General features: G+C 38.1%; 1 protein-coding gene and 1 long non-coding RNA gene across 2 annotated transcripts; both read left to right on the forward strand.

The window, feature by feature from the left end:
* The first annotated feature begins 25363 nt into the window (after positions 1–25363).
* On the forward strand, positions 25364–87490 carry zgc:113337 (uncharacterized protein LOC503741 homolog). Its single transcript, XM_039743660.1, is given in 8 exon segments — positions 25364–25605; positions 38888–38966; positions 42741–43064; positions 45549–45878; positions 52228–52421; positions 52423–52510; positions 54982–55081; positions 85982–87490. Coding segments are annotated over 7 exon segments (1125 nt in total). The 5' UTR covers positions 25364–25593; the 3' UTR covers positions 55080–55081; positions 85982–87490.
* Positions 87491–98995: 11505 nt separating this feature from the next.
* Positions 98996–129393, forward strand: LOC120522897. Its single transcript, XR_005632530.1, has 3 exons — positions 98996–99067; positions 123800–123896; positions 124856–129393. It is a non-coding gene; the product is annotated as an uncharacterized LOC120522897 (long non-coding RNA).
* Positions 129394–144179: the final 14786 nt, after the last annotated feature.

Genomic DNA, 144179 nt, shown 5'->3' on the forward strand with positions numbered 1-144179 from the left:
CGCCCCAAAAAAACTTTCTCTTTATGCTGATGAAGTTCTTGTGATGTTTGGTAATGCATCTGATTTTGTTACTTTAGTTAAAAATGAAGTTGCTCAAGTTGGTGTCACTAATTGCTTTTTACAAAGACTTGTACTAGCAACAAAGACTCCTCCAACAACCCTGAAAGAAGCTTTGTCAATAGCCATAAAAGTTATCACATTTATTAAAAGAAGTTCTCTGAATCCTCATATTTTTAAAATGTTTTGTCAAGAAATGGGAGTAGAATATGAAGTGCTTCTCTACTACACAGAAGTGCACTGTTTTTTTTTTTTATTTTGGAAGAAAGAGAAAACCCATTCTTGGAACATTTTGAAAAAAAAGGATTTTATCCATGGGTTGACTTACCTGCCAGATATTTTTTACCATTTGACATAAATCTTTCCATTCAAAGCCGTGAAGTCACCATTATGGATGTTACTGAAATATTACAAGCTTTCTTGATTAAGTTTGAAAAGAGAAATTTGCAAACACTTGGAAACATTACAGAATTCTTTTAAAAGTTATAGCTTTATCTTGATTGCATGAAAATGGAACCATGCATCCGAAATCCTTTTAATTCTGATATAAACTGTATCAAAGTTGTTGACTTAACCAAAGATAAAGTCATTGATCTTAGGACAAAAAACTTACTACAATTGGAGATTAACTTGAAAATTCTTGAAGAATTCTGGTGTTCCCTGAGAGAAGCCTATCCTTGTCTTGTATAGCAAGCTATAGAAGCTTTGATTCCATTTGTAACAATAGATCTTTGCAAAACAGGATTTTCTACACTTGTAACAATGAAAACACAAAAATCAAAATAGCGTTGCCTTGTCAAATACCACATCACAGTTTAATGTCCTTATTCAAGATAAACAACAGTCTTCACACTGACATGTCTTTAAAAAAAAAAAATTAACTTTAAATAATAATACAATACATTTAAAACATAGGAAAGTTAATCTGTAAAGAAAGTACTGACTGGCAGAGGGGTCCATGGAATAAAAAGGGTTAAAAGCCACTGCTTTCAATGAAGAAACCAAAAAATGCCTTCAAGGTTTTTGAAATTGATGAGCCAAACCTAGATTTGCATCACTGACAAAGTTACACTACAGTATATGAATGTATATACATGATTGATTACTTTATTTGTATTTTTGCTGCTTAACTTGATAATCATGATTGCTGCTGCCCTTCGTGTGTAAAACGTTTGTTAGTGTGTCATCTTCAGGTTCTGATACTTGCATGTAAAATCTCATTGATTAATAATGAACTTGTAAATCAGATATGGATGGAATGTGCCAGGATTATTAACATTATGGTATGGAATGGAATAACTTTGTTTGTCAAGTATATTTACAAACAACAAGAATTTGACATCTTTGTTTACACTAACATAATAAGTTCATACACGTAATCCAGCCATTGTAAAAAAATATAAAAAGAGCTGAAGTAAAACGTAATTTTTTTTTCCAAGTATTAAATGCAAGCAAATCTTAATACATGATCCAGTAACTATTGCAACAATTGCAGTTGTTAGTAATAGATGTAATGTTAATGAGATTAACTTCTTGGAAGAAAAAATAGTTTTTAGAATGTTATGTTATTTTAACCTTCAGTGCCTTGTAACATCTCCCAAAAGGGAGAACTTGAAAAAGTTGATGTCCTGGATAAGGGAGCTTAGAGGTCCTGGAGTTTATAAATCACGGAGTTTGGGCAAATCATCTCTTCTGACTAAAGTATATGTTGAAGTTTATCCTTTGTCCTCAAACGTGGTTTCTCTACGAATGTGTACTTTTCAGTGAGTTCAGATTCAGAGTGCTGTAACTTCTTGAATTGTGCAAATACCTACTTTGTAATTTATTAATTACATAATATATATGTGTAAAGATTAAGATTAGTTTAAAAGTAAAAGAAAGAAGTTCCAAACTGTTTAACTTAAATGGAACATGACAATCAGTCCATTGAAGTTACCCTTGAATTAAAACAGTAGCCCTCCAAAAAATATACATCAAGGGGTCCAAGTTCAGTTATAACGGACAAAATCCAACTGGCCACACACCACTTCCTGGGCATTCAACATTAAAGTCTGTGTCGGGCCATCTAATCAGTAAGGCAGATAGGTCATTAGTAGAGAAGTGCTTTTTTATTTTATCAAAGTATTTTGTTTTGTGATCCAAATTTCTTTGTTTTATTTATATTTGGCTCATGTGAAGTGGTTTTTATCTTCACTCTTGTGAGCTTCCCCTTTTCCCCAGTGGAGTTGCTGAAGTTCATTGGTAAACCGTCGTCTATCACACCTTTCTAGAAATACATCTGTCTTCACAGAAACTGATATATTAAGTCACATGGTCTGTGTATTCATTCTGTATTTTCTCTAAAAGTATTTTTTTTCCATTGTTGTGGTAACAGGTTTTGCAGAACTGAGTCACTGTATGTGAGTAAAAATAATTAGGACAAAGTTATGGTTGAAGTATCCTAGAACACAATACAGGCATTGTGCAAGAAACAGTATAACAATGGTGTAGCATCTGCCATTCTCCATTGTCACACATACTATATTGACTATGTTTGGGGAGCTCTTGTTTCAGACTAGCTCAGTTAAAATTCCCCAAAGTAATAGTTTGAGAGTTAAGGAATTTTTCCCCATTCCTATTATCTGTTGAGCCAGCATCTCCTGCATGTTAAATACCAACATGAATAAAAGGTAAAAATTCATGTGGATAATAAAAGGGTCTTCAATTAATAAAGGAAGAGTCCAGATCTGGAGAGCAAGTTTTTAGTAGCACAGTGGCATCAGTATACCAGCCTTCATTTATATAAAAACAAATTACACTTTCTTTCGACTTTATTGTTGTATGAAAATGTGCTATATAAATACATGTTGATTGATTGATTGATTGTTATGTTCAAAATACAATACATATGACATTGACAGTCGTAGTGCCGCATCAAGTACTCGGCCATGTCTCCGTAAAACATCAATTAGACAAGCAGTGGGAGCCGCTGTGTATCCTAATTGTAACTAAAAGAATGGCGCTTTTTTGGGATTTGGTTATATGAAATGCATTCTTGTAAATCCATAAATATGTAACTGTTTTATTTACCAGATAATTTTTGTATTTTTTTTTAATTAAATAAATACATTTCTTTATGTGCTGATCTTTTAAGAACTCTCATAGTTTGCTAAAAGCATATTTCAATAAATAAACACATGGAAAAGCAGTCCTATTGTCAAAATTTGTGTTATCTTTGAACAAGTGTTGCCTTAATGTCGTGGTCTACAGTCAGGGGTGACTAACTTCAGCCTTGGAGTAGCAAACATTTTTATGATCTTCATTCCAGAAGAACTTTAAATTAGAATTTTGTTCTTCATTAAGCTTGCTGGTTTCACAGCCTGTTACAGAAATGTATAGCATCTACCTAAGGTGTGTTTGACATTTTTACATGACAGTTGTGGCTGGGTGCAGTAATGACAGCTTAGGACTGCAACAAAAAATTTTGGGGTGCCAACCGAGTCAACTCTTATTTGTCTGAAGACACAAAGTAAAGTGAAAAAAAGTTTTGAAAGTCATTGGCACACCTCATTCTTGCGGCAATTCAGAAAGACGATTACAGGAAGGTTCTGTTTAATTTCAGTGAAGCTCGGGCCAAAATTAACGCCTCTTTCTGGGATGCCTGGGACTTTGTGGCAGCAAGACCAGAAGAGGCAGGGCTATATGCCTTCACCGGGCATCTTCTGGCCACTGTGGGAAAAGGAGAGGACAGTGTTAGTGGCAGCACCCCCTCCCGTCTTGGAGGGTTATTACATACCTCAAACGAGCCTGTGAGGAGGTCCTCCAACGCACATGCATGACACAGTGTATCATGTTTTGAAACAGCTAGTAAGGTTTAATACTTCTATTGTATATCTGGTACTATGTCATGTATATCATTCAATATTAATCTAAATAAAGGAAACGATTTGTAATAAATCAGGAACTGAATGAATGTGTTTTATATGAGCATTTGTTAAAGCAAGACCCACATAGAACTAAAATAAATGAAAAAAATAGCAGCTTATTACATGTTGAGAGCAGGAATACAAACCTGCTAACATTGTGACCCAAATGCATCCAAACTAGTTTTCCTTAATCTGTCTCTTAAGACCCTTTTATAGTGTCTTTTAAGGTGAAGGATATTACAAACACAAGCTCAATTAAATACCAGTCCATATACATAGAATAAATCTGTAGTTAATAATGTATAGACATCTTAGAATAAACAGTGAAAAGTTGTAATGTGGATCTTCAGGCTGAATCTGAATATTGATTAGAAACAAATCAAGAAGGTGAATTCAATAAAGCAAGTCAAAGCAGTTTGCCTATCAGACAGATGTAGGTGAGGACTATGCTCTGATCTACATGCTCCACAAAGTTGGTACCACAGACAGGATAATGTTCTTTGATTTCTCCAGTGCTTTAACATCATTCTGCCTCGCTGACTGGAGAAAAAGCTCAAGGCTATGCATCTTGATGCTCCGACAATCTCATGGATCATGGACTGCCTAACCAACAGACAGCAGTTTGTGAGGCTGAGGAACTGTGTGTCAGAAACGATGATGATCAGTGCTGGAGCACCTCAGGGAACTGTCCTGTCTCCTTTACTGTTTACTCTCTACAGTAGACTTTTATACAATACCAGCGCTTGCCATCTATAGAAATTTTCAGAAGAGTCCTCCATCATAGGCTGCAAGTCCAAGAACAGGAAGGTTTTGGAGACTTTGTCTTGTGGTGCGGGGACAACAACCTGGAACTCAACATCAAGACGACAAGAAAGCTGGTGGTGGACTTCAGGTGTGCCAAGGAGTTTCTGAGGTCAGTCACCATTCAGGTGGAGGATGTAGAAGTTGTTCAGAGCTACAAGTACCAGGGGGTTCACATAAACAACAAACTGGACTGGTCTGAGAACGCTGTGGTGCTGTAAAAGAAAGGCCAGAGCAGACTGGAGTTGCTAATTCAGGTCTTTCAATGTATGCAGCAAACTGCTGGAAATGTTCTGCTTGGCCATAGTAGCCAGTGTGGTGTTCTATGTTGCAGTCACCTGGAGAAGCAACATGAGCTCAGTGGAAGCACAATGCCTGAACAAATGTATAGGGAAAAGCCTGCTGCATCAGAGGGTGAACCCTGGACACACTGGACGCTGTTTTGGAACAGAGGGTGGTGGTAAATTTGGATGCCATCATGAAAAATTCACTCCAGGAGGTGTTCCGTTGGAGAGCTACAGCCTCATCCCACTACAGTGTGCTAAGAAGACCTCCGGGGTCTTTTTGCCCATTGCTATCAGGCAATGTATTGTTTAAGTTTACTTTAAAAATTCTGTGCAACATACATTTATTTATTCATTCATTGAAGTACTAGGGTGTTGTACCAAGTTAGCCATTATGGATGTAGTGAAAAGTCAAGCAAAATGACACCTTTTATTCGCTAACTAAAAAGATTACAATATGCAAGCTTTTGAGGCAACTCAGGCCCCTTCTTCAGGCAAGATGTAATACGGAAACTGGAGTTCCCTGTGTTTATATACACACTAGGACAATAAACAACATTGGTAAATCTTTAAGTGAGAAATCTTCAATGTAAAAAATTAATGGACTCCTTCAGGCTAGGGTTCATTTAACAAGAGAGAAGAACAATGTATGGTCAAGATCTTTGGATAACATAATTGTCCAACAAAGTCTTTTGAAGTTTCTAATGAGTTTTTCAATACAATGTAGGATCTGTTGTCAGGTTGTATGTGTCAGTCAGTCACTGGCCATAAAACTCTTCTCTTTACTCAAACCATGTTGCAATGTGTTAAATTGTAGCACTTATTAAGCCCACTGCACCCTTCAAGGGATCAAACCTCGAACGTCAGCGGCGAAGCCTCTTTACACTGCGCCACGGCGTGTGGTTCGTTTTTATTTGATACCCTGGAGATCGGAGTAATTGCATTCATAGCAAGCCCAAATAAGGGTAAAAAAGTGTCATGTACTCTTTGCATTATTTGACAGTAAACTATGTAACATTCTATGGTCTGCTTCTCAACCACATGCGTTATCTGGTAGGTAACAACCCATATAATCAGATCGGGACAGACTACGAATGCTATGAATGTAATTACTCCGATCTCCAGGCTGTCAAATAAAGACGAACCACACGCCGTGGCGCAGTATAAAGAGGCTTCGAGGGGTGCAGTGGAGTGTGTACACCTGATGAGCCCAAATAAGAGTGAAACACGTGTCGCGTACTCTTTGGATTATTTGACAGTAAACTATGTAATATATATCTAATATACAAAGCAGAGTCGATGTGTGTGTGTGTATATGTTTGTTTGTTTGTCCACCATGTAAATCTGCACCGGACGTCAATTGGCACCAAACTGGGCATGGGGCTCCTTTGTGACCAGGAGGAGGTCATGGGGTATGTTTGGTTTGGAAAAATGTTCGTGGTGAACCGCAGGGGACCTTTTCACAGACACAACCTTCGGAACACGTCCTTGTACTTATCATCGACAAGATGGCCACACGTTCCAACAGACGTTCAAAGCGGCGCCATCTAGCGGCAGCTTTGGTCTCTGTGAGTTGCTGTTTACCCATGTTTCTTTAAATTGCCAACAGATGGCAGAAGTGTCCAAGTATGAGAAGGCTGACTGCTTTGACCGGGTGAAAAGCAACTGCCGTATGAATGAAAAACATGAATGACCCAGTGCGCGTGACCGGCTGACACACCCGCGTTTCTGCACATCACAATCTGACACGCACTGATAGTGCTGTACTGTATTTCATTTGCCAACGTTCGTTATATGCAATCACGTTTGAACAGAGACTCGCCTTAAAAAGACACCATCCTTCCCCAAACGCAGCACCAGTTGTATGTCACTTCTCTCTCTAGTTATCATCACCAATGTCCATTAGATAGCATCACGGTTCAACACAGACACTCCTTACAAACAGAGCACCCTCCCGCCATTTTTCCCAATGCGGTTTCAGTGCTACTCTTTCTCACTGGCTTTCCGTATTTGTGGTGCTATTTGCTCGCTTTCCCACTCACAGTACGATTTCAGTGTTGCTCTTTTTTTTTTTTTTTTTTTTTTATTTTATTAATTTTATTACAATCAATACATAGCAATCACATTTTTACAAAAAAAAAAAGAATTATGCTAAGAACAGATCGATCCCCACCCTTGAGAGAGAGAGCAAGCCAAACGTGTAAAATTTAAGGCTTTTAAAAATACCTAAATCAACAAATTCTCTGTGCTTTATAAACATTTCAAAATATTACTGATTAGATCCTGCCATGTTTTGAAAAAGTCTGCACAGATCCTCTAACTGAGTATTTGATTTTTTCCAATTTTAAATAATATAACACATCAGTTTCCCACTGACTTAAAAGAGGAGAGTTTGGGTTCTTCCAGTTTATCAGAATAAGTCTGCGTGCCAACAGTGTAGTGAATGCAATCACAATTTGTTTGTCTTTCTCCACTTTAAGACCCTCTGGAAGAACCCCAAACACAGCTGTTAATGGGTTAGGAGGGATTGTGAGTCCAAGACTGTCTGAGAGGTAATTAAAAATTTTTGTCCAGAATAATGTTAATTTGGTGCAGGCCCAGAACATGTGACCTAGTGAGGCTGGGGCTTTTGCAGCGTTCACAGGTTGGATCATGCCCTGGAAACATTTTGAGAGTTTTAGTCGAGACAGATGTGCTCGATATATAATTTTGAGTTGTATAATTGTATGCTTTGCATATGGAGCTTGAGTGAATTCTCTGCATTGCTACTTTCCACTCCTTTTCTGATATATTAATTGAGAGGTCATTTTCCCAGTGTCCTCTTGGATCTTTGAAAGGAAGGGATTGTAAAAGGATTTTATATATTGTAGAGATGGAGTCTAACTCCTTGAAATTGAGCAATAAATTTTCCAGCGTGGATGAGGGTGCAAGATGAGGAAAATCTGGAAGGTTCTGTTTAACAAAGTTCCTGATTTGAAGATAGTGAAAGAAATTTGTAGCTGGAATGTTAAATTTGGAATGTAATTGTTCATAGGATGCAAAGGCGTTGTCTATATAAAGATCTCTAAGCAAGTTAATTCCAAATTTTTCCAGATATTAAAACTGCATATGTTTGTGAGGGTTGAAAGAGGTGGTTCTTTTGCAGGGGTGCCACAGAAAGAAGCTTCTCCGTCTTAAAATGCTTTCTACATTGGTTCCAGATTCTAAGTGAGTGGAGCACAATTGGGTTATTAGTGTATTGCCGATAGCGTGTGTTTATTGGAGCACAAAGCAAGGAATACAAAGAAGTACTGCAGGATTTTACTTCTATTGCGGTCCATGCCTGTGTATGTTCTTCTATTTGTGTCCAGGTTCTTATCGACTGTATATTTGCGCCCAGTAATAAAACTGGAAGTTAGGTAGAGCCATGCCGCCTTCTGCCTTTTGTCTTTGTAGGTCGCTCTTTTGATGCGTGGATGTTTAGAATTCCAAATAAATGAGGTTATTGTTGAATCTAATTGCTTAAAAAACGATTTATTAATGTATATTGGTATGTTTTGAAATAAAAAAAGGAGCTTAGGAAGAATATTCATCTTAACAGTGTTAATTCTTCCAGCTAGTGTGAGATGAAGGGTTGACCATCTATGCAAGTCTTGTTTAATTTTTTCCATGCAGGCACGAAATTTTGTTGATAAAGAGCTTTATGTTTACTTGTGATGTTTACCCCGAGGTATTTAAACTGTTCTGCAATGATAAAAGGAAGGGTGTCTAATCTAATATTATATGCTTGCGAATTCACGGAAAGAGTACACTTTTATTCAGATTAATTCTGAGACCAGAGAGCTTTTGAAATTCTGTGAGTGCTGCTAAGACTGCAGGCACAGAATTTTCTGGGTCCGATATATACAGTACCATGTCATCTGCATATAATGAGATTTTCTGTTCCAGTCCTTCTCTGCTAATCCCCTTTATCTGATCGGTATTTCGACAATGTATTGCCAGTGGTTCAATGGCAATTGCAAACAGCAGTGGTGACAAAGGGCATCCTTGTCTTGTGCCACGTTCTAGTTTAAAGTAGTCTGAGCAAATGTTATTGATGCAAACTGAAGCTTCTGGGTTAGTATACAGTAATTTAATCCATGCACAAATGTTGGGCCAAACCCAAACTTCTCCAAAATAGTAAAAAGGTATTTCCATTCAATCATGTCGAATGCTTTTTCTGCATCCAATGATAATAATATTTCTGGGGTGTTTGATTTAGTTGGTGAGTATATTACATTAAACAGGCGTCGAAGATTTGAAGATAAGTGTCGGCCCCTAATAAATCCAGTTTGGTCTTGTGATATTACTGAGGGAGCACTTTCTCCATCCTTCTAGCTATGATTTTAGAGAGTATTTTAACGTCGTTATTCAGAAGTGAAATTGGTCTGTATGATGCACATTGTAATAAGTCCTTATTTTGTTTTGGAAGACAGTGATTAGTGCTTGGCGAAAGGTTTGTGGAAGAGATTGGTTATCTCTGGCTTCTGTAAATGTTGCTAATAGGAGGGAGCTAGCTGAGCGGAGAATTTCTTGTAAAACTCTGCAGGGTAGCCATCAGGGCCTGCTGCTTTTCCACCTTGGAGTGACTTTATAGCATCCAGTAATTCTGATAATGACAGAGGTTTATCGAGCTCCTCCACACTAATAGCGTCAATTTGTGGTATCTGTAATTTATCCAGAAATGCATTAGATTGTATATTGTCTTCTTTAAACTCAGTAGTATATAGGGATTTATAGTAGTCTCTAAAAGTGTACATTATATTTTTGTGTTCGATGATTTTATCTCCATTCGTGTTAGTAATTACGAGATTGCGTTGCACATCTTGCTTGTGAATTTGTTGCGCTAAAAGCTTATTAGCTTTCTCTCCATGTTCATAATAATGATGTCTGGATTTGTAAATTAGTTGTTCGGTTTCTTTAGTTGTCAAGAGGTTTAATTCTGAATGTAGAGCCTGCCTCCTCTTATGTAGAGTCTCGCTTGGTAGTCTGGCATGTTCTTCATCTATTTTAGTAATTTCGCTTTTATCTCTGCTACTTTCTTCGCGGATTTATTTCTGTGGGAAAGATATGAGATAATCTGTCCTCTTAAGAAGGCCTTAAGAGTTTCCCAGAGTATTCCTGCAGAGATCTCAGGGGATGTATTTGTCTCTAGAAAGAATTCAATTTGTTTGGATATAAATTCAGTACAATTCTCGTCAGCTAATAGAAGCGGATTGAGACGCCATCTCTGGGGTGAGTGTATGGGGCTTAGTAATTTCAGCTCCAAGATCATCGGAGCATGGTCTGAAATAACAATAGCATCGTATTTACAAGATTTAATCTTAGGCAAGAAGTTATTATCTATAAAGAAGTAATCAATCCTTGAGTAGCAATGATGTACTGGTGAGTAGAAAGAATATGTTCTTGAATTTGGGTTTAAAAACCTCCAGGGATCTGATAAGTTGTGATCAGTTATAAACTTTGTAATTATCTTTGCGGTGTTAGTTGCCGTTCCCCCTGTGGAGGAAGTCTTATCTAAAAGTGGATTTAGAACACAATTAAAGTCCCCAGCCATTATAAGTTTATGAGTGTTCAGATTGGGAATGGATGCAAATAAATTTTGTATAAATTCCTTATCATCAACATTAGGTGCATAAACATTTATCAAAATCATTTTACAGTTAGATAAGTCTCCCATGACCATCACATATCTCCCTTCAGGATCCAATACTACATCTGATGCTACAAATGGTACTGTTCTATGTATGAGAATTCCCACCCCTCTAGTTTTCTTTATAAAACTAGAATGGAACATTTGGCCAGTCCAGTCTTTTGCAGCCGGAACTGATCCTTACTTAGTAAGTGGGTTTCCTGTAAAAATACTATTTTAGCATTTAGACCTGTTAGGTGAGAAAGTACTTTCTTTCTCTTTAATTCGTGATTCAGGCCTTTAACATTCCAGCTTACGAAGTTAACTGTCCCATCATGGAGACACTGATTCTGAGTTTTTGGTGTCATATTATAGTCTTAACTGGAAGTGAAATAGTTTAGGTCTTAATTTCCTATTCCCCCAAGAGTTGTTGCCATGCAGCTTATTATTACGTTGATAGTTATAATTATAAAGATTGAGATGATAGATTAGATATAGATCAAGCCTGCTCTCTTTCTCTTCCCCTTAACCCCCACCCTCCCTTTTTGCCTCCCCAGGTGAGGCTAAAACCCACTTCATGCAGTCCCAGTCCTCTGACATACCCAGAGACAGAGCACGTCCAAAGCACATCAAGCCCCCATGCAGTGGCTTTAAGGTTAAAAGATAGAGATATCTGTTACCAATATAGTCTTTAAAAGAGGAAAAAAAAAAAAAAAAAAAAAGAATTTTGCACTTAATATATATACATATATATATATACACATATATACATACATATATACATATATATATATACATACACATACACATATACATATAATCTTCATCAATTTTAGTGCATTAAGATGATATCCCCAGATAATAAACCCAGGTGATGGTGTTAAAGATGTGTCCAAAACAAGCATAACAAGTCTTAATGCAGTAATAGCAATAACAGCAAACCAAGGGTATGATATTGAACAGTCTCATTTAGGGTACACATGAAATAATTAGAAAAGAAAAAAGAGGAGGAAAACGTAATTAAGCACAATAAAACATAAACATTTAGCCCTAGTAATACTAAGTAATGATAAGTAATAAGTAAGTAATAATAATATAAGAATATGAGAATATATGCTGATAAAAACCCGTATTTTAAAAACAAATAGATCAGACAGTAGATTATTAATCCTAGCGTTATCATTTACCGCCATGACTCACAATTATGTATCAGAATAGTCCCGGATCAGCTTTCTTAACTCATTTTCTGCCTCCTCCTTGCTAGCGAAAACATAGAAATGACCCTGCCATTCCACTTTCAGTTTTGCGGATACAGGAGGCCGTATTTGACATTGGCTTGCGTAGCAGCTGTTTAATATTATAGAAGGCGGCGCGCTTAATAGCTGTTGCTGGAGAGAAGTCAGGGAAGACGCGAATGTGGCAATCTTCATATATAATATCTTCCCCTTTTTTTTTCCTGAGGAGTTCCATCACCTCTAACTTAAATGATAATCGTTCAAAACGAACTATAAAAGATCTTGGTCGGGTCTGACGGTGTTTGATCAGCGACGCTGTAAGCCGCTGCTATCTCAGATTCTGCTTTAAAGTCGCCCCGATTATTTTAGAAAAAGTTCAGTTGCGAATTTCACCGGGTTTAAACTTTCTCGATTCTCCGGCAGGACTTCAATTCTGACATTATACCTTCTATTCCCATCTTCTAAAGAAGCCAGTCTGTCTCCAAGTTTTTCTCCGAGTTTTTACATTCAACTGACATTTACTGCTCTTTCCTCGGCACTGGCAGCTAGATGTTCGGCTATTTCGATCCGATTCGTGAATGTCTCACTAAGATGCTCCAATCGATCAGCAAGCGTGCTCAGTTTAGTGAGTTTTTCTCAATGCGCTCTTCAATTTTACCCAGCACCTGTCGAAGTTCAAGTTGTACCTCTTGGCGCAGCCTTTCATTTGCCTGTTGGATTTCCTGTTTTAATTCCTGTTTCAGTCTCTCATGTGCCTTTGCCGTTGCTTTCTCATTAGCCTTCTCGCTTTTCTTTATATCTTGCCTGAGCTCAGCGAGCAACACTTTCAGTTCAGATAGCTGAAATGTGCCTTCTTGTACCGTAGATGAAGCAGCAGACTCTGCTGAAGCCGGTGTCCCGCTGCTCCAGTCCCGCGTATTGCGTAACTGAAGCCGCGGACCTCCCGGCCTTTTCCAGTTTCAGGTAATCCTCTCCAATCGGCGAGCTATCCACATCTGCACTCACGATCGCACCTTCGCTCCCCTTTTCGCTCTCAGCCGGCGACGATGTAGCGGACCGTGGTCCTGAGGAGTCTGTACTTTCGCCCATCTGATCCAGGTCTGTCTCTGAGAGGCCGTATCTCGAACTAGGGCTTGCTGATCGCAGCTTGGATGTAGCTTTAGTCTTCGATTCTTTCGGACCCCCCTTCTTGTTGGCCATGTTTATATGTGTTTACATATACTGTAGCGGTCCCTCTCGGGTTGAATAAATACAGGATATCTCAGAATAATAAGCAAATAATATGAAAAATAGCACCACTGCTAGCGGAGCTCCACTTCAGACGTCCATCTCTCGCATCGGACGAGACCAACTCCCCCAGTGTTGCTCTTTCTGACTGAATGCTGCTATTTGTTCGCTTTCCGACGTATTGTAAATAACATAAATTCATCTCACTGTGGTGCTTATTCCGTACGTAATACCATGTAACACATTATAATTGTCCTGCTTTTGCCACCGAAAAAAAGATGTAGAATTAGAAGGTCTACTTCAGATGCCACAACAAAGTCTATTTCAAGCCTGTCTCAAACACCACACCACACAGAATCCAGAGTTGAGGAACTTACAATAAAATGCCAATCAGAAAAATGTTTGTTCTATTTCTATGTGCTGCTTCTTTCATTTGTGAAATTCATTAGTCTTCACGCCAAGTACTCCTGCTAGTGTGTGTATATATCTATACTAATAAAAGGCAAAGCCCTCACTCACTCACTCACTCACTCACTCACTCACTCATCACTAATTCTCCAACTTCCCGTGTTGGTGGAAGGCTGAAATTTGGCAGGTTCATTCCTTACAGCTTCCTTACAAAAGTTGGGCAGGTTTTATATCGAAATTCTACGCGTAATGGTCATAACTGGAAGCAGTTTTTCTCCATTTACTGTAATGGAGATGAGCTTGAACGCCGTGGGGCGGAGTTTCGTGTGACATCATCACGCCTCCCACGTAATCACGCAGTACATAGAAAACCAGGAAGACCTCAAAAAAGCGCTGAAGAAAACATGCATTATATAATTGAGAAGGCAGCGAAACAATAAGAAGCGAGCCAGTAACATATACAACCATATTCATGAGTTCTGCTACTTCGGAAACAAAGCACGATGTTAACCTACACTTTAAATTAAGTTCATAGACAGGCTGCCGCTGGCGTTTGTAATTTAGTGCCTGCCCATATAAGGCCATCCGTCAGTGGCAATCCAATAGCAAACTCCCGCTAAATATTCACGGGTGAAGGACTGTGTTTATGGAGAGGAAGATGAGATGGTCAGGGTGGTGTTTGACACAAACTCAGCGAAACTGCGAGAGAAAGTTTTAAGTGCCAGGACTAAGGTAACATTAAATACAGCCATGGACATAGCACGAGATGGCACCAGCACAGCTGCAAACCTTCGATGCATGTACACCGAGTGGCTCACGTGAACTGACGCAGTGCACAGATAAAAAGCAACAGTTCCATAGAGCGCTGAACAAAAGCATAATTACACAATTGAAAAGGCAGCAAAAAATATGAAGCGTCTTATACATACAAGCATATTCATAAATCCAGCTACTGCGGAAACAAAGCACACGGTGGAAAAAGTCAATGTCCCACTAAAGGAAGACAGTGTAAAAAACCCGTGCATGCAGTGTGTCAGGTCTCAGATAAAGAAGAAGACGAGCTGTTTATTGATGCAGTAAGAAACGAATCGATGAATGAAACCTGTCATCTTTACAACGATTGACAAACACGGAATGTAACTTGAACACAACACATCCTACAAATACGAACCTGATTGAAAGAAATAATGATAATCAAATCCTTGATGACAGCAACACTCAGTAAAACTCACAAAACAATTACTGTATATTGACAGTCATGTTACGTTATTTTTAAAATGTTCCCTTTTCTTTTCTAGCTTTTTTAACACACTACTTCTCATGCGATACGCTGGTATATATATATGTATATATATATATCCCGATCTACATACTCGAATAATGGATACTTTATTCGCCATCAATGATTGTTTTGGTAAAGCCATACTCAGTGTATTCATTAGATGAACAGTAAAAAAGTAAGAGCGAGGGGAGGATGACTTATTGAGGCATGCAGGCTGTAGTGCGCGTCAACTCTATCTGAATTGCGCGATCACATTTGGAAAAATATATCTTTTCAAGTTCTATTTAGTCCATATGTGTCAAACTCAAGGGCCGGGCCACATCCGCCCGGCGTAATTATATCCGCCCGAGATCATTTTATATTAAACTGTATTATTGTTATTAATGGCCCGGGTATATGAAACGCTGGTAACACAGTAAACTACAGATCCCATAATTCAGCGCTTCAGCTGCCTTGCCAACACTTACGCGTTAATCAAGTCTAGCTTATGATGCTGCAAGTTATTGCGAAGCTAGCTCACACGATGCTGAAGAGAAAAGTTGATTCTGAAAATAGAGCCTTTAAAAACCGATGGGAGGCTGAGTATATGTTTACTGAACCCGTGTGTCTCATTTGTGGAGCTAATGTGGCTGTAATTACAGAATTTAATCTAAGACGGCACTATGAGATAAAACATCAGGGTAACCTGAATGCAATGTAGAAGATACAGAAAGCAGAAGAATTAAATAAGAATCTGACACTTCAGCGGACGTTTTTACCCGTGCACAATCACAAAGTGATTTCAATTGAGGCTGCTTTTATGGGAGACACAAATGCACTAGTGCAACTTGCCCCACTTTCCCTGTTGCCAAGTAATGTTAAACCAAGTCGTCACTACGGTGTTCCCAAATACGCACTTTGCTGATAAACTGAGCGCACTGAGTTTGCACGGCGCTTTGGTGACGTTGAAGAACAAAAAAAGTCCGTCTACATGCAGCTCGAACCTTGTGCATCTTTGGTAGCACATATCTGTGTGAGAAGCTCTTCTCAGTGATAAAGACTAACAAAATAGCACACAGGAGTCGCCTCACTGATGAGCACCTGCAATCCATCCTGAGAATCTCCACAACACAGAACCTCACAGCAAACAGAAACGAACCTGTGGCCAAAAAAAGATGCCAGGCGTCCAGCTCTAAAATGAAATATGAGCAAAGACAACTGAATGATTTGATTTGTTATTGCTTAAAGGAACACATTTTATTTATATTTCCAGGTTTTGTTATGCAGCATGTTCATATTTGAATTTGTATAATTTTGACAGGATATATTTTTATGGAGAGCAAAATCTTTTGGGATATTTAAAATCTAAGTTTATTTTTTATAAAATATAAAATTACATAAGAGTAAAGAAATTTTAATGTTTGTTCTTTCAATGTTTACTTTATTTCTAACTTGTATAATTTAGACAGGATATATTTTTATGGAGAGCAAAATATTATAAGTTGTTTAAGGTTTGAGTTGATTTATTCAGGAATAATATTCCTGTCTGTTTTTACCATTCCTACCAAAGATATTTCTGTCGACTAAATAAAAATTCCTTCTATTTAAAATTTAAATAGAACTTGAACAAATACGATAGTTCATAATATCCACACAGACTTGCACGTAAGAGCGGGAGTTATCCGTTTTAACAAACAGCATATTGCACTGATACTGAAATAGCTGTGTGTGTATATATGTAGATATGTATGTATATGTATATATATGTTTATATATGTGTGTGTGTATGTATATATATATATGTATTTGTGTGTATATATGTGTGTGTATGTATGTAAATATATATATATATATTTATATTTATATATATATATATATATATGACAGCAACACTCATCACTCACAACAGTGACAAAACAATTACATTGACAATCATGTTACGTTATTTTCAAAATGTTTCCTTTTCTTTTCATTGCTTCTTTAACACACTACTTCTCCGCTGCGAAGTGCGGATATTTTGCTAGTATACTAATAAAAGGCAAAGCCCTCACTCTCTCACTCACTCACTCACTCACTCACTCACTCACTCACTCACTCACTCACTGACTCATCACTAATTCTCCAACTTCTCGTGTAGGTAGAAGGCTGAAATTTGGCAGGCTCATTCCTTACAGCTTACTTACAAAAGTTGGGCAGGTTTCATTTCGAAATTCTACGCCTAATGGTCATAACTGGAAGGTATTTTTCTCCATTAACTGTAATAGAGGTGAGCTGGAAAGACGTGGGGGGCGGAGTTTCGTGTGACATCATCACGCCTCCACGTAATCACGTGAACTGACTGTCAACGCAGTGCGTAGAAAACCAGGAAGACCTCCAAAAAGCGCTTAAGAAAACATGCATTATATAATTGAGAAGGCAGCGAAAAACAATAAGAAGCGGCGAAAGTGACATATACTACCATATTCATGAGTGCTGCTACCTCGAATGAAAGCACGGTGTAAACCTAAACTTTAAATTAAGTTCATAGACAGGCTACCACTGGCGTTTCACATGCCCACAGGTAATGCGGGATACAAGTTTAATGAGAGGACGCAGGATATAAAAGAGTTTTGATCACTTTGTAACTAAGTTAAAATTGTAGGTGAAGGGGTGTGCTTATGCAAATTCCGAGAGACTGTGTTTGTGGGAGATTGACAGTTAATGCGGGTGGGGGAGTCACGACATCATCTCCCCTCCCATTCATCTCATTTCGCTCTGAGCTGAGCTCATGTTAACGCCGTCTTCCAAAGCAACTTCGTCAGACTGCCACCAAATACTCACAGAAAAATCCACAAGTTAATACACACGCTCTCTCTAGAGTTTCTCCACACTGAATCCTCCAGGCACTACTTACAAAAGGTTACATTGACAATCGTGTTACGTTATTTTTAAAATCTTTCCTTTTCTTAGCACAAGCACAGCTGAGAAGCTTCGATGCATGTGCTCCATAACGCGTTAAAAAATAATGCATTTAATCACACTTTGCATTACAAGCAAAGGGAGCTTTGTCAATGCATGATTTCCTGGTACACCGATTACATTGATCAGCGCATCCCGATTCATTTTACCCTCACACCACCTTAGTTTGAGAAGAAGTATGAAAAAATATGAGGTTAACACTGAAAAACAGATCACCAATTAAAGCTTTATGAATAATCGATTCGACATCAATAATTGTTTTGGTAAAGCCATCCTCCTTCCATTTTATAATTTTTCCGCCACTAGCCATTATTAAATGAACGGTAAAAAGTAAGAGCAAAGCGAGGGTGACTTATTTAGGCAGGCATATATATGACAGCAACACTCATGACAATGTCAATCATGTTACGTTATTATTAAAATGTTTCCTTTTCTTTTTCATTACTTCTTTAACACACTACTTCTCCGCTGAGGTGCGGTATTTTGCTATATATATATGAATGACCTCCAAAGAGCGCTGAGACTTTTGATATCATGAACGTGTCTGCAAAACCTGGGGTCTCCTGCCCAGCAAAAGTCGAGCAGCCAGCGCGCGTGCATAGCTGTGCCGGCCTTTGAGACGCTGACTGCGCTTCTGCCTTAAGTCAAAGTGAGCACTTTTAATTTTTTTCATCCTCCCCCTGCGCTATAGCCCAGACAAGTGCAAACATGGGACCCCTTTTCTACACCACGGAAAAATAATATTAAGGCGATTCACACTTTCTTTTGCACGTATACGATTATGAAGTCATCACCTCGGATTATGAAGACACGCACACGAGTGGAGGACTGACAGTGCCATCACAGCCGATTAATGGCGGGGACGTCTCACCAGTCTACACAAGACCCACCGCGACTGTCCCCAAAAGGCGATCATAACGTCAGCGAACACATCTCTCTATACTATATAAAAGAAAAGGCAACTTTCCTTTCTTTACACCTTTTTCCTTTTATCCCAAACCAAAGCCTTTCTCTCTTAACACTGCAGAGGACACAAAACTAATTTTCTTTAAATGCCGGTAAGGCACATTACCAGAGGCACAAATTTGAACGTTCACATAGAAAATGTAATTTCAATGTACCTGTACTTCTTAAAACGTTAATGTTTTACTGTTTAATAACTTATAGACTATAATTTATTATTTTTCCCTTGCACTCAGTGACCAAACCTATACACACACATATAGACACATACAAACATACACACAAGTATATGTATGTGTATATATATACACACACATACATACATACACACATATATATAATTTGTGTGTGTGTATGTATGTATGTTTGTGTATATATGATGTAGATAGGTATGTATGTGTATATATATATATATATATATGTATATGTAGATATGTATATAGATATGAAGATATGTATGTATGTTATGTATGTATGTATGTATGTATGTATGTGTGTGTGTGTGTGCGTGTGTATATATATGACAGCAGCAATCCAAGCTGTGAGAAAACAGTAAAAAGGAGGCGTGTCAGATGTTGTGGTACATTTTCTGATGCAGCTAGACGGAAACAACTTCGTGACGCTGCCGCCAAATACACAAAACAATTACTTTGACAATCATGTTACATTATTTTTAAAATGTTTCCTTTTCTTTTTCATAACTTCTTTAACACATGACATTGCTGCGAAGCGTGGGTATTTTGCTATATATATATATCACAGCGACAATCATAACAGTGACAAAACAATTACATTGACAATCATGTTACGTTATTTTCAAAATGTTTCCTTTTCTTTCTCTTTCCTTCTTTAACACACTACTTCTCCGCTGCCAAGCGGGTATATATTATATATATATATAGATAGATAGATAGTTATATATATATATAGATAGATATGAGAACAACACTCATATCAATGACAAAACAATTACATCAACAACCATGTTACGTTATTTTTTAAATTTTTCCTTTTCTTTTTCGTACCTTCTTTAACACACTACTTCTCCACTGCGAAACACGGGTATTCTTATTCTGCTAGTATATATATATATAGAGGGGACTGGGCAGTCTAATGGTCTGGAATCCCTACAGATTTTATTTTTTTCTCCAGCTGTCTGGAGTTTTTTTTCTGTTTTTTCTGTCCACCCTGGCCATTGGACCTCACTCTTATTCTATGTTAATTAATGTTGACTTATTTTATTTTCTTACTGTGTCTTTTATTTTTCTATTCTTCATAATGTAAAGCACTTTGAGCTACTTCTTGTATGAAAATGTGGTATATAAATAAATGTTGTTGTTGTGTATATATATATATATACAGTAATCCCTCCTCGATCGCGGGGGTTGCGTTCCAGAACCCCTGCGATAGATGAAAATCCACGAAGTAGAAACCATATATTTGTATAGTTATTTTTATATATTTTAAGCCCTTATAAACTCTCCCACACTGTTAACGTTATTAGAGCCCTCTAGACATGAAATAACACCCTTTAGTCAAAAGTTTAAACTGTGCTCCATGACAAGACAGAGATGACAGTTCTTTCTCACAATTAAAAGAATACAAATAGATCATCTTCTCTTCAAAGGAGTGTCTGCCTCAGGAGCAGAGAATTTCAGAGAGAGAGAGCGAGCTCTCGCAAAGAAAAGCAAATAATCAAAAAATCAATACGTGTGCTTTTAAGTTTGCCGAAGCTCCGCAATAAAGCTGCATTTTTTAGAGGAGCGTCAGTATCTTCTAAGCAAACCACCCCTCTGCTTACATCTCCTCCGTCAGGCGCAGAGAACGTCAGAGATAGCGAGGTTAAAGCAAACAATCAAAAAATTAATACGTGTGCTTTTGTGCTTTTAAGTATGCCGAAGCACCGCAATAAAGCGGCATTTTTTAGAGGAGCGTCAGTATCTTTTAAGCAAACAGCCTCTGTGCAAACAGCACCTCTGCTCTCACTCTCTCCGTCAGGCGCAGAGAATGTCAGAGAGGGTGAGAGAGAGGCAGAGACAAGCAAACAATCAAGCAGTCAAAAGAATAATCAAGCATATCTTATAGCATTGAGGAGTTTTAGTTAATATGTAATACATGCTCTGATTGGGTAGCTTCTAAGCCATCCGCCAATAGCGTCCCTTGTATGAAATCAACTGGGCAAATAAACTGAGGAAGCATGTGCCATAAATTAAAAGACCTATTGTCCGCAGAAATCCGCGAACCAGCGACAAATCCGTGAAATATATTTAGATATGCTTACATTTAAAATCCACGATAGAGTGAAGCCACGAAAGTCAAAGCGCGATATAGCGAGGGATTACTGTATATATATATATATACTGTATATATACTGTACTAGCCGTGTTTCGTGGCTCCGCCCGTGTAGAAGTGTAACAGGACAGCCAGGAGAAGGAGTGCCCTTCCCGTCACACTTCCCCCTCCCCTCGGCCTGCAGCCTCTGTCTCAGATTAGCACAAACATATTGCTCCTGCAAGCGAACTATGATTTTTAGCGAGATGACAAAATCAACCAGAATGTTTATGCAAATTGTAGAAAAAGCCCAATTTAAATCCGTTAAGTAGTTCTCTCATTCGCTAGCTAGGCAGATGTAAGATACACCCCGAGGCTGCCACATGAGTGAGGAGGGCCCGCAGCGTCGCTCTCAGAGAGGGTGAAACAATTTGTGGAGCAATGTCATATGCCGTGAGTCATTACTTGTTAGCTCCTTAATGACTCGGAAAAAATCTGTCATCTCTCATTCGATTGTACCTGCATGAATTTAACACTGTAAGAATTTGTGCAGCAATCCCTTTCTTCCTACAGTGAAACTACTAAAATAAAATGAAGTCCATAAGAGGGAAAAATAAACACTGCAAAACACAGAAGCTCATCTGTGCTTTTTTTAAAAAAACAACCAATTGGTGAGTATCAACTTTAGAATTTCACCTCCAAAACTTCTTTCACGGAGTTATCTTTATAGGTGGTTGATGAATCTGAATTAAAAATAATAATAAAAGCAATACAGTTCAAGTGGGAACTTGCATGTTTATGTATGGAACTCTAAGATGGAAAACAATTTAACTGAAATTTTTATAATGCAATGCAATGATTTCTTTCAGATAATCCCATAAAAACGGTATACACCGCTATCTACCATAGGGGAGACTGGGGACGGTTGCAACACTTTTTGCATTCCTCTCATTTATTCAGAAACTGTTTGGACTACACCAGCCAAATTTGTATACTATAAACTTACATCTGTCTGCTAATTACCCATAGTACTTGTAGTTAATTATATTTTACATATCCTGCACAATATTGATTTGAACTGAAGAAGTCAGATGTGTGGGCGCACGGTGGCGCAGTGGTAGCGCTGCTGCCTCGCAGTTAGGAGACCCGGGTTCGCTTCCCGGGTCCTCCCTGCGTAGAGTTTGCATGTTCTCCCGTGTCTGCGTGGGTTTCCTCCGGGCACTCCGGTTTCCTCCCACAATCCAAAGACATGCAGGTTAGGTGGATTGGCGATTCTACATTGGCCCTAGTGTGTGCTTGGTGTGTGGGTGTGTTTGTGTGTGTCCTGCGGTGGGTTGGCACCCTGCCCAGGATTGGTTCCTGCCTTGTGCCCTGTGTTGGCTGGGATTGGCTCCAGCAGACCCCCGTGACCCTGTATTCGGATTCAGCGGGTTAGAAAATGGATGGATGGATGGAAGTCAGATGTTGGGGACGGTTGCAACACATATAAGGGACGGTTGCAACATGTTAAACATATATTAAATTTCAATAATTAACCTTTGCTTTTTCTCTGAACTTGCATAGTACTGTGTAAATCTACAATTATACAATAATATTAAAGTAGATTAAATGCCTGGGATATCATAAATTGTCATTGTCATCCCTGGGTGGGTCTTCATCCAAGAATCACAGGCTGAGTTGACAACCCTTTTTGATGGCCTACTGTATATACACTCCTGTCAAGTGGCTGTAATTTGTGAGAGCAGTGTGGGCGGAAGGATAGCAAAACAATTCCATGGCTGCGGCAGAATTTGATGCCTTCTATTGACAGGTGGGATGGGTGATTGTCAAGAATTAATAGAACTCGGGGAGTCTGAGGAACTCTTTGTGTGTAGCTGAAAGTGTTTCAAGTAAACAAGAAAGTCAGCCTCTTGCATCCACCCTGATGCGTTGGCTGTCCCAGTACAGCCAGGTGGGCCATCCTGAACAAAATTAGATTTGTAATGCACACGTGGGAAAATGAACATTGGGGGTATGGAGTTACCAAGTGCATTGATTGTACAAGCTAGTGTGACAAGTGTGCCTCTTTCTGCTGAGGTAGCTGCACCAACTTGCCTGTCACCACGTCTTGCCACAACCCTGTCGGGAGTTTGAACAGTTGTTATCCCAGTTTCATCCATGTTCCATATGTTTTGTGACTGAAACTTGTGTTTGTCCAAAACCTGGCTTAAATTGTTAAAAAAAATTGTTAACATTTGTTTCATTTAAACTGGTTGCCCTCGAAAGGCTTGTGGCTTGAGGACGTATTATTGAGAGAGCTGGGTGCCGTTTTAAAAAACCATTAAACCAGTAAACACCAGCCATACAGGCCTCATTCCACTGTGAGGGAAAGTTGCACTTATAGTGAGAGGCGAGTTGAAATGCAAGCCTACGAACCTGAAATAAAATGTTATAAAATGTAAATAGTTTTTATTATCTTTCACTTTTTACCGATATTACCCTAACCCTCTCACCCTCTTACTCTCTTTATACATTTCTGTTAATTTCTCTTCCCTCTTTAGGACTTAACCCATAATATAAGTCTGCTGCCCTTTGTAAATACTGTTTTAGACGCCTCTCTTGGTCTTCTGAGAACACTCTTCTGATGGTCCAGTACCCTGCACGTGGTAACTTATCTGATCCCTCACTTGCAAGCTTCTCTCTTTTCTTATGGAATCGAAATAAGGTGGTATGACAGATGGAAAAGTCCTTGGTGACTGCCCTGACTGTCCTGCCCTCATTCCTAATTACGTTTGAAGCTTGTTCCAAAATTTCTGTTTGTTAGTAACTCTCTTCCTCACTCTTGGCATACTGGAAAAAACAGAGTATTATTTCTATTTTTAGATCCATAAACTACAGTTAAGCTGTATAGCAGTATACTTCGGACTTAAACTGAAAAAAATGTCCAGATTCTGAACTAAAAATGTTAACAAATAATGATATGTAGTCTATTTCAATATGGCTGGTTGGCTTGGGGACGGTTGCACCAAGTTGTTGCAACTGTCCCTGACCTGCCAGCCATGACAGAACACCATGTGCTAGCTATTCAAATAGTCAGGGAAACATGCTAACAATACTTTTTAAAAGTCAGCACCACAATGATTTGAACTAGGTATGTTTTGATTAATTAAAATAAAAGCTATGGACAGCAAGTCAAAAAAACAACTTGCAAAAAAAATTACTTTCATACCTTCAAAACGGTTATTTTTCAATAAATGCAGCAGCAGATGATGAAAGTGTATAGTTTCTCTCTGGTGGAGATAGGGCCTAACTGAGCATGTGCAGTATGAGTATCATCACTAGTCTAGCGTGTTTCTAATTGGAGAAATAAGACTTGTTGCAACCGTCCCTTGTTGCAACCGTCTCCAGTCTCCCCTACATGCTCTTTATGTCTTCCGCATGAATAAAACTGTCATCGCTTTGTTTTTTGTTGTTTTATAGTGCCCTGCGAGGAAAGAAAACACGCCAGACAACGGTATCTTAATGCAGGCAAAAACTACTGGAAGTTTATTGAACTTGCTTTAACTCTATACAGCTGTTGCCTATTCCCTCATCACCCCGCCTCCTCCCACAATGCAGTGCGTGTGAATTGTGTTTTTACCGACACAGCGCTTCCAGCTGCTACATGTATATACATTTTTAAAGCTGTTTAGCTTCTTTTGTCCATGAGGTGTCAGCAAAGGACAACAGAACGATGTCACTTCAGGGCATGCAGTAGTTCGGTGTTGTACGCAGCAAATCATCGGATTATTATTCAGATAATCACATTAACGTACGTCATTTTTAATAAAAGTGCACAAAAAAATCCGATTTATATTTCAACATGTTCGCTGAATTATAATGTCTTATAATTTGAAATATGTAAACAACTCTTTTGAATCCAGATGAAACACCACATCTAAAATTATTTTTATTTGACGCTCGCTCTGTAAGGTTGTAACAAAAATAGCGGATTTAAAATATGGGTTGATTGACAAATAAACAATTGTTCTACTGATTTTAACATTGCATAATAAGATCAAAATGCCTTGGTGTTCATAGGGAATCTGACAAAAGCTCGGAGCGCTATAACAGGTTCACTGATAAAACACAGTTATCACTTTACTAATGACACAATGGATATATAGTACGTCATGATAAGGTTTGTTTAAATACACTGTAAAACAAAGCAGTGCTAAGGTGATTAACACAAATGGAATATAACAATATCAATTCGTCCATTAGCATTATCGTTGAACTTGTTCCAGTGTCAATTCAGTTTAATGTATTTTAGCCTGGTGGGCTTTCTGCGGGTTCGTTCTCTCAGTAAATGCATGGATATCATAGTGACAGTCCCCACCATCGCTTGTGTCTCACTGTGGGAGTGGCAGTCTGGCACAGTGGCTCTGCAAGTGGATGATATTGGATTCCTGCGTGTCTTGGTACGGAAAGGGGCGGAGCTCCAACAACCTCTCAAGTACTCCGCAAGCATGGAGCGCGCTTACGAGTGACATTCGTTTACAGTCTTTGAATTCTGCGCATTTTCACTGAGCGAAAGAGGAACAGACAGGAGATCATGTGTACAAAGGTATGAAGCGTTGACAGTTGCTATCATAATTTGCTCAAGTCCGTTATAAGCAGACAGAAATGTTGCTGAACTTGGTCTACTTCGTTCATTCCAGTGAGCATCTCTGGACTACAACATAATAGCGATCTATCTGAATTGATCTAAAGAAGGAAAATAAAGTAATGTAATGCATTATTAACAAACCTAGATAAAATGGGACAGGGAAAATTGATGTACAATTGATTATGATGTGTGCTGTTTACAAATGACGAGATTTACTCGATCGTTACGCAAATACGTAATATCTGAAGTATGAAAACCACACAGTATATATATATATATATATATATATATATATATATATATATATATATATATATATATATATAATAGTTAATTCAGTTCCAGAATCTTTACCAAACGCTTCCTTGTGTTAGCATTCCTCGATGTAAAACTATAGTCGCTAGGCTATATTTGTGTTAGATCGTTGTATGAAATTATTTTGTCTCTCTCTGTGTATTTGGAATAGTTGTAATATTTATTGCTGAAATTCGCTTTTTAATGCCATCATCAGAACCATCTACTGTATTTCCATGCAATCTACGTCTGTACTGTATTGGGAATGCAGAAATGCTTCCAAACCTCAGACGCATTATGAATAAAGCCAGAAACGTGAAGAAATTTCATGCTTACCTCTCAAGATTTGTGTCTAGACACTTTAATTGAAGGGATTGAACTTGCACTGGCACGAAAACCGTCTACATCAGTTCTGAACACAGACGTCGGTCCACATTATAGGTGATACGCTGACAGTTCACACTGCGCCGACACCCCGTAACTTACCGCTGTCTTTGTTGTTGTGAAGCAGGAAGCTTCGGAAAAGGATTTAATCATATCCGTCAATGCGAAATGAGAACATTTAAAGTTACACGGGGAAGTCTATCTTGCTGAGGGGTTTATTTTTGGAAAACGGATATTTAAAAACTGCATGAATAATCAATAAATCATAGCATCACATTATAGGAATATTTATTATCCAGTGTGTCCATGCACAGTGAGCCACAATTTATTTGTCACAGAGAAAATCCAGTCATATTCATTTTCTACACATGATCAAAGATTGGATGTTATCTTAAAAATTATTTAATTCTTTAAAAAATATTTTTCAAAGTGATTGTATTGATTGATTATTGCAAATAATAGAATTTGGTACATGTTTCACATAGACAGCTGCATAAAGATAGAGGTAATGCTTTGAAATTAAGTGACCTGAACAATAGCAAATTACAGCAATAATAATAATAATAATAATAATAATATAATTAATACATTGTTTTCCTCGCTTATCCACTTACGTTTAATTCAATTCAGTTCATTTTTAACGATAAACAGTTGTTATTCTAAATACAAGGCAAGAGTAAAATCTGCTTATTCACATCAGTAATAGAAAATAAATATAAGAATAAGAAAACACACTTTAGAATTAAATTATATATTTTCAGTAGGTAGTGACTATGCGCAGTGGTGGCGCCACACCAGGTCCAGCAAAGTCCCAGGACCCGGTAAAATTCTAGGGACCTGTTAAAGGGCCTGGTAAAAAATTTGGTGACTAAGTGAAAAGTTTGATAAGACTTCTTCTTAGTGTTCTTTTACTGTCATAGTATCACTTTTGTATATTTGTTAAAATATTAAAAAAAAAAACGGTTAACAATATACCGCATATACGTATTTACTACGAGCTGCAGCTCCTTGCTCGATCACTGAGTAGCCCAGCAATAGCCAAGAGGCTGGCATGAAGTCATCGAGTGCTACTATCAGTTTATCACAGACGTGATAGAATACACACTGGTAGCCCGACAGAACCAGCCGTGCGCCTGCGTCATTCCAGCATTGGCCTCGTGCATCGTGCTACCTGCACACAACACGTGCTGCTGGAATTTTACACGCGCTCAACTGCTAGTATATTTCTAAATTGCAATTTGTAGCGTTTTTGCGTGTGCTGAAATGTCGCACTGTCAGAAACCGTTAAGTCCGTGGTTGACAATGGGAAAACGCGATTGGTAAACGCAAGAACAGCGAGAAAGCGGCAATGCCGGAGAAGTTGGTAATGCCACAAGTAGGCCTACGTTAGCAGCTGAAATGTTTCCGTGATATCGTTCAGCAAACTTACGTTGATCAAAACACATCTGCGATCAACAGTGACAGACGTGCGCTTCTCGGATATTGCAGTAATTTCCATGCACGCTGAGACGACCAAGAAATTAGATTTAGATTAGACAAATTGATTCAAATATTTCCTGATTGTCAGATTATGCTAAAATGAACATACACTTGCGGACTACTAGACTAGAATGAAAAGTAAAGAATGTTTTGATATTGTTAACTTGCCGTACTGTTCTGCTGAAACAGCAAACTATACATACTGTTTCAGTTTTTGCATTTATTACTTTGTTCAATGTTTGCTTCATTGCTTGGGACCTGCAGAGGACCTGTTGGTTTGAAGTGACTGGCACCACCACTGATTATGCCGTCCTTTAGTTGGTCTGTACCTTGCAGATCCCCTTTAATAAAAGGATGCGTCTGTCAGTGCGTCTGTCCGGTTGCTGTGTCTCTGTAATTTCAAAACATGGCACATCACAAACATTTTTAGTAATTAAATGCATTGCATCTATCATTCCAATAGATGGTACTTCTTTTACAAATCCCATACCGATTGGCACATAACAGAGACATAAGCATTGTATGGTGCACTGCAAACATCAACACTGAGGTTTAAGCTGATTACTTAAATTTCCACCTATGAGGGATAAAGTCTCATTAGCCAAGTAATCATCCATCCTTTCTTATTATGAACCCACCTCTTCAAGTCAAAGTCTAGGGAAAAATGTTAATTTTTTTATTGCTTCATCTAGAAGGTTCCATCAGTAGGCAATTTAATGGGCAAATAAGACCACAGTACAACGGCAAATGTACAAAATGATAAAGCAATTCTAAAAAAAATGGCAGTACTGGCAGATACCAGCAGGAGCTTAGAATTATCATCAAATTTTAAAAGAAGTAATATAAAAATCAAAGTACAATTAATATGCTTAATAGTAATAAGCCAAGTAACACACAGTATAAATTATATGTACATGTTTTAAACCTGTTTTCAATTATTTCAGTAGTACTGTATGTCAAGGCGATGCCATGTCAGTTAACAGACTATTTAAATTCTAAAACAAAAGGAAGAACATTTTTACTATTTAAAAATATTTACATAGTGTATTTTAACTATTTAAAAATGGGAGATGCAAAAGTGAAGCAGAGTTGTGAGGAACCCCATTGAACAGTGGTGGACTATCTGGTATTATTAACTGGCACCCTTAGGACTAATGAGACAAATAACCAAATGAGTCAAAGAGAAATGTTCTTGCAAGCAAATGTCGCCCATTAACTATTTAAAGTTGCCAAAAGACATGTTTATAGATTATTTCCAACAGGAGAACGCCCAGGCTCCTGTTTGTGGCCAAGCGGTGGAAGAGAGGTAGAAAAAGGTTTTAGAGGGCCTCCGCCCTTCTTCTTGTCCGTGCTTGCTTTGCCTTCACCAGCGAGGTTACCCACAGCAGAACATGCAGAAGGTACGGTACGTCTGACAGTCTGAAGTCATATTTTAGCTTGAGAGTCTAAACTGGGGGTGTACTGCATTAAAGCCCACCAAACCAGTTTCCTATCAAAGATAATATTCATTCTGTTTATTAGCACACGCATAACATCCCCTTAGGCACTAGATGATTCAGTCAAATGATTAACTGTCATTATGCAATGGAAAAAAGAATACAGGGCCTAAGATACAGTAAGTTTCTCTATCAGTGTGTCATTTCCAGCGTTTTCCCTATCAGTGTGTCATTTCCAGTGTAGTTTGATTTATGAAACCTTCCCTAAGCCAAGCGTTTTTTTTTTTCCATAAAATCCATCATTATGTCAGAATGTCTGATATCTTATATAAACTAAATCATAATGTTAAAAATAGTTCAAGCTGCTGGACCTTTGAGTACCAGAACAATCCTCTTATGTGTGTCAGTGATAAATGGATAGAGACAAAAAGATCACTAACGTTTAGTCTCTATTTATCTTAATTATTTTTTAACAATTTTTTAGTGCCTAGTCTCACCACATTTCATAAAAGGAATTGCCCTGTAGAATTCAATGGTCTTCAATGAAATCGACACAGTGACAGTTACAATTTTTAATTTCAAAATGATTAATATTACTAGTCATTATTTGTAAATAATATAATTTTGACATTGCGTGAAATGCCATTCCTTTAAAGTTATCCCCATTTCTGTTTGTTTGATGCTGCTTTGATTTAAACAACCACAACTTTATCATATTTTACTTAATAAGCACATTCTTCTTATTAGTATAAGACACAAATTTTTAATTATTTTGGGATATACTTGTGAATATTTTTCTTTATGTGAATAAATAAGAACACAGTCTTTATTAAAAACCAGTAATGGCGCACTGCCACGCAGTGAATACACTTGACGTGAGCATTCCTAGTTTTCATACTCGTTTTCTCTGTACGTTTATCATTCTTTTGCTCAGAGGTTGATGCGCTTGCTGGTTCCTGAGCAGCTCTTCTTTTTTCCACCCTAGCGTCCCGCTTCTTCTCTTCTTTCGTCAGCATCTTTTCGCGTTAAAAATGATTAAGTCAGCGTTTGTGTTGCAATTACTTAGTACGTTTTCTTTAATTTTTGACTTAAGCTGGCACTTAAGTCTTCAATCTGCCTCAAGAATGATTTAAGATATGAAGAGGGAGGGGAAGTGACGGCAAACGTGGTAGGGATGAGAGGAACAGCCATACATATGCCTGCCCGCCTGGCTGGCTGCTGACGAGAGTTGATTCTACAATAAAATAAAATAAAAATAAAAAGAGGAATAACCTTGGAGGTCAATCATCACCTCGAAAGTGGACAGTAGAGATCACGTAGTATATGTGTACCAAATTTCACATCAATAGTTCAAACACTTTGCAAGCTACAGGTGATTTAAAATCCTGGACAGACAAACAAACAGCCACAATAGCGTATTATATATAAAGATGAAGTATGATCACAATAGCAACATGGTTTATAGTTTCTTTTGTCATTGCTTAACTTCAGGAAAGTGCAAATGAAAAAAACAGTTTCTCAGGAATAGGAACATTGCAAAATAAACATTTTTATACATGTCTGAACATACTTCACTGTCCAGTTCCAAAATCAGTTCTGAACAATACAACTACAGAGATTTCTAAATACAACTATAAAGTGAGCTCTCTACAAAGCAGATTCTGTCATTTTAAATAAATAATGACATGTGCAGCTCTGAGCTCTGTTGTTTATGTTTGCTGTGCTAACAATCAGTTGTAAAAATCATCTGACAGGAAGCCCAGGGACATCTTATGTTGAGTAGTGCCTTGGAATGCAATCTTGAAAAATGTATTTTCCTCTAGAAATCTGAATTATTAACACCATCAGTTTAAAATCTTTCACCGACTCTACATTATTTCCCAGTAGTGGTTTGTTATGGACCTTTATCCGGATTCTTTTTGTGAGTTTTGCCCCCTAACCCCCCGGTATGTTTCTGCGCATGATCTGGAGATGTCCTTCTATCTCATGTTGGCCTCCTGTCTCCTTGTCTTTTCTTTCTTTCCTCATTTCTGGTGATGAAAAATCTTTTCTTCTCCTATTTATTTTCTACTAGACCTTTCATTGTTCTTACTTCTCTCCAGCTGAAAACATATTCTTCTGGCAAATTTTGGCTTTTCGGCACAAATCTTTCTTTTGGTAGATTCTTTATCCCTGAACCTTTGAAGATCCTCCTTTTACAAACTATTGCTACTTGAATTATCTACTACTAGCTGTTCCCCGTAGCTCTGCCTGTGTAGTAGAGAAATAGGACAAACGTTAAAAATCAATAAACAAAGAAGTATCGCTAGCTAAGCGGAGGTAAGGTATGCTCCAACACATCATGAGAGGTAGACCGACTCGAATGGAGGCTAACACATGAATGAGGATGGCCCCACCCGGCTCCCCACTATGATACTTAGTGCGATGAGAGAAGTCACAAAATCAACCGGAATGTTCAAGCAAATTATAGAAAAAAAAACGATCTAAATCCATTAAGTAGTTCTCTCGTGAAAAGTGGACAGACGTTGGATTTTATATATAGAGAGATAAGAGTCAATGGAACTTCAGAAACAAATACTGAGAACTGGTGCAACTCCATTCAGGAATTGGGTGACCTTTAGAGTCAACTGGATTACAACTTTGTAGCACTCACAGGGTTTGGGATATCGAGGTGCGCAATGATGTGTGTGCGTTTTTTGAGCTATCTTGATTTTGTTTATTTCCTGTTCATTTCTTCTTTTTTTCAGCATATTACATCTAGAGTATTACTTTTTTTAAATATAATTAAGCAAAAATTTGTTTATGTAGAATTGTTTGCTGGCAATTTTCTATTTGTCAGCCTCTCTAATAAAAGTCTAATCATAGAAGAAGATAACAATATATATGCATTTGAATGTAATCATTCTGTGCATCTTATATCTTATGTTTTGTAATAAAGTATAATATGTAAGTATTTTTTTGGTACTGTGAGTGCTGTGTAGCGTGGAGGCAGATCCTCTGTGTTTATTCTGGGGTTCGTCAGGGGTCTGTTCTGCTCCTACTCTGTTCAGTGCTTGCACGGACTGGGTGTTAGGCAGAGTCATGGGGTCCAGTGGCTGTGGGGGGTCTGTTGGTGAAGAGAGATTCACTGATCTTGACTTTGCTGATGATGTTGTGATGTTCACAGAGTCAATGGAGGCTCTGATCTGGACTCTCAAAAGACTGAGGGAGGAGTCTGAATGTCTGGGCTCATGAGTGTCCTGGATAAAAACCAAGATCCAGGCCTTTAATGACCTCTTGGCCATAGCCATCAGCAGTGGGTCTGTCTGCAGAGAGAGTGTTCAATCAATCAATCAACATTTATTTATATAGCACATTTTCATACAAAAAAATGTAGCTCAAAGTGCTTTACAAAATGAATAGAAAAATAGAAGACACAATAAAAAATAAACATAAGTCAACATTAATTAACATAGAATAAGAGTAAGGTCCGATGGCCAGGGTGGACAGAAAAAACAAAAAAAAACTCCAAAGGCTGGAGAAAAAAAAAAATCTGTGGGGGTTCCAGACCACGAGACCACCCAGTCCCCTCTGGGCAATCTACCTAACATAAGTCAAACAGTCCTCTTTGTATTTAGGGTTTTCATGGAAGGACCTGATGATGATGGTCACGTAGACTTCTGGCTTTCAGTCCATCAATGTTGGAGCATCATGATGCTTTGAGTAGGTGGTGGTGGTGCAGGCCCGCCACAAAGAAACCGGAAAAAGAAACAGAAGAGAGAGTAGGGGTCAGTATGGATTTTAGAGCCACCATGAATAGTTATTATGATGAATTGAACATACAGAGTATCAGGATTAAGTTAAAGTGAAGTTATAAAAAGGCCATGTTAAAGTAGTGTGTTTTCAGCAGTGTTTTAAAGTGCTCTACTGTATTTGCCTGGCGAATTCCTATTGGCAGGCTATTCCAGATTTTAGGTGCATAACAGCAGAAGGCCGCCTCACCACTTGTTTTAAGTTTAGCTTTTGGAATTATAAGGAGACACTCATTTGAAGATCTAAGGTTACGATTTGGAATATAACGTGTCAGGCGTTCCGATATATAAGATGGAGCGAGATTATTTAAGGCTTTATAAACCATAAGCAGTATTTTAAAGTCAATCCTGAATGACACAGGCAACCAGTGTAGTGACATCAAAACTGGAGAAATGTGTTCGGATTTTCTTTTCCTAGTTAGGATTCTAGCAGCTGCATTCTGCACTCGTTGCAAGTCCTCGTCCAGAGGTTTCGAGAGGTTTACTTGCCTCGGCAGTGACATTCATGTCTCTGGTGACACTTCTTATGAAGACAGTAGACAAATTTGGAGAGTATGGGGTGGGGGGACATGAGATCACTAGAAAGGGGTGTGTGGCACTCCCAATATCTATGTTAAAGGACAAAGGTCCAAGTCTTTAGAGTCCTGGTGTTTCCTGTTTTGCTATATGGTTGTGAGACCTGGATGCTATCCAGTGACCTGAGATGAAGGACTCCTTCAGTACTGGGTCTCTTCAGAGAATCCTTGGGTACTGCTGGTTTGACTTTGTGTCGAATGAGTGGTTGCTCATAATGAGGCAAATTACCTGAGGTAACATCAGTTACAGTACTATGGCCATGTGACGTGATTCCACGAGGGTGATCCAGCACACAGGATCCTCATTGCTCCATGGCTGGACCTGGCCAAGGGGAAACCAACATAACACCTGGCTGCGGCAGATAGATGGTCATTTCCAGGGGATGGGACTGGACTACATGTCTGCCTTGGGGGGTTTCCTGGGTTCGTGAGCTCTTTTGTCGTTGTGGGCGTGCAGCAATGCGCTGCACCAGTGCATGCTTCCCAACCTAACCTGACCTTTTGACCATCGCAAGAATACACACGTCTTTATAATATTATATGATTAAAAAAAATGCATCCAAAGGAGCATGAGAACTTCATACAAAAGTCACTGCATCCAAGCATCAGTCCTGGATCCAGGTAGCAACATTTTAACTATTATAACTAATATGAGAGATTATAAAGATCTTGAATTCGGGGCATGGTGTTTATTTAAATACTCAGCTTGTTATGTGGAGCTCTTGTGTACCTACCTGAAGAAATTTAGCAATTACCTCTCTGGTTTCATCAGACTGTGGTCTACAAAAAATATGCGTGGTTTCAATTTAGGAATGAGATCTGACAGCCTCCCATCAGCCTTTCCTAATCAGAGTAACACCCAAAGATCAAAGCCCTTCCGCATCAGAGACGTATTTGTATTTGAAGTACATTTTGTTGTACAGTTTTACTGCCCTCTTTGTTGTTCAGCCTTGCTGCTTGGGTGGCACAGGTATCTGGAAACCTTCTCTGTGTAATTAATAACATGAGGACTCAGGACAGGCTGTTTGAAACACACTTGTAAGGCACAGATTGATGCCAGGCGTGTTCCAAGCTTCTTTTTTTGTATAATTTGTGTTTTATGCAGCAGGCTAATTGAACTTTTGAAGCTATGCACCAGTAAAACACAAACTTATGCTCACCAGCTCAGATTGAAGAGACTTGTGTATATTATAATTATACCTTAACACTGATTTTGTTTGGAGTTTATTAACTTGCACATCACTGTAGCAAGAAGTAAAAACACACATTAAAATGATGATGACCCTCCATACTGCCTGTCCATGCCATTGTTTGATTTCTTCAACTAAGTAATCTGAATTATGTCGTAACATTCTTTGTGATTCATTCCATAAAATATAACTATTTTAAAAATCAAGATTGCTGATTCAGTTCTAATGATACTCTGTACACCAAAGGTTCTCAAACCTGGCTGCTGGTTATTGTTGCAAGCAACGTTTGGTTTTTTGAACTCCTAGCCTAATTATTCTAAGTTTCTTTGTATTTGGGGTCAATGTAAAAATTGCAGACCTAAATTTGGCTGTTTTTTATTAGAATGTATCAAATGTATGGTTAATGGGCATAATGTAGTATTTCTTTTTTTAATTCGGATTCTCCGATTTCCATCATCGTCATGGTTTTCATTCGACTTTTCCAGGTGTATTTCCTATTTGCTCCATCATTTACTAATGAGTACTGCAATGGCTCTGACCCCGAAGTTTCATTTCAGCACTCAGTAGCATCTGCCTGGGTGTCCCACTTTGCTCATTGTTGTCATTATTAGGATACAATTAAGGGAGCAAACTACCCAGAAAAAAGCAAATTACAGGAAAATAACTATAACAAAAATAGACTTATTCGCAAATATTTGAATAATGCACAAATCTCACTTTTGTGGTTTTCTCAATGAAGAGAGGAGAGAGAAAAAGAGCCCAGCTAATTAAATGAGATCAGTTAGAGGTAAAACGATTCACTGATTGTGAAACTGGTCTGAACAAAAACCTGCAGCCACATGGGGTCCCTAGGACTGAGTTGGAGAACCACTAGTATATACCAAATAGTATGTTCGTATCATTTGGAAGTCATTTTGGAAAATGTATTCAACTAAATAAGTATTAGTAAAATAGTTTAAAAAATGGTGATCTTGTTTATGCTAAAGTTCATTTTTAAGGCGTACCTCCTTTAAAAAGGTTAAGTGAAAATACAGTAGATGTGACCGACAGTGTGTTAAGCCCGTCTGCTATGAGTTCTGAAGTGTCCAGAAGTTGACAATAATAAGGTCACCATCAACATAGCTAAGTGCTGATGACTGTGTGGCATTAAACCTCCACCAAAGCAGGGCAAAGAGAAGCCCTTTTAGGTTAGAGTGGCATGACAAGTGCCATTCGGGGCAAGAGACCCTGTCATGTATCATATCTTGGAAGGCAAATGCCCATTGCGTGAACCTGCCGCGTTACTCTTTAGGAAGCTAATATACACATACCGTGGGCTGGAAATACAATACGTCTGAACAACGTTTATGCAGCAGCTGCTACAGAGTTTATTTTGTCATTTCTTCCGTTAGTTGTTTGTATTTTCCCTTTCTTTATACCAGTGGTTCTCAACCTGTGGGGCAGGCCCCCCTAGGTGGGGTGAGAAGATGTGAAAAAAACAAAACAAGAATCAAAAATATGAAAAAAACATCTGTTGAAACCAAAACAAATTAACCTAAACTACATTCTGATACTAGAACAATAAATATAGAGTTAGATAAATGTCAATAAAAGTTAAGTAGGTATAATAAAATATGCATCTACATTTCAAAAAAATGCTGGGGGGCGCGCGATTAAAACTGTTATGAAAACTCAGGTCGTAAATACTTAAAGGTTGAGAAACGCTGCTTTATACCATTATTGCATATATTAAACAGAGAATTGTTGATATCTTTGGATTCCTTTGTATTTAAATGATACTATATATAAGGACTAATTTATTACTAATTATATATCTATTTTATGTAAATGCATGTTAATTTATTTTTATATGCTATTTATTCACATTTAATACCAAATTTGAATTCATTTTTCTTTTCTTGTGAATGTGCTGTATAAATAAAAATGTTGTTTGAGTGTGGAGTGACAGCACAAATGCTCCCTGTCCACTTAATAGTTGTCTTCTTGCTGACTCGGTAGTTACAATATTGTAAGTGTTGAGATAAACGATTCTACGTCTTATTTTTATATCCTGCTCTGACAATCTAAAGTGCAAAATAAGATAAATTCCTAATATGAAGCAATCTCTGCGAGACACTGATTTATCCAAATGAGTAGCAACAGTAAAGGATGTTCAATTAATTGAAAACAACATTAAAAATGCCTCATAGATTAAGAAATGAGTTGTTCTTCATAGTGAATTTAATGTTTATAATTTTAAGTAAAACTGGATAATCTTTATGCGGTGGACTGGCACCCAGCCCGGGGTTTGTTTCCTGCCTTACGCCCTGTGTTGGCTGGGATTGGCTCCAGGAGACCCCTGTGACCCTATAGTTAGGATATAGTGGGTTGGATAATGGATGGATGGATGGATGGATAATCTTTAATATTGCTTTATTGTTTTTAGTGTATTAGCTGGTTAGGAGGACCAGGTTAGGAGTACCGTAGTGTGAGATCCTTGATTGTAAATTAAGCATTACACTGCACTGAATGTTTCCTCAAATTAGAGTTATTAGAAGATCATGGATTATCTGAAAGCCAATTCCTATCTTGTGAAATAAGCAAAGATTATTTTCTGATCACGTCTAAGCAAGAGTCATCTCAAAACCGATGGAAGCAGATGCTTAACAGCTTCACCCACAAGTAAGGTCGTGACATGGATACGCTTTGGTTAATCTGAGTTAAGATAAATGTGTCCAATCTAACAGTTTGAGTTGAGTTTTGAGATTGTGTTTTCTACAGACTGAAGAAGAGTGTATTGTATCGAAAGACGACTCCATTCAATACCTAAATATCTAATTTATAGGTTGCGTTCCCAAAGCTGTCTATAATTATTCATTTTTTCGTTCTGCATTTTGGAAGATAATTCATTTTAATAATGTTAATTTTCCTGAGTAACGTGCTGTAGAACAGTTTGATGAAGTGTTATTTAACGCAGTCTGTCATGTTATTAATTTTTAACACATCATTAAATCATTGTGTAATAATTATGAAAACTGTAAACATAAGTTACATCGGTGGAGTGGTGGCTCTGAGGCTAGGGATCTGCACTGGCATTCAGAAGGTTGCCAGTTTGAATCCTGTAAATGCCAACAAAAAGAAACTCTGCTCTGTTGGGCCTCTTAAGCAAGGCCCTTAACCTGCAATTGCTGAGCGCTTTGAGTAGTGAGAAAAGCGCTGTATAAATGCTAAGAATTATTATAACTTAAAATATTTAAACTTACTGCAATCAATATGCTGTCATTCAAGAAAACCTGGAACCATGAAATTTTATAGATCTTCTTCATTACTTTTATTATAAATAGTAGCTACTGTAGAAGTGTTGAGTATGGGTTAATAATATAAAACTGCATAAAAATATATAGACAGTTTGTTCAGGTCCTCTAGTCACACTCCCTCAAATGCCTGTTATATAGTAATTAATTTATACCTTTTAAATGAAAAGAAGCTTCTAGGCCGGAACATACTTGTATAATCTATGCTGGTATATTGAGTCCAAATTCAAATATATGGAATATAGTAAATAACAGCTCTGTGAAAGAAGACATTTTCTGGCATCCAAAGGCAGTATATATTATAAACCATCAGATTTTTAGATAATTTAGGCAGTGCAGTGGTTATCGCTATGTGGGTTTTCCTCTTGGTACTCCAGTTTTTTATCATGTCCCTGTGACGTTGTGTTATTCAGTTGGTCTTTTAATTGGCCAGTATGAGTATTAATGGTTGTGTGCCCTGTGATGGACATTCCCATTTGGTTCTTTCCATGTGCTCAGTGCTGTCCAAAGGGTTCTAATGTTTGAATGGATAATTAGTCTTACATGAAAATAACTGGAAATGGGAGTTTGTTTTCTCTTCTGCTTTGTTCTATCAACATTTGAAACACATTTCTCATAATATTTCCCATTAAATATACATAACACCTAATAATACACACATAACTCTGTCTTTTCAGTTTACTAATGTTGACAATAAATCAAGAGTATGGGCGTTAAAAGATATGTATAAAAAAGAGTAAAGTCTCTATGATATACAAACTTCACATGTAACCTTTTATATGAAATTTTACTTAACAGCTCAGAAGATATCCTGATATTTCTGTTTATCACTGTATGCAGTTTTGTGTGTCTTTGATGCTGACATCAGTTTCACAAGGTAAGAGATGATACTTTAAATATTTGTAAGACATTTTTAAGACTATGTAAAATGGTTCACTTCTTTATTAAGCTTTCTGCTCTTATCTGTAAAATGTAGTCGTGTAGTTGCTTTTACTGCAGTAACGGGCTTGGATCGGGCTTGTGCTTCTCCATTCAGATCTCCACGTAGGCCGGTGGGCAGTCTGCCAGTCTGACAAGTGAGCAGATCCTTGTTCCAGCTATAATAGTACTCTTTGCCCCCACAACCCCACCTTAAGGTTATTTACCCCCAGTAATATTAGAGAAGCTCAGGCTACATTTCTGATTTTATGCTTTGCTAATGTAAACAGGTACAGTAGTCTTGCAGGGCCAGACACAAGCGTCTGGCGCAGTGAGGCTGTAGGTACAGTGGGCCTAATACCGTGGGGTTTCTGCTGTTTCTAGATCAACATCAAAGTTGTCATTCCAGGGCAGTCCTTTATGTTCTGCGAGTTAGCTATAAAGACAGCTTGTGATATAATAAAGCATGAACAGCACAAAAAGATATGCAAAACTACCTGTTTGAAGAAAAAATAAAAAAGCTTTCTTTGCCATGCATAATCAGCCAAGCTTAGAAGAAGAAAATGATTATCATTTTAAATCCATAGGTAGACAGCTTTTAAACCTTTATTAGATAATGCAAACTCATATGCTCTCCTGCATACAGTCCTTGCTTTATGATGGTAGAGGCTAACTTTAAACCTAATAACAATAATAAAAATTCTTTACGTCTATATTGCACTCTATATATTAATACTCAAGGTGTTTTACATAGGGTGTGGGAAGCCTGATCAAATAAAAAAGAATGAGTGTCCTGCAATGACAACGCTGATGTCAGGATTCATTCAGGAACTAATAATTCAATTTTACAGTTTTTGTTATGTTATTATTTGTATTTTTTTTATATTTTATAGCTTTATTGCTACTTTAATAATGTCACATTGGTGCTATTATGTGCAGAGCTTTAATCACAGGTGTTGCTACTTTCTGTAATATTTTCATGGTGATAGCCATACTGTATTTGGTAATGGTGGTTATAAGTGACATGATCATTAATGCTGCCAATGTCATTTTATCATGTTCTTGCTAAAATGTGGCAAAACTATATAGTTTGAATTATACATATAGTTTTGTCTGTTTGTGGGTTTTGACAAATGTGGAATTTATTTCTGAAGTCATTTTTATGATTCATTTTGAATGTAAAAATTGTATTTTTGTTATTGTCTTGATTTATTTATGTATTAGTCTATTTATTTATTTTATCATTGTGCAAAGAAAGACTTCATTAATCATGTGACTGGAATGTGACGTTACAGGAAGTAACAATATAAATAGGGTGCTGATTTCATACTGACTTGTACTTTGATTGATTCATGGTATAAGGTATATATCTTTTTAAGGTATATATCAAGGTATATATCTTTTTAAGGTATATATCAAGGTATATATCTTTGTCATTCTTAAATATACAGTAACTAACTTTCAAATAAGTAGGCCCTAACAGTAATTTGTTACATTTGACTTTTCTTTTCATCTTGCCTCTTCAATTACTGTTTTTTTTTTCAGTTTTGTTTGGCTTCCATGGTATTTTGAACTTTGCTTTTCCTGACCTCATCATTTGCTACGTTAGTCATCTCCATTTTTTATTTTGACTGCTCTCTTATCCTGATCCCAGAAAGGCTCCATTCATCTCCTGATCAGATTTATCTCTTCTTTCCCTCAAGACTGACCATATTTTGTCATTCTGTTTATAAAAGATTTAAAAATGTTAGAAACTAAACCATATCAGGTTGACCTTTTAGATGCAGTACATACAAGCACAAAATCTTTATTTATTTAAGAACAAAGAGATTCATAAAAACAGGTCATCAATTCCATTTCACTTAATGCATTCCAAAAGATCTCCAAAATGTTACTTTCAACCACACTGCTTGGTAACTTCTCTGTGTGAAGAAACACTTTTCAACATTTTTGTCAAACCAACTTTTCAACAGTTTTCATCTTTCATCCTATTTTCTTGTTGAGGAGTACATGTTGACAAATGGCATCCACCCTACTGACTCCCTTATTAGCTTTAACCATGATAGTCACATCGCCTCCTAATCTTTATTTCCTTGACATGCAAACGTTTTAAGGAAGAAGAAACCATGGATTATTCTTATCCCTGTGAAATGTTTGGAGGAAAGAAAACTAATGTCAAATTTTGACATTTCAAAGAACCAGTTCTTTAAATTACACATCTGTGTGTTCGTAGCCATGCTTGATTCGATGAGTACTTATTGTTGGATGTTATATCTTTGGGAAGCGTAATGCTTAGATTGCTCTCAAAGTGTGGACAGGGTCAGAGTTAGCTAGGGTAGGAGCTGTAATAGTATCAGAATGGTTAGATCTAAGATATTGTTGTGACTTTCTTTGCTCTCAGGCATGTCAGCTGTATTATTGCATGCTACCAAGGTCCAAGAAATGGTGTGTTAAATACTATTCTTTGAATATTCCAGCATGACATGTCACTCCTTTGCAATGAGCTTGCAGAGGAAAGTCAAGAAGTGTGTATAACAAAATAGTCCCTCACTCTGACTCTGCAGCTTTTGTGTTACTGAAAAAGAGGAATGTGAAGCTCCCATAGATGACCTGCTCTAGAATTGCTGCTAATATTCAAAACACTAATTTAACATACATAAAAAGATATGCATTCAAATAAAGCACAAAGTGGGGGCACCTAAGCTATGGACAGAATCACACAGACTGGAATGATAATATTTTACTTCTGCTGGTTTGATCTATTCAATCTAAAAATGGCCACAGACAACAAATGTGGCCACCTGCTAGCAGAACTTCAACAGTACCAAATAAGAAAAACACATGCATTTGCATCTTAAATAATAAGGTTAACACTTTGTGGACACACCATTGCAGGTTTCGGTTCTTTTAAATTAAAAACTGTGTGATTTTACATAAAATAATTAATCACTGTATTCAACAAGCCTTTGAAATGCAGCGAAATGTCTTGAAAAGAATGCTTAGGCTATTTAATTAGAGTACACTGTAACACTCTGGACTGTCCCTGGCTCCATATTTCAAGACAGAACATAACAGCACTAAAGAGAGGCCGGAGTGGAGCTGCTAGTCTGATTCCAGGACAACAGGATATGACATATCAGGAATGATTAAAATAACTGAATACTTTCAGCCTAGCTTAATAATACTAAGAAAGGAGATTTTCAAAAAGTTTAAGCATATGAAGGGAGTTAAGCAAAATATGGGCCAGCTTTTCTTTGAAAATATGACCTTTTACAAGAATTGCTGCTTTCCATGTCTCTGTGTTTGTTGTATCTTCCTTGATGTAATCAATCAATTTCTTTCTTCTTTTTCCACTTGCTCTTTTTCATTCTCCTTTCTGCTGTGCTGCCCATACCATCTCAGACTCGATTCTTGAATTTGGTCACTAATAGTCCTTACTTTCACCTCCTGTCTGATTTCTTCATCAGACCTTCCATCCAGAAGGTTGCCTCCCCAGGTATTGCCCTTAAGCACTTCATCTCCTTAATTTCCATTTTTCTTATCTGTTGCACTTTCTCAGCAGTTTTACTACACCATACATTAGAATGGGTGGAGGAGCTTCTCATCTTAAATCTGCATTGCCTTATATATATATATATATATATATATATATATATATATATATATATATATATATATATATATATATATATATATATATACCTTCATTAATATGTTTTTTAAATTCTGACAGGTGAAGTAATAACTGATGGAAATATTACAGCATATCTTGACAAAAATAGATCAATCACATGTAAACTGTCTAAGATCTCTACATCCAGCAATCCTCAATTTAGATGGGAGAGACTACAAGAAGGAACAATCGCTCATTACTATGATGGAAAGGTGGTCATTACTGATGCATATAAAGATCGTCTTAATTTATCTCTCATTGCAACAAATCAGTTTATGATCACTTACCACCCTTTAAAAGACAATGATAGTGGTTGCTATCTCTGCAACTTTGATGTCTACCCTACTGGGTTTCAGTCTGGAGAAGTATGCATCACTCTGCTTGGTAAGTATTTCATGTTTTAATCTGATGATATTATGGCATGGCAGTACAGGGGTGAAGTGGTTGTCATTGGGCTTCTTAATTCTGGGGAATGGGCCTTGACTGTTAGCATGGCAAAGTTTGCACATTCTCACTATGCCCATATGCATATTTCACCTTTCTTTTGTATCATATAGACATGAATTCAACATCAAGTAGAAACTTTTAAGTGAGCTAGTATGAATAAGAATGTATGCATTATAGTGGCTTGCCAAAAACTGGCATTCCTTCCAGATACGGTTTCTGCACTGAATATGTTTATAATTCAGATTTCAACGCTCTATAATTCAGGCAGAAACACTGGATGGAAAGTTCAATAATGCTGTGGCATGTCTTTAAATATTATATGCTTAAGATGTAGGGACATCCTCCTGAAACAGCTTATTTTAACAGAGCCAATCAAAATCACTTTAGCTGATATTAGGTAAAGGATAAATATATTTGTATAATGGTCTGAAATGAAATTGGTTAAATTTGATCACAGTTGAAACCATCTGTGGTGTGTGTGGCACAAAGTATATAATACATAAATATATATATATATATATATATATATATATATATATATATATATATAATATATATATATATATATATAAATATATATTATATAATATATATATATTGTATATATTATATTATATACAGACACACTAGCAGTCTCCCCTTGGCTCCACCCATAGAGTAGTGAAACAGGATAAAATTTAAAAATCAATTAAAAAATGGAATTTGTATTAAGAAGAATTTAAATTGATAACTTTCGTATCCAAGGGCCTCTTAATATGCAATATTTTTGGTTTTGCTATCAGGGGTGAGAATATAGCTGTGATCTCTTTTTTTGCCAAAAATGTAAAAAGTTGGCAAGGTATCTCTGGCTAAGCGGAAGGTAGGCACACTCCAGCGTCAAACGTTGGCACTGTATCTGATCGTGTTCAGCTCTGAGGGGAGAGCATTCCCTGTGTGGGGAGAAGAGCACTTGGCCATGATATCTCTGCTAATGAGCAGGTACAGTTGTGCTTGAAAGTTTGTGAACCCTTTAGAATTTTCTATATTTCTGCATAAATATGACCTAAAACATCATCAGATTTTCACTCAAGTCCTAAAAGTAGATAAAGAGAAACCAGTTAAACAAATGAGACAATAATATTATACTTGGTCATTTATTTATTGAGGAAAATGATCGAATATTACATATTTGTGAGTGGCAAAAGTATGTGAACCTCTAGGATTAGCAGTTAGTCTGACGGTGAAATTCGAGTCAGGTGTTTTCAATCAATAGAATGACAATCAGGTGTGAGTGGGCACCCCGTGTTATTTAAAGAACAGAGATCTATCAAAGTCTGCTCTTCACGTTTGTGGAAGTATATCATGGCACGAACAAAGGAGATTTCTGAGGACCTCAGAAAAAGAGTTGTTGATGTTCATCAGGCTGGAAAAGGTTACAAAACCATCTCTAAAGAGTTTGGACTCCACCAGTCCACAGTCAGACAGATTATGTGCAAATGGAGGAAATTCAAGACCATTGTTACCCTCCCCAGGTGTGGTCGACCAACAAAGATCACTCCAAGAGAAAAGCGTGTAATAGTCGGCGAGGTCATAAAGGACCCCAGGGTAACTTCTAAGCAACTAAAGGCCTCTCCCACATTGGCTAATGTTCATGTTCTTGAGTCCACCATCAGGAGAACATTGAACAAAAATGGTGTGCATGGCTAGGTTGCAAGGAGAAAGCCACTGCTCTCCAAAAAAACATTGCTGCTCATCTGCAGTTTGCTAAAGATCACGTGGACAAACCAGAAGGCTATTGGAAGAATGTTTTGTGGACGGATGAGACCAAAATAGAACTTTTTGGTTTAGATGAAAAGCGTTATGTTTGGAGAAAGGAAAACACTGCATTCCAGCATAAGAACCTTATCCCTTCTGTGAAACATGGTGGTGGTAGTATCATGGTTTGGACCTGTTTTGCTGCATCTGGGCCAGGGGCGGCTTGCCTTCATTGATGAAACAATGAATTCTGAATTATATCAGAGAATTCTAAAAGAAAATGACAGGATATCTGTCTATGAACTAAATCTCAAGAGAAGGTGGGTCATGCAGCAAGACAACGGCCCTAAGCACACAAGTCGTTCATGTTGTGGAAGGACCTGAAGTGAGCAGTTAATGTGAGGAAACCCACTAACATCCCAGAGTTGAAGCTGTTCTGTACAGAGGAATGGGCTAAAATTCCTCCAAGCCAGAGTGCAGGAATTATCAAAAGTTACCGGAAATGTTTAGTTGCAATTATTGCTGCAAAGGGGGGTCACACTGGAAGCAGAGGTTCACATACTTTTGACACTCACAAATATGTAATATTCGATTGGTTTTGTTTGGTTGTTATTATCCATTTAGGTTGATTTTACCTGTCTGCTTATATCGTGTGTTTATGGAGTGCTTTTTCTTTCTTGTTTATAGCGGAAGTGAAATCGACTGGCAATGTTACAATTAATCTTGGAAAGCCGGCGACAGTCTCCTGCAGTTATGAGTTTCCAGATCAGGTCATCCAGGTTCTGTGGAACAAATATCTACAGGAAAACAAAATGGAGATAATTGCTTCACATAATAAATACTATCCTTCAAACATTCCGTATAAGTATAAGGACAAAATTTTTTTTTACTCCAGTGGAAAAACATCCAAAGTTGTCTTCAAAGCTTTGTCATTGCAGGATGAAGCCTGTTACATGTGTGAATATAACTTATATCCATATGGAACTAAAAGTATAAGCAGCTGCATTACTGTGCTTGGTAAGTCCCTGCCATTAAAAAATAAACCACTTGCAAATAAGGTAAAAGACAACAGTAATGGGCGTGTAATCTGCTGTACAGGAGACACAATCTACTGAAGAGACATAAGGGGTATGGGACACCTGATCACAGCTGATTGTGTCCCCCAGTGGTTTGTACAGAGCAAAAGAAACTTCTGCCTGAATTCATAGTAATGTTCAAATGCGAATATGTTACAGCATATTTTAATAGTTTGGATTGCCCAACATTTGAGCTGTGCAAGGAATGACTATGAATGTTAGATGAAAATACAAAGAGTGTAAATTTATTAGGATCCATTCCTATGTCTCTCTCTTGACCGTCTCACATAGAGCTACTTTGTAAGCCATACTGGAAGCAAAGGGAAGAGGACTGGGAAGGAAGTGTGAAATGCCAATAGACGAGGACAGGACCTCCTCATTTTACAGAGTTGCAACTATTTGGAATAAACAGGGGTTCCTCTGGGAAAAATCTTAAGGAATACTGCCTACTCTAAAGAAGTCATCTTAGCAAATGAAAAGGCCTTATTATCAGAAAAAATGATAAATGGAAAGGTTGACTGTAGTAGTAAACAATAACTTAAAGTGGTAAATTAGACTTTCAGATGCCTTTGACTCAGTTTAGCACCATAGATAAATCCTTAAACTAATTGGAAGGCCAAGACCAATCAAACCTTCCCCAAAAACAAATTTATAATAATAATAATAAATTGCATTTATATAGCTTTTTACATAGACAGATGGGAACGATTTCAACCACCACCAATGTGTAGCATCCACCTGGATGATGCGATGGCAGCCATTTTTGCACCAGTTTGCTCACCACACATTAGCTATTAGGTGGTGATGGGGTGAGAGAGAGAGCGCCAGTTAGAAACAAGGGATGATTAGGGGGCCAGAATGGACAAGGCCATGATAGGCAGTTTAGCCCGGGCAGTGGGATAAACCATACTCTTTGCCCAAGGATTCTTAATGACCACAGAGTCAGGACCTTGGTTTTACATCTCATACTAAGGGCGGCACCATTTTTATTTCTTCACAGACTCCTTGTCACTGCACTGGGGCATTGGGATGCACACACAGCCCACAGACTATGCGCCCCCTACTGGCCTCAGCAACACATGTTCCAGCAGCAACCCAGGCTTTCCCTAGATGGTCACCCATCCAAGTAATGGACTGGCCCAAACATGCTTAGCTTCAGGTGGATGGCATGTTCTGAAGTACAAGAGATATGGCTGCTTATGTATGTTTATTGAGCAATAAATAAATAAATTATGAATATTAGTTAAGCAAACAAACAAGGAATGAGAGTAGTAAATAACTAAGTTGAGAAAGAAAGAAAGAAAGAAAGAAAGAAAGAAAGAAAGAAAGAAAGAAAGAAAGAGAAAGAAAGAAAGAAAAAGAAAGAAAACTACAATAAAGTGTAACTGCTTAAACTAACAAAACAAAAAAATTTACAGGGCTTAACAAGGAACACTAGTAACTAAAAAGAAAGCTACATATGTAATTCCAAAGTGTAACCCTAATGATAGAGATAAGGTCTAGAATTAGACTACATGCACGATGGTACGTTTTTATTTTAAAACGTAGGTATTAGTTTGAGAGAGGTATTCACACTACCATGTCTTCTCCTTTTGTACACATTACCCTGGCTTTTTTAGACCTTGAAGATGGAGGCTTTTTATAATGCTCTCTAAAGCCATATATTTCTGAAAATGCAGGCCAGGCATTGTAGTATGGACAGGTCAAAGCGTAGAGTTCTGATTTGGTCCTGCTTAGTTTGTGGCCCTTCCCTGATTGGATCCTGCTCATTACAACGTCTCATTCTCTGATTGGCCACCCTTCACGTTTGAAAAGCACGTTCCAACATAGTGAGCGTAGAAGAGTTGCTTTCCATAATGTGTATTATGTTGTTTAGCTACATGCATCTAAATTGAGTTTTGTAAAGTTTTATTATAGATCTCATGATCAAGGATAAATCCCGTTCAAGGATTTTTCTGCCAATGCACTCATGCCAATTGTAGGCAAATGACTATGTCATATGTACTTTCAGTCAATTCAGTGTGAACAAAGATACTTTTTGGAAATTATGTAAAAATACTATTGTGGACATCATTTTCATTCCGAAATGCCATTTATAAACAAAAACATATTTGCGTGGATTTAGCTTTAGAGAATATCTTAACACACTACTCGATTATATTTAATATTCCAAGTTATCAAGAACAGGAGCCTGAAAGCCCACTGCATGAAACCTGCTCCCAATCCCATTAATATTAGAGTAAAAAACAAACAAAATAATCCAAATATATAGTGATTAATGGTTCATATTAACATGCTACTTTTACCTTAAGGCTATAATTGTGCCATAGTGTAGTATTACGTGAGTTTAAGTCGTGGATTAAGTTAAATTTGGAAAGTACAAAAAAGCTTCAAATAGTGTGCTTGACAAAAAATTACTGTAAACACCACTGTGAATTAAGGCACCAAGACACCATTCAGCACCAGGGATGCTTACATTTTGTCTGGAGGTCTCTGGCACCTCCAGAATAAACCCCTTCTTTATCATCCATCCATTATCCAACCCTCTAAATCCTAACTACAGGGTCACGGGGGTCTGCAGGAGTCAATCTCAGCCAACACAGGGCACAAGGCAGGAAACAAACCCCGGGCAGGATGCCAGCTCACCACAGGGCGCACACATACACACACACACTAAGCACACACTGTGGACAATTTTTAGGACCTTCTTTATCATTAGGCTGTTCCAGGTGTTGCTTTAGGATCTCCCATGGTTTGCACTTGTGACTAAGAAGGCCATAATGTCACAATATTTGCTTTGTAAAGCTCATCAAGCTATTAACCTGATACAATTTGGGGACAGCTCACACACTGTTTATTATAATCATGGAAGACATCTCTACTGGAGGAAAAGCAATGATACAACAGGGAATAGATGCCCTCATATTGAAACTAAAGCACATTTCAATGGGATTTATTGGAATTAGTGCACCTAAACCATTCCAAAAAAGTGCCCCCATGCCATTATGTAATCAACATAGTTTTGAGTCCCCAATAAAGGTACAGACACCACCATCCATTTGGATAGACCTCTAAGTTGGTTTCCTTTTATTAATAATCCATTCCTTTGAGATTCAAACCAACATCAGAAGAGACCGTATTCCTTATCAAACATCACCAAACTGTGTTTTCTTTGGTACTTCAGGTTCATTCAAACATAGGCCAACAATGACTTTTGTTATGAAAGAACCTAGTTTATTTTTCAGCCCTGCTTTTTTGAAGTGTAGGTGATAACATTTGGAGGACATTTTGTATGTGACCCTGAGCGTGCAGAGACAAGAATTGAATAGAAATATTTCTCAGTCGACATGGAGTCTAGTACAAGAATAGTGGCGAGCTGCCATCCTTGTTAAAGTACTGAGGTGTTAAATCACAAATAACTTGTTTTATAATTTTTTGGAAGAACTTTTTTATAGAAACTTTGGTAAAAAAAAGTTTATAAAATATATAATTAACATGTTCAACATAACCTAAGTATTTGAGGTTTCCTAGTGCAATTTATATTTATTCAGATCTGTCAAATTTCTGACTAGTTAGAAAACTAATACTATAGTCAAAGGTTTTTGCAGAACAGACTAATGCAGCAAATATCTGTCCTATTTAAAGGTATAATCAATCAATCAATCAAAAAACACTTAATATTCATATTCTTACAGTCCTTCTGTCACTTATAATAAAATTGTTTTCATTTTTATCGTACATAGACTATTTACTTATAATATACTGTAGGGTAGATGCAGTTAATTTCAAAAATATGAAACAATTACAAATACAGTAAATATTATCCTAAGGCACATGGCTTTTACAATAAAATTGGAAAACCAGATGAAATGTCAGCTACCGTATGATATTCAAGAAAATTAAACTTTTACTCATACTTTTTTTAAAGACTAAGACAAGTAAATTAAGCCACAATAACCAGGATGTCATGCTAATGTGTTCAGATATTCTACTACATCACAAACAATTCTGCTCCCCCCGTTTTTCAAAATGTATCTTTCATCACTTCTGACATTCTTTCACATTTTTTTATTTTGTATTTCAGAATTTTCAGATGTTTATACTGCTGAAGTTCTTTATTATTTATTGGACTTGCTTCAATATAACAGATCTATGTATATCTGTACATGCAGAGATTTGAATGTTGTAGCATCGGCATCAAACACCACAATAGATGGTTTCTCTGCTCTTTACATGGCTTTTTGAGGTGGCTCGCTATCTTTTAAAGGACTGCTCACCTTTTTCCACACTAGTTGGAAAAGCATGCGGCTTTGCAGGCTTTTCCATTTATATAGGCGCTGCTGCCACTGCTGATGTAATGCCAGCTCATACTTGGGTGACTCATCCCTGGCTGATGTAACTTGTCAGCGCCGTTACATAGCCCACCAGTCGAAGTCGTTGCCCCCAGTGACCACTTCCAACTCCTTGCAATGGCTCACAAACTTGTTGAAATGGCAGGGTGGTGTTTTCTCGTGCTTCAGTCGTACAGCTGTTGCTTAGGGCACATCAGTAAGGATCATGGGTGCTGTGTTGTCGAATGGCACAGCTGGGATGGTGAGAACTGTGCTTTTATGTGGTGCAGCAGAGATACTCAATGCTGGTCAGTTGCAAGCAAACAGGCAAACCTCTTTATATGGAGATGCAGATGTTCCGGTTTCATTGCTGTTTTCCTTTACTGAACTAGTTCCAGGTCTGGATCTCAGCTTTGAGACTCTCCCTTCACCATTTTTACCACCAGCCCTGCTTTTCACAGCTCACTTGAGCCCACTGGCAACTTGATCTGCCACCCTTCTCCTCAGCTCCATGAGCCTTACGCTCTGTTGGTGTCCATGTACCCAGGCTAATAGTCCTTAGCAGATGGAGAAGTGATGGTGGAGCTGCAGATGTGTCAGTCTCTCAGCTGTCTTCCCCCCTTCAGTGCTGCTGCAAACGGCACTCCAGATTACAGATCTGAGCCTCGAGACTCTCCAGCAACTCCTCTGAAGATATTCCATTTTCAAGTTTTACTTTTATTCCAAATTCTTTCTGTCATGAGTATAAATTTCACACTAGGTTTTAGTGGCCATCAAAATACCAGTCTGTGTCTGTCCAGAAAGTAACACAGGGTAAAAAAATAAAACCTTTTACAATTAATATAGGTCATTTCCCCTTTAAAGTTTTTATCTGACAGAAAGTGGGAGTTTACAGAACTCTGAATGTTTACAAAGCAGACTAAAGGCCGGAAATGTGAGAGTGATTACAGGAGTGAGATGTTATTGAATTAAGGTTAGAAGACAACCTCAAAAGGGAGTTCCTGAAACGGAACTCTTGTCTTCTGGGGCACTTCTATTTTTGACCAAGTATGCTGTTGTGTAATTTTCTGCCTTGTCTCATGGTTCCTTTCAAAAGACAGAAGAAGCTTACGCTATCTGCAGCTTTAGTTGCTGCCATATGCAGGCTCTACTGAATTAAATTCTGTGTGGTTAAGGACAGGCATCAGCTGAGCATTGCAGGCTTCAAGTTGGGAAGGTTGCACCATTGCAAAGTCGGGGAATCACCAGCAGTGACTATATAACTGTATATATTTTAAAAAATGAACCTTCATTGTACCCCCTGCTACCAGAATAGGTTTAAGTGGGTTTGTGAGTGATATGTTGTTGCAGATTAAACAATTACACCGTTGTCACTGTTGTCAGAAGCAGGCGCAACATGACATGGTACAGGATGTAATGAGCTTGCCAGATCTAAACGGAAGAGGACAAAGGACTTGAAGACATTGAGAAACTGAATGAAAATATTCAATTTAAATAACTCTTTCAGAGATACATGTTGTGCTAGTGATAAAAGGGTGCACCATCAAGACTTGTTTGCAAAACACCTACCCATGACCCTTAATGAGCGAGACTGAAATGGGTGACTTTTAAATAATGAAACAGAAAGTTAGAACAGGGAATCGAGGAGCAGTAAGTGGTGCTACAAGGTAATTGAGAACTGAATAATTTTGGCTGCAGATGAAGAACAGATAAGTAAGAGATTGTGCGATTGAAGTGAAATTAATGGAATGAGGTTCTGAAAATAGTAAAATCGAAATATTTCAGCATTATTATGCACTTCTGCTATAGACTGGCATCTCATGGTGTTCAAATTCTCACTGCGCTCGTCTCTTTTGGGCTCAGGAACAGTTATGAAAATTACTGGATGTAAGTGCTACTCATTTTCTATTAAACAGCTAATATGCATCTTTCTTTTTATTCTTGTTTTATTTATTATAGTGCCACCCAAATACAATTCCAATTATGAACTTTTACTAGATGGTTTCTACCAACTAAACTGCTCAGCTTTTGGAAAGCCAGCTCCAATAGTGAGATGGAATATGACCGATGGCGACATAATCAAAAACGTGACATACATTACAGAAATGTTTGACAATGGCACCACTTTGGTGATCAGCAGGGGTTTTGGTGCAGGCTGCTATATTTAATGAGAGGAGGATTGTTTGCATTATAGATCATCCCAGTCTAACTTCACCAATTACTGTTGAGATCAAGGAAAATGGTTAGTAGATTTTGTTTTCTGTTTCAGTCATATCTTTTTGGGTTAGCAGGGTTATTCTTAATGTAATGAGGTCACAACTGGTAAAAAAAGATACTGTTAAAGAATAAGTCCAGTTTGTAACATTTAAGTATGCACGTTCTTTTAGTGTAAACTGAATACAGAACCCTTAAAAGATAAAGATTCTCTTTCTGTTTACAGTAGATTAAATAATCTTGACTGTTAAGAAAAGTGCAGCGCCATAGCCTTACATATGAAAGTTCTGAAGTCAAAGTCTTAGATGCTTTGTATTTCAGGTTTATATGCTTTTCTGTCCAGATGGGCTATTTAGACGTGTATTCAGGCCTCTTATACTGATGGATGTATTGCACCCTAAACTTCGATCATCTGTGCTTACTTAATAATAAATACAACCCTGTCATGAAAAAAGTTGGGAGAGTATGGAAAATGCTGATAAAGACTGATAAAGTGATTTTTAAAAAAATCTATTCAACCTGTACTATATTGAAGACACTATAATACATTATTTGATGCTTTACCTTCTAAATTAAATAGTATTTTTGAAATAACACTCAAGTCAAATTTGTTGACTGCAACACATTTCAACAAAGTTGGAGCAGTAGTGACAGTAGCAGTGTAACATCACAATTTCTTTTAAAAAAATGTATTAAGCATTTGGACACTGAGTACACAAGTTGGTTTAAGTTTAGCCAGGAGAATTTTCCCCCATTCATCCATTAAGCAGGTCTTCAGCTGCATAATTGTTCAGGGCCTTCCTTCATTGCCATATTTATCACTTCATAAAGTGCCACACATTCTCATTCAGAGACAGGTCAGGATGGCTAGTCTCATACCCACACTCTCTGCCTATGCAGCCATGCACTTCCACTCTGGGCAGAATGGGGTTTGGTGTTGTCCAGCTGGAAAATGCAGAGATTTCCCTCCTGGTAAAGACAGTGTCTAGATGGCAGCATTTGTCACTTCAGAATATGTGCATGTCCTCCTTCAATAATGGTGTCTTCACAGATGTGTAAGTTACCCATGCCATGGGCACTGACATACCCCTATACCATGACAGATGCTGGCATTTGGACCTGATGCTGATAACAGCTTGGATGTTGTCCTGGAGAACATGACAGCTGCTTTTTCCAAATGCTGTTTGAAACGTTGACTCTTTGGATCACAAAACATGATTTTTTCTGTGCAACTCTCCATCTTAGATGAGACTGACCCAAGAAGGCACTTCTGGCTTCTCTTTTCAATAGTGAAGTCAAACCTTGCATCTGTAGATGCAACAGTGAATGTTGTTAACTGACAAAGATTTACAGAGGTTTACCCCAGCCTGTGTCATGAGATCCATTATAGACACATGACACTTTTTAAGACAGTGATGTGTGAGGGAAAGAAGATCACGCACATTCAAAAGTGGTATTCCAGACCTTGCCCTTTATGTACTGAAATTTGACCAAATTCCTTGAATGTGTTAATGATCTTGTGAACTGTACAGGGTGAAATGGCCCAAATCCTACATATTTGTTTCTAGGGAACATTGTTATCAAATTGCTGAATTATTCACTGATGTATCTTTTGAAAAGTTCACAAGCCTTGATCCAGCCTTGCACTTAAAGGGCTATAGGCCTTTTTGGAGGCTCTTTATATACTAGAAAATGGTTACTTCACCAGTTTCACATCGTCTTGTTACTTCAAGTTGTCACATCAGTTAGTAGTCCTAAACTATCCATCCATCCATCCATTATCCAACCCGCTATATCCTAACTACAGGGTCACGGGGGTCTGCTGGAGCCAATCCCAGCCAACACAGGGCGCAAGGCAGAAAACAAACCCCGGGAAGGGCAGCAGCCCACCACAGGGCACACATACCCACACACCAAGCACACACTAGGGACAATTTAGAATCGCCAGTGCACCTAACCTGCATGTCTTTGGACTGTGGGAGGAAACCCACGCAGACATGGGGAGAACATGCAAACTCCATGCAGGGAGGACCCGGGAAGCGAACCCAGGTCTCCTAACTGCGAGGCGTAGTCCTAAACTACCCCATCATTAATTTTTTGGAAAGTATCAATTTCAGAATTAAAATTTATTTTCAAGAAACAATGCCATTGATTAGCTAGATCATTAAATGCAATGCCTTTATATTTTTTATTTGAATACAACTACAAAAATGTACAAATCACACTTTTTATCAACATTTCCCATACTGTCTCAGCTCTTTTTGGGGTTACTGTATATACTGAAAACAGATGAGATTTTCAAAAGGCATCCAAAAATTAGCTTGACATGTTAGTAGGAGTAAAACAGAATTGTCCAATAACCCCCAAACTGCAAAAAGTGCTTATGGCTTTGATTTCTAAAAGTACAGTTAAACTTGCTACAATGTCTAAGGACATAACTGTAAAGTGGGTATGCAGTCTTCTGTTATGTAAAAAAATGCTTCATTTGTCTACCCTTAGGATCCAGTGCACTTCTCATAGCAGTCATGATCGGCACTGCAGTTTTGATCATCTGTCTGTGTATATGCATGTGGAAATGCTTGGTACATCAGGATTAATGGTATGTCAGTCCATCGGTTTATTGTTCTGTCTCTTGAAGATAATGATCTTTTGTTTAGACTTTCTGTAAAGAAACTGTAACCGATACATAAGCAGAGAAGCTTGGGGAGCTCAACACACATTGTTATCTATCTATCTATCTATCTATCTATCTATCTATCTATCTATCTATCTATCTATCTATCTATCTATCTATCTATCTATCTATCTATCTATCTATCTATCTATCTATCTATCTATCTACTTTGTATAGAAATGCAGTAAGAATTTGCATGTCCTGTTTGTTCAGGAACCTATTAAGAACCCTTAATAATGCCTAACAGTAATTAATATGTTTGTCAACAAAAATTAGAACTTTGAATCAAAATCTCTATATATAAACCTGAATCTTTTCTTAATCAATATCAAAATATCCAGTAAATTTTCAAAATCTTTAATTCAATAGGTGCAACAGTAAGGATAAAGTGACTGGTTAGACATTTTATAATGTTATTATTATATTGCCTATAAAAAGTGTTTTATAATATTATTATTAGAGTGCCTACAAAAAGCAATCACCCCTTCGAAAAGTTTTAACATTTTATTGTTATGCTCTTTTTGTTACATTGATCAACAAAAAAGACTCTTTAATATCAGCATTAAAACAGGTTAATCACAAATAAAATACACAAAATAAATAATACCATTAAGTATTTACCCTCTTCAAGTTAGTATTTCATAGATTCACCTTTGCCAGCCTTGTGTTTGTGTGCATACGTCTCTGTCGAATAGCTTTCCACATCTGGACACTGCAATTTCTCACCATTCATCTTTGTGAAGCTACTGAAGTTCTGTCAGGCCGCATGGGGTTTGTGAGTGAACAGCCTTTTCCAAGTCTAGCCACAAATTCTCAATTGGATTGAAATCTGGAAGCCACTCTGACTCAGCCACTCCATTACCCAAGCACAACCCTTCCAAGCCCACTGCAGAGAAGCATCCTGACCTCATGATGCTCCTACCCCAACCATGCTTCACAATGGGGATGGTGTGTTTTTGAAGACATGCAGTGGTTTGCTTACACTAAACATGGCATTTAATCAGATGGTCAAAAAAGCTTGGTTTCAGTCTCATTAGACTATAAAACTTTGTTTCAGCTGACTTCAGAGTCTCCCACGTGCCTCCTGACAGACTCTAGCCAAGATGTCAGTGTGTTGACTGGTGAAGCACATGAGTAACAGTTGCTGTCTGCATTGTCTCTCCAAGTTCAGCCACTGTAGCTTATAACTCAGAGTTCTCATTAGTCTTTTGTTAGCCTCCCTCACTAATTTACGTGTTCCAAGATCACTCACTTTTTGTGGTCGGCCTGAATGTTTTAACTGAAGCCTAAGGGATATTGAGTGACTTGGATATTTAATTTTCTCCTTCCCCTGACTTGTGCTTTTCAATAACCTTATTCACTGAGTTGCTTTGAGTGTTCTTCTGTCTTCATGGTGTTGGTTAGACCATGAATGGACTAGCCACAAGTTGGACTTTCCACATTCAGGAGTATTTATACATCAATCAATTGCAACCCCTTGAGTACAGATGTGTGATCTCCAGTAAACTCATTCTTTGACTTCTAAAACCAATTGGCTGCTCCAGTGATAATTTTGCTATCAGTAATCTCCTATTTGAGATGTCTAATTAATATAGACCACTTTGGAGAAATCTGTTTTCAGTTTAATGTTATAGTCTTTTTATGTTTGCCAGTATCTAAAGGGGAAATTCAATCCACCGTGATGTAATGTTTTCTAACAGTAAAATGTGAAAAACATAACTTTTACAGGCACTGTATGCTCAAAGACGCTGCTCAAAATTATTAAGACTTTAAATAAAAAAAAAACTGTTAAATTGATTTTAAAATCATTTTGCTTATAGTAGTATTATTAGTATGGTATTATTTATTTATTTGTTTTGCATCCACTAGATATAATGAACTTTAAAATAATAATAGACTATGGTTTCATTATAAATTTATTGTTCATATTTTTAGGTCACAACTGTTTATTCTTTTTGAGTGCAAAGGATACAAGGGTCTCAGTGTCACTTCACAGTTTATTTATGAAGTTTACATTGTTATTTGTGTTTTAAATTAACTTAGGGTGAAGGCTGAGTGGCATGCCTTTTTTTTTTAGGATGGTAAAGCAGGATGTTCTTTAAACTGATGAATGTTCAGCAAGAGAGCATTTTTATCAAAATAAAATCTCTCTATTGTAAAAATAAAATCTTGGAAGGGAGACAATACGTGATTTTCTCGGAGACACTTTAACATCCCGCGAGACAAAAAGACAGCTGCTGTACAGGCTGTAAAATGATCAACACGCAGAGAGACAAGCAGAACATTCAACTCGGCAGCAACAAGCCATCAGCTGATCCGACCGCATCACCTTAGCGTGCGTTCAGATTCACAACACAAGCTGCAGAGAAGTGTAGTGGCCGGTGTGTAACATGTCTGAGACGGGGGTGGTCTTGTGGAGGGGGTGGGTAAGTGAAGCGAGCAGTGGGCAAAGCCCCCTAGTGTTTAGTAATAACTGAGTCAGAAGCAAACTTGTAACTAAAACAGTAATTTTTTTTTTGTTTTAAGTGTTTGTGATCAGCGGTAGGGAACCATGTTTTCACTACCAAATGGTTGGGGTTTCCAACCCAGTAGTCCCCATTTAATAATACCAAAGAAAAACAAAAAAATGTACACAAGGGCACAACACAAAGAATGTTGACAAGTATCAGCCACCGTAGAGGTCCGCACACCTTAGCCTTGCTCGTGATCTCCATTTAATCTTCACTCTGAGTTGTAAACAAGCAAACCAATGGGAAGGGCAGGGCTTATTGAAGACATCGTGGTTGGGTTTGAGTGCCATGATGGCACTAGTCAGACTAGGGTTGGTTTCTGCCCTGCACCCAGTTCTTTCAGGATGGACTTTGGCCCTTGAGACTCTTAATTGGATTAAGCCGGTCAAAGAAGATTATGTTAAGTTATTTTACATAGAGTTTATTGTCTTGCTGGAAACTTGTAAAAATGGTTACAATATTTTCTTCTAAAGCTATTTACTGAGGTGATTTGAGGAGAGGTAAATTTTTTTCTGTTTTTAACAAATAAACTATTCAGGAAAACCATCTTAGCTTTTGCATTTTTAAATGGATATCTGTTACCCTTTGTGTCCAGGACTTGTTCAAAAGGGGAGACTGAGTGGTTTATCACTAATAATTAATTCATAACAGTGTTTGATACCATTAAATGTATTTTCAAAAACTTGAAACAGATTAGGTGAGATCTACAGAATCTGTGAACAGGTAAGCTGCCCCACATTGAAAACAAACATTCTTTTTTTATTATTATTTTTTGTAGATGAGGGCATGAAAATTAATAATTCTCATAAATTGCTGGAAATAATATATGGAAGTTTATTTTTATTGGAAGTCCTGCACTAATTGTGTTTGACGTAGAAGGAACCAAAACTTCTGATTATTTCATTTCATAGACAGTTTGCTGTTAATGGCAGTCTGTTCCCAAATGTCATTTTAAACCACAGCTGTCTGCTATAGCTTTGCTGCTCTTTGAGGTAACCCAAAGCATGTGGTGTGGTAATTTTATTTTTTTATTTTTTTTGGTTAAAGGACCTGTTTCTCATTCTTGCTGGGCATGGACAGTAAAAGACTTTCTGAAATGAATCTACACAGAATCCATTCATAGTATTTCAAATTAAATGTGTAAAGTATCATATTAAGAATATTAAGAACATGGAATTTAGTTATTTGAGATGTAATTCCCATAAAGTGGTTATTTTTGGAACAATATGTCCAGAAATACAAATAAGCAATGGTTGTGTATTGTGATCAAGGAAACAAGTTTGCCACAGTAATATGACTTTTCATTTTTAAAAACATAACAGGCACATAAGAACATTAGAACACTCTAGACGAGAACAGGACATTCAGCTCAACAAAGCTCGGCAGTCTTATCCACTTATTTCTTCCGAAAAAACGAGTTTTGAAAGTCCCTATGTGCTACTGTCTACCACACTACTTGGTAGCTTATTCCAAGTGTCTATCGGTCTTTGTGCAAAGAAAAACTTCCTAATGTTTGTACGACATTTACCCTTAACAAGTTTCCAACTGTGTCCCCGTGTTCTTGATGAACTCATTTTAAAATAACAGTCTCGATCCACTGTACTAATTCCCTTCATAATTTTAAACACTTCAATCATGTCACCTCTTAATCTTCTTTTGCTTAAACTGTAAAGGCTCAGCTCTTTTAACCTTGCCTCATAATTCAACCCCTGTAGCCCTGGAATCAGCCTAGTCGCTCTTCTGTGGACCTTTTCTAGTGCTGCTATGTCCTTTTTTGTAGCCTGGAGACCAAAACTGCACACAGTACTCCAGATGAGACCTTACCAGTGCATTATAAAGGTTGAGCAGAACCTCCTTGGACTTGTACTCCACACACCATGCTATATAACCTAACCTAACCTAACCTAAAATGCTACACTAGTCGGTCTACAAGATGCACAGGATGCAAACTCTTGGGTTTTAGTCACATCAGAACATATAGCCTCTAATGTAGCAACTAACAAAAAAAAATGCAAGGCAAATATGCACAAGCTAATTCAAACCTACTGTAAATAGTATTCACTGCATCGGACATAACACCTACAATGTTCAATATTCTGCAGACAATGGCATACATACTGTAGGCAGTGTGTGAGATTTAATAAGAATGAGTGAAGATCTTACCCATATGAAAGGCTCCTCACTATTGTGCTCCATGTATCCTGACAGATTTTCAGTGAGTGTGAGTTAGATTCAGGGTGGACTCAATTTAAACAGAAGAAATTCTTGCGGAGCCTGTGAAAGAATTTAAGTTTGTAGGTGAATGTATTTTGCAATGGCCCGGTGCCTTGACTTTTCTGTCTTGAGTTGCTGAATTGTACAAATGAATTATGCATATTGTTCCATAAATGGACAGCTAACTGACTAGTTCCTTTTTAAAATGCTGTATTTAATTGGCTAATGTGTGATTTTTCTGTGTTACCAGGGTTTACAGTGCTGTCTCACAGCTTTTCAGTTGTAGGTATGAATCTCAGCCTGGGCTCTGCCTGTGTGGAGTTCACATTTTTGGCCCATGCCAATATGGCCTTCCTCTCACATCCCACATATTTTTGCAAGAGTAAAGATCTTTGTATTTATTTATTTTTAAATTTTATGTTAGCTTCCATTACTTTCTTTCAGTTTGCTGTGACTTCAGCTTTCAGTTTTCCAGGGTGCCTTTTTTCTCTCACATTTCCTGCTAAAACACTTGCTCCAGCTGTCTTCCAGGTCATTGAACTGACAAAGGCTGTGTTTATCATGCATTTCCTTTTATTCTTATCAGAGTTCAATGTTGCTACACATTTGTAGTGACCTGGTTTTAAAACTTGGTCCATTATTGAAGAAAAAATACCTATTACAATTAGAATAGATGGCAATAGGGTGGTGCAGAAGTAAAAGCAGTTGCCTCCTGTTTCTGAGTTTGAATAAATTGCTTGACGACTGTAGATATTGCGCTTACATATTTTCCAAGTGTCTGTGTGGGTTTTTTTTCACTGGCTATGTCAGTTTTCCCCTCATTTCTAAAAGATGTGCAAGTTAAGATAACTGCTGATCCTGTATGGGTGCCTGTGTGAGCCTTGGGATAGCCCAGTGCAATGTCAAGGGAGGGTTAATGCCTTATGCCTGATACAACTTGGAAACCTATGACTATTGATTTTCAAAATTAGGTTAGTATTTTTTGTTTACGTAATTTATTCATCTAATAATTCCAATTCAAAATCCCAAGGATCCTGGCAGCATCAGATGCAAGCATCTACTGTAGCATTCCTGGAGGTGAAAGACTCGTAGGACACAGTGATGCACATATCTACTCACATTAACATGGGGCTGCTTTATTATTGTCAAATAAATTAACCCATGATGTACAGAGAAATCACTTAAGACCCTGCACAATACAGTTTCACATCCTTACATGTAGGGCTTGAGCTACTTACAGACTTGGAGGCCACAGTTCATGGCCAGCCACTCCTTGTGAGGATGTGAAACAAAGGGAGAAGGGACCCTTGGCAATGTCTCAGCAGAGACATTTATGCCAAAATGAGCATTGTCATTTTTCTGTAATTTAGAACAAAGGTCGGCAACTCCAGTCCTGGAGGGCCACAGTGTTTGCAGGTTTTCGTTCTAACCATTTTCTTAATGAGTGACCTGTTTTTGCTGCTAATTAACTTCTTTTGAACTAATTTTAATTGACTTGCTCTTGAAGACTCAGCCCCCTAAATTGTTTCTTTTTCCTTAATTAGTCAAACAATAATGAGATACAAATTGAGCCAAAACAACTGGTGTCCATCATACAATATCTGAAAATAAAGAAAGATGAAGGTCTCAGGATTGTTGATCTGCTCAGGTCCCCAGAACATTTTAACAGTGCTCACAGAAAAGAGAAAATCAACAATTTTGGAAATGTCTGCACCACAAGAGCAGCAACAAGCCACGGAATTAAAGAATGGGTTTAATTAATGACAAGAATCAGCGCCTAATTAAGCAACTAGTTGGAGTTGAGACTCTGACTTAGTTGGTCTTCTGTTGACTCACGCATTTCACATTTCTGTTTGAGGGCCATTTAAGGAAAGAAATGAAGCAATTCAGAGGAACAATGAAGAAATTCAGGCAAACAAATCAAATTAATTTCAAGAGAAGTTAATTAGCAAGACAAACAGGGCACTCGTTGAAAAAGGGTTAGAATGAAGATCTGCAGACATGGTGGTCCTCCAGGACCGGAGTTGGTGACCCCTGATTTAGAATACTGAATATACTACAAAAATAAACAGCTTATTTTTTTCCCCAAGTATATACTTTGAAGTAATTTGCATTCACAAAATATCATTTACAGACTTAAGGGTAACACTTTAGCTTAGGTACTGCAAACATGCATCTATTACTCAGTCAGTGTTATGTAACATTATGTAACAGCCTTAACAGAGGCTTCTTTTGGTGTTAATGACACTTACAAAGCATCAGTATAAGTGGCTAGTCATCTCTGTGCAGTGTGCCAATGGAAAGCCAGTTAGATATCTCACAAGGTAAGGGAGGTCTGATGATGAATGCAGGTCACTGTACTGGGCAGCAGGAAACAGGTCAGCATGTAGGAAAAGGACCTCATCCGGCTACCAGGAAAAAGCATATAAATAGAATGTAGTCATTCATCAGAAGTAGGAAAGGAGAGATTTACAATTAGCAACCTAACCTGTCTCTAACATATTTATTTAAGAAGCCAACATGTGAGCATTACATGTTGAAAGTCAGGGGATTTGTACAAAAACCAGTAAGTCAAGTAAACAGTGGATAATGGAATATGCCATTGTTTCACAGCACTGCCAAAATAGCAATAATTGCTGGGTTTACTTAGGCAGGCCATTACTACCAACCAATTAATGAAATCCAGTTCTTTTGTAATAAGCACAATCACAAACCATTGTATAAAGCCAACAGGTTTAATCAATTCACAGACTTTGAATGTATGAAATTATTATAAAACAATGTGGAGAATATCAGAATGACAAGGACAACATCATGTTTATAAAATTCCTTTCTGATCATGTTCACTGTGAACAATGCTATTTAACTTAAAGTGGACTGATCAGGTGGAGAAAAACTTTTATTCAAAGTAACTTACACATATTATCTGCATAAATGAAAATACCAGCAATGCACTGTAATCCCATCCAAGATTACCTACTGCCTTGTGTCTAATTTGACTGAACTAAATTCTGTTATCTGTCTCTCTGAACTGGCTCAAGAAATGGATAGATGGGGGGAAATCAATTTCGGAGCTAGCTAAATTTCTTTATTTTTAAATCACCTTGCAGTACTAAATAAAGATAATTGATATTGTAAAGCATAGAATTATGTTTTAAGATACTGTATATTATATGTTCTATGAAGTATAAAAACTTATAGAGAAGGGTCCGTTTTTTATTTGGGATATAAACAATAGAACCACAAGGGCAGGGCAGCATGGTGGCGCAGTGGTAGAGCTGCTGCCTCGCAGTAAGTAGACCTGAGGTTGTTTGCCGGGTCCTCCCTGCATGGAGTGCATGTTCTTCCCTTGTCTGCGTGTGTTTCCTCCCACAGTCCAAAGAACATGCTGGTTAGATGCATTGGCGATCCTAAACTGTCCCTAGTATATGCTTGGTGTGTGTGTGTGTGTGTGCCCTGCAGTGGGCTGGCACTCTGCTCGGGCGAGATATCTTCACAAGAAGAAATTGCCCGAAGCGAGATCAAGCAAACATGAAGGCCACTTGACATTGCTGCGCAGGTAGATCTGCTTCCTCGGAAACATCTCCTGCTGTATGAGCTGTTGCTCCATCCTGTTAAAATCAAATATCCACCATATCCCTTTCTTCCAGTTTGGGCCACAAAAAGTCCTCTAGCATTTCAATGAAACATTCTAAAGTGACTGTGACCATTGTTCCCCACTCCTGAAAAAAGTAAGGGCCTACAATGCCAAATTCTGCAACGGCGCACCAAACTGTAAAACGCCAACTGTGCAGGGGTCTCTGATGAAGTTCATGAGGGTTGGTTTTAGCCCAATAGAGAAAGTTTTGGTTATTTACACAACCATTCAAGTAGAAATATGCCTCATCTCTACACATGATGATGGAATTTCAATGAACGGTTTGCAGAATGTTCGCTCACAACTCTCTGTGGCTCTCCCAGTTTCTCTCAGTGAGTTACTGCACTGCCATCATTTTGTATGGATGGAAATTAAGGTCCTCTTGCAAAATCCTCCTCAAAGATGTGTTGGAAATGCCTAAGGCAGAATCCTGTCTGTGCGTTGATTGTTTAGGAGACTGCAAGACTGACAACTTGGATGTTTTCATGCGTTCGTGCGTTCTGAGGACGGCCTGGAGATTTTCTGTTCAATGATGTAACCAAATGTCTAAATTTAAACACCCACTGAAGAAAGGTTTTCCAATTTGTGACGTCACCATTAGGAGGAATGCTGAAGTACATTCGGAAGATATGTTGCTTAATGATGATGGATTCATTGTTTTTGAAGAAAGCTTCGAAAGCGAAAGCACGGTGCACACTGGACCAAGGCATGTTGCAGACTGAAAAACTACAAGGGATCGCCTATCAAAGGACCCCGACCACAACCCACTTGGCTGCCTCTACCTTGCACAATGATCTTGAGAAACGTGGTACTTCATTTTGGCTCACCCTGTATATATATTCGCACCATACCATTATTCACTGGCACCAAGTGCTAAAAGATCCTTCTAGCCCAACCTCTGACACCAATGTAGAGGAGTACTAGTGTCTGTAGGCACTGGGTGCCGATGGATTGTCACTCTTTTGCCTTAGAAGTACTGTTCACTGTTGCCACACTAGTTGTGATTCTGTTTTTATAGGCTCCCCTGCTTCCGTCTCTGAAGTTGATCATTTGCATAATAGAATGTCAGCTCATTATGTTGGTGTCTCATCCCCAAGCTGAAGCAAACTTGTCTGCACATTACAATATATACAATTATTTGTATCTCTATAATATGCTCTGTAATATTCTGTTCTGCCTTCGCCACCATCTTCACATGCCATACCAGGATGTGATGCAGGATGTGAGTCAATGTACCGTATAATACTTGCATATAAGTCGGGTCTTGAAACATGAAATATCGATCATAAAATCAGACCCCGACTTATACACCCTTTCAAAAATACGACACATTTTTTTTTACATCTTTTTGCTTCCTCCAATCTTGCACCAGTTTCTGAGACACATCGATTTTTGTTGCAGCAGTGCAGTTACCAATTTCTTTTACCACTTCAACAACTTTCAATTTAAAACCAGCTTCATATTTTCTTGTGATTGAACGCTCCATCATAGATAAGGAATGCTCTTATGATAAAGGTGTATGAAGGTGTGAGATACAAAAAACAAAAAAATAGTGCAAATGTCACTTCAGAATAGTTCGGGTATTACTGTATGGTCACGTAGGCACAATACATAGAAAAAAATGACAGTGTGCTTCGTGTTTTCTTTCTCAGGTGGGCGTTAGCATATCATAATCTCTTTGACCAATAGTGTGAGTTTTCCGCATTCGACTTATATGACCGACAATATAAAATACCAGGAATTACACTGTAAAATCAAGCCCTGACTTATCCGTGGGAGAACTTAAACGTGAGTATATACAGTAAATGTTTGTGAGAACAGAGGGAGAAATCCAATCTTTCCTCAGACATCTGAGAAAGTCAAGATATTGGTGAGCATTCTTGGGAAGAACTGAAATATGTTACCATATATATATATATTAGCAAAATACCTGCGCTTCGCAGCGGAGAAGTAGTGTGTTAAAGAAGTAATGAAAAAGAAAAGGAAACATTTTGAAAATAACGTAACATGATTGTCAATGTAATTGTTTTGTCACTGTTATGAGCGTTGCTGTCATATATATATATATATATATATATATATATACACATACACACACATTATATATATATATCTATATCTATCTATCTGTATATCTATATATCTGTATATATATATATATATATATATATACACATACACACACACACACATTATATCTATATCTATATATATATATATAGCAAAATACCCGCGCTTTGCAGCAGCGAAGTACTGCCTTGAAAGTTTTATTAATAAGAAAATTAAACCTTTTTAAACTGAGGGAAAATATACCAATAATTATTTGTTAAGGATCTCTTTGTATGCTGCGTTGTCAGTTCGGCCCTCCAGTTGTAATATGACCAAGCTGTAGCTGTGCGCTGACCTTACTCTTGAGCATGCAACGTACAGTTGGCCATGTGAACAGTAATCTTGTTTCAAATCTCACAGCTTGGATTGCTGCTGTAATAATCGGTTTGAGTTTCATGGTTTGTTTCAATTACGACAGTATTTGTAGGACTTGTGTTGAAGAGACATTCGGCATCTGTCAAGCGTTGTAAGTATACAACCAGTTTCATTGATAACTTCAAATCCAGCTTTTGAGAGTTTAAACATTTATAAACATCAAAGTGTCCACTACTGAAATCGTCACCTGTGAATCTAAGATGTTTAAGAGGCATTGGCGGTTCTCCAAAGGTGTAAAATATTTGGCCATTTCGGTACACTTGAAAGCGACAACCAAACAATTCAGCGGCAGCCATTAACTCACATGCAGATGCATAGGTGAAGGGCTTAAGCATTTCACTCTTCTAGTGCTCCTGTGTAGTATAATTATCTCCTGTACCGTCATCAGTCCACACCTTGAACCTGTCCCAGTCATTCAATACATAAGACACAATGTTCCTCCGGATATCAAGAGTGAGCCTAATATGGCCGTGCAATATGTAACAAAGAGAATGGAAAAGGCAGGTGCCATCTCCGGGCATGGAAACCACTTGGTAAGTGACAGTTTTTGATCGATGGTGATCACCTCGATAGACATGTTAATGGGGGTATGGTTGGAATGATAAAGGAAATGGGTACCTGAACAATGTAAAGTAAGTCTAAAATACCTACACAATAACTATAATCGTAATAAATGAACAAAAAAACAGCGGAGAAGCCGTGGATTAAATAAAAAGGCTGTAGTTATCAGCAGCGAGACGTGAATACTGTGGCGAAGCAAGGAAGGGAATGTAGAGACTGGAGCGACAGATGGCCTTATATAGGCAGGCAGCCAACAACGTGGGAGGCGTTGGGATGGGGACCAACGCCGCCTCACACGGTGACCGAGCTGCAGGCTATGGATGTATATATGTACGTAAGTAGGATTCAGTTAGCGTTGGGAACCGACGTACCAAATTTCTTGAAGATGTGCCCATAAGTAACAAAGACTGTTGAAAAGTTCAATATGGCGGCCGACAGTGGTATCATACCACCGAAATAAGTACCAAATTTCAGCCTTCTACCTACACGGGAAGTTGGAGAATTAGTGACGTTGGAAAGTTCAATATGGCGGCTGACAGTGGCGTCACACCACCGAAATAAGTATGTACATTGGTTTCGGTTAGCGCAGGGAAGCCACCTACCAAATTTCGTGAAGATGGGGTCAGCCTTCTACCTACATGGGAAGTTGGAAAATTAGGGACGTTGGAAAGTTCAATATGGCGGCTGACAGGGGCGTCATACCACCGAAATAAGTGTGTACATTGGTTTCAGTTAGCGCAGGGAAGCCGCCTACCAAATTTCGTGAAGATGGGGCCATGAATAAGAAAGTTCAACATGGCGGACATTATTGACCGTTATGACCGTTACGTGTAGAATTTCGAAATGAAACCTGCTTAACTTTTGTAAGTAAGCTGTAAGGAATGACCCTGCCAAATTTCAGCCTTCTACCTACACAGGAAGTTGGAGAATTAGTGATGTTTGGAAAATTCAATATGGCGGCCGACAGTGGCGTTATACCAAACGAAATAAGTACATACATCGGTTTTGGTTAGCGCAGGGAAGCCCCTGACCAAATTTCGTGAAGATGGGGCCATAAATAAGAAAGTTCAACATGGCGGACGTTGTCGACCGTCATCGACCGTTATGACCGTTACGTGTAGAATTTCGAAATGAAACCTGCTTAACTTTTGTAAGTGAGCTGTAAGGAATAAGCCTGCCAAATTTCAGCCTTCTACCTACATGGGAAGTTGGAGAATTAGTGATCAGTCAGTCAGTCAGTCAGTCAGTCAGTGAGGGCTTTGCCTTTTATTAGTATATATATATATATATATATATATATATATATATATATATATATATATACTCAGTTATTCAGTGAGTGTTATTCCAAGTTTTAAAGCTGCTGACCCCCTCCATAGCATCCTGCATCATGTTACATTATGCTACTAAAATTCAACATTGTGTGTGAATACCCCTAAAACAAGAACTGTTTTAAAATTGTGTTTAGATAGATGTTTGAAGAAACTAGATCTTTATCCTACCAATGCTGTTCTACATTGATGGTTGTGATTCCTAAATTATGAGTTTTTTGGAGTCTTTGATAATGGACTAATTTTACATTAAGAGACTCCAAAGAGAGAGTCCAAAACAGAAATGTGACTTTCACCACCTTCTACCACACGACTACAGACACATGGGAAAGAGTAGTGGAAGCTAGGTAAAGAAGTGAGGTGATGATTAGTGAGCAGCAGTATGGTTTCATGCCAAGAAAGAGCACCACAGATGTGATGTTTCCTCTGAGGATGTTGATGGAGAAGTATAGAGAAGGCCAGAAGGAGTTGCATTGCGTCTTTGTGGACCTGGAGAAAGCATATGACAGGGGAGCTGTGGTATTGTATGAGGAAGTTGGGAGTGGCAGAGAAGTACGTAAGAGTTGTACAGGATATGCACAAGGTCATGTGACAGTGGTGAGGTCTGCGGTAGGAGTGACGGATGCATTCAAGTTGGAGGTGGGATTACATCAGGGATCAGCTCTGAGCCCTTTCTTATTTGCAATGGTGATGGACAGGTTGACAGACGAGATTAGACAGGAGTCCCCGTGGACTATGATCTTTGCTGATGACATTGTGATCTTTAGCGATAGTAGGGAGCAGGTTGAGGAGACCCTGGAGAGGTAGAGATATGCTCTAGAGAGGAGAGGAATAAAGGTTAGTAGGAACAAGACAGAATATGTGTGTTAATGAGGGTGAGGTCAGTGGAATGGTGAGGATGCAAGGAGTAGAGTTGGTGAAGGTGGGTGAGTTTAAATATTTGGGATCAATGGTACAGAGTAATGGAGGTTGTGGAAGTGAGGTGAAAAAGAGAGTGCAGGCAGGGTGGAATGGGTGGAGAAGAGTGTCAGGAGTAATTTGTGACAGATGGTTATCAGCAAGAGTGAAAGGGAAGGTCTACAGGACGGTTGTGAGACCAGTTATGTTATATGGGTTGGAGATGGTGGCACTGACCAGAAAGCAGGAAACAGAGCTGGAGGTAGCAGAGTTAAAGATGCTAAGTTTTGTACTGGGTGTGATGAGGATGGATAGGATTAGAAATTAGTACATTAGAGGGTCAGCTCAAGTTGGACGGTTGGGAGAGAAAATCAGAAAGGCGAGATTGCGTTGGTTTGGACATGTGCAGAGGAGAGATGCTGAGTATATTGGGAAAAGCTAAGGATAGAGTTGCTAGGGAAGAGGAACAGAGGAAGGCCTAAGAGATGGTTTATGGATGTTATGAGAGAGGACATGCAGGTGATGAGTGTAACAGAACAAAATGTAGAGGCAGTACCGCTGCTCCCTATACGCAGAGTACGCAGTCTGCATAGGGCACCAACTCCCAGGGGGGCACCATCCCAGCTGCTCAAAAAAATCATTTTTATATATTATAATAATAAATTAATATTAATAATATACATATACAAATAAACAAAAATATAAACGTATATATTGCATTTTACGGTGAACACAGAGTAGGCTAAGCACACATGATGATGCGCGCGTCCTCATGTATTTACTTTAATTTGAATAAAGTTCTATTTTGGCCCCTATAGTAGATGTTTTTTTTATTATTTTATGGCCTGTGTAGAGGACAGAAAGATATGGAAGAAGATGAACCGCTGTGGCAACCCCCAACGGGAGCAGCCAAAAAAAGAAGAAGTTAAAATGAAAGTATTCAGCAAAAGGAAAACAGAAGAGAATTTATACCAAAAATGTAATCCTAAGGTTCTTTATAGAGATTACAAAACAAGATCACGAAACAGCATCAAATACATATTGTGAACAAACACATCATTGGCTGTACATGGCAGCATAGCAGTGCACATTTCCCTTTGTTATGTGTTTCCTTATGGGATATGCATAAAACATGTCCATCATGTTATATCATATGAAATTTCTCAAAAATTTGATTCTACTTTGAGCAATGGCATAGAATGCAGTACTTGGTGTGTTGTGGGGATATCATGCACAAATATTTTGCCTGGGAAAAGTAAAATGCTTTCTATCTCACAGTGTAAAAATAGAACTAAATAGCAACCAATACAAAATATCAGTTATTTGTGCAAAACAGAGGGTTACTTGTATGAATATTAATGGAAGAGCCAATATAAATATGTATGGAGAAAGAACCAACATGTGCCTCAGAAAAAGTCCAGACTCTATCCCCACCAAAACAGGATGCTTTCTTGAAGTCACAATGTTTATGTCAAATTATGACTTTACCATCTGCATGTAATTGGGATTCGTCAGAACAGGTGACAGTTTTCCAGCCATCTAGTTTTCACAATTACATTCCTACTCTAAACCTATCTTCCTACTCTCAGAGGACAAGAGTGAAGTCTAACATGGTCTTCTGTAGCTGTAGCCCATTCACTTCTGTTGTGTTTTTCATCCAAGGATGCTCTTCTGCACTTGACTTTTGTAAAGAGCTATTATTTGAGCACTTGTGGCTTTTCTGTTTGCTTGAAATAGTCTGGTCATTCCTTATTGACCTTTGATGTAAGTACCGCTTGCTAGATGTTCTATTCTTATACCATTCTTAGTAAACTCTGTAGATTGTAGTGCATAAAAATCCCATCAGGCTGCCTCTAGTCTTGTTGTAGCCCTCTTATTACCTAATCATTTGTTTTAGAGGAAGTCCCGATCTTTGTAATGTCCCAGTGGTGCTATTTGTCCTACAGCTCTTAACAAACTAATGATTTCTTAGCTTGCTGTGGACCATTGTTACCTCTGTTTTATTATTTTTAAGTCCTGTATGGCATATGTGCTTGAGAGTATATTTAGATGCATGATGGTATTCAACACACAAAAAGCCAACAGCTTTTAACAGGTGCATTTGGGCTTCAGAATTTCTAAGCAATGCTTAGAATTTCCCCCTGTGGTTAACTTTACTGTTTGCTCACACTCAAGTCACTTTATTGGTTGCTTACCACAATATAAACACAATAGGTTTGCTGTAATAAAGATGAATGCCAGGAAGCCTCAATGAAAACCAAATTCATTGTTATGAGTACTGACTTGCTCCCAGTTTTAGGTTTGGCATCAGTTCTTGTTTCATTCTGGATTTTCTGTGTGTGCATCCAATACATAAGTGAGCAGTTAAACAAATACGCAAACAGAAATTTCATTGTGATCAAGCAAATTCTTTTTCTATCATACCGGCATATTTTAAGAAAAAGATAAAAAATAACTTGATCTTAATTCAAAACCCAATTAGGTATTGTTTTGAAACTGCAATTTTTCTGCTAGATAATTGATACTTGTTCCTGAAAAGTGATTTACAGAGTGCAAACTTATTTAAAGATGTATTGTTTTCTGTGAAAGGAATCCATTTAAAATTCATTGTTTGTTGCTTCTAGACCAATCATCCTTTTTTTAACCATACATCTCAAGAACAGATGGAAGCGTTTCACAACAGGAGACATGGTGCTGTCCTGTTTAGCACTGCCCTCCTACTCGATGGAGTTTGCACCCTCTGACTCTTTTATCATAAACATGTGTGGTTAGTTTATTGGTGAAAAAATTCGTCAAATGTGTGTACTTTGCAAATGAAAGTATGGACAACAGCAGCACAGTCAGGAGTGAGGAACGTCTTTGCATGGTTGAAAAGTTTTTCTTACAATAAGGAAAATTTGCCAACCAGAAGAAAATCAAATGAAGATAAACCAAAATAAGTCATTCTTTTCCTGCACTGTGTGAGGAAATCAAATGAAGAAGTCATTTTACAGTTTGCATTATCTGTCATACGTGGCATAGTGGTGTCAAAAAATGGTTCTAAAATGGAAAGTCATTTATTTGTGGTTTTTCCTCTGGGACTCCTCAAGACTCACATCTTAGGTCGATTGGAGACTCTAATGTCCCCAGTGTGTGTGCATGAGCGAGTGTGCCAGTGAGAGCCTGGCATCTTCTCCAGGGTTGGTTCCTACCTTAAAATTAATTTAGATAGACTTCCATCTAGTAATGGAAAAAGCAGATTTACATGGATGGATTATAGTAAACAACCCCAAATAGATTCATCTAAATATTTGTGCCCATTTGCATGTTCATTGTAAGAACTGTATCCTTTTTATTTTTCTTCTAGGTCACTTTTGCGTCCGAAGTGACTTAAAAGCCCAAAGTATGTAATACATTAGTTTGTATATTTCCACACTTGGGGCAATGACAGGTTGAGTGACTTAGAGAGTGCCAAACAGCAAGACAGTTGTGGGAACAGAACAAGCAAACTAATGGCTTACAGCCCAGCAGCTGTGCTACACAGAAAGAAAAATATGAAGATTTGCTAAAAAATGTACACCCTCCAGAAAACTAAACAATAAAGGTAAATGATTACGTAAAAAAAAAATATTATTTTTGGGAAAATAAATATTAAATAGTACCACCAGAAGAAATAGCAAAGCTTAATATAGACGCCTGGTAGATTGAGTCCTCTACATATATAGTAATATGAATATTATATTCTAAGCACTCCACAATGTGACGTAGAAGGTGTGTGAATGTGCCCTGCGATTTGTTGTGCTGCCAGGATAGGTTCCAGTTGTGCCCACCATCCTAAAATTTTGGTAGGTGGATTTTAAAAATGGATGAAACGATGGTTGGCTTATATAATTGGTAACAACTTTTTAGTTTCCTAAACTCATACCTGCCTGCTGTTTTTAAAAATGTTTGATCATTAAGCATTGTCTCATTTCCTTTAATTTTAATCTTAGCTCTCCATATATTTGAAGGTCGCCTTTAGCAGAACGAGCACCGTTTCGATTACAGCCACACTGAGCACTGAGTGGCATAGATGTAGGGTGGCCATGCTTGTTATCCTGAAGTTGATTTTTTGTTTCATGCAGCTAAATAAAGAATAACAATACATTCTATATTAACACTGAGAAACTGTCAGTTAAGAAATACTTATGATTGTATGAAACAGTTTTCTTCCAGTTGCTATACATTCTGTTGCAAGTTTGTAATTTTTTATTAGTGACAAATGAGTAAAAAAAGAATTTTGATTTGGTGTGTGCTTTAGAGCAGTAGTACTATTACAGGGTAGCGGTGATGGCATCAGGCCAGTGCATCCGTGCTTAGGAGAAAAGGTTCTCTGTTTTGTAAAACAGTAGCCTGGCAACATGAACAATGCCAAAAGACGAGCTTCAGAGAGAACGCTCCCAGCTTCTGTTTTCACTCAATGGAAATCACAACTCAGATTTGTCAAAAACACTGAGACAGCTGCATCATTTCTTAAAGATAAACCAAGTGTGTCTTACTTCAAATGCAAAGCCGTGGGACAGAACAGAATGTGGCATTGCTAACGTCCGCCTGTAATGCGTACTGTTGATTTGCTCTTTCATATCTGACCCCTCTGCTTGACTTTGATTTAGTTAAATAAATATTTCTTATTTTAGAGTAGATTTCTAAAGCAGAAAGGGAAACGCCAGTTCACTTGCAGTGCTGTGATGGATGGTGCAGTTTTTGGTTAATTTTCTCTTCTTACGGATCACTTTGGGAGTAATTCCCAGAGTGGATTATTCGTTTTTGTGCACATCTGGCAGCTTTCATTTGTTTTCTGTGGCACACAACAGAAGGATGTTCAGGACTTTGTGATAATCTATTGCAATGGACATTATTTAAAAATAAAAAAAAAATCAGTATAACAATCCATTCATTGACTTTTCTATCTTGCTTTTTACATTATAAAGTCACAGGGTCTTTGTATTTATCACATCCTGCATGGCAGGGCCCAGTACTGGAGAGGACACCAGTTTATCACATGGCATGTTCACATACAGTATGTGGCCTCACTCTTTCACAATGGGCCAAGTTAGTTTCAATTGTTTAGCTAAGATGGACAATTTTGGGATGTGGAAGACACCTGAAGTCTACCTGAGAAAACAAACATTGACATGAGAAGATCATGCACACAAAAACCAACGTTCCTCTGCATCTTTCTATTGCATTATTATAATTTTTTTCTTTCCTTTATGTAGTGTATGACTGTATTTGCCACATACTTCACCAAGTGTGAATCTTGTGTTTGCCCAGCCCATGTCTACATTGGGTTTCTTGTGGGAACTCCAGCTCCAAAGTAAGACCAGGTTAAGTGTTTCAAAACAGTGTTAGTATATGTTGAGTTGATCCTGAAATAGACTGGCACCCCATCCAGGGCTTTTTCAACACTGGGTGCAAAGATAAAAAGGTTCTGACCCCCTGTGACCCTCAGTTAGATGAAGAAGGTTTCACAATTAGGTAATTCATTTCTATTATGATTTAATCAAGCCCATTCATCCACCATTTTAAAACCTATTTATCTAGTTCAGGGTCAGGTGATACTGGTGCCTATGATGGGCATCACTGGGTGCAAACTGGAAACAAGCCCTGGACATGGTGCCACTTTATCACAGGACATGCACATCACTCATACTTAACCAACACAGAACCATCATTCAACTTAGCACAAAAAGTATTGATCCAGGAGAAAAGCAGACATGAACAGAATGTGAAAACCCCACATAGACAGGATCCTAAGAGCAGCACTAGGAAGCAGCTCTGGGTGATTGTGCAGCCCACTACAGGATTAACACTCCACTGAAGGGCCCATTCATTCACCAAATTTAACCCAACCGAACATCTTTGGGTACGTGGAAGGAAAATTCAGATATTCATATTATACTTCTACATACCCAGAATGTTGAAGCTATGGGTCAGCAGCACTAGATACTGTATGCCTTTAATTCTTTTGAAATTGGAGAAAGATAATAGCATATGCTGTAACAGCAAATGTTTTTAATGAATCCTGAAAAATGTCAGTGTATTATTACAACATGATCTTCTCTACCTGAACCTATTTTGACCCTGTGCTACAACATTCATTTTTAATCTTGTCTTTTAGAATACTGTACTGTATATTTGCTCAAAATCCTGAATAAGTTCTCCATTAAAATTAGTTATCCTTTATAATTTATTGTCATAACATTGGTTTTAATATTTTCTTTCTTCTGAAATGAATATGCTCTGGTGAAAATAACAATAAGATTTACGTGTATTCACTACTAACCAAAGTCCTGGGTTGGGTATAAATAAATACAGTAGAACCTCTATCCATCCATCCTGCTACATCCTAATTACAAGCTCACGGGGGTCTGCTCGAGCCAATCCCAGCCAACAAAGGGCACAAGGCAGGAAACAAACCCCGAGTAGGGCACCAGCCCACCGCAGGACACGAACACACACCAGGGACAATTTAGGATCACCAATGCACCTAACCTGCATGTCTTTGGACTGTGGGAGGAAACTGGAGCACCTGGAGGAAACCCTCACAGACACAGGCAGAACATGCAAACTCCACAGGGAGGACCCGGGAAGCGAACCCAGGTCTCCTTACTGCGAGGCAACAACGCTACCACTGCACCACTGTGCCACCCTCAGTTAAGCCTTCTTTTGGAAATTCAACATTGCCAATCAGAATTAATAATATGACAATTAGATGTACTTTTAGATAAAAGCTGTAATCTAGTGAGACTATGAAACTGCTTTCCAAAATAGTTAAAAAGAATAGGCTGTACCTAAACTCTTAAATAAGATTGCTCTTCGGGCACTACAGAAGTTGGCTTCCTCCCATGAGCCCATGTGCACTCCTATTGCCTGATTAGAATTGTACTATGTGCTTCGATACTGCTTTTTGAGATTTCCCCCTTGCATTACATCCCCTTTACCGGACATACTATATAGCCTGTATTTTAAGATGCACTAACGGCAATGTACATGCAAAATGTTGTAAAAATAGGTTCAGGTGAGAGAGGACATGCAGGTGGTGGGTGTAACAGAACAAGATACAGAGGACAGAAAGATATGGAAGAAGATCATCCGCTGTGGCAACCCCTAACAGGAGCGAAAGAAGAGGAAAAAGGCAAACAAACAAACAGATAGACAGACAGATAGATATTTTTTATTAATATTGCATTTAAAAACAACATCAATACAAATTACAATGCATCCCCTAAACAGTCAACAATAATGCCCATGATAAACAAAATTATATAGCGACCCCCAAAATTTATTTATTTTACTTTATTTCTGCACAGGGGCACATCTGGCTTTTTACAGAAGCTCTTTAAAAACATAAATAGATAAATCAATACTGTATATACATATAGACATCCCAGAATGACTGAAAAGGAAGACAATTTAAAAATAAAAAAAAAATCATAACAGTTCATTAAACTTTATTACGAATTCCATTTTATTACATAATATGGAAACAAGAAGCTTTCATTCTGGCCAGCACTTTGACATCTAGAGTTAGAAAAACTGTAGATTATTATCTTCTTCATTGGTTTCCTGTTCTTGTGTTACACAGTTCATTTGGATTCATGCACAAATTGAGTAACTAAAGCCAACTGCCACTATGACATCTCATTCTATACTTGCTTTTTGATAATTGTATTTAGTATTTTGTTTCCTGGCTACTCTATCTGAGTCATGCACTTAACATACTCCCAAGATCTTTCCTGTACATTTACACCTTTGTGTTGTAATCTCCACTATGGTGTGATTCATCTGTCATATAAAGCAGCTTCATATTTAAATGGCCTCTAGTGCGCATTTCCTTCCTTCTGTCATTTATTCCTGTCTTTTAGCCTTGTAGAGTTTACAAATTGTGTGGCACTCCTCCCATCTTCTCAGTTTGCTCTTTACTATTGTTCAGTTAGTTTATGTTATTTCTGGTTAAGCATTAAGGTTTAATAGCTAATTTATGTAGGAGCAATTCTGTAGGGGCTTGTGTGTGTCAAGTATCTATTAGTCAAAGTGTCTCATTACAAGAGAGTGGCCATTTTCTCATAGGACTTCAGTTGAGATGTTATTATGACTCTCACAAAAAAGAATGTGTGATAAAACAAAGATGCATAACTCCATGCCTTGAAGGATTTACTGGTCTCGCAGGAAATGCTGGGCTGGGAGTAACCTGTTCCTGTTCATAATTAAAATGCTTTGAACTACTTGTATATGTAGGGTCCCAATGGAATTTTGGTAAAATCAAGTGAAAATGTTTGAAATTGATTTTTCAGTAAATATGTACTGTATATTGTATATACTCTATAGTATATGTCTAACTGTATATACTGTAAATATTCAGTGGTACTAGAAGTATTTGCTTCTTGTCTGATTCTATGCATGTTTTGCTGAGTTTTCACAGTATAATCAGCCGGTGGCAGTACGGTGATATGCTGGTAAGTATTGCCATCCCACAGATCCTGGCCTGGGAACTGTACGTGTTCCCTCCATATTTATGCAGGCTTTCCTGCAGATGCTCTGATTCTACCATATCTCATTTTATTGTTAGCTATGACATGACCTCAGGCGCCGCCGCGAGTGGCAGACTTTCCAGCAGCTCTGTGTATGACTTTATCTTTCTACCTTTTTTCTCTATTTTACTGATCACTCCTACCACTTTCTTTTATGTGGACTCATTCCCTGGATACTTTCTATTGACCATGTAATAATTGAAGGCACAATAGTAAGCCGGCCTTGTGTGTGATGCTGTTAACAGTATATTTTAATTTTAACAAGGTTTAACAATATACATTAAATAAACAAAATGAATGAATTGGCTCAGATAATTTCATAGATTATAGTAATACTAGGAGGAAAAAAAATAACACAGAAGATTGTTGTTTCATTTTAATTTGTTGTATAAAATGATCAAAGATGCAATGTTCATAATGATTTATAAATAAATTATTGTGCACTAAATAAAAATCATACAGTCACACAGAGATTATACATGCAAACAGTTCCTGGACTGAAGCCCAGCCTACTGGAACTCTGGGGTCTCAATTCAGGTGAGGGTATTCACAAACAAAGGTACAAATGATGATTTAAAAGAAGTCAAAAAACTTTATCAGATTCAACTAATAGTTAAGTGCTAGACTGAGATGTTCATCACCTTTATCCATTAGAAAAGTAGAGAGCACTCCCTAAAAAAGGTAAATGGCTTCATTAGAGATTTATGGCCTTATTCCTTGAAAGGTTCACTGTATTTGTACTGCTAACTCAATAAAATAATTTCATTGAAACTGTTTTTTTATAATGACAATAGAGAATATCCAGAGTGCAACATGTTTATCTAATTTTTGTAACTAAAAGATCTTCAGAGCTCTATATCTCATGCCATGTGTGTAGTCCTGTATTTATAAAGCTGTGCAGTCTACAGATGTTCTTTTAAACAAATAAGACATAAATGTTTAGCTTTTATTGAGTTCCAGCAAAATGTTGCTAAAAGCAATTTTTTAAGTATTATTTAATCAAAAGACACATGTAAGTGTTCTCTAGAAAATTCTCTGGATAACTTTAAAAATAGAGAATAAAGAATATAGAATAAAATAGAATATATTGTTTAACTCTTGTTTGAACACAGATTAAGATGATCTGGAATACATTTAAACATTGATCATTTTAGTTATGCTTTTGTGCTTTTATTTGATATGCTCAAAACACTTTAGTTTAGGTACTTTAAAATGCATCTATTACTCACCTACCAACAAAAACCTTCTCCAGAGTGCTAAGGACCTCGGACTGGGCCGAAGGTTTACCTTCCAACAAGACAATGACCCTAAGCACACAGCTAAAAGAACGAAGGAGTGGCTTCACAACAACTCTGTGACTGTTCTTGAATGGCCCAGCCAGAGCCCTGACTTAAACCCAATTGAGCATCTCTGGAGAGACCTAAAAATGTCTGTCCACCAACGTTTACCATCCAACCTGACAGAACTGGAGAGGATCTGCAAGGAGGAATGGCAGAGGATCCACAAATCCAGGTGTGAAAAACTTGTTGCATCTTTCCCAAGAAGACTCATGACTGTATCAGATCAAAAGGGTGCTTCTACTAAATACTGAGCAAAGGGTCTGAATACTTAGGACCATGTGATATTTCAGTTTTTCTTTTTTAATAAATCTGCAACAATTTCAAAAATTCTTTTTTTTGTCTGTCAGTATGGGGTGCTGTGGGTACATTAATGAGGGAAAAAATAAATTTAAATGATTTTAGCAAATGGCTGCAATATAACAAAGAGTGAAAAATTGAAGGGGGTCTGAATACTTTCCGTACCCACTGTACTTGTGAATAGGAGGGATCATCATAGGTCTTATACTGAAGTAATATCAAGAGGTAAATATCTCGCTTAAGCCACCTTCGAAGTGGTTATTTTAGTAAGTCATGTTGCTCAGACATCAATGATCACTTCACTCCAACAGAGGCCTTTGTTAAGGTCTTGCTTCTAAGAGTAAATGAGTAATAGATGCATTGTTTGCAGTGCCTAAACTAAAGGGTTACCCATACACTTTCTGTAAGAATTAAATAAGTGTTCATGTGCCTCAGTAGTTCTCAAGCTCGGACCCCATGTGGCTACAGGTTTTTATTCCAGCCAGTTTCACAGTCACTGAGTGATTTCTCCACTAATTGATCTTCTTAGCTGGGCTTTTTCTCATCTTTTTATTCTTATTCAGAAAATACCAGCAGTGTGATTTTTAAATTTATAAGACATTTAGAAATATGATTATTTTTGTATAGCTTTAAGTGCTTAACTCTCATTCGATGCTTTCCCATTAAATTGCTTTCTTGTTTCATTTGCTCCCTTTATTGCATCCTAAGAATGACAATTAACTGCAGGCAGAGCAGACACCAATGGTTAACGACACTCAATGCTGAAAGGTTTTTAGCATCAGACCTACCAACGTTCTCATTGGTATAAAATGGATTAAATAGCCCTGTGGTGGGCTGGCACCCTGCCCGGAGTTTGTTTCCTGCCTTGCTCCCTGTGTTGGCAGGGATTGGCTCCAGCAGACCCCCATGACCCTGTAGTTAGGATATAATGGGTTGGACAATGGATGGATTAAATAAACAGAACACCTGGAAAAACACAATAATGATGAAAATCTTAAAAATCAAGTTAAAAACTCACAAAATTATCTCCATGTAAATTATATAAACGTCTGGTAAACTCTAATAACAATCAGCAATGGTACATGCCTTCTGAACTGAAGATGGCACTCTTTCTTGTCATATTTTTCACTATAAATCAGTTTCCCTGTAAGCACAAACATACTCACTCAAAGCCACTTAATCCAATTCAGGGTTGCAGAAACAATCAGTCACAGTCAGTCATTCCAGCCCTGGATGTGGTGCCAGTCTTTTGCGGAGCCCATCTATACTCACAGTGACATGGGGCCAGTTGTGAATCATCAATTTCAGCCCTCTTTAGTATAGACCAGGGGTGCCCACACTCTTTCGGCTTGCGAGCTACTTCTAAAATGACCAGGTCAAAATGATCTACCTACATTAAAAATTATATATATATATATATATATATATATATATATATATATATATATATATATATATATATATATACTGAGTATACTTTATACATAAAATGTATGTTGTCATACTAAGCATAACTGAGTAACCTTTATGGCACAATAACAATTCAATACATTTATGGTCACTACTCTATTTGGATTTAATAATCGTCATGTGGAAAAAGGCAGACTTGCATAAATAAGTAGAATCGAATAATGCAGGCAAGGAGCTTTTGAATTCAGCCGAGTGAAAAATGACAGCTGTCCGATTAACTGCGATTTTAGTTCCCTCTCCTTTCTCTTTCTCAGATTGCTTTTTCGAAGGACGTCAGTTTCGTAGTTTTTATGAACAGTTTAAAAATGCCTTTCCACATTTTCAGCAATGATAGATTGACAGATCAGACAAATGCATTTCGATTGTGACATTGTGAGAAAAAATTCCTCTCCCAATTCTACATTCAGCCCGTACCCTCCCCAAACAATTTTTTTTTTAATCCCTTCTTTAGTCGATATAAATTGGAAGGCTAACAAGATCACAGCCGGAGTTTTGCAGTAGCTCGCGCATTTGATCGTGCGTGCGGGATGACCAGTGTGTTAGAAGAGAAGAGATCTCAGACTGGCCGCCCTTTATGTCGATCAAGTGGCAAATGCCATAGGGAGGATATATGATAGACTAACGTTTAAAAAAAATTTTTTTGAATGCAACACGATCTACCTGCTCTACCTTTGCGATCTACCAGTCGATCGCGACCGATGTATTGAGCACCTCTAACATAGACTGTGAAATTAATCATTTTACCTTTACTGTAAAAGGCTCCTTAAGTTGCATTACTGAAATTATTTCTGTGTTCTCAAATATTTAATATACTTCCTTCCTCTTAACAAAACCAGTCAAACTTATTCTGGATTTCCCAATTATGTAGTTAACTAAATGTGGAAGTTTTCAAAATTTTACTTTTGAATATGCTGTATAATGAGAATCGAAGAGTTTTTCAAAGAGCACAGCACACTGGAAGAATTAAAGATAATCTACAGGAATAGTTTATACTGTCACAAAACTATTATGTGATTTTTCTAGATTGAAGCCTTTAATGATGTGATTGTATTTTTGAATCTTTTATTTAGAAGTTAATATTCAATTATTAATGCAAAATAACAAATGTGTAGAATTACTTTCTCCAAAATATTATAACTAAGCATTCACCTTCTTCAGTACTAATCGAGTTAGATCTTATGGAGATCCTGCAACCTGTATATTATAAAGGCATAATTGGGCAAGAACCCTGTGTGCTCAATATGCTAGGCACACAGAATCATGTGCTGGGGTGTCACCAAAGAAAAGTCAGGTGATCCAGCTCATATTTATACTTGGTCTGCTTAAACACAGATTTTCCACTATAATTAAGTCAACTCTGTAAGGTATTCCAGTAACCTGGGGTGCAAAAGGCAATCGAATAGCCCTAACACTAAAGCTGTGGTAGCCGGCCTGTTGGTTTCTTCTGCAGTCAGACCCACTTCCTCCTTCATCTAATCTTCCATCTGCTCTACACTACACAGGGCTTCTGTAGCTACACATTGTCCCAGCTGCTTTTTTCCAGTGCCTGTACATACACACTTCCAGCCTCACCTCACTCTGCTCCCCTGGGGCTAGAGACAACCCATCTGCCACACTTTTCCCTGCCCCTGATAGCTGACCCAAGGCCAAGGTGCAAACCCAAGACTCACTTGTGACCATTTACCAAGCCTAATAGTCTTTATCAGCAGGAGACACATTTGAAGTGCTTCTCTAAGTGCTCTGTCTGCAACTTCTGAAGGAGCTGCTGTTATGGTTGGCTTCTCCAGAAAGCCCTGTCTGTCCTGGCAGCCCTTTCAGTTCCAGGCTAAGGATGTTAAGAAAGTTTAAAGGGTGTTGTTACAATAGTAGTAGTCAATCAACCCACTTTGCATCTGAATTTCTACTTAAGTGCTAATCAGGCATTGTTTGTTCAGCCTCAAACACTACTTAGAAATACACACACATCATGAAGAGGAAAAAACAGACAGATGGCTTTGTAACAGTCAGTAGTTTGTCTGGAACAAGTGCAAACATTGCACAAAAAAGCTATAAAATAATTTAAGAAATGTAGACATCTTTAATTTATGAGACATCAAGACAGAATGGAAAGAAAATTGAAATGTTCTTTAATGTATTATTACAATGTGCAGCAAGTTGGGAGCACTGTTAATTGTAAAAATGTCTGAAATCAACACAGGGTCCTTGAAACATAATGAAATGGACCTAAACGGAAGTCAAAGCAAATGTGATCCTTTCCGTTCTTAAAGTAAGTCTCAGAGTACAAATTCACATATTTGGGAAGAAAGGAGGAAGAAGCTGTCACAAAAGCACAAATGAGAAGAATTAAAAAAGTCTAGCTATTCTAGTTTTTTTACTCATTTAGAAACAATATGTAATACAATACACTCATTTATCAGAGTGTATGGACATGTAGAGGACCAGAGCCAATATTACATATAATAAGGGAAAAAAACTGGAACAGATCCTGAATAGGATGCCTGTTTATTACAGCGGACAATAATGCACACACTCCCATTCACTCCTACAGGGCCTTTATGATGTGGTCAATCAATCTAAACTTCACTTCTTTGAAACCAGGGAGGAAACTGGAGTAATCTGAGGAAGTCCATGTGCAGAATTTATACTCAAGGTGAAATCTGAACTTTGGACTCGAGCTGTGAGGCAATACTTTAACTAGTATGTAGTCTATTTTAGTAAAAGTGCACAACATTGATAAAACTAAATTCAGTTTGATTTAATACAATAGAAAATGCACATGAAGAAGATTCTGACAATTAGTTCTTTATCTGTGAAGTGCAATCTCAGCAGTTCACTGAAAGTCTTCAAAGGCAAGCTTTATTCATACCATTATTTATTTCTGTTAAACTCAAATGAATGACAGAATATATATTAGAATGTTTTTTATCCCATAAAAACAGCTTGAGACCAAAATAGTGCAGCTTAAGTATTAACATTTAACCAGGGGAAAACCCGGGAAGACACAGGCCAAGCATGCAACCTTCACACACAAAGTGATCGAGCCATGTTTTAAACTTGATGACTGGAAATGACTAGAACCACTCAGCCCATTTAACATCCTTTTCTTTCTTTCTTTCTTTCTTTCTTTCTTTCTTTCTTTCTTTCTTTCTTTCTTTTTTTCTTTGTTTCTTACTGGATCCCATCCCCATCACACTTATCAAATCCTGCCTTCATGTCATAATCCAAACTGCTCTTGATGCCGACAACCTGAAGAATTTTCAGCCTATTTCTAACTTACCTTTACTGTGTAAAGTTCCTGAGTGTGTTGTGGTCTCCCAGCTTTCCAGCTACTTAACTTGTAATAAGATGATGGAACCTTTTTAGTCTGGTTTCAGAGCACTGCACAGCTGTGGTGCTGCTCTGTTTCAGGTAACTTATGATTTGGTTATTGCAGCAAACATATTCTGTTAATTCTGTTAGACATTAGTGCAATATCTGATATGTCAAATATGATATTCTTCTGTCCAGAATGGAGAAAATTCCAGGAATCTCTGGTACTGCCCTCCAGTGATTTAAGTACTAACTGACTGATAGGCAGGAGATTGTTAGTCTTGGAAACAGGATTACCAACTTAGCACCAGTCTCACAAGGAGTCCCTCAAAGCTCTGTCCTTGCTCTTCTGTTCTGTATCTACATGCTTGCCCTTGACCATATTATTGGTAGCTTTGGTTTGGTTTATCATTCATATCCGGATAATACTCAGGTCTATCACAGTATTAAAAGTGAAAATTCAGAGTTTTATAAACTTAAAATTTGCATTAGTCGAATTAAAACCTGTAAATTGCAACAAAACTGAAGTCATGCTAATTGGCACTAAAGCTCAGCTTGAGAACGTGAGTTCCTGCTCACTCTTGGTGACGATGAAATCACACCTTTGCACTCCTGGAATCTTAGTATTGTTCCTCCCTTTCCTACTCTACCTACAAAAATCACATTAAGAAAATTTTGTACTTCCACCTCCATATTCCGTGTTCACTCATTCCTCTCTTTTTCTGATGCTAAGAAACTTGTCTGTGATCTTATCACATCCCACATTGAGTACTGTTACTCCCTACTGGCAACTGCCCCTTCTAACCTTTTATCACAAATCCAGTTAATTAAAAACTCTGCTGTTAAAGTCTTCACACAAACCAGCAACAGTACACACATCACACCCCTCCCATTCTACCTTCACTGGCTCCTGGTGTCTTATAAGACTGAATCTAAAATTCTATTATTAACCTACAAAGCTTTAAATGGCCTTGCACTGGACTACATCAATAACCTTCTCCATCGCTATGCTCCTGTTCGCACACTAAGGTCCTCAGATTCTGATAGTCTTGTGCCCCACACTAACAGTCACTCAGAGTGTGACAGGGCTTTTAGTTGTATAGCTCCCAGGCTTTGGAATGACCTCCCAAATTAATGAGGTCAGCTGATTCAATAAATTGTTTCAGAAAATAACTTTAAACTCATTTGTTTAGGAAGCCATTTAACTTACCCTGACATTCTGACCATTCTTTCAGTTTAACCTTATCATCCACATGCTCAGGATGATTTGTGTTTGTATTACAAGTTATACTATTTGTTCAGGGTTTTCTTGTAGCATTTCATAATGACATCCGTGGCAGAGCAACGGGTGCTGAGCAGGCTCCTGTCAATCATGGAGAATCCAATGCATCCACTGAACAGTATCCTCGCTAGACAGAGGAGCAGCTTCAGTGACAGACTGAGGAGATCGTTTCTCCCCCGCACTATGCGACTTTTCAGTTCTACCTTTAATGTTAACATTATTCAAAGTTATTGTCTGTTTTTACCTGCATTTTTATCACTCTTTAATTTAATATTGTTTTTTGTATCAGTATGCTGCTGCTGGAGTATGTGAATTTCCCCTTGGGATTAATAAAGTATCTATCTATCTATCTATCTATCTATCTATCTATCTATCTATCTATCTATCTATCTATCTATCTATCTATCTATCTATCTATCTATCTATCTATGTATTGTATTTTGTATCTGTGAAGCATTTTGAGCTTAGAAAAGGTGCTATATAAATACTAGATATTCTTCTATTAAATGTATTCTTAAATTAGTTGATTAGTTTTTGTCTCCCTTGGTATTTGTTGCCCATAGTATATACCACTTTGATTAATCAAAATAAAAAAAAATAAAAACCTTAAAACCATTCACTAGTAAATGATAAAGAGGAGTTAAAAAAGTAGAAAATGAAAACACTCCTAATAAAAAGTTGTAGTAAGCATCTTTCAGATTTTTTTTTAATTAACACAGCAAGAATTGTCTGGGGTTCACTTAACATCAAGATTGATATTACATTTAAAAATTCCTAGGAACAAAAGTCTGCAGTCTCCCCGCTGCTTGAGGGTCAGGATTGGCCAAGTCTAATTTTGAATGTTTGGTTGGCAGGCTGTAAAATATCTTAATTTTAAAGTCAGATTTTTGATCATTTTCTATTCTGTTTTATCATGTTTATTTGTCTTTTCATTTTAACAGTTTTTTATTGTGACAGAAGAAGGACTTTATTTCTTCAGTTTACAGAGTAAAGCTGACTGCAGCCTCAACTTTGCTTTCTTTCATCCTCACCGCAGATTGGAATTGTTAAGATGTTATTCTGTAAACTCTTTGGAAAAGCAGGTGTCGGTCTACTACAGTACACGAGCTTGTGATTTAAAAAGACTTTTAATGTACCCCATTAACAAACAATATAATTGGTATTCAAATATTTTATGTATGGTGAATAACTTTTCTCTACAGTTTACTGATTAGAAAATATTGTAAAAGGCTGAAGATGAAACATTAGGACTTTGATGCACTTCTGATTCCCTAGAATTAAGCCTTACTTTTAAAAATCTTTTGATTTTTGAGGTGGCCTTTAATCTCTATGTGCCTAAAGCTAGACACTTTTTTTGTTTTGATTATTTGTACATTTAAAATAAAAAAATTAATAATATAACCAATAGCTGAAACATATTAAAGTGCTAAATATACATATTAGATACCCACCTATCCATATATCATTAACTTCCCTTTCACCTACTTCATGCTTATAAATTAATTTACAAATCCCAAACTGGCTATCATAGTGTTCACTATGATATAATAGTCATCCCTTCATGCACCCATCCCTCAATTCATTGTATTCAACAAACTTTTCCTCTTGGGGGTCACAAAAGCACAGCAACTTTATTTTTTTAACAAATATAAAATGTTGTTTTTTCTATTTAAAATTAGGAGTATCACTGTCTATGATATGCTGTAAATATATTAATGAAGAAGAACATTTTTGATGTGTAATGCAGATTTCTCATTGTAAAGGCAAACTGGTTTAAGTAGTGGAAAATCTGTGTATTCTTCACTAACTTTAAGCAGTAAGAGTCAAAGCTAATATTACATTTGTATTTTAGTACTATTAAAAATGGTACCTTCTATTACAATATATTTAATTTACATCTTTAAATACTATACTAGTATATTTCCCAGTGTAACAAAGGTTTATTTTTATAGATTCAGACCACATTTTTCAACTTGAAAGTATTGCCATGCAGTGTTTCTGTGTATAGGATTTCATGTTTAATTGTAGATGTAAGAAAGTCAAGCTGGTGCCTTCCTGGTTGCTTCCGTCTTCCTGCATAACTAACACAACCATTTCTAACCAAGACAATAAGAAAAACAGACAAAGTTTGTGAACCCAATTGAAGTGAATGTTTGTCTTTAATGTTATAACTTGAGTTTAAAATGTGTCATAAAAGGTGACATTGAATATTGTCTATTAAAACTTAAATTTTCAGAAGGCTTAACTAATGACATACAGTATGTAATATTGACTGTTAATATAAGTAACATTAATATGTTAAATTATGAGGCTACTAAGAACACTAAATGATATTTTCTTTCTTCCTTTCTTTTGTTTTGTTGTTTTGACTTAAAAAAGCTTGAGAATAAAGCTGGGAAAGCTCTTAGATTGTTTAAGAATATACTGTATAATAAAGCTGTTTTTTAAAATTGGGAGATTTTTTTTACATTAGATTTACAGTTCTTATTTTTAATAAACTGTATGTGAATACAATTATTTGAAAAGAATAAAAAGTTATTTTCTGTATTTTTTATCCTAAAATCTCATTTACATACCTGTCAAAGTGATAAAACACCTTTTCCCAATCCTTTTTGTCCATGCATGATAACTGCTCCATTGGAAGTGGACTGTCAAGCAGCCTTTTCTATCATTTCTGCACGCACTCAGAAGACAAAGTGCACAATAAGAGATAGTTTTGGAGGCACTCGTACCATCCTTCCATCTTCCAAACCTGCTTATCCTGAGCAGGGTCACTGAAGCCTTTGCCAAGAAGAATCAGACACATGTCAGAAACAATCTCTGGACAGGGTGCCAGTCCATCACTGGTTGAACACACTCACACAGGCCAATGCAGCAATGCTAATTCACCTAAACTGCATGTCTTTTGACGATGGGAGGAAACCCGCAGGGCCAAGGAGAAAACATGCAAACTCCACACCAGGAGCATCCAGGATGTGAACCCTAGTTTCCTTGTTGTAAGGGGGCAGTGCAACCTTTTGCCCACCCAAACACGCACCATGTAGAGAGAATTAGTTTGAGTTGATGGGAATGTTGGACTCAACTCTGTAAAGTGGTTGATATCTAATTTACTCCATGCTGCTGTTTAAAAAATAAGGGATAACTCATTTTTCTGTATTCAGCAGCCAAATTAACTGTTCAGCTCACAGTAAAACTAATGAATGCAACTGTCAATGATAAAAGATCTGATTATGCGTGAACATACAATAAAAAGTTTAAATTGCCCTCTTCTATAAGTAAATTGTACATTTTTATCATGTTTGTCAAAAGTAGAAAGTGTGAACAGAGGGGTTTGAAATAGGGGATGAAATCAGAAAAACTACATATGCAAGGTTTAGAACATTATCGTGCTGAACTGTGCTTTATGGAAGGAGAATAAATAAATAAATAATCGTTTTGCCAGTATGTTTCTCAAACAATAACAAGTCAATCAAAATGACACCTTTTGTTGGAGAACTGAGCAGATTACAATATGCAAGCTTTTAAGGCAGCTTAGTTGCTTGAAGATGGGGTCTGAGTTGCCTCGAATGTTTGCATATTGTAATCTGCTCAGTTAGCCAACAAAAGGTGTTATTTTAATTTAATTCTCATTGCATCCATTATGGATAACACAGTACATCACCCTACCACTCAAAGAATATTATTAAAACAAAGGCAGAAGTGTGCATTCATTACGGAACAAATTAGAAGAAGGTATTCCTGTAGGACAGTGCCTGTAACTGCACACCTAGCGATAAGACTGTAGATAAAAAAGTAGAATCATTCACTGGAATGTCATTTGTACCTTATTAACAGTTGTGATAATAACAGACTTCGAGATAAATAGAGTGTTTGGGAACCGGTGGGCCCCTGTTTAATTCCAGAGTGTAATGGAAAAAAGTGGCCAAAATAAACAGCATACAAGGGTGCTAAAATAGAAGAATAAAGAAATGCTTCTGAGCTGTCCACCTCAGTCTTTGGTAGTCATCAAACTGACTGCCTGTTCTGGTCCCTAATGACATGCACCCGAAAGTGACACCACTTATCTTCTGGTTGATGATTCTCTGAACTGCAGATGGAAATAGAGTTTGTGTTGACAAGGACGCCCTCTCTCGACCCCGGGTGGTTTTGCTTACCTGATCAGAACCTTGAGGATTCCTCCTAAGGGCAGCTGCCTGACATAGTACAACCGGCATTAACTCTGCCACCTCACTGATCCAGGATCCTGGTTCAAACCCTAACCCAATTGATATCTGTGTAGATTTTGCATATATGTAATATACTATATTTGTGCTCCTGTTATCCCCACATCCGTAAGATGTTTTTGTCAGTTTGATTGGCAATTTTAAATTATTCCGGTCTGAGTGATTTTGAATGTGTTTGAGTTTGTACAGCAATGGACCTAATGCTGCGATAGATAGATAGATAGATAGATAGATAGATAGATAGATAGATAGATAGATAGATAGATAGATAGATAGATAGATCGGTGTAAATGAGTGCACTCCCTTTTAAAATTAAGATTTCTCAGTGAACTCCAGAACAATTAGCAGAATTTTGACAAAACTGCATTTATTAAACATTTGTTTTATTAACAGCATAAACACTTGGTCATCAATCTCATTAGGATAAGAAAATAATAAATTTTATTGCAATGATTGTTGCAAAAATAAACACAGCCTACAACAAATTCCACCAGAACTAATATTTTGTATGGGCTCCATGCTTTTTAATAACAGCCTCTCAACTCTTATAGACATGGAATGAACACTTCTTGAAGAATGAGCTCTTTCGGAGCCTGGATGCCGGATGGAGAATGAGGCTGAACCTGTCCTTCTTGAACTCCCCACAGGTGCTCTTTTGAATGAGGTCAGGTGACATGCTAGGTGATTGAATCACTTCCACCCCGTTCTTCTTCTTCGATGTATGTTTTGGGTCATTATCATGTTGAAAGAGTGCCCAGAAACACACGGCACAGAAAGATGGTAGCATCTTCTACCTCAAGATTTCACAGTACAACTGTGATTTCATGAGGCCATCAATGAAGTACAATTTCCTGATAACTGCAGCACTCATTCAACCCCATCCAAGAACACTGCCACCACCATGCTTACTGTGTGTACAACAACAGCAACATTTATTTCTATATCACATTTTCATACAAAAGATGAAACCTAAAGTCTTTTACAACATGTCAAAGAGGAAGTTACATACAAAGTAAAGTGTATTCAATTTAGATAAGAATAACAATGAATAAATCGTATACAAATGATAGATAAATATTGCACACATGCATAAGTAAGATATATAGTTAAGAGAAACTGTACCATGCATTTTTCATTCTACTCCGCACTTTTGAGATGCCATACAGTTTTGACGCCATCAGTTCCAAAAAGATTTATCTTAGTCTCAGAGAGTCACCGTAAGCTCCACCTTTGTCAACATGGGTCCTGGCAAATGCTAAATAAGCTTTTTGGTGCATGGGCTTTTACAGAGGCTTCCTTCATGGACAACACTCTTTCATGTCACTGCTCTTCAGAGTACGCCATATTGTGTCATGGGAAACAGTCACCCCAGTTTGACTTTCTACTCCTTTAGCTAACTGATGATTTTCCTCGACCCTTCTAACCACAAAACGCTTAATTTGAGATGTTAGCATGGATTACCTGGACGTTTCAGAGTGCTTGCCACAAGTCCTTCCTTTTTGGATCTCTAAATCATTTTTGCTATTTGTATTCCAGCTAATTAGCTGTGCTTTACTAATTGTCTTGCAGTCTTGACCATTTCTGTGCAAAGAAATGATCTTCTTTTGGAAGTATTGCGACATTTCACTTCCATGTGGTGTCTTTTTTGTCAGCACTGAATTTGAGGGGATTGTTAAAGACCACCCTTAATTGTCAGTTATCTGGTGGTCACCTGTGTGATGATTGATTAGACTCATCTGTCATTGAATTCCTTTTAATTATTACTTTATGAAGTGTTATTCCTAAGACCGACATTGTGGTGTTCTCAATTTTGCATCATGGTCTTAAACCACTTTTTTTGTACTGACAAATTTCATTTGCAACCAATGAACCAGATTTATTGGACTGTTTCATGGTATAGGATCCCATTGAAAGTATTAATTCTGAAGTATTACCTTTCCTGCTCTTCCAATTGTAAATAGTTCCTTCCTATAGTAAAGTGTAGTATTCTTATTATTGCATCATACTCTTCAATTACAATTTACATTTACAGTTTATTTACAGCAAAATTGTCTGAAATGGTCTGATGTCACTATTTGACTCATATTTCAGTTTATTTTTCAGCTTTCTTATTTTTACACACTTCTTCTGTCTGCTTTCCCTTTTCTGTATTTTAGAAATTTAATTTTCTGCCCATTAGAAGCTTGACTGGGCAATCCAGGAGCTCAGCCTATTGTTGTTCATGCTAGAAGCACATGGTATCAGTCATCTGTTTTCTCATTATTGCTTTTACTATTTGTGCTCTACATATCTCAGCCTTAAAAATGACAGCTTGAAGAAAGTGAAAACAACCAATTAATTGTCAAACATTCATTAAAAGGTGCACATTTTCAAAGTCTTCAACTGCCAAGCACAGCATTTTTTGGAAAAGCAATTCATCCAAAGAAGAATTTGAAACAAGTGATCATTTTTCTTAAAGGTTTAGATTTTAATTAATATTGAAATGTTTGGAAAATATGCACACTCTAGTAATAACATTATAATAACCATTATAATGAAATAAAACAAATCTTATCAGACCTTCATTTAGGATCTGTCTATTGCAAACATTTCCCCAGCTAGAAAAAGATTGCCAGAGGCCTATCAAGATCTCCAAATAAAAGAGGAAGCCATAGTAGCAGTACATGAGCTATTGAAGCTTAGACTGGAACACTACCACACACACCAACAGAGACAAAGACTGAGAGAGTAACGGTAATGACTACACCAATATCAGGCAATAGCACATCAACAAAAGCATATGGGACTAAAGAGCATCAGCAGAAGATTGCTGAGTCTAATGCATGCTGGAAAAAAGTCCATCAAGGGATTTGTCACAGTAGAGGGCATGTTTATAGTGTCCTTTCATATTTTATATGATTCTAGGGAAGCAGGGGTTGATCTACAATGAAACTAATGAAGCTTAAGCTTCAGGTCCCCTAATCATGGAGGGGCCCCAGAAGAAACTTTAATTACCCCCCCTTATAACTCGAAAAACTATAAGGCATAGGAAGTTTAAAATTACACCATTGTCCTTGACGTGAGATAATCCAAAACAACCCCATTGAAGAAGATGACAGTGGTTACCCAGACCTCGTTGCTGGTTAATAATAATAATAATAATACATTTTATTTAATAGGCAACTTTCTTAACACTCAAGGTCACCTTACAATGAAATTAAACAACATTAATAAAATAAAAACAAAGAGAATGATAAAATCAAAAAGCAATACGGTACAGCGGTAGTAGCAAACATACAAAGATAACAGGCAGTAACAGTGTTAAGTCGTAGTTGGTATGCCAGTTTAAAAATACAAGTTTTGAGGGTATTTTTAAAATATGTTATTGAATCGAGTTGACGGATATGAGAGGGAAGAGAATTCCAGAGTTGGGAATGCCAGAGCTCCCATAGAACAGAGTCTGATGTGTGGTACAGAAAGTAGAGCTGCAGATGAGGATCTGAGGGAGCAAGAGGGAGTGTAAGTCTGTAGGAGATCAGTGAGATAGGGAGGAGCTTCAAATGTTAAGAGCAGTATTTTGCATTGTGTTTGGTAGCTTTCAGGGAGACAGTGAAGTTCGGAGAGAATAGGGAGAACAATATGTTCAGTGGATTTAGAACAGGCTATTATCCTAGCAGCAGAATTTTGAATAAGTTGTAAGTGATGGATATGTTTTTTGTAGGATGTCAGATAGAAAATGTTTCAGAGATGGAAGAAGGCAGTCCGAGAAACATTAACTGTTAATTAAAATAGAAGAATGGTTAACCTTAGCGAGTGTTGATTTAGAACCAATGAGGAGCACCTCAATTATTTGCTCTATTTAATTGGAGAAAATTGTGAGTCATCCAGGGAAAACAGAAGTGGATTTGGTGGATAGATATAGCTGTGTGTCATCAGCGTAACAATGAAATGTAATACCATGGTGCAGAAAGATATTATCTATTGGGTAGATATAAATGAGAAAAAGAAGCGGCCCCAAAACAGAACCGTGCAGAACTTCCTGATTCTCAGATTTAATGCCCTTTACTTGAACAAATTGCCTCCTATCAGTGAGGTTGTGATGCGTATGTCCTCCACTTCAAGGCAAGTGAAGATATCAAATTGCTGAAGATACAAACAAAGACTTAAAGTAAACTAAAGACAAAACAGCTCTGTTTTATGCCCAGGACTGTCTACACAGGTCATGAATGCATGGGCCAATTTAATTTGATTTACACTACTTGGCAGTTAACCTGCAACATACTTTTAGATCTGAAAAGGCCCATACCGTTAATATCAAAACAAGATGGAGAAAGTTTTATGTGACTATAAATATGAGGCATAAACAAAAAAGAGGCTGAAATACAAGTAATTAAATTATTTATAAAAGCTGTGATTATTGTTTGGCTCTAAGAGTTTCAACATTAATGATCACAGTGTGTCTAGTAAATATCTTGCAAATGAGTAAGTGATGATTTAGAAGGTTTTAGGAAAGACATTTATGAAAGAAATGCAAGATGGTAAAGTTTATGTTGAGACCAGTTCTCACCACTATTGGAAAGGCATCAATCTCTTGTAATGTGAGTTACTCTTAACCTGAACCACATGCCTGTTACTAGGAAATGACTCATCATACTTTAATATGCTAGCATATCTCTCTCTATATAAAAAAAAATCCTGGTGAAATGGAAAAGCAAGGCGACAATACGTGATCTTCTCGGAAGTTCTCGAAAGACATTTTAAAGACCCGCAAGACAAAAAAGACCACGCAGCGTCTTGCGGGGACTGTAAACATGGGACTTGGTGCTACGAGATTGTCCCAGGGCAGTCTTGCGGGGATGTGGAGCATAAGATTCTTGCAAGACATGCCCTTCCTATCATATAGGAGCACGGCTGGCCAGCAACACATTCAGTCATGTAAAGTCACATGGCCAACACAGATCCTGTGCTCTCAGCAAAGAAGAAAGAGCAGTGAGGAGAAAAGAGACCCAAGGAGCGATACATATGCAGAGAAAGGTACAGAATATGAAAGCAGTAACAGTCAAAAGTATTGTAGCAGCCAAGCCAAGCTGAAGCCTTTTTTGTTCTAAGTAACTGTTAGGTCCGATCGAGGGAGGGCACAATGCAGCATGGAAGACTGATAGCTGGGTGCTAATTGATGCGGTAAGGGGAGGTGAGACCCGTGGGAGGAGTGTGTGCTAGAAAGTTGTGTTTGGGATTACACAGTCAGCGATTTTAAAGTAGAACTTTTGTGACACTTTATTACGTCAGTCGCTACAATATCAAAAAAAAGATAGCACAGATCGTATTGACTCAAACAAAAGGAAATTAGTTTAAGTCAGAGAATTTCAAAAATGGGGTTTAACTCACATGCATTTATTGGTTACTTTGCAAAAAAAAATCATTAACTGCTGATGATGTGGATCATTTTGTCTGTGCTGAAATTCCAAACAGAGAAACCAATCCTAAATTATGGTACAAAGTCATTAAACACATCTCACTGACCTCATTTAAAAGATTCAGCATGTTGGGACTCGAAAGATTCCAAATATTGTTATTGCAGACGTTCTGAAATAAAAGTGAAACTAATGAAATAGCAACAATTCAAAAAAAAAAAAATCTTACAAGTCTGTATCCGGACAACCAAAAAAGGAGGTTGGCGAGTGAAGTGAGCAGGGGGGGAAGCCTCCTAGTATATTTAATAATACAGTAATACCTGTAAATGGGTAATAGTCACAGTTCATGGACAGTTGGATAATAAACATTTATATTGTTTTAACTGCTGAGATAAAAATAGAAGTCCTCCCAGAATTGATCATTCAGCCTTTCATTTATTGTGGTATATTTATTATTTTGTTATACTGTTTTCCACCCTTTATGCTTTTATCAAAAGACCCTTATTGATGGATCAGTGGGGAAAACTTTCACACCATTACCATCGAAGGACTCCATCTGTCTTTTTTCTCTAAGCTAACTGCTTTTCCTTTCTTATGATCTTATGATCTCGCTGTCTTTGTCGTGTCCAGTATATTTTCCATTCTTTGCAGTTTTACTCCAGTTTGAACCTCATTTTTTGTGTATGATTGCCCTTTAAATATTATATTACATCACCACAGTGTGCCATTTCCAAGGATAAGATCAATCCATAAGGTTGATATGGGCGTACAATTCTCCCAGTGTCATATTTGTGCTTCTGATTTTCTGTAACTGAAATAGTGGCAAGTTAAACTACTTGCTCAGAGATACAACAAATGGAAATGGAACGGCCATTGTTTATAGTCTAACAAGTTTGTTCTGCTTGTTTAATCATAGACATCACACATATATGTACAGCATATAAAACTCATAAATAGAATAAAAACCAAAAGGGAGACAAAGAGGACATTTGCAAAGAGCTAATGCCACAGCAAGACATTCTCAACAGCCCTCAGATAACTGTAGTCCTAATATAACTTAACATAAACTTCACCACATAAAATCAATTACCCCAAATTAACAAAAGATAATTCATTAAATCAAAGCAGTTAACAAATTGTAATGAAAAGCAAATAACAATAAAAAACACAAAGTAAAAACAATTTAAAAAGAAAAAGAATGTAAATAGGAAAAATAAAGTAAAAAAAAAACATCCCAGTGAAGGAGTGGCAACTTGATTCTGATAACGTGTGCTGTTTTCTCATTGAAAAAAAAGCCAAAACACTTAATAGTTATTGTCTTACCAGAAACGGCACACTGCACGATAACGTGCAGTGAATACACTTGACTTGAGTATTCCTACTTTTCAGATTGTTTCTCTGTACGTTTATCATTCATTTGCTCAGAGGTTGTTGTGCTTGCTGCTTCCTGAGCAGTTCTTCTTTTCTCCACCCTAACAGCCGCTTCTTCTCTTCTTTTGTCAGCATTTTTTCGCATTAAAACTGATTAAATCAGGGTTTGTGTTGCAATTACTTAGTATGTTTTCCTTAATTTTTCACTTAAGCTGGCACTTAAGTCTTCAGTCTGCCTCAAGAATGATTTAAGATATGAAGAGGGAGGGGAAGTGACGGCGAAGGTGGTAGGGATGAGAACGGTGCCCATGCACCACATGGCCACCCTGCTGGCCGCTGTCGAGAGTTGATTCTACAATAAAATTAAAATAAAAGGAGGTCAATCATCACCCCAAAAGTGTATAGTAGACATCACGTAGTATATGTGTACCAAATTTCAGGTCAATAGTTCAAACGGTTTGCCAGCTACAGGTGCATTTCCACATGCATATACACAGACAGATGATCAAAACTGCAGTGCCGATCATGACTGCTATGAGAATGGTCAGTGCACTGGCTCCTAAGGGTAGATAGATAGATAGATAGATAGATAGATAGATAGATAGATAGATAGATAGATAGATACTTTATTAATCCCAAGGGGAAATTCACATAATCCAGCAGCAGTATTCTGATACAAAGAACAAGGTAGACAAATGAAGCATTTTTTTACATAACAGAATACTGCATACCTGCTTTATTGTTATGTCCTTAGACATTGTAGCAAGTTTACCTGTACTTTTAGATATTAAAGTCAAAAGCACTTTTTGCAGTCTGGGGGTTATTGGACAATTCTATTTTACTCCTACTAAAAAGCCAAGCTCATTTTTGGATGCCTTTTGAAAATCTCTTATGTTTTCATTATCCATCCACCCATCCATTTTCTAACCCGCTGAATCCGAACACAGGGCCACGGGGGTCTGCTGGAGCCAATCCCAGCCAACACAGGGCAAAAGGCAGGAACCAATCATGGGCAGGGTGCCAACCCACCGCAGGACACACACAAACACCAAACACACACCAGGGCCAATTTAGAATCACCAATCCACCTAACCTGCATGTCTTTGGACTGTGGGAGGAAACCCACGCAGACACAGAGAGAACATGCAAACTCCACGCAGGGAGGACCCGGGAAGCGAACCCGGGTCTCCTAACTGCAAGGCAGCAGCGCTACCACTGCGCACCGTGCTGCCCCATGTTTTCATTATACAACCACAAAAAGAATTGGGACATGTTGGGAAATGTTAATAAAAAAGTGTGATTTGTAAGTTTTTAGTTAAAAAATAAAACAATATAAAGACAATGCATGTCATGATCTAGCTAATCAACTGCATTGTTTCTTGTTATTCTGAAATAATAAGGATAATAACAATAATTAAGGATGGGGTAGTTTAGGACTACTAACTGATGTGACAAGCTGAAATAACACGACGATGTGAAACTGGTGAAGTAACCATTTTCTAGTATATAAGAAGCATCCAAAAAAGGCTTATGGCCCTTTATGTGCAAGGTTGGATCAAGGCTTGTGAACTTTTCAACAGTGAATAATTCAGCAGTTCGATAACAATGTTCCCTAAAAACAAAAATGTAGGATTTGGGGCATTTCACCCTTTGCAGTGCATAAAATCAATAACACATTCAAGGAATTTGGTCAGATTTCAGTACATAAAGGGTAAGGCTGAATACCACTTTTGAATGTGCGTGATCTTCTATCCTTCAGACGTCACTGTCTTAAAAACCGTCATGTGTCTATAATAGATCTCATGACATAGGCTGGGGTAAACTCTGTAAATCTTTGTCACTAACAACATTCACTATTGCATCTACAGATGCAAGGTTTGACTTCACTATTGAAAAGAGAAATGGAGAGTAGCACAGAAAAATCATGTTTTGTGGTCCAAAGAGTTTCATGTTCAATGTTACAGACATTTCAAACAGCATTTGGAAAAAGCAGCTGTCATGTTCTCCAGGTCAACATCCAAGCTGTTATCAGCATCAGGTCCAAATGCCAGCATCTGTCATGATATACGAGTGTGTCATTGCCCATGGCAACATCTGGATGCTGTCTTTTCCATGGAAATCTACTGCATTTTCCAGCAGGACAACACCAAACCCCATTTTGCTCGGAAGTGGAAGTGCATGGCTGCATAAGCAGAGAGTGTGGGTATGAGACTGGCCTGCCTGCCATCCTGACCTGTCTCTGAATGAGAATGTGCGGCACTTTATGAAGTGATAAATATGGCAATGAAGGAAGGCCCTGAACAATTATGCAGCTGAAGACCTGCTTAATGGATGAATGGGGGGACATTCTGCTTGCTAAACTTAACCAACTTGTGTATGTACAAATGCTTAATAAATGTTATTTAAAGAAAATGTGATGTTACACTACTGCTCTAACTTTGTTGGAACATATTACAGTCATCAAATTTGACTTGAGTGTATATTAAAAAAAAACAAACAACTTAATTCAGAAGGTAAAACATCAAATAATGTATTGAAGTGTCTTCAGTATAGCACAGATTGAATAGAATTTTTAAAAAATCACTCCTTTTTGTCTTTATCAGCATTTTCCACACTCTCCCAACTATTTTTGGTGTCAGGATTGTATTTATTATTATTATTATTATTATTATTATTATTATTATTATTATTATTTTATGTCCCCTAGGGAGACATTTAGTGATTTGTTATGTGTGGCTGTAATAAATACTTCATTTGACAAAATGTGTCTCCCTGAATGACTCACTTTTAGAGGCAATAAAGCAGCAGAACAAACTGGAAACAAAAGCCTCCAAACATACTTAACATGCACAGCTGGTAGTAGAAAAGCTCCCAGTTTCACAAAGCCGATCTCCTGCATCACAGTTGTATGTTTGTCTACTCCAGTGTGAATATACAGAGAGTGTATGGACTCTGCACAGGAGTCAGGGTTTGAAACAGGGTCTGAACACTCTGAAGCAGTGATGAAACCCACTATGCTACAGCATATCTGAGCATTGTAGTAAGTAAACTTTGACTTTTTATTTTTTTTCAGTGTTCAGTAGTGTTCACTAAGTGTGTTAAAGTTTATACTTTTCTACTATCATCAGTTATCTCATCTATACTAGATGTACCTAAGACACAGCAACTTCAGGTTTGAAGCTGGCCATAACATACTCATTTTATTAGCCTGAGAGATTTATTTGCAGGGTAATAAATACATTTCCTGACAAAATTAAGCAATTTCCTGAAACCATTGTGTGTATTGTTTTATAGAAGCTATTTATTTTTCACAACTTTTAAGACTTAACCTTGACAAATCTGACAGCTCTGATTCTTATGCCCATTTTGAGAAAAATAAAAAACCCTTAGTGACCCTTAGTGACGCATCACCCATAAGCCTCCAAGGTGGAAAAATTAAATCTCTTTTCCTGTATCATGTTACTGTATGTTTCATCTTCCTTAAATTTAGTGAGGTGAGTTATATAAATTGCTGACCTAAATAATAATTCTGCAGGGGAAAACTGTGCCTTGATTTACTTATCTGAGGCTTAATTCTAAAATTCATGAGTGTACAAAACATTCTCATTTATATTCGCATAAGTGAACCTCTGGTGCAGTAGGTGAAGTGATGTGCACAGAGTCAGAGAGGTAGTAGTGGCAGATTACACTGTCAGAACACCTTTTTTAAAGCCAATCTACCCATGGTGCATCACTCAAACCATTTTTCAAGATCTATCTGTTATTACAGTTCTGGCTGGCAGAAGCAAAGTTCATCCCGGTAGCATCAGACTCTAGGCAAGAATCATCAGGTCATCTCACCCAAAAATCAATACCATTATGAGTCACTGGGGTTGCGTGTGCATTAGGCCAACGCAAAGAAGATTTATGAGTATACCTTCCCTCATTCCAGCCAGCACAATTTAGTCTCATTAACCTAATATGCCTGATTGTTGGATGCAGGAAGAGATTCATATTACCTAGCATGCCATTAATTAATTCATTTATGCTCTGTTTGATTTTAGGATTGTATTTGACCAGAGCCTATCCAAACCTGTCAGCATAAAGTACCAGTTAGAAATAAACCATAAATGGACAAGGTGCAAGTATATCTATCCATCCTTCCATTATCCAACCCGCTATATTCTAACTACAGGGTCACGGGGGTCTGCTGGAGCCAATCCCAGCCAACACAGGGTGCAAGGCAGGAACAAACCCGAGCAGGGTGCCAGCCCACCGCAGATGCAAGTACAGTATATTATAGGGCAAATGTTCAATTGCTCATACCTGGTAAGATTGGAATAACCAGTCAATACAAACCAAATATGGATGCTATTGGGATGTGGGAGGAAAATCAAAGTATCATTCGGCCGTTTTTTAGAAGCTGCTTATCTAACGCAGTGTCCTACAGAGTGTGGAGCCTATTCCTGAATCATGCTGATTGGCTTTTATAGACACCTGGGTTGATGGCAGTGTGAAACCTGATGTTATCATAACACCATTATCACACTTATCGAGTCGCCATTATTGTCTAATCCAGGAGTTCCCAAAGTCGGTCCTGGGGACCCACTGTGGCTGCAGGTTTTTGTTTCAACCAACTTCCGCTTTTCATTGGACTCTTAGCCTAATTAAGTGAGTCATAATTTCCCAGTTTCTGTGTTTTGGAGTCATTGTAGAAATTACAAAACTAAGTTTGGTAAATATTTTTATTAAAATGTACTAAGCAGTTATATGGGGAATATGTTATTTTTTGAAACTGTTAACAGTATTTTCAACCTAATTTTTATTCTGCTTTTCTAGGTGCTCTGGTTATTTAATCGATTATTTACTAATTAGCAGGTCTGACACTGAAGTCGTTGCAGCTTTCATCATCCTTGATTTCTGCTGTGCTGGTTGTTAATTGTCACGATTAAGATTAAATGAAGGGAGCAAACTACACAGGAAAAGAGGAAAATAATAGGAAAACAACAAAAGAGAGTTAAGCATTTATAGCTTTAGAAAAAAATAGAAATATTTCTAAATGTCTTATAAATGTAAAAAACATACTGTTGTGTTTTTCTCAATGCAGAATAAGAGAACAGTAAAAAGGCCAGCTAATTAAATGAGAACAGGTGTTATTATCATCACCGACTGTGAATGTGGTTGGAGCAAAAACCTGCCGCCACAGTGGGTCCCCAGGACAGAGTTTGGGAACCACTGGTCTGATCTAGTGGTTCTTAAACTTTGTTTTTTTATCAAGACTCAATATTGCCTTTTCTCTGTATTCGAGATTCAGAATCACCGCCGACCTCTTGGAAAAGCAGTTCAGAGCAGAGCAAAGGTGTTAGCTTAAGCTGCTCGCAGCGACCCATTGGAAGACAATCCACAAACTGTACACAACCCTTTCCCATTGAAGAATATTGTGATTCACAACTCTGTGCAATACAAATTCAGACAAATGACCTAAAATGTTTTAAGACCAATAGTTTAAGAATTTATGGTCTAGTGTGAGAGCTTTGTTTACTGTTGATTCTGCAAAAAACTTTGATTTTGAAAATGTACTAAGCAGTTATATGGGGAATATGTTATTTTTTAAAACTGTTAACAGTATTTTCAACCTAATTTACCTAACAACATTTATTTCTATAGCTCATTTTCATACAGGCAATGTAGCTCTGTTATGGCCTACCAAAAGGCCTAGGGATATATAAATAGGCCACACACAAGTGAGAGAGAGGGGGAGACAAAGCACAGAAAAAAACTAAATCAGCGAACTAAAAAGACTCCATTTATTGTCAAAAAGAAAAACCTCACAAAATATGAAGAAAGTTACACACAAAACAGAAACAAGGCAGGAGGACAGCACTAACGTAGCTATCTAGCTAAACAAAGTTTACACAGCCAGATACACACTATCCACATTTATCACATAGATGGCTAGCTTACAACAATTATAATTCTTTAAGAAACAGAAACCCAAAGCCAAGCTATCCAACCCTAACTGCCCCATCCCTTTCTCTTTAAAACTTAAATCCTTCCACACACACATGCACACTCGCTTGCGCACGCACGCACGCACACTACCCCAAAACCCAAACAAGCTTCTTTTTTATAATCTACACCCTACCCACAAACCAGACGATTTAATAACGGTGGGCAACTAAATAGGTGGAAATTAGGGCAGGACTCAATTAAGTTAGCTGCACTACATTAAGACAAGCCGGGTTTAACCAAAAGATCTAGAGTAGGTCGTAAAAAGCTCACAGTGCTTTACAAGACAACAAAAAGAAAGTTATATGAAACGAAAAACAAATAAGATTAGACAATAATATTAAAGAAAAAGTAACAAAGACAAAAGGTAAAGTCAGGCTAGCATTCTGGTTTCAATTATTTGGTCCTGTAGAACTTTGTACAGTGACCTAGCCTAATTCTGACTACTATTTAAATTTTTCCCTTCAATACTACGGCAGGTTTAGTGGCAGACATGGCGGCGTGGAGAGATGCAGCGGCTCGTGACTCTCGGCTTTGTTTTATTTGTAATTAAGTTTTTACTGTTAGTTAATCCAGTCGAAGCATTAACCCAGTATGGAAGGGCTGATTTAATTAATATAGGGAAGTGGTTCGAGCTCCACACATCCCCAAGGCTGGACTTTTTTTCACCAGAGGTATGGCAGACTACTGAGGCTTTTACCATCCCCGCTCTGTGGCCGAGACGGCAGAGGAGACACAGTAAACTAAAGCGGGGCAGAAGGAGCAGCCAGCGTGTTAGGCTACATGCTAACCCATACAGACCGGCTCTTCCCAGTCTCTTCCTCACTAACGGCAGGTCTCTCGCCAATAAGATGAACGAGATTCGGCTGAGGATCACCACACATAGGGTAGACAACTGTGCAGCAATTATTACCAAGACCTCACTGAATAATAACATTCCAGATGCTGTGGTGGAGCTAGAGAGGCACGCTCTGTTCCGGGCAGACATTACTGCAGCTTCCGCTAAATGTAAAGGTGGAGGGCTGGCGCTGTACATTAATAAATCCTGGTGTACAGCTACAAACAATATTGGAACATACTAAACCCCCATCCCATCCCCCCAACTTGGAATATCTGGCAGTGAAATGCAGACCATTCAAGATGGTAAGAGAGTTCTCCTTCATCCTGATAGTGGCTGTTTATATCCCACCGAGAGCTAATGCTAAATTAGCATTGGAAGAGCTGTACTGCCTGATTAGCAGACAAATGAATGCCAATCCAGACGCAGCTGTGATTGTGGCTGGTGCCTTTAGGATTTATAAACTTTCCAACTAAAGACAATAGGATTCTGGATGAGGTTTATTACAACATCCCAGGATAGCTCTGCCATCCATGCTTCAAATATGGTTGTGAAGTTTGCGGATGATACGACCGTGGTGGGTCTCATATCAGACAATGATGAGACTCACTACAGTGAGGAGATACAACACCTACAACTATGGTGCTCAGCCAACAACCTCATCTTGAACACCAGGAAGACCAAAGAGATCATTGTGGACTATAGAACGTCCAGAAGAACAGAACATGCTTCAATATTCATACATGGGGAGGCTGTAATGTATGTGGACAATATCAAGTTCTTGGGTATCCACATCACATCGGATGTGACCTGGTCTTTGAGCACATCACACCTGGTAAAGAAGGCCCAACAAAGACTCTTCTTCCTCAGGAAGAGGAGATGTGCTGGATTCACCTCTCGGCTGCTCACAAACTTCTACAGATCCGCTATAGAAATAATTCTCTGTCACAGTATGACAGTGTGGTACAGCAGCTGCACAGCACAGGACAGAAGGGACTTGGCATGGGTGGTGAGAACAGCACAGGGGATCGTGGGAAGTCCTCTCCTAGACCTGGACTCTGTACACTATATGCTGGAAGGGTGCAGAAGAGGGCCAAATGTATAGCTGTGGATCTCACTCATCTGGGAAATGGACTGTTTGTACCACTGCCTTTGGGAAAGCAGTACAGAAACATAAAAACATGCACCAGCAGACTGAAAGATAGTTTTATCCCCAGAGCTGTGAAGTCCATCTGCCCCTGCTGATACACACACATACATCTTCCTATAACCTGCCCCCTGTAGACATGCACATACACTTTCCCTCATAATCAAACACACACACACATATTTCTCCCCTGCAGACCCACGCACACAGATCACTGGTCTCTGCAGGCGTACTACCTCAGGAAATGTCTAGGACTTGATGATGTTTTATTACTGCTGTCTTTTATACTTATTATGTTCATTTTATTATTTATAGTGTATTGTGTATTTTAAGTATTCTGCCTTGAAGCCGTGTCCTACAAACAAAAAAAATTGTTATGTGTATATGCATAATGACAATAAAGAATTCTATCTACCTAGTGTACAGACTGAAACGCCACATCTTTTATTTCAAATAGACATTACACACATTCCAATAGAGTAATTTGTTAATGTTATACAGTATATTATTTCCGATCCCATTAAAATACGTTATCAGCATTAGGTAACTCTTTCTTGTACGTTGTAACAACAAAGCTTTCTTTCATATCAATTGTTTTGTGTTATAGAAATGCCCTCTGGTACACTCCTCAGGGAAAGTAATTAGAGGAAGACAATTACGTAAACCTTTAATTTCTTTTAGGTGTAGTGATTTTTTTTTTTTTGTGGCTGCTTGCCACCTTGAAAATAAATTTAAGACAACACTATGCAAAGAAACATCAGAAAGTATCTTGTAAGAAAAATTTGCTCTGCTAATTTCTTTTGCAAGGAGAAGGCATCACTTGACAGTCTCTGTTCATGATATACAGATGCTATTTATTTGTGAAATCTCTTGATAAAGCAAATAAAAGTGCAATGAACATATAAAAAAAATGTATGTGGAGTTTACCTGCATTTGCAAAACAGCCAAAAATCATGACACAGAAAATCATACAAGTCAGTCTCAGGGAATCATTGCACATTATCCATAACACATACTGTTTTTAATGTACTGTATGTCAGTTTAAATTGTACACAAAGACATATGCAGCTTTATCTCTTATCCAAGAGTTATTTTTTGAGTCTTGAGGGCATCACGTTGAATGTGCTTGGTAGTTAGTAATCCAACTTCCTAAGTGTGCTTCTCACAAAGTAATACTGACTAATAGGGTGGGGTATTAGAACTGCGGATGAATTACTCTTTAATAGCACTAGCACCTTGATTTGATACCAGACTAGGATTCAGTTTGCAAAACTTAGCGATAGATAGATAGATAGATAGATAGATAGATAGATAGATAGATAGATAGATAGATAGATAGATAGATAGATAGATACTAGGTAAAAAGTGATTAAAATTGCACAAACTTGTAAGTTACAGTTTCACAGTACAGGATGTCAGGCATTGGTACAGTTTGTTTCACAAAGCGTCAGTGTCTGCTAAGACAATTGCTTGTTCAGCTCTATATCATTCAGCACATGGGGAACAAGACCACCTCAGCTGTGTGGTGACTCATTATGGCGGCCGATGGCTGAGAGTAGAAACTACCTCACAGTGTGCCTCTTGGAGCTATTCAGTTGTCTCAGACTGTTGATGAATGTGCTCCTGTTTAGCCAAAACCTCATAATAGGGAGTAGATTCATTGTCCAGGATACTACACAGCTTCCTGACTGACCTCTGTTTTTCCACTTTCTCTCGTGAATCCAGCCTGATTCTCAAGATTGAACCAGACTTTTAAATCAGTTTGATTAGTTTGTTGATATTTCCAAATCATTCTACCACCTTGAAAAATACACTGGCCGTTACAGACTATAAAAGTAGTAAGAATGCCAGGCATACATCAAACAACCTCATCCACCTCAAGATATAGAGAGGACTCCAGTCAAGCCTGCCATTCTGATACACTCCGGGATACTTACATGTCCTCACCATCACCACATCTTCACTATCAATAAAACTGGGGGCAGAATGGGTTAGACCCTCTTGAAGTCTATGATTTTCTCCTTTGCCTTACAGATGTTGAGCTGTTCTACTTGAATAACGCAACAAAGCCCTTGCTTAAGGTTCTAGTTTCTTCCTACAGAAGTGTTAATAATTCTAAACTGGCCTCACCTGAGTGCTGTGACGTGTGTTGCTCTGACTTCTCCTCTAAGGTGCTATGGGCACATTGTTGTTTTAATAAGCTCCAGTCTCTACGACCTAGATAATGAACAAGAACATTTGAAGAGTTAAATAATCTGAAGAATTGGTGTTCAATAACATGAAAAGCATAAAATCGCTAGCTACAGATAAATAAAACACACTCTACAGTATATAGGAGGCTGCAATATTGGATAAACCTGTCATTATTTCATCCACTTGTTGGTACGTGTAGCTATAAATTAGAACATACCTTTAAAGTAACTGAACCACAAGCAGCTTCTGGGTACCATGCCAAACCATGGTAGGCTATTGCTCATGCTCACACTCACATAACAATCAACGTAATAACAAGTGTTGAGATAGCAGGCAGTAATTAATGAAATGTATAATGTATCAGCTTCATCATTTACAGAATGAACTTCTAACAATCAGGTTGACTGGTATGGAGATTCAGTGCTCAGAGCCACTGCCACCAGCTCCAAGGACACCATTACTGGGCCAGTCGCTGCTAGTGTGGATTCTGCACATTATCTCTGGATACATAAATGTTTTTGTTTATGATAAAACCTCTCTAAACTGACTTTGGAAAAGTGGATGTGAATGGAATGACTTGTCCATCCTGTGTTGATTTGTGCCATGTGTACAGAGAAAGGCTCTACATGCTTGCAGCAAGAAAAAGCTGTCTCAGAAATGGAAGCACAGATGGGCAAATGAGTTTCATATGCTCATTTGGGTTCTTGGGTAATATTCTCCTTGACACAATATTAATAATGTTATAAGGAGTTTCTATAGTAGAGTAAATTTAAGAAATCAGATGCCAGAATGACTATAAAAACAAACTTCAAGTTTTTATATTAAAAATGCATGGCATGTTATTCAAGAAAATTATTACTTTATAGAATCAACACTTTAACGCCATTTTAGGAAATTCAGCCTCTGCAAAACTATATTGCATTCTGCAAGCTTTAGACTTTAAACTCTAAGGTTGTGGTTTCAAATCACACTACCGACACTGTGTGACTGTGATAAGAGAGGTCTGTGACAAATCATGATTTTATATAATTTATTTAGTAAAGACACTCAGGCTTTGGAGGAGTGTGGATATGGCTGGTAGTGTGGCGGAGCAGTTTGCGGTGTTAATTGGCGTGATCAGCTGATCAATCATTCACATGCAGTTGATTCGATTGCCTCCTTAACGCTCCGGGGTCTGTCATCGGCACATCCGCATTTCTATCTCTATATAAAAGGAGTCCAGACAGGAAGCAGGAGAGACAGACGAAGCAGAAAACGCTAAGTAAAAGATGGGGGTTAAAGGAGAGAGAACAAGAAAATGAAGGAGAAGGGCATTAGGATGTGAGACTTGGCATTGTTTTAGAGAGAAGTCTGGAATGAGGGGTCCGAAGATGAGTGTGTGGGGGTTGAAGTTGCTCCTGTTGAGTGTTACAGGAGACAGACATTACCCAGCTGGAGGCCAAAACGCTGTGGTGGGAGATGAGAGCAGGACTCATGGGGTCCCTGTAAGCATCAAGGGAAGGCAGCGAGGGACACAAGTTGGGCTTGGGGCACACCAGCGGTGACTAGCTCAGGTGGTTGAGGTGCAAGCCCATGTGATGGTTGATTCTGCATGCTGAGCAGCAGTGACGCAGTTTTTAGAGAGAAGCTTCAAGGCGCATGGTTTTTAATGGAATGATTCAGCCTTCAGCCCATGATTTTAACCTGATTTTTAATGGATATATTTATTTGAACAACTTAACTTCCTCCCTATTACTATTTTTCTATAAAGGATTATTTATTTTTTAATAGAGGAACTTGCACTTCACATTTGCACCTTGGGTTTTTGAGTCCATAACTGCTTTTAATAAGCACAAAGCACTTGTACCTACCTCTTGCTGTGTGTGTGTCCTCATTTGCCCAGCTCATCCTTGTAGATGTTATTGATGGATCCACATTCAAGCTGCCAGTACTGTGGAGCTATTCCAGACTGTCATAGTGACAATGAACAAGTCAATTTGCCAACTGGAAAAACAAGATATATAACCAATTGTATCTCAAATGTTGTAAGTCCCCTTGGATAAAGATTTGATCCAAATAGTTAGATGTAAATGCACATATAAGAAGAAGCATTTTTTGAGTATTTCTTCTAGAAATATTTTATTTGTTTAACATTGAAAATATTTTACACATACTAAAACAACAAACTGTGAATAGACCTAGAGTCAAACCCAGCCTCTTAGTGCACTTACCATATCATATATTTTAATTTACTAATTTAAATTTTATATATTTATTTTTAATGATTACTTAATTCTTATTTAAATAATTTTATTTACTTATATATTTTATGGGGGGCACGGTGGTGCAGTGGTAGCGCTGCTGCCTCACAGTAAGGAGACCTGGGTTCGCTTCCCGGGTCCTCCCTGTATGGAGTTTGCATGTTCTCCCCATATCTGCATGGGTTTCCTCCCACAGTTCAACGACATGCTGGTTAAGTGCATTGGTGATTGTAAATTGTGCATAGTGTGTGTGCCCTGGCCGGGGTTTGTTTCGCACCCTGGGATTGGCTCCCGTGGCCCTGTAGTTAGGGTATAACGGGATGGATAATGGGTCGATTTATTTTATATATTTCAAGTTTTCACCAATAGTAAGATATTATTTCGACTTTTTCTGCCGAGTTTATATATAATTCAAAAAGCAGCTATTGTAATAGTCCTGTCTGTCTGTATGTCCAGCTGTCTGTTCATTTAAAAAAACTCAGCTCCAAGTTTACCAGTCTTGTTGAAATCTGGCACACATATTCTTCAAAGAAATTTGTTAATTTGTTGAGATGTCTTGAGCTGCATAAATATTTGAATTTCAGAATCTCCCTTTGAAAATCACAGGCAATTTGCTCATCTATCTTAAAGCCGAGAAACAGTAGTTTAGTTTACTTTTCAATTTCACCTAGAGCTTTAACAAACGTTTTGATGAAGCGACTAGGCAATTTATAAATGCTCTAACTTGATAGATAGATAGATAGATAGATAGATAGATAGATAGATAGATAGATAGATAGATAGATAGATAGATAGATAGAATCTATCACATACCTTTTCAATGATAATTACATTTTAATTTGTTTACTGAATTTCCAATAATGTTTAGGGTTCAGTTGTCTTATGTTTCACTTTGTAATATAAAAGTCAGTTTGATACCAAGAATTACATTTTTGATTACCTCATCTCTTGCTCTCCTCCTTGAACCGTCACCTTATCGTGGTGGAGGGGTTTGCTATGAGCTATGTTGTCCAGGGCTTTATGCCCCTGGTAGGGCCACCTAAGGCAAACTGGTCCTAGGTGAGGTATGAGACAACGAGCGGTTCAATAAACCTCTGATGAAGAATAAAAACCTTGGACGACGTTTTCCCTTGCCCGGACGCGGGTCACAGGGGCCCCCCTCTGGAGCCAGGACTGGAGGTGGGGCTCGATGGCGAGCGCCTGGTGGCCGGGCCTGCACCCATGGGGCTCGGCCGGGCACAGCCCGAAGAGGTAACGTAGGTCCTCCTCCCCATGGGCTCACCACCTATGGGAGGGGCCAAGGAGGTTGGGTGCAGTGTGAGTTGGGTGGTGGCCGAAGGCGGGGACCTTGGCGGTCTGATCCTCGGCTACAGAAACTGGCTCTTGGGACGTGGAATGTCACCTCTCTGAATGGGAAGGAGCCTGAGCTAGTGAGCGAGGTCGAGAAATTCTGGCTAGATATAGTCGGACTCACCTCGACGCACAGCTTGGACTCTGGAACCAATCTCCTTGAGAGGGACTGGACTCTCTACCACTCTGGAGTTGCCCCCGGTGAGAGGCGCCGAGCAGGTGTGGGCATACTTATTGCCCCCCAACTCAGAGCCTGTGCATTGGGGTTTACCCCGGTGGACGAGAGGGTGGCTTCCCTCCGCCTTCAGGTGGGGGGAAGGGTCCTGACTGTTGTTTGTGCGTATGCGCCGAACAGCAGTTTGGAGAATCCACCCTTTTTGGAGTCTCTGGAGGGGTTGCTAGAGGGCATACCTTCTGGGGATTCCCTCGTTTTGCTGGGAGACTTTAATGCTCACGTGGGCAATGACAGTGAGACCTGGAAGGGAGTAATTGGGAGGAATGGACCCCCCGATCTGAACCCGAGCGGTGTTTTGTTATTGGACTTCTGTGCTCGTCATGGATTGTCCATAACGAACACCATGTTCAAGCATAAGAGTGTTCATATGTGCACTTGGCACCAGGACACCCTAGGCCTCAGGTCGATGATCGACTTTGTGGTCGTGTCGTCGGACTTGCGGTCATATGTCTTGGACACTCGGGTGAAGAGAGGCGGAGCTGTCAACTGATCACCACCTGGTGGTGAGTTGGCTTCGATGGTGGGGGAAGATGCCGGTCAGACCTGGTAGGCCCAAACATGTTGTGAGGGTCTGCTGGGAACGGCTGGCAGAGTCCCCTGTCAGAAGTAGCTTCAACTCCCACTCCATCGCAGAACTTCAACCACGTCCCGAGGGAGGTGGGGGACATTGAGTCCGAATGGGCCATGTTCCGTGCCTCTATTGTTGAGGCGGCTGACCGGAGCTGTGGCCGCAAGGTGGTCGGTGCCTGTCGTGGCGGCAATCCCCGAACCTGTTGGTGGACACCGGCGGTGAGGGATGCCGTCAAGCTGAAGAAGGAGTCCTATAGGACTTTTTTGTCCTGTGGGTCTCTGGAGGCAGCTGATAGGTACCGGCAGGCCAAGCAGAACGCGGCTTCGGTTGTTGCTGAGGCAAAAACTCGGGCATGGGAGGAGTTTGGAGAGGCCATGGAGAACGACTTTCGGACGGCTTCGAGGAGATTCTGGTCCACCGTCCGGCGTCTCAGGAGGGGGAAGCAGTGCAGTGTCAACACCGTATATGGTGGGGATGGTGCGCTGCTGACCTCGACTTGGGACGTTGTGGGTCGGTGGGAGGAGTACTTCAAAGACCTCCTCAATCCCACTAACATGCCTTCCAATGAGGAAGCAGAGCCTGGGGACTCTGAGGTGGGCTCTCCCATCTCTGGGACTGAAGTCACCGAGGTGGTCAAAAAACTCCTTGGTGGCAGGGCCCCGGGGGTGGATGAGATACACCCGGAGTTCCTTAAGGCTCTGGATGTTGTAGGACTGTCTTGGTTGACACGTCTCTGCAACATCGCATGGACATCGGGACAGTGCCTCTGGATTGGCAGACCGGGGTGGTGATTGGGTCACTGCTTTTTGCAGATGATGTTGTCCTGTTTGCTTCATCAGGCCGTGATCTTCAGCTCTCTCTGGATTGGTTTGCAGCTGAGTGTGAAGCGGCTGGATGAGAATCAGCACCTCCAAATCCGAGAGCATGGTCCTCAGCCGGAACAGGGTGGAGTGCCCTCTTAGGGTTGGGGGAGAGATCCTGCCCCAAGTGGAGGAGTTCAAGTATCTCGGGGTCTTGTTCACGAGTGAGGGAAGAATGGAGTGGGAGATCGACAGGCGGATCGGTGCGGCATCCACAGTGATGCGGGCTCTGCATCGGTCTGTCGTGGTGAAAAAGGAGCTGAGCCATAAGGCAAAGCTCTCAATTTACCAGTCGATCTACGTTCCTACCCTCACCTATGGTCATGAACTATGGGTAGTGACCGAAAGAACAAGATCGCGAATACAAGCGGCTGAAATGAGTTTCCTCCGCAGGGTGTCTGGGCTTTCCCTTAAAGATAGGGTGAGAAGCTCAGTCATCCGGGAGGGGCTCAGAGTAGAGCCGCTGCTCCTCCGCATCGAGAGGAGTCAGATGAGGTGGTTCGGGCATCTGATCAGGATGCCTCCTGGACGCCTCCCTGGTGAGGTGTTCGGGCACGTCCAACCGGGAGGAGGCCCCGGGGAAGACCCAGGACACGCTGGAGGGACTATGTCTCCCGGCTGGCCTGGGAACGCCTTGGGAAGTCTGGGCCTCTCTGTTTAAGCTGCTGCCCCCGCGACCCGACCTCGGATAAGCGGAAGAGGATGGATGGATGGATGGATGGATGGATCTCTTGCTTTCTTAAGAGTATATTTTTGTTTTTAATGACAAGTTAATGAAATCCAGTAATGTTTCCTTGACAACTAAAGTCTAAAGGTTGAAGTGATGCCCTTTCACAATAGCAAAGTGACTTTGAGACCCGCATTCAAGGCAAAAAAAAAAATCTTCATGCTTAAAAAAATTGCAATGAATGCCTTGAATCAGACCCATCACTAGTCCAAAGAGCTTCCAAAAGCTGATGACTTTTGTTTCACAGAATTCCATGAATATATTCTGGCCAGTAATTGAACAACCCTATTTAGTTAATTATACTTATAAGAAAGGAAACAGAGCTGGAGGTGGCAGAGTTAAAGATGTTAAGATTTGAATTAGGTGTGACGAGGATGGACAGGATTAAGGACAACTACATTAGAAAGTCAACTCATGTTAGCCGGTTGAGGGACAAAGCCTGAAAGGCAAGATTGCATTGGTTTGGACATGTGCAGAGGAGAGCTGCTAGGTATACTGGGAGAAGGATAAGGGCTAAGGATGGAGCTGTCAGCCAAGAGAAAGAGAGGAAGGCCTAAGAGGAGTTTTTAGGATGTGGTGCTAGAGAAAATGCAGGTGGTGGGTTTGATGTATCAAGATGTAGATGACAGGAAGATATGGAAACAGATGATTCATTGTAGCAACCTCTAATGGGAGCAGCCAAAAGAAGAAGAAGAAGATTCTTGTAGCCCTTTGACATTATTTCTCATTCAGTTTTTACAGTTAAGTTTTTAAGAAGTTTAGCAGATGACAATACACCATTTAGTCTGTCAAGCTCATTTAGTCAGTTAAATTGTCCCAATATCTCATCCAGAAATCTTTAAGAATTAATTTAATTAAGCAATTTGGTAGTTTGTTTCATATGCTTAAAACTCTTCATGAAAGAAGCCCTTCCTGGCTTCCATCTTGAATACTCTTCCCTTTAAGTTCCACCAACATCCTGGACTACATGGTTCATTACTTAAATGAATACATTCTGTTGAATTAAATAGTTTGATGCTTTTGAAAACCTGGATTAAACCCTTTTGTTCAAAATAAACAGGTCTAATTTCCGTAATCTATCAGATTAAGACATGCCTTTTAGTCTCGTCTATGAATTAGGTTGTGACTCTGAAAGTTGTGAAAGGAGCAGCCATGTGGCCAGTGGACACCTTCTTCAGCTACGATCAGAGGGTTGGGGTTCTGTTTTATTTAACTTCATAATCCCCTTTTTAATGAACTTTTTTGGATTCACATCTACATTTCCACATTCATTTAATATTACCCTATTATATATTTATACCATATGTGTGCGGATAAGTAAATAACTATTGTTTCCTTTGGGTAGAATTCAAAATACAATTTTCTTTCTTTTAGTACAGGGAAGGCATCAAGGTTAAATAATAAAACAAAATGTACCAGTGAAAAAACAGAAAATTTACTTTCTGGGTTACTGTGGCTTTATTTTCGATGAAGTCAGAGGTGATAATTTAAAAAAAACGATAGGAATGGGTTGGATGGGAAAGACCTTTTTTTGTCTGTCCTTTTGATTTCAAATATGTTATGTCATATCCACTTACTGTATAAGAATTCTGGCTTATTCTTTATCAAAACAGCAGTATGTTTTCCTTAATGATAGTCACTCAAATGGAGACTAATCAGGAGCATTAGTCATGTATTAGTCATGAGAATGCCTAAAATGGACATAATGTCAGTTTGATAATCTGGAGCCAGTCCGTAAAATCTCATTTTTGAAACATTTTGACAATCAGGGCTTTATAAAACAATGTTTCTTTACCAAATTATGGGGAAACTTACCAGCTATCCCATAAAGGAATAGAGTGTGTGTGTGTGTGTCTGTGTGTGTGTGTCTGTGTCTGTGTATGTGTGTGTGTGCTGTGCATGTTGGTGGCTGTTCAGTCTATTGCCTAGCAAGAATTTCCAAACCATAAATGCATTTCTTTCCTCAGTGAATAAATTAATTGATCATCCATTTATTTTCTACACTTTCTTCTTCTTTTACATCCACACAGGGAGTGAAAGCAGTAAATTGTCACAAACAAGTGGACAACAGTTGTGGTTCTCCTCACAGACATACAATGGTTGTCAGATTGGTGCAAGTGCAACAATCTTTCTCTTAACAAGCCCAAGATGAAAGAGATGATTGTTGACTTCAGAAATGCTTGTAATGTCCATACCACACAGTACTTCAAAGGCTATTCAGTGGAATTGGTCAAGCACACCAGATTCCTTGATCTAGCCGCTACCTCACCTGGACAATTGACACCAACTCCCCAGTCAAGAAGGTGCTGTAGCATCTTAACTTCCTTCAATTAAAGTGACTGAGGAAGGCAAGCCTACCTCTTCCATACTCACTATATCCTACAGGGGCACCATCGAGAATGTTCTGTCCAGCTGCATCTCTATCAGGTTGCAGAGACTGAGCATCTCTGCAGGTCTTACAACAGAAAGGATTATTGGGACCTCTCTGCCCTACATTAAGACATCTTTATCAAACTTTGTATCCGCAAAGCATACAACTTTGTGAAAAACTGCTCTTGCCGTTCTCATACTCTCTTTGTTCTACTTCCATCTTGGAGAAGGTGCTTTAGCATCTGATCCAACTCTGCTAGGTTCTTCAACAGCTTCAACCCCTTGGCTATATGGACTCTGAACTCTGCTTTGTCTTCCTGCCCTCAGATCTTTTCCTATTAGCACCTGAGGACTCCAGCATAGGTTCTGGCATCCTCTGACCCTGCAAAGTAAAGGTAATCTTTGAAAAAAATAACTGATGGAAATATTCTGATTGTGTTTATTTCAAAAGTATTTAGAATTACTATATTTTACATTAGTTATTTTACCCTTAAAAAGTAAGTTTTTCATATTTGTGGTTTTTGAATCTCTTATCTATGAACATATGGTAATGGGCATAAAAGCCCATCTTAATTTGTGAAAATATTTCTAATTATTATTTCTAATTATTAAGAAGTTTTTATTTCAGCTTCAAAGTTTAGGGAGAAAAAATGGCACAAGAAAAATGATTTTAGCAGAAAAGGGTTAAATATCCAATAATTAATCTTGAAATAACTTCAGAAAACACTTACCTTTCAAATACAAATAATCTTACCTCTCTAAAAGTACACCAAGTAACTTTGTTTGAGTGGACAACACAAGAGTGAAAAAGATGTTGATTTCTTAATTATTGCTGAAAAAATATGAAGTCCTTATCAGGAGGCTACAGCAGAAAGGAAATTCCGTAACCTATTAATCACAAAGGAGAAAACCAATAAACATTGCCACTGTTTCATGGTCTTTTAAAGCATTTTTTGCTACTGATAAAATGACGCAGAACAAAAGAATAAAGAAAATAAGCTTCCGACTCCGATAATGAAATGTTCAATATCTTGAGATTCCTGCACACTTTCCCTGTTTGTTCTGATTCCTTGATTACTGATTTTGCACTTGTACATTTTTATATGAGGTTTCTGTCTATACTGTACTGAACTGCTATTTTATATATATATAGCAGAAAACTCCTTCTTACTGTAACAGTACATTTTTCGTGTATTCTTTAGTCATGGTTACTTCACTGTGCATCATGTTCTTTGTAATTTAACCAGAGTGGCTTTTGCTGTTCATTCATTGAGAGGTTTCTCTTCTTGTTTACTTTGGCAGTTGTGGCTCTTGGAATTACAGGTTTAATCTAGAGACGCCCAAAGTTAAAAAAATGCGCTGCCTTTCCAAAACCCATACTGTTTGTTATCTCAGTGTCTGGAGCTCCAAAAAAAAAAGTAATCTTGTACAAGTTTCTTTTATACGATACTATTTATATGTTAAGCAAGAAAAGGAACTGCTACCACAAAGCAGTCTTTTGCTTGAAAAGAATTGTGCTTTAATGTTTTCTCCAGAGGAAAACATTATTTGAAATGTTAGCTCACTAGTGATATTGACCAACGTATACTGTATATGGTATCACTTTATTGATTTACTTTGATAGATTTGATATTGTGTACTAATTTGATTTGAAGTTCTTTGTTAAAGGAATTCAAACCTCCTCAATGAAGATCTTGTAAACAAATTAAATGTTATAAAGTATTTGCAGTCAGTGATTCCCCCTATTTTAACCTAGGAACCTTTTGTTAAGTCCTCTGTAGGCAATTGGGTTTGATTATGGATGGCAAGTTTTAAAAAGGACAATCAAATTAGCTTGATGATAAAGTCCGCCTTTTTCCAACTTGTATCTAAAGTTAAGCCCTTTTTATCATATGATGATTGAGATTGAGAAAGTTATACATGCTTTTATCTCATTATGGCCCAATTACTGTAATGCCCTGTATTCAGGGGTTAGTCAGGCTTCCCTCTCCCACCTTCAAGAGGTACAAAACGCTGCAGCACGTCTCTTAACAGGCAGTAAGAAACATGACAATATCACCTCAATACTTGCATCTCTCCATTGGCTTTCAGTACAGTTTAAGATACATTTTAAGGTTTTCATCTTTAATTTTAAAGCTTTAAAGCTTAACAACTTGATTAGGTCTTCCAGGTATGCAGATCTGTTTTTGTTCACTGCTTAAAAGGCTAGGCTGAAATAGAGAGGAGACTGCGCTTTCTCTGACCTAGCTCTGAAACTGTAGAATGGTTCACTCCTGAATGTTAGCATGCCACCCCAACCCACTGCCTGTTTTTAAATCATGTCTTAAAGCTTACTTTTATTCCCTGGATTTTAATTCAGTTTGAGAGTTGTTTGTTTACATTTTGTCCTGATTTTAAAATGATATGTCATTTGTTATTTAAATTATTACTTTTTGTGTTACCTGGTATATTGTTTGTACAACATTTTAGGTTCAGGTCCTATTGCTTTAAAGTGCTTTATAAATAAACATGACAGGAGTTGGTCTCATCCGTTGCGAGAGATGGACGTCTGAAGTAGAGCTCCGCTAGCAGCAGTGTTTCATATTATCTACTTATTATCCTGAGATATCCTGTATTTATTCAACCTGAGGGGCACTACTACAGTATATGTAAGCATATATAAACATGGCCACCAAGAAAGGGATTTGGAAAGAAACGAAAGAAACAAAAACTAAAGCTACATCCAAGCTCAGATCGGCAAGCCCAAGTTCAAGCTCAAGATACGGCCTTTCAGAGACTGACCTGGATCAGATGAGCAAAAGCCCAGACTCCTCGGGACCACAGTCCACTACATCGTATCCGGCTGGGAGTGAAATGGGGAGCGAATATACGAGTGCGAGTGACGCTGGTCACAATAGCTCACCGATTGGAGAAGATCATCTGAAACTGGAAAAGGCCTTGCAGCCCGCGCTCTCAACTACTTCACACGAGCTGGGAACACCAGCTGCAATAGAGCCCACCGCCTCACCTACTGTGCACAAAAGCAGAAATGATCTGTCTGAACTGAACGTGATGATCGCTGAGCTCAAGCAAGAGATAAAGAAAGATATAAAGAAAAGCGATAAGGCAAATGAGAAAGCAAGGAAAAATGCAGATGAGAAGCTGGATAATAAATACTTGGAAAAAACGCATATGTATTTGCTTTGAAGCAGTCTTTAAATATATGGGGGGTAAAATTGAAGAGCACATTCAGGAAACCTTGTCTAAACTGAGCACACTTGCTGATCAACTGGAGGATGTCAAGGAGACATTCACGACTCGGATTGAATCAGTCGAAAATCTAGCTGCCAGTACTGAAGAAAGAGCAACAACTGCCAACTCCGAATGCAAAAAACTCGGAGACAGACTTGCTGCTTTGGACGATGGAAGCAGAAGGAATAACATTAGAATCGAAGGTCTACCTGAGAATCAAGAAAGTCCAAACCCAGTGAAATTCACAGCTGAACTATTTTCTAAAATAATTGGAGAGGACTTTAAAGCAGATTCTGAGATAGCAGCGGCTTATCGCATATGCAGATCAAATACCGTTAGACCAATATCTTTTATTATTCGCTTAGAGAGATTATTATTTAAGCTAGAGGTGATGGCACTCCTCAGACACAAGCAAGAGATTATATATGAAAATAACCACATTCGTATCTTCCCTGATTTCTCTCCAGCAACAGGTACTAAATGTGCAGCCTTCTACAACATTAAACAGTGGTTATGGCAAGCCAATATCAAATACAGCCTCTTGTATCCTGCCAAACTGAAAGTGGAATTGCACGGTCAATTCTATGTTTTCGCCAGCTAGGAAGAAGCAGAAAAGGAATTAAGAAAGCTGATCTCGGCACTATTCTGAAACACAATAGTGAGTCATAGCCTGTCATGTCATCTATTTGCTAAGATACGGGTTTTTATCATTATATATCCTCTTTATTACTTGGACGCTATCTATTTATGTTTTAATTACAGTTATAGACTTTTGTGCTTAATTTTATTTTTCTTTTTTTATCTTATTTATTTATTTTTTCTCTACCCTAAACGAGACTGTTTAACATCATACTCTTGGTTTATTTTTATTGCTATTATTGCATTAAGACTTACTATGCTTATTCTGGACCACTTTCTAACATGATTCCCCAGGTTTATTATCCAGGTTTATTATCTTAATCCATTAAGATTGCTGAAGATTATATATATTTTAAGTTCATAGTTTGTTAATGATTATATTTTAGGCATATAGTATTTAGACTATATTGGTAATAGATATCTCTATTTTTTAATCCTAAAACGTCTCTGCGTGGGGGCTTGTTTTGCTTTGGACGTGCTCTCTCTCTGGCTATGTCAGAGGACCGGGACTGCGTGTAGTGGGGTCTTGCCTCACGTGGGGAGGCAAAATGGGAGGGTGGGGGGAGAAAGAGAGCAGGCTATATCTATACCTAATCTGTTCTTTTAATCTTTATAATTATAACTACCAATGTAACAATAGGCTACATGGCAATAACTCTTGGGGAAATAGGAAATTAAGGTTAAAGCTGTCTCACTTCCAGTTAAGACTATAAAATGACATCAAAAATTCAGAATCAATGTCTCCATGATGGGACAGTTAACTTTGTGAGCTGGAATGTTAAAGGCCTGAATCATGAATTAAAGAGAAAGAAAGTAGTCTCTCCCCTAACAGGTTTAAACGTTAAAATAGTATTTTTACAGGAGACCCACTTACTAAGCAAGGATCAGTTCCGCTGCAAAAGGACTGGACTGGCCAAATGTTCCATTCTAGCTTTACAAAGAAAACTAGAGGTGTGGGAATTCTCATACATAGAACAGTCTCATTTGTAGCATCAGATGTAGTATTGGATCCTGAAGGGAGATGATGTGATGACTTATCTAACAATAAAATGATTTTCATAAATGCTTATGCACCTAATGTAGATGATAAGGAATTTATACAAAATTTATTTGCATCCATTCCCAATCTGAACACTCATAAAATTATAATGGCTGGGGACTTTAATTGTGTTTTAAATCCACTCTAAGATAGGACTTCTACAACGACATCTAGCGCTGAAAAGATAATTACAAAGTTTATAACTGATCACAACTTATCAAACCCCTGGAGGTTTTTAAACCCAAACTCAAGAACATATTCTTTCTACTCACCAGTACATCATTGCTACTCAAGAATTGATTATATCTTTATAGATAATAATTTCTTGCCTACAATTAAATCTTGCAAATATGATGCTATTGTTATTTCTGACCATGCACCTCTGATCTTGGAGCTAAAGTTACTATGTCCCACACACTCACCTTGCAGATGGCGTCTCAACCTGCTTCTATTAGCAGACGAGAATTGTACAGAATTTATATCCAAACAAATCAGTTTCTTCCTAGAGACAAATACATCCTCAGAGATTTCTGCAGGAATACTCTGGGAAACTCTTAAGGCCTTCTTAAGAGGACAGATTATCTCATATCTTTCCCACAGAAATAAATTAGAAACCAAGAAAGTAGCAGAGCTAAAAAGCGAAATTACTAGAATAGATGAAGAACATTCCAGGCTTCCAAGCGAGACTCTACATAGGAAAATGCAGGCTCTGCATTCAGAACTAAACCTCTTGACAACTAAAGAAACTGAACAACTAATTTATAAATCCAGACATCATTACTATGAACATGGAGAGAAAGCTAATAAGCTTTTAGCTCAACAAATTCACAAGCAAGAAGTCCGCAACGCAATCGCAGTAATCACCAACACGAACAGAGACAAAATCATCGAACACAAAAATATAATGCACACATTTAGCGACTACTATAAATCCTTATATTCTACTGAGCTTAAAGAAGACAATACACAATCTAATGCATTTCTGGATACATTACAGATACCACAAATAGACACTTTTAGTGCAGAGGAACTTGATAAACCTCTGGCGTTATCAGAATTACTAGATGCTATAAAGTCACTTCAAGGCGAGAAAGCAACAGGCCCTGATGGCTACCCTGCAGAATTTTATAAGAAATTCTCTGCTCAGCTAGCTCCCCTCCTATTAGCAACATTTACAGAAGCCAGAGACAATCAAACTCTTCCTCAAACTTTTCGCCAAGCATTAATCACCGTTTTTCCTAAACAAAATAAGGACTCTCAAAAATCATAGCTAGAAGGATGAAGAAAGTGCTCCCTTCGGTAATATCACAAGATCAAACTGGATTTATCAAGGGTCGACACTTATCTTCAAATCTTCAACTCCTGTTTAATGTAATATACTCACCAACTAAGTCAAAAAAAGCATTTGACATGATTGAATGGAAATACCTTTTTACTACATTGGAGAAATTTGGGTTTGTCCCGAACATTTGTGCATGGATCAAACTACTGTATACCAATCCAGAAGCTTCAATTTGTATCAACAACATTTGTTCAGACTACTTTAAACTAGAATGTGGTACCAGACAAGGATGCCCCTTGTAACCGCTACTGTTTGCAATCACCATTGAACCACTAGCAATACATTGTCGAAATGCTGATCAGATAAAGGGGATTATCAGAGAAGGACTGGAATGGAAAATTTCTCTATATGCAGATGATATGGTACTGTACATATCAGACACACAAAATTCTGTGCCTGCAGTCTTAACAGCACTCACAGAATTACAAACGATCTCTGGTCTCAGAATTAATCTGAATAAAAGTGAATTCTCAAGCATATACTATTAGATTAGACACCCTACCTTTTATCATTGCAGAACAGTTTAAATACCTAGGGGTAAACATCACAAGTAAACATAAAGCTCTTTATCAACAAAAGTTTGCCGTCTGCATGGAAAAAATTAAGGAAGACTTGCATAGATGGTCAACCCTTCATCTCACTCTAGCTGGAAGAATTAGCACTGTTAAGATGAATATTCTTCCTAAGCTCCTTTTTTATGTCAAAACATTCCAATATACATCAATAAATCATTTTTTAAGCAATTGAATTCAACAATAACCTAATTTATTTGGGACTCAAAACATCCACGTATCCAAAGAGCAACCCTACAAAGACAAAAGGCAGAAGGTGGCATGGCTCTACCTAACTTCCAATTTTATTACTGGGCAGCAAACATACAAGCTATAAAAACCTGGACACAAATAGAAGAACATACACAGGCTTGGTCCGCAATAGAACTAAAATCCTGCAGTACTTCTTTATATTACCTGCTCTGTGCCCCAATAAATGCAAGTCATCGGCAATATATTAATAACCCAATTGTGCTTCACTCACTCAGAATATGGAACCAATGTAGAAAGCATTTTAAGATGGAGAAGCGTTTATCTGTGGCACCTCTGCAAGAGAACCACCTCTTTCAACCTTCGCAAACATATGCAGTTTTTAATATCTGGAAAAAATTTGGGATTAACTTGCTTTGAGATCTTTATATAAACAACATTTTTGCATCCTATGAACAATTCCATTCTAAATTTAACATTCCAGCTACACATTTCTTTCACTATCTTCAAATTAGGAACTTTGTTAAACAGAACTTTCCCGATTTTCCTCATCTTGCACCCTCATCCATGCTGGAAAAAATATTGCTCAATTTCAAAGACTCAGACACCATCTCTGCAATATATAAAATTATTTTACAGTCCCTCTCTTTCAAAGATCCAAGAGGACACTGGGAAAAAGATCTCTCCATTAATATATCAGAAAAAGAATGGAAAATAGCAATGCAGAGAATTCACTCAAGCTCCATATGCACAAAGCATACAATTATTCAATTCAAAATTATATGTCGAGCACATCTGTCTCGCCTAAAACTTTCTAAAGTGTTTCCACAAGATCCAACCTGCGAACGCTGCAATCAAGTCTCAGCCTCACTGGGTCACATGTTTTGGGCCTGCACCAAATTAACATCATTCTGGACCAAAATTTTTAATTACCTTTCAGACAGCCTTGGTCTCACAATCCCTCCTAACACATTAACAGCTGTGTTTGGGGTTCTGTCAGATGGGTTTAAAGTGGAGAAGGACAAACAAACTGTGATTGCATTCACTACACTTTTGGCACACAGACTTATTTTGCTAAACTGGAAGGATCCTAACTCTCCTCTTTTAAGTCAGTGGGAAACCGATGTGTTATACTATTTAAAATTGGAAAAAATCAAATACTCAGTTAGAGGATCTGTACAGATTTTTTTCAAAACATGGCAGGATCTAATCAATAATATTTTAGAATAAGCTCTTAAAGCTCAGAGGAAGCAATTATTTCTGTATTTCTTTTTCGTCTCCATTCATCTCTATTAGCTTATCAAACTCATCAATTTAGGTATGTTTACAAGCCTTACGTTTTACTCTGTTGGCCATGCTCTCTCTTTCAGGGGTCGGAGTCGACTTATTCTCAATCCTACTTTTTGTAAAAATTGATTGATTTGTATGGAATGATTGCAATAAAATTAATAAAATTAAAAAAAAAAAATAATAAATAAACATGACAGTGAAAATGAAATCTGTGAAGATTGCTAAAGCCCCAGTCAGCAAAGCGTAGAGCAAGAAGTTAACCAGGCCATCAGTCTGTTGAAACATCAGAAGGTGACTGATTCAAGGCAAAGCCAGACTTGGATTGGGAATAATGATGAAGATGTAGTCTAGAGCCACAAAGGAGGAGTAGAAAGGGGTAGTGATCTCTGAAGTGACCATTGTGGAAGAAGAGACAGATATAAGATTAAAACAGTGCGTGTACATCATCTAGGGAGATAGACAAACTGGGAAGATGTGTTGAAATGGGTCATAATGTGTGCCAACATATGGAAGACCCCACAGGCATGACTAATCTTCCTTATTAGGTCTACATATAACACTCTCCCAAGTCCCAGTAATGTACACCTCGGAAACAAACTGCAAACTATGTGATACAGAGAACTCATTTTCTCTACACACTCTGTTTGGCTGCAAGGTAGAATTAACTCAGGGTCAGTATGGCTGGCGCCATGACTGGTTCTTCAGAAGCTCACAGAGGTCTCAGAGGAACACAGGCTGGAAGTAAATAGTGCCAGTCACATAACTTCACAATGGCTGATCTACTTTGTAAGGCTGAGTGAAGAGCCACAGAACATTACCCAGAAGGAGTGGCATGGACTGACACCTGAAAGTGAGTGGCACCTTAGAGCCGATTTGGATCAGCAGTTCAGGTTTTTACTCAAAATCGCCACAACTCAGACCGGGTATCATCTTGTGGCCTGTCTCTTCTAGGACGGTGATCATGGTGGAGCTCAATGTCCCATGGGAGTACAGAATGGAGACAACCTTTCAAAGGAACAGGCTGAGCAGGCTCAGTTCCAGGCTGGAGGTAAATTTGTGAATGATTTCCATAGTTTTTGTTTACACTAGTTTTTATATTTTTATACTCTGATTGAACTGAACGATGTCATCAGTTTTCTTTACACTGTAAGTATATACTTTCCATATCTTGATTACACTTCTGAATGAATACATATATTTTGGTTTGTGTTGGAAGTTTATGTGCACATAATGATTGAGGTTTTAAATTAAGACAGCAGGCCTTTGCTCTGCAAAGTTCCTACACTGAAAATGGTTGCTTTATGCACACTGGTTACCTTTTTTGATTTAATGAAAATTCTAAAATGTTGTGTGCTCTCATGAAAATAAACCCTATATATATATATATATATATATATATATTGCATATATTGCCATACATGCACAAATGGGAGATAACATCAGGGCTCTTCTATCAGATATACCACCCCCAAACCATGGGATGGTACTGTCATGAAATGACTGTCCTGTCCTTTTATTCTCAGACCAAAACATCAATGGTATGAGGACCTCTGACATCATGTCTGGCTCTGGGGACTTTGACCTGCCCCTGGAAAGCCTTAAGAGGGCCGTCACTATTGCAACCGGCAGTCAGTTTTGGACTTAAATCTGAAAAAAATCTCAATAACAGTTCATTCACTTTGTTGTTTTGGTCTTCAATTATACAAGAATCACCATCCAGTGTCCCAAACCTTTATGCTCTTTTATGTCCATTTGGCACAACATATACATACATATACAAGTCCTCCTTGTTTAAGCTGTGAGTTATCTGGTGGTAGCTTTCTAGTTGAAAATGTGTTCTGGTCTCTTGCCAAAACTTCTCTGTCCTCAAACCTCGCTGTCCATCTATCTATGGTCACGCGTTCACATTGGAGGAACTACTCACAGGCTCTGTCGAGGTATGTAATAACCCATAGAGACAAGACGGGGTGCTGCAGCTAACATTGTCATCTCTGTCTTTCTCCGCAGTGCTGAGAAGCCTCCCAGAGAGGGCATTTGACGTCATCCCTTGAAGTCTAACTGTGACAAAACCCTGGGTGTTCCGAAAGGAGGTGTCATTATTGGCTTAAACGACCTGTTGGACGGAGCTCTGCTAGCATCAACTAAAGCAATTTATTTGTTTTCCCACATACAGGACATACACCAAAGAGGGTCTTTTGATTTTTTGTTTGTTTTGCCTTGTTCTCAGACAATGAAAGGGACAACCCAGTTGGTGCAACAAAATTTCCTCTGTTTCAGAACTGTAATTTCTGCACCTAACCATACTATCTATCTATCTATCTATCTATCTATCTATCTATCTATCTATCTATCTATCTATCTATCTATCTATCTATCTATCTATCTATCTCTGTCTGTCTGTCTGTTTGTTTTTTTTCGTTTATAAATTAGTATTACAGCCCACCATGTACCCATCTGAGATTTATTTTCCCCAGCTGAGGCTGCTGGCTGGAGTTTTACTCTCCTTCTTTGTCAACTGGCCATAGCTCAACTATACTTTTAACAGACTTCAATATACATAAACAATGCTGAGTATAGCTTATTGTATTTTTAGCAAGTTGCCTGCCCTAGTGGCTAAATAGTTGGTTTTAAATCTCCAAGGATGCAACTTAACTTGCCATTTTGTGATTTAAGAGTAAGTCATTGCATCTCGTTGGGCTCAGATCTTGGAAAAACTAAATTATGATGATGTTTAGAATGGAAATCACAGTAAATCAATTGTTCAGTCCATTTTCTTTATTTTTATTACAGGGTTACAGGAAGCTATTGTAGAACCTACCCGAGAAATGGGAACAATCCTGAAACCAATCCCAGATGGCACACAAATGATTTTACAGGGCACATTCACTATCTCATATTGGGCTAATTTAAATTACCGATTAACTTAACCTGTACCAAAGACCACTTAGAGAAAACCGACACAGAGTCAGGGAGAACGTGAAAACTGCATATAGGCAGACAGTATAAACAGAACTCAAACTTCTTAAGTTGTAAAGTAGAATCTCTACCCATTGCACCAGCTATCAATGGCGCCATGTAAAAGAAGGCCAAATTATTTTGATTTGTGCCAATTCGTGTTAATTTTAGTCTGTTAATTCATTAATCCACTTTTAGACCTTGAATAGTCCTCCATTATTGGATACAATTTCCTTTTAAAAACATTACCAACCATCTCAAGTTTCTTGCAAAACAATACCTTTTTTTGCCCACTAGGGGTCCATGTAGGACATTTAAATAAGCAATGATGTTTGAAATGATACTGATGATGGTCTACTGTACTGAGAAAGGATGAGGAACATGGAAGTAGAACATCACCTCTTATTAAAAACAGATCTTTAGTTAATTAAATTACAAGATAATATGTTCCAAAAATAAATTGTTGCAATCATTTCTAAAAAAAGTCATGCAATTTCTTTTGTTTTGATTTTTTTCAAGCATATTTAATGCCAACACAACCCTGAATTGAATTAAATGAGTTCAGAGAATTTTCTAAGTGGTTGGATTGATTTTTAATATAATAATTTTCAACTGTGTTCGAAAAGATGGCTACTGCAGGGTGCACTTAACAGATATTAATTTTGCACCAAACGCAACAATATAAAAAAGTCAAAACACGTTGTGTCCTGGACACTCATCAGATTGCTCAGTCAAGGCATAGCTCGTGTTGGTAAAAGATGGTATTTCAGACTAATGTCAAAGGGTCAAAGTTAATGTTACTTCATGTGTGAAAAAACATCTGTTGAATTCCCAACAGTGAGATATGGAGGGTCTCAATATTGATTACGTTTTTCAGTACAGATTGTTTAACTTATCTGAACTGATGGGAAAGTAAGAGCCTCTGGCTGATCCTGCCAAACTCAAATTTACTTTTGTTAAGATAAGCCTCTTCTTTCCATGGAGACATGATGTAAACAGTGCATCCCTCAAAGCAGGGGTCTCAAACTTAGTCCCTGGAGCCCCTCCGTTTTTAAGTTAGTGCTGTGTTTTAACTGAAATTTGTTCTTATTTAGACTTCTTGTTTTTCTGGTTCTGAGCTTAGCAGGTGCATTTGTCTCAATGTCAGCTCCCTGGAGTGTCTACTGAACTTCACTATAGACACAAAATTCTTCAGTGGGTTACGTGTATCTTAGAGAAGAGTGCAAGGCAGGAACTGAGCCTGAATGGGGTACCCATCCATTTCACTTTTACAATGAGTTAATTTAAAATTATAAACTAATTCAACACAAATTTGATTTTATTATCTTTTCTTCTGTTTGTTTCTCGTTTTGTGCTAGTTGCTTTTTACCAGAAACCTGTCAAGTTTAAGTGTTTGAAGATCAGGACTTTATAATGTATATGGGTAGTTCTGAGGAGGATGGTCTTCTGCAGCTGCATGACACTCACTGTATTTGGCACCTCATCAAGATATTTATGGAGACCTAGCTTAGCAGTTCCAAGTGGTCTGACTATGACTAGAATCCCATGAACCTTTGTGTTCCACATGTGTGAAAGTTAAATCTTAAGGTCTTTGTATTTTACTGAGATGTACATGTCATCTTGAAAAGCCATATTGATTAGTAGATACTACTACTACTTGCTACTTTCACAGAAAAATGATGTCTGGTTGGTTAGCTCCAATTGTACAATCACTGTTCACAACCATATCATACATAATGATGGTGTTCTCTGTCTTGACAACCTTTCAAGGCTGGTAATCAAACCAATAATCAGGGAGGCAAAAATCATGGACCATTGACCAGTGCAGGTAATTAGCTATCTGATTGTGTCGATGAGTGTACTCTTCTGCCACTAACACTGAGCATCCAGAAACAACATGACTAATGAGCTCTTCCGATTGCTGGCATATCCTGCACTTACTATCAAGAGTTTCTTTCCATCTTGAAAATACTCTGTAGATGATAGCATGTGTTAAGTACCTGATCCTGACCTACCATACGGAGACTCAATGACGGACCCTTTAGCCCAGAGCCTCGCAACCATCCAGGAGTCCAAGGGTCAGATTCTTTTCAACATGCAGTATTTGTCTGATGTCTGTCTGGAGTACTGACCTTGGAGTGGTTTCACACAAGAGATTGTTGATTTTTTTTGTCAATTAGTAAAGCCTTCATCCTATTCTTGATGGCCATAAGACTAGATGCTGTTGTCAGGGAAGTATCAAGCGTGAGGTATTGGCATTTGATACCTCCAATTTCTTTGCCAATTTTGACAAGATAATTTCACTTCTGTTTGTGTATCTCATTAAGAGTCTGGTATTTTGTTGGCTTCTTCTTCTTATTATTATTTTTTTGTTTTTGTCACGGACTTTTTTCCAAATCAATCTAACAGGACTGAGGTGTTTACATACATTTAAACAACTGCAGATTAAATGACTTGGTTGGCGGCAAATATTGAATAGAAAGGGTAGATATGAACAATGTGGTTTGGGTTCAACAATCTATCAATTGTGCCACACTAATTACAATGTGTGAGGACAAGTGAAGAAGCACCTGTTGAGACACAAAGTCAGAGAACGTAGAAACTCCACACCACTAGTGAGTAGACTGGAATCTAACCTCAGTCTCTTGGAGTTGGAAGCACCAACCCCTCTGCCACTGTGCCACCCCATCTATTAAATACACCAACTAAATTAAAATGCATATAGATTCAAATTGTGGGATTTAGCCAGAATAGCTGTTGCCATTAGTGTGGTGCTGATAACAGGTCTTTTGCACATTGGTTCACTGTTGTTATGATTTTCCCACTTTCAATCATCTGTCAATGGCTCATAGATAGCCACCCCAACAGTTAAGCCAGTGGCACACCATAAGACGCCTAGTCAGACGGGATGTCACATTCGACAATGGCAGTTCCTGATCTTGTCACCCAGAGATGTCCAGTTACACACTATAAACTGCCAGGTATGACAAATTACATGACTCCATGATGACTTTCTAGCACAGTTTAAAATTTTCAAAGTATTGCAAGCTCACCCCTTTGTCTGAAAACTAATAACACGCAGCCTGACAGAGCCTGGGCTTTATGGATGCTTTCCAAATACAACTAATTCAGCTGCAATCTTTGCCCTTTTTTGTTCTATTTTACCACGTGTGGACTATGGCCGGCCATTCATCCCGGCCAATACCCCAGGCCGCTAGGTGGAGCCCTCCCTGCAGCATGGAGGTGCCCCGAATGCCAGCAGGGAATTATAGACAATGGAGTTTTAATCCACAGCCCTTCTGGATAACACGGGGGCCGCTAGAAGGCACTGCAGTGGAGGAGCAATGAGAAATTTTGCCTACAACACAAAAGTGCGTCCTAGTCACATGGACAAAGGGAATGACATGGTTCCAGGTTGAAGAGGAGGAGTTTTCATGTGACCCGGAAGTGCTAGGAAATCACATGGACTGAGGGATTCAGAAGCACTTCCGGGTCATGGACTATAAAGGACTGATACCAGACGACGAACTTTGCTGGGTGGCAGGGTGGCAACACGTTTGGGGCAGGAGGATTGTTTATTGATTATTGATTGAGAGTTATATGAGTATTGTGGTGTGTAGGGTCCTTTGTGCACTGTATTATAGTCTGAATAAAAATTATTGGACTTTTATCTGGTGTCTGGCGTATGATCAGAGGGTTCAAGGGGACGACAGCACCCCCAATCTGTCACACATGGTATAATAAACATGAGACGTCAGTCAGATATGTCTTTCATCTGTTTGTGAGGTCCAAAACACAGAGTTCCTTATTCCATATAAGCATATTATATGCATTGTACTTCCAGGTGAGTTCTCAATAGTTGTCACTTATCGCATTCAAAAAAAACACATCCCTGTCACTTAAGACAAACTCAAATTTGTTTGACTTATGTCATTGGCGAGTCACACACTGGTTTGACTGAGTTGCAGGGTTTGTCGGACTATAGGACAGGTACACAGGATCATGCCACAACTGCCTCCAGCTCAATGGGATTATGTATGTGAAGTCTGCAGCTGAAAATCACAGTAATGTGACAGGGCCTTTACTAGATGTCATTGGCCTGCATTTTGTCCTTTCCGGTTTATGTCCCTGTTTTTTCCTACTTCTTTCTGATTCTCTCCTTTTCTTGTATACTTCCACACCTCCGATTCTCTATAGCCCCCTGGTTGAAGATGAAAACTGTGTGATTCAATAACCACTTTTAAATATACTCTGGTGCCAGCAAAGGGACCTGTTTGGTAATAAGCAATGACAGATAGATGAAAGCGGGAGGATGTTTTCCTGAATATAATTTCAACTCTCTGCCATATTTATTAACAGGGTCAAGTACAATTCCTAGTTGGCCACAGAGAAAAAAGACTAAAACTTCACACAGCATGTCTTCATGTTGTGACACACCTGTACTCTCAATTGTCCTTCATGCTTTAGGTCTGATGAACAGTCCAACTGTGTGCTGCCCCCTAGCTGCTCTCTTCTGCCACCTTCTAACACTATAGAGATACAATGGATGTTTCCACCTACAGGATGATAATACCTACTCTTTCTCCAATGTTTCTGTCTGTTGCACTTCTTGGAAGATAATTGACAGTCGTTGTCTCTTTCTGTCTCATAGGGATTTTTTTTTACAGGACCTCTATGTGTCTACTTATATATTGTAACAGAAGAGTGTATTTATTTAGCAAGTTAGTTTTTTTATGTGCCTCTCTCTTTATCTCTTTGTAATCTTGTCTTTCTACCCCCTTCTCACTAGCTGAGTCCTCAACTGAGCTCATCTAACTCAAAACTCTAAAAGCCCTTTGTTATGAGGCAACGTTAAACTCCCACATGAGGTAATTTGTGGATAAGCTAGGAATTACCTCATGAATTATTAGTTGGTCAATAAGGTCTGTGGCCACCAAGATGCAGTGTCCGCTGGTGGCCCCTTAAATCCTCCCCCATAAATATGTAAAGGTCATGACCACTTAGATAGGCTCTGGGGTTAACTTGAAAAGGCAAAACAGTTTAATTCTTTATAGTTTTGGCAGTTTTTGCAAATCTCTTAACACCCAGGAGGAGCACTAACTCACGGCTTGTATTCTTCACTTTTAAAAGGCAACATGGTAATATGTCTTCTGATCTGGAGTTGCTCCACATTCCCATCTTCCCTGCCAAAAAAGAGACAAGAACGTCAGCAGTCACATCCGCTGATGTCCCAGGGTGGTAGTGCTTACCTTTGACGAGCTAGAAGGTGACCCTCCGATGCACATGCATGACAGGAGCTATGAGGCACGTGTACTAACCACAATGTCACTGTGTTGCCAATACATACACTCACAGAAATGCTTACACGTGTACATGTGCAGTGAATTTGATTCTTGAAAGCATCATGCTTTATTCATGGGATCAAAATAACAGTGAAAATTTTGAAATGAAAACGAGAAGTGGCAAATTTCTGCCTGTGGCATTTTCTTTACTCATATACATGTAATGGGAACAGTATGGTCTCGAATATCATTTCATTTAAAACAAATGTCTTTGTGATTCATCTCACTACTTTACATGATGTCATCTCCAATCTTTAAAAGTTACAGTATGTACAAAAGACCCAAAGCAATCAATAAGAAAATGTTATCCTCCTATTGGGAAACAATTTATTTTCATTTTCCCTAGATAAAACATTTAAAAATGATAAGCCAATGAAATAAATAAAGAAGCACACACAACAGTGATTTTCACTTCCCCACTAGGTGGCCTTATTTGAAAATGGACTGTTTTTAATATCAAAAATGTGAGGGCTATTATTATTGAGCCGAGAAAAAGTGCGGTTCAATAAACTGAAATGTGACTGTTATTGATAAAGAAGTAAATTCAAGCAAATGTACAGTTGGTGAATATTTCATCCATTTATTTTTAAGCCTGCATTTTCCTATTAAAAGGCTGGTGGGGACATACCCACAACAAGAAGTCAAAAACAGAAGTTAGTTCTAATCAAAATGCCAGGTCAGCTTAATGGTGCCTGTTCACTTACTGTAAATGTATTCTCTGAAATGCAGAAGGAAATCCTTATGAACATAAAGAAGACATGAAACGTCATCAAGAACATAATCTGTTTAGAACATGAAAAGAACGCAGTGCTTCCTGACATCTTTGTATCTTCCAATGTTATTTATCAACCAAGACAGCAGAGGGCACTCAGCAGTGTGTTCAGTGCCTTACAGGCGGTGCACAAGAACATCTCCAGTCCATCTCCTTCTTCATTGTCTTTACTGTCTTATTGTTTGTTGAAGTTTGTTTTTTTGTTCAATCAATCAATCAATCAACATTTATTTATATAGCACATATTCATACAAAAAAAATGTAGCTCAAAGTGCTTTACAAAATGAATAGAAAAATAGAAGACACAATAAAAGATAAACATAAGTCAACATTAATTAACATAGAATAAGAGTAAGGTCCGATGGCCAGGGTGGACAGAAAAACAAAAAAACTCCAAAGAGCTGGAGAAAAAATAAAATCTGTAGGGGTTCCAGGCCAAGAGACCGGCCAGTCCCCTCTGGGCAATCTACCTAACATAAGTCCAACAGTCCTCTTTGTATTTAGGGTTTTCATGGAAGGACCTGATGATGATGGTCATGTAGACTTCTGGCTTTCAGTCCATCAATGTTGGTGCATCATGATGCTTTGAGTAGGTGGTGGTGGCACAGGCCGCCACCACAAAGAAACCGGAAAAAGAAACAGAAGAGAGAGTTGGGGTCAGTAATGATTTTGGAGCCACTGTGAATAATTATTATGAAGAATTGAACCTACAGAGTATCAGTATTAAGTTAAAGTGAAGTTATAAAAGGCCATGTTAAAGTAATGTGTTTTCAGCAGTGTTTTAAAGTGCTCCACTGTATTTGCCTGGCGAATTCCTATTGGCAGGCTATTCCAGATTTTAGGTGCATAACAGCAGAAGGCCGCCTCACCACTTATTTTAAGTTTAGCTTTTGGAATTATAAGGAGACACTCATTTGAAGATCTAAGGTTACGATTTGGAATATAACACGTCAGACATTCCGATATATAAGATGGAGCGAGATTATTTAAGGCTTTATAAACCATAAGCAGTATTTTAAAGTCAATCCTGAATGACACAGGCAACCAGTGTAGTGGCATCAAAACTGGAGAAATGTGTTCGGATTTTCTTTTCCCAGTTAGGATTCTAGCAGCTGCATTCTGCACTGTTGAAATATAGTAAGGCAAAAAAAGGAAAAGACATTTTCATGTATAGATTTTGAAGAAACCCAATCCCCATTCATAGGTGCCTACCCAAAGCCACCCCTCCACGAAACTATTAAAGAAAGAGGATTAAATTAGAACTGATGGAACACGCAGGGCACTGGCAAGACCCAGAGACCCACATGCCCAGCTGAGGAAAGAAATCTAATAGAATAGTGTCGAGTTTGAAATCAGGGATTCAATGTTAGTCATGACTTGATCAGGGAGATTGTGTTTTCCCATTTACTATTACTATGCTCAGGTACCCCATCAATTCACGTGGCTGATAATTCTAATGAAGCAAGGTTGCAAGAAGAGGACTTCCAGACAGAGAAAGTGATAGGTTCAGGATTCTTCCTTTGGGCAGCTAATAGACTTTTGGGATAGTGAAAAATGACATAATGTACTGGTAGTGAAGAGAAATCTGACAGACATAGAGTGGTAGGAGAACAAGGAATAGAGATAGATAAGACCAACAAGAGGGCCGAAGCACAAAGGACAGCAACAATGGGACATTCCCAGAACATGTAGAGATAGGTGCCTTGTATGGTAAGAGTGCACTGATGGCAGAGTGAATCGGGGCTAAGCCCATCAGAAAACGCTTCTTAGTGTAATAAAAATTCTGTAGACAATTTTATATTGGATGTGTTTGTGCTTAGCATTCTAGAAGATATTTTAATGGTTTTAAAAATTGTGTTTCAACACAATGATGTCAATAGGGAAAGATCGTTGATTCATTTTTGAGAAACTGGGATAGGTGTAGTTATAGAATCACAATGGTGGGTGTACAAAAAGGAAACATGTTTAATGGAACACAAGAGTAAGAATAAGTAGTCAAATAATGGGTGTTTGGGAATTGGGGCAGAAAAACATACTCAACACGTCCTAAAAATGGATTTAACCTTTAAATAGAAAAAAGGAGGATGGAGGAATAAAATATTTGTCTTTCAGAAACTGAAAAGAGGCCTGCCTGGTTCCATCAAACAAATGTGTTGATGCCACATGAAGCCCAAAGTGGGTAAAAGATGTGTCACCAACCAATGTTGAAAGAGTTGTTGTTAAAGAATGGTGTAAAAGAGTGCCAGCGTGGTGTGGAGCCAAGGTGCATTTCTGTATGGTGCCGTTTGTTGTAGTTCTATGTGCACAGTTTATCCTTATGTGAAGATTTAAGAGTCACATAGTTGCATGGACGTAGTGTCTTTTAACAGAGCTCAGTATGAAATACACCAAATGAATTTGTGTTGGAAATGCCCAACTATCAAATGGAATGCTAAAATGTTGCACTGTGTTAAAAGTTTCATAACAGTTACCTCATAATAATTACCACAGAGATTACAGAACTGTAATGAGTTCCAACTTCTTGGTTTGATTTTCATTTCTCTTTTGCATTTCACTTTTTAAATATTATGGTCTGCATGAAAACTCAGCTCTGAGGCCTATCTTTCAAAACACCTTAGCCTGCAGTGCAGTCAGAGTACCATTAAACAGTAAAAACAGATCATGCTGGAGCAGAGTAGAAATCATTACACAGGGGAGCCACACTGGATTTTTGTAACAGATTGTAAGGTTTTAAAGTAATGTATTAATTACTATATGCATAGATTAGTCAAAAAGACACAAGACATTTTTCTTATTCTTTTTCTAACTATGCTACTGCAATACAGTACCCCTTCAATTGTTAGAACATTATAGCATTAGAAAAATTGTCAAGAACAAGTCAGGATTTTAAAGCTCGCCTCTTACCTTCTCAAATTAGTCTTTTTATGTCACATGCTTATGGAAGAAGAATACATGATAAAGAATAGCTATCATCATTTACATTGTTTTCTAGCTGAAGTGCATTTTCAGTATATTATATTCTTGGTGGTGACATGGTGTAGGAGAAGTAAATGCTTCTGCCACATAAATTTTGTGTGAATTTTGCATGTCCTCCCTGAAGCTGTGCAGATTTTCCTTCACTTCATTGTGTTTTCCTCTCACATCCGAAAAGACCTGCTGGTTTAGAATGATTGGCGATTCCAAGTTGATCCTGTGTTAGTGTGGTGGCATACATGGGTGGACTCTGCAATGAACTGGTATCCTGTGCTCGGCAGTTGCCTATTCTGCTAGAATGAGCTCCAAGCCTGAATTTGATTAAGTGCTCTTTTAAGAATGTTACGTTTTGTGTTGGGGCGGCACAGTGGTACAGTGAGCCTGTTGTTTAAGTGCTCTTAAACAATCTACCTTGACTCAATCAAACAATATAAATTCAGTATTACTATAAAGCAAAATTAATCTGTACAGGATACAGATGGTGATAAAATATGAATCTTTTTAAGGCTAGATGCAAAGCTGTTTCAGGTATTTTTTCTGTCCACAGGCTGTTGTAACTTGCCAATTTCTTTGAAAATGAACATTAGAACAATCTAGACAAGAACAGGCCGTTCAAGCACAACAAAGCTCGCCACTCCTATCCACTTAATTCTTCAAAAATAATATCGAGTCTAGTTTTAAAATTCCCTAAAGTCCTACTGTCTACATCCCTAAACTTATTCCACGTACCTATGGTTCTCTATATAAAGAAAAACTTCCTAAAGTTTGTGTGAAATTTACCCTTAATAAGTTTCCAACTGTGTCCCCGTGTTCTTGATGAACTTGTTTTGAAATAACCGTCTTGATCCACTGCACTAATTCCCTTCATAATTTTACACACTTCAATCATGTCTCCTTTTAATCTCCTTTTGCTTAAACTGAAAAGGCTTAGCGCCTTTAACATGGAGACATCTTGTCTGGGTAACAATCTTCTCTCTCCTGTTTTGGTTCTTTTTTTTTGTGTTCTTCTATCTATGAATGCATCCCATTTAAAAAGATCCTTCTTCACTTAGATTTATCAAAAATTAAATGAATAAGCAATCACCTTAAAAACAGTGATGTGCTTGCATTATATCAGTGTTGACTTTCCCATGGCGATGTCACTTTCTTTTCCTAATTGACCCAGGCTAATAAATTCCAAAAATATGTTTAGCAATCTGTTTTTAATCCCACTCTAAAAGAAAAATGTGAAAGGTACAAAGTTCAAATCAAAGCATAGTTTAAAGGTTAATATCGCTTGTTAGTCTGTGTGTTCTTAGTGCTGGCTGTTTAATCAGTGTGAGTTTTAATAGCATTCCATGTGAGAGTTAACATTGCATTTCAGATTTAGGTTTGTGTTAAATATTTGTTGTCCAAATTCCTATTTTATATATTTCTTCATTCATAGTTCATTATTGTGGGTTTGAACATTTAAACTGAACTTGAACCTAAACTTTCAAATTTATTGCAAGGCAACACAATTGACTAAGAATTTCCCTTGGTGTTGCATTTCTAAACATAACTAAATACATTGAATTAAACAACAGAACATACAGTAAATGACAAAAAGCACAAGACATACTGTAGATATATCAAGCAATATAATAAAGAAGAATTGCACTCCTGTCCAGTCATATATTAAGTAGGTCTATGTCACGCATGCACGTTAGAGGATCTCCTCAACGGCTCGATCAAGGCATTTAATAACCCGTTGGGACAATAGTGGGGGCTGTTGCTAACATTCTGTTCTTCTTGCAGCACCAAGAAACCCCCCAATGAAGGCACGTAGGCCCACCCCTTCCAGTTCCCCATCTATAATAGCTCTAGCTGCCCAGAAGAAGGCATCTTTTTAGCCAGAGCAACCTGCCAGATGAAACTGCTGAATGGACTGACCCTAAACCTGCTGCTGAAGCCAAGCTTTTTTTTTTTATTTGAAAGCCCAAGGGCAAGACTGCCAAAAATCAAGAGGCATTGATTTTTGTTGACATTTCTGTTAACCATAGAGACTGCAATAACAAAAAAAAAACATTTCAATGTATAGTAGTTATTGTCTTTAGTTACTGGTAATGGTTCCTTGATGGTAAATTGGTTTCAGTCTCACTTAACAGGTCTCCTTTTCTAATGCTGACAAACTTGTCCATGCTTTTATCACATCCCGCATCGATTATTGTAACTCGCTGCTGGCAGGTGCCCCTTCTAATCTTATATCACAGCTTCAGCTTATTCACAACTCAGCTGCAAGAGTCTTTACTCGAACCAGCAGCAGCGAGCACATCACACCCATCCTGCTCCGTCTTCACTGGCTCCCTGTATCTTACAGAATCGAATATAAAATCCTACTAATAACCTACAAAGCCTTAAATAACCTCGCGCCAAACTACATCAGTGACCTTCTCCATCACTATGTGCCTGCCTGCTCACTAAGCTCCTTTGATTCTGGCAATATTGTTGTACCTCACACTAATTTACACTCCATGGGTGACAGGGCCTTCAGCTGTATAGCGCCCAGACTCTGGAATGACCTACCGAAATTACTCAGGTCAGCTGACTCCATGAATTCTTTTAAAAAACAACTCAAAACTCATCTGTTCAGGAAGGCTTTTAGCTCTACTTGACTTTATTACCCTTCTCTCAGTTTACCTCTCTGTCAAGATGCTCATCTCGTATAACCTGTGTGTGTGCTAGATCATCAGTTATGTTGTCTGTTAGGCTTTCTCTGAATTTACTGTCTTAATCTTCTTTATTTATTTATCTGGTTTAGTAAAATGCTATATACTGTATACCCTGCCGTTCTTTCTTATATTCTGTAAGTGCCTTGAGCATGGGAAAAGCGCTACATAAATAAAATGTATTATTATTATTATTAAAATTCTTTGTTAGTTGTGGTGATTGTACCTCAGAGATACTGTACATGGTACTGTATATGGTGTTCCACAAGGATCTGTTCTGGGTCCGCTGCTGTTTTCGATCTACATGCTTCTATTTGGTCAGATTATCTCAAAGCATAAGGTGAGCTACCACAGCCATGCAGATAACATACAGCTTTATTTATCGATAGCATCTGATGACTCTCTGATCCAATGTCTAGCACTATTTCAGAATGGATGAGTAGTAACATTCTCAAACTAAATAAGGAAAAGGTTTAAAACTAAGGTAGAGGTAAAGAATTTAGGGTTAATCATCGACTCTGACCTAAACTTTAAATCACACATTAATTAGATTACTAGGACAGCATTTTTTCACTTAAGGAATATTGCACACGTTAGATCTCTTAAAACTTTACAAGACGCTGAAAAGTTAATTCACACTTTTGTTTTTAGTCAACTAGATTACTCTAATGCACTCCTAACAGGACTACCTAAGAAAGACATTAATTGTTTGCTATTAATGCAAACTAGAAACATTACATTTGAGCACATCTCACCAGTTATAGTGTTACATTGGTTGCCTGTGTCATTCAGAATTGACTTTAAAATACAGCTAATGGTTTACAAAGCTTTAAATAATCTCGCTCTGTCCTATATTTTGGAATGCTTGTCACCTTACACTCCAAATCGTAACCTTGGATCTTCAAATGAGTGTCTGCTTATAATTCCAAGAGCTAAACTTAAAAGAAGTGGTGAGGCAGCCTTTTGCTGTTATTCACCTAGAATCTAGAATACTTCACCTATAGAAATTCATCAGGCTAATACTGTGGAGCATTTTAAAAAACTGCTAAAAACTAATTATTTTAATTTGGCTTTTTAAATAATTTTTTAATAATTTTTCTTAATAGAATATATCAGCATAGAATCATATTCTTCAGGGATATGCTATTTGTATGAATCCCCACTATTCTCTGCTGTTTCTTTCCAGTTCTTCTGTCACCTGATCAAGACCAACTTTATCAGATTCTATCATTTGAAGCATGAAAACTAAGAGGTTTGATTTAGGAACATTTATGTTAGGTACAATGCCCAGTGCGGGCTGGGTAAAATTTTGGCCTTGCAGAAGTTATCTTTTTTTGTTTTTTTGTTTATTCTCTCCTCCCAGCCATGTTGTTGTTATTTATTCTTTAATATATATATATATATACAGTATATATATATATATATATATATATATATATATATATATATATATATATATATAGCCTAATCTAAATTGTTTTCTCTTGTAACTTTCTTTTATTGTTTTAATAACAGAAAGAGATGGTTGTCAGGGTGAGTGTTGTCTTTGATAATATTTCTAGCACATTTCCTGACTCATTGTGTATAAAGTAGCTCAATGGAGTCCAGTTTCAGACCTACATTTTTTACTGCTGTCCGAATAATACGCTACAATTTATGTTTGGACTGAGCAGATGCATTGCCATATCAGATTGTTACGGAGAAAGTGAAGATGCTTTCAATTACACCTCTATAAAAGTGTAGCAGCACTGACTGGGACAGGTTAAACATTTTAAAGTGATGGAGAAATAACATCTGCTGCTGAGCTATTTTAATAAGTACAGTTATTTTTTCATCCCAGCTCAGACTGTGTGTGATAGTTCAGAAATTTTAAATTATTCTGTTGACAGTGACATAACTTACAACTAGGAGTGTAGGAGTTGAGGAGTGGTTGCTAAAATTCACAATCATTTCTACTATTTTCAGGGGTTTCACAGTAAGATTGTTCGGGGTGCTGCCCTCAGCTCTCAAATCTTAAATTTGTTTGTGGTTTGTTTCCATCACTATACCCATACCCATATTTATGTAACATCTCCAAAGATGTGTTTTTATAAGTGATTCTAAATAACCCCTTGGGTGTGTGTAAGTATGGGCACTGTTATCAACTGGCATTCTACTCAGGGTTGGTTGCTTACCACAACCCAATGCTACTTGAAAAGGCAGAGACCCCATGCAATTGGAAATATTACGTTATGTTTTTACGTGGTCATAGGGATGTGAGGCAAAGCTGAATAATTTTACATGGACTCTAGTAAAAGGTACAGAGATTGAGACCAGTGTCTCTCGAGCGGTAGCACAGGAAACTTTAAGCTCAGTCGCTATGTAATTCTTCTGCTTTTAGATGACAGTGTTTATTTTTCAGCCGTCAAAATGCTTCACAGAATGTCCACTTTTCACCCATCTGTTTGCAGTATATTCTTTTAGGAGTTTTGAAAGCTATCCAGAAGCTTGTTTTGGCAAGCTTGAAATAAGAATTAATTTTATCCTTAGTGAGCAATCGTTTCTGCCTGCTACTTTCCCATGTTTTTTTTTTTTTTGGGATTTTGGAGACACGCACATTGATTTTAGCTACAGCAAGATATGCCTGGAGAGCTTTTATTTTTTTTTTTGGGGGGGGGCAAACTGCACAAATTCATGTGATACACCACATAGCACGTTTGACTGCATTTGCTATATGTAGCTGCTTTGAGGATGTCAGATTACACAACCAGATATCACTGGGATAATGTAGTACACAACATATCAGTACAGTTTCAAATATCCTATTATGCCATGAAAATGCAGCAAACTCAGTCAGTTAATGAGCTGCCAGACAGGGTGGGTGGAATTTTTTTCAGGTATTACTAGGGACCTTTGACCCCTGCTCGCTTCGCTTGCCAGCCAAGGCCTGTGCTACGTACCAGCCACTTCGCAACTCTGCCACTTCGCATCTCTGCCACTCGCATTGAGAAGAGGGGCTCTGAATGCACCTGAAACCCCCTCTTAAATGGTGATACAACGTGAAACAAATACAGTTTTTTTTTTACCTGCTGTTTGCTCAATCAGCTACTGGCTTGCTGCTGCTGCTGCCGTGCGGTGTAATCTGCATCTCGTGCAGCACTTCAAACATTTAAAAGCCTGTACAGCAGCTGTCCTTTTGTCTCACTGCCTTGTCTCTCCTCTCCCCCGGACATCCTCTACTCCTGTTGGGGGTCCCGCTCCAGAGGCGCACCCCTTTGAAGAGGAAGATTTTATATTCTTTTAATTGAGAGAAGGAACTGTCCCCTCCGACTACACACAGAGCTCGATTCACTCCTGAAAGAGACTTATGTTTGTTTGAAGTGTCTGAATAACGTTTCTGTCTCTAAAATCTCGTGCGTATCTGTGCAACTCTGTGAACCAAGCTTGAGAGCGTATGTGGATTTCACTTTCACCAAACAACAAATCTTTTAATTCTCGTGGATATGCATCTTCATTTTATTTCTGGCCCCAGGCGTGGTTAAATCTCTTGGCACAAAGTCTCTCTCGTGGGACGCGAAAATGTCTTTCTGAGAAAGTGATGTCATGTCTCGTCTTGTTCCAAGATTTTTTTATATAATAGAGAGATAAATTCAGTCCTTATTTCAGCCCATCTTTTTCTCTTTTTTTCCATTCTGTTATGGTACAACAAATACAACACATCAGACAGACAAGCTTTTTTCTGTTTTCTTGTACGCATTGCACTTATGGCTGAGCACTTATTGGCTGTGAACTCTCACACACAAGATCACCCCTGTTAATAGGGACAAAACCAAACCTGTTTAATTTTTTTGTGGAAATTCAAACAGCACTACAACTACATAATAGAGTGCTTGGAGGTAGAACAGTGAGCATCTCTAGTCAGGGTATACCAGACTAAAGTAGTCAGTCTTCAGCTAGTAAAAACTCAGACCAAAGATGCATTTATTATATTAGCAGGCATATCCTTCCACAGGTTTTGGTCCTTGTAATTAAAAGCTTGATCTATCTCTGTTATTTTATTAATTCTTGGAATATTTAATAGGTCGGCTTCTTGAGATCTTAATGTGCATTCTGGTTTGTAAGAAGTGGTAAGTTAACATCAATCATCAGGGCCTTGGCCATTTACTGCATTATATGCAAAAAGTAGAATTTTAAAGTCAGCTCTAAACTTAACTGGAAGCCAGTGTAATGTCATAAGAATAAGAGTTCTTGTTGTGATTCTTGCAGCAGCATTTTTAAACTGGAAGCTGCATATATGGTGGTTTGAATAGCTATTTAATAATGTGCTGCAGTAAGGTTTAGAATGAATGAACTGTTCAGTATGTAGCATATTTAGAGATTATCTTAATTTTAATATTTTAAGATGGTTATTCCAAAAAATGTAAAAAGTGTTAAAAAATTAAAAAGTGATAGACTATTGTTGTGATCTGCATCATTCCCCCCAACAAATTACATTTCTGTATTTATAGACAAGTAGTTCTCAGTTCTCAATTCATTGATACAATCAATTAATACCACTATTTGAGGAACATCATTGGTCCAAAAAAAAGGTATAGTTGGGTGTCATCCGCATACAACAGAAAATAATGTTAAGTTTTCTAGTGATAGTTCCAAAAAGGAGCACGTAAAGTGAGTACAGCAAAGGTCCCAGTACTGTGCCCTGCTAGGACCCCATATTTAATTTTGGAGTATAGTGATGGAATTGGTTTGATAAATATGAATGAAACCACTTAAGGACCATGTCTTTGAGCTCAGTGTAACTTTCCAGCCAAGACAATAGAGAACAGAATAGAGTGCTTAAGGGTTTCAAAAAAAAGCTGGGAAAAAAAAAACAAAATCTGCAGGGGTTCCAGGCCAAACAACCACCCAACTGTCACTGGGCATTCTGCCTAACATAAATATTCTTAAGTAGTTCTTTGTTGGTTCTTTTTAGGCTTCATCTTAGAGTATTCGCTGCAGTGGGTTTTGTTACAAGTTGAGGGTTTTCCTTTCATTTAAATATCATAACAGTACGGAAGAACCAGGAAAGAAAACAGAGAAAAGTAAAGAACAATAATGATTGCAGATTTACTGAAGAGAATGATACTTCTATGCATATCTAGGGTGTTAAGAGTAGAGCTAAACTGAAGCTATATAAAGCAAAATTTTAAAAGTGGGATTTTAGGAGTTTCTTAAAATGTTACATAGTATTAGCCTGGTGTATTTCAATTGGTGACATACTGCAGATTTTTAGTACAAAAGGCCGTCTTATTCCTTCTTTTCACCTTGCCTCTTGGAGTCATAAGCAGGCCACTATTAGGAGATCTAGGATTTAGACTAGAGATGTAAGGGACAGGCATTCCAAGTGTATATACAAGACAGACAATCATAAAGGGTATGGGGCACAAAAGGTGTAAAAAAAAAAAATGGGTGTTAAGCACAAACTGTTGAGACTTCTTGTTATTTTCATGGAGTGTGTCCAAGATGGCTACGTTTCCGTGTTTGATGGTTTCTGGGAGGAAGAGGTGGGTCCAGGTGGATCGACCTTGGAAGTGAGTCTTCCTTTCTGCAGAGGGGAAAGTAGGAGAGCAATCGTTATTAGTGCCCTTGTGTGTTCTGAGGGACTAACGTAATTATCTAAGCCCTTATGTTGTTCCCCAAGTGCACATGTGTAACACAAGATATAGGAAGAAGCAAGACTATTTAAGGCTTTATACACTATGAGTAGTATTTTGAAGTCAATTCTAAGGACATGGGTCTCTATTTTAACACACTAAAACTGGTGAGCATGTGTGAGACGTTTTTGCACTTCTGCTTCCTCTAAATATGCAAAAGTTTTTCTGTATTATTTCTTTACTTATACTGTGTCCACTCAAGATTTGCACCAATATAAGAAATAAAATCACAGTGGCAAATTCCTGGCATACAATGAAAGGTTATTGGTACATTTTGTTAAAGTGAAGGTATATTTACAGTATATATGCATTCACATTACTTTTTTTGTTTGTTTTGTGATAACCAACGCCTTCATATCCACATTGATTCTCATTAATGTAACATTTTCCGATTCACTGAAAAAGAATTCTCATGGAAACATAAAGTATCATCCCTTTAATGGACTAAAAACAAGAACAGTGTGTCCTTCTCAGTGCATGGAAAGACAGCCCATCCTGAGAGGGGGCATGATAAAATCTTTGAACTGATATGAAGAGGGGCTGATGAAAAAGCAAAACACATTGAATGAAGTAACAATGAGTTGCAGTGGAGTGACTGATTTCCCAAGAGGACAATACAGTGAATGTTTTGAGTCATAGTGGGCAAGCAAGGAAGAAACACTTATTGAGTGGACGTTTGGGTGAGAAGCTGTACAGGGAAGCCCTCCATAGTATCAGCTGTTTAGAAAAGTCAGTATGAATTAGTGATTCAAAAACATAAAACTGCTTTTTTATTTTGTGCTTTTGACTCCTTATTTGTCCCATAATGTGACTGTGCTCTAATTGTAAATGTACTTTTGGATAAAATGTAATTGTTTAAACTCAGCGTTATTTTTTATGTTGTACACAGTGCCGCCCCTAGCCAAACTGGGGCACTAAACAGAATCTTCT

The sequence above is a fragment of the Polypterus senegalus genome, chromosome 2 (genome assembly GCF_016835505.1).
Source record: "Polypterus senegalus isolate Bchr_013 chromosome 2, ASM1683550v1, whole genome shotgun sequence".
NCBI lineage: Eukaryota > Metazoa > Chordata > Cladistia > Polypteriformes > Polypteridae > Polypterus > Polypterus senegalus.